The sequence below is a fragment of the Rhipicephalus sanguineus genome, chromosome 1, assembly GCF_013339695.2.
Source record: "Rhipicephalus sanguineus isolate Rsan-2018 chromosome 1, BIME_Rsan_1.4, whole genome shotgun sequence".
Classification (NCBI taxonomy): Eukaryota; Metazoa; Arthropoda; class Arachnida; order Ixodida; family Ixodidae; genus Rhipicephalus; species Rhipicephalus sanguineus.
In genome coordinates this window covers 177139222-177283400 of record NC_051176.1, presented here as the reverse complement: position 1 = coordinate 177283400, position 144179 = coordinate 177139222, and the positions used below count along the sequence as shown (strand labels likewise).

Sequence of the window (144179 nt, the reverse complement as noted above, 5' to 3'; positions counted from 1 at the left end):
ACTGACGATGAAGCGACGAAATGTGCCCGGTGGGCTGATATCTCCACCTGCCCTAAAAACATGTCTGTCCCTCGCTGTGTGTGCGTGTGTCTCACTCGCCACCGCGCCAAGAAGACAGTAATTTATGAGCGCATTTGGGCAACAGCTATTTACTGAAGCGGAGCCTTCGAGAGCGCATGGCACTAATCCGGCCGTAAGTATTGCGTTTGCCCGGAGACGGCGTGCGTCGCGTGACAGCACGGTTGATAGATGATGATGATCGTCATCATCAACAACGACAACAACAATAGTACTGTTACTTTTCTACGAAGGTACTCGCAAATCCATTCCATTTTTCGCATTTACAGTACAACTCGTTGTTTTCGTGCGACGTTCTCATGCAGCGCTGAATCGAGATGCATTTCGCTGAGTGCGCGTCTATCAAGAAAAAGCTGAGCTGTAGTTCCACTCATTCGGCCTCGTAGTGATCGGGCCGGCTTCAAAGTGGCGTGTGCTCAGAGCGAACCTCGGCCCTCTTTCGCTGTGCGAGAGCGTGCCTGCAGCCCCGCATTCTTCCATCTTCTGCTGACTCGAAGCTCCACAGTGTCGATCTCGGGTTTCCTCGTGCGCATGCGAGGAGGATTCTGCGGGGTTGGAAGTGGAGGGAGGTGAGGGGGGGGGGGGGAGGGTGAAGCACGCAGGAACTCCGATCTGCGACATCGGGCCTGGTGGGCACGAGCCTCGGCGGCGCACCCCGGACGTGCGGCTTCGTCCCAGCCCCCTTCAAGATCCCCCTGTCCCATCACAAGCGCTGGACTTCAGCGCGGGCCCGTCCTCCGACGGGCTGCGCAGCGGATGATATCACGCCTGCAGGCAGCTCTATAGCGAAGACTAACACGATTGTTATCAGAGTGTGGCGAAATAAACGCGAAGACGCAAACGCATAATGGCAAAGGAAACAGTGAACTAGAATGATATGCGAAAGAAATGCAAGCAAATCGAGACGCGCGCAGAAGCCCAACCAAATGCCCCACGGGCATTGCAGAGGGTTTCAGGATGGTGGAGAGAAGGCTGAGCAATGCGACATGGTCTGCCTGACCGGTATAGTGAGTACTAACTTTAGTTAGTGTAGGTAACCCGCATATATGACTTATCTCTTTTTTTGTTCTTGCGCGTTTGTGTGTGTGTGTGTGCTATTGCGCGTGCTGCGTGACCTTGGAAAGTTTTCTTTTCTTTATTTCCTTGTTTTTTTTTTATTTTTCGTGCTACTGGTGTCTATAGTTTTACTTGAAATCTGCCAGATCTTCCGTAGCCATAGTCATGCCTCTCGACCATGCAGTTCATCGAAGTGCAAAACTCTGCATGGAAGTTAGCCATAGAGGTACATAATCACGTTGTTTACAACGAGCATATCAGGATGTAACTTATGCACGCACAAATCAGCTTTCCGAATCGCCCATATGCGCATTTTCCTCACGGAGAGCGTTTGTAATGAATGTGAATGAAAGCCTTTTTGTTTGTTTGTTTGCTTACTTGTTTGTTTGTTTCATAAATGATAGTTACTGCGATAGTTCAAGCAGAATTTTAACCTGACTTGTCTTGAGGTCATGTTGGCGGTACGGATAAGGTTTGTGGCCATCGAAACCGTTTGTTTGCACTCCGTGTTTGCACAAGCTCTTCACTTCGATGCATAATTGTATGCAGGACATTGGCGAAGCCAGGTGTGGGATCAAACCCTTCCCCCTTCCCAAAGTTTTCAATTTTATGTGTATATACACGCACACATACAAACGCACGCACGAACATGCATAAAGGGTAGTTGAACCCCCCCTCTGAAAGAAACTTCTGGCTACGCCGCTGATGCAAGGATCTTTCAAAGACAAGGAGTTTGCATAAATATAGAGCGGGGGCGTTTAAACTTGAGTGGCGCTTAAACACTGCCTCATTAAGACAACCGGCAGAGCAAAACTATTTATGTTCGTGGTTTTATCCCTAGTTAGGTCTACAGTATGTAGTGATTTCGCCGCCTCTCTCTCTCACAATGGCGCTAAATCGGGCTAGTTGGTTGCTCATGGTCGTAAAATAACAGCGCAAAAGACGACGGACGAACACACAGAGACAAACGAGCGGTGCCTTCCAACTGGTTTATTTATGCGGAAACAGAAGTATATAGCACTCACATATCACAAGAAACACAACATTACATCATGCGCAGAAACTCCTTTTGTTTATGAAGAAGAGCTATGAAAGGAGTGCTGAGGCACACATCACCAAGCTTATCAATCAGGTCAGCTTCTATGATCTCACGCGTGATCTGCTCCCAGTTTTTAGCGACGACACTCGACTTGGCAAACAACGGAACGCACCCGCAGCGAGAACAGTGATGAGCTAGATCGCCTTGCTTATACTTTTCTACATTGTACTTGTGTTCAGATAATCTAGAATTTAGGCACCTGCCCGTCTGGCCAATGTACAATTTTCCGCACGATAACGGTACACGGTATACGACGTTCACTGTGCACTGGACAAACTTAATCTTGTGCTTAATAGTGCATGCTGCAACTTTTCTGCGGTTCGGGTCAGTGATCCTGCAAATCTGAGACAACTTATCAGGTGCAGAAAATGCAACACGAACATTAGCTCGCTGAGCTATTTTTTTTTTTCAGATTGTGGGAAAGAGTATGCAAATATGGCACAACGGCGGTTTTTTGCTTTTGTGCAGCCAACCTGCAAGTTGATTGCTCATACGTGTGCTCCTCTGAGCAAACCCTCAAGTATTGAGGTTAACAAAAAATATCACATCACAGTTTCGCCGCAAGGGCGAAGCAATGAATGCGATAGCAAGAAACTAATGCTATACGAAGTGAGGCTCGCCAATGGATACTCTCGGTTTGAACAGCGCTCCTGTTGCAAAGGCGGCCGAAGCAGCGAAGGAAACTAGCGTGCTTCAAGTGTCGAGCTGTGACACCTGATAGTTCGCGCTCATCTTCTGTTTGTTCGTTTAGCGCCGTCGCTTGAGCTCGAGTGACTTTCGTACGCTCCGTAACACGAGCGCGGACATCACGGTGAAAACTTGAAACATCCCTCTTGTCCTCACCATGAGAAAACCGCGCGAGCAGACAGCGGAAGGCCAAGGTTCTCCCTGCGCAAATATAAGAAGCGAGCGAGCTCGCCGACGACTTTTAAATGCGCCCGTCGCGCTCCTAGCGCCATCTCGTTGGTAATGAAGAAACGCTTATAGGCGCCGGCCATCTCTGAGTCCGTCCAGCGGTAAAGGGTGTGTATATAACGCTCGCCGTTAGCTACGTGGGGGACCTGCGTTCCGTGGCGTAGTGGTTAGCGCCACTCGCTGCGGAGCACGAGGTCCCTGGTTCGATTCCGCGCTTCGAAAGCATTCTTCTGAATTATTTTTCTTTGGGGCTTATATATATATATATATATATATATATATATATATATATATATATATATACATACTTATACATATACGGTGCATGACGGCGACGGCAAGATCCAGCCGAGACTGTGACTGTCCATATAATTGTTATCGCAATAAAACTTGGGAAACCCTGCGTCTGTTAAACGAAGAGCTTGTCTGTTAAGGCTCTCGGTCATGGCATGAGAACATGATTTCTTAAGCGCATTAGTGAAACATATTTCCCAAGTTTTTGTTAACCTCAATACTTGAGGGTTTGCTCAGAGGAGCACACGTATGAGCAATCAACTTGCAGGTTGGCTGCACAAAAGCAAAAAAAACCGCCGATAGCTTAGCTATGCTTCGCTTGACGAGTTTTGAATGCGCGGAGTCATACTGAAGCAAAGGTTTGTTTGCACGCGGTTCATAAATCCAACAAGTGTGCTCGTCACTAAATGTTAGTTTAAGGTGTAGAAATCTGATATGTTGTCTGTTACTGTTTCATGCGTGATTATCAATGGATGCAGAACTTCCTGGAAGACTGTCAATACATCTGCTACGTCGGCTTTCCGCGAAGTACTGAGGTCAAATAACACCAAGTAATCGTCTACAAATCTGAAAACATTGAATACGTTAGTGCTCTTTACGCGCATAGAAATTCATTTGTCCAGTGAAGCTAAAACTATATCGCTATAAGTATAGGTGCAAGGCAGGAACCAATGCACACTCCTTGCTTCTGAATATAAAGGCAGTCCTCCCAACTTACGTAAGTCGCGTGCAGGTAAAAAGCGAGTAACTCTAAAAAATTGCTAACAGATAGCCCAGTGGTGTTCTGAAAATTAACGGCACCAACCTTGTCAATGCTATCTTCAACACATTTCAAAATTAGATCTTGTGGCAAGGAATAGTACAAATCTTTCACGTCTACCGAAATAGCAGTGAACATGGTTTTATCGTGTCTGCTAAGGCACTCAACAACCGCTTCTGAATTTCTAATCAAGAAGGGATCTTCAGGCACAAGGCATTTCAGCTTATCCTGTAAAAACCGAGCGATATGTTCTTGCCAAGTTTGCTTCTCCGAAACAATGGCCCTTAAGGGGCAGTCAGATTTGTGCGTCTTCACACTGAAAAACATCTGTAAATGGCCTAATTTACTACCCTCAACTGACTTTGCTAGTTTCTCAAGTGAAAAAGCAAAGCTTTTTTGCTGCAAGTTTTAACTTCGCAAGCGACATGTCGTTCTGAGCGAGAAAGAGGTTTGAAATGGCAGTAGCTGCCTTAGATTTGAAAGTGGCAATTGACAAAACTGAAAACCCACCCTCCTTGTCAGCAGGCAGCACACACAAGGATTGTTCCTTTGTCCAGTGTACAGTGAACGTCGTATACCGTGTAACGTTATCGTGCGGAAAATTGTACATTGGCCAGACGGGCAGGTGCCTAAATTCTAGATTATCTGAACACAAGTACAATGTAGAAAAATATAAGCAAGACGATCTAGCTCATCACTGTTCTCGCTGCGGGTGCGTTCCGTTGTTTGTCAAGTCGAGTGTCGTCGCTAAAAACTGGGAACAGACTACGCGTGAGATCATAGAAGCTGACCTGATTGATAAGCTTGGTGATCAGTGCGCCAGTACTCCTTCCATAGCTCTTCTTCATAAAGAAAAGCAGTTTCTGCGCATGATGTAATGTCCTGTTTCTTGTGATATGTGAGTGCTATATATTTCTGTTTCCGCATAAATAAACCAGTTGGAAGTCAGCGCTCGTTTGTCTCTGTGTGTTCGTCCGTCGTCTTTTGCGCTGTTATTTTACGATCGCAAATATAGGGCACAAAAAATCTGTTATCCTCTGCTGCCAACTATGACTCTGTGACTGCGGCACATAAATTCGAAAACAGATGAGCATCAGCAAGGCAAAGCGATATCACAATTTCATAAACTGCATCTAATAAAACGGCGGCCAAAGCTGTTGCATTATGTATCCCTGTGGAATGTACCGCTAATTTCTGAGTGGGACTGGCGAAACCCACGTAAAACATTTGCAATGTTTTACGTGGGTTGAATGGTTTGTCGCGGTGGTTCTTCGCGAATGGTTCGTCGCAGTGGTTGTATGGTTCGGCTGCTGACCCGAAATAGTCCGGTTCCATCTCGACTGCGGCGATCTGGCCCTGAGTTTTGTTGTGATTACCGAGAAAGAAGAGGTGGATATTGCGATTTTCTTGCGTGCAGCCAGAACGAGGACTATGAGAGACGCCGTAGTGGAGGACTCCGAATAATTTTGATCACCTGGGCTTGTCTAACGTGCACTGACATCGCACAGTACATACGGGCCTTCATTTCGCCGCCATCGAAATTCGACCGCCGCGGCCGAGATGGAAACCGTCTCTTTAGCCACTGCGGTGCTTCTTCCTGCAGACAGGCGAAAGAGTCTGTCTGCGCCTGTTTATATTTCAAGAAAGCTACAGGTAAGCACCACACACCGCAGGCAAAAAATAAGCGGTCTACTTGCGTATTTCAGACAACATGTTGTCGGCATGCATGCCGTTTTTCCTGACCAGATTCTGCTTCGACGCGCCTTGATTTGAATTTTGTCGCTTGCTTGTCACGGGAAGTTCCGGTATGACGTTACAAAGTGGCCGTGTTTCCTGCGCGCCAGATGCGGTCAATTTCGATATCGCCATTAAAATTAGATGGTGAATATCTGAAATTACGTGAAACGTTTGTGATTTCTAAAAAATGGGTATGTCACAAATTGTCACGCACAACTTTCCCATGTAAACGGCTGCCCTCAAGTCAATAATTAAACAGGTGATTAACGAGATTTTGTTAATTAGTATCTTCAATGTCACTTTACCTGAGGCAGAGTATTTCCGCCTCGACGTATATAGAGTTTATGTGCGAAAACGACTGGAGCCTGACTTCCATAGGATTAGAGCATCTGTTGTGTCTTAAAAAAAAAAAAAAAAAATCATCCTGTATGTGGACAATCAGTGTCGGGCATAGGAGTGCTATTTTCATCATGAAAGGAAATGTGGGAACTTTCGCAATCGGGCCTTATTACTTTCCAGAACTTAGGATTAGTTTTAAGGAGTGATGGTAAGTCTTTAACAAAAATATTTTTTTTTGGCACAAGGCTTTTTAAGTGGGCTAGTCGGTTCATAAACATTATGAACAGCGCTGTGTCCGGTGTGTTCAGTGCACCGTTTTTTTTTTTTTTTTTTTTTTGCTGTTCTGCCATAATTTTCTTTGGCAGCAGCGATTTCGCCACAGTACGTCTTCAGAAATTCCTCATACCTATATCCCAAGAAGACGGCGAAGGAGTACTCTTCGCTGTCTGAAAAACCAATTTTTTTTTATTCTGAGTAGGCGTAAAATCTTATTAAAACCACGAATAAGTTTTATCTTGAGTTATAGCTACCGAAGGGTCCGTCACTCCGTGCAGAGTGTCTGCAAAGGCGCTCGGAGCAGATGCAGAAGCAGACGCCTTCACTTCATCCAGCAACAGCACCTTTGCGCTCAAGCGCTGTATTTCGTTTTCACTGGATTTCAGCTAAACCGACATGCTGCAATATAACACGAAAAGTATTTAGTACTGGGGCCCCCAAGCCACTGGGCTCCAAAGCTGTTGCGTTGCTTTCTATTCTGTTCGCGTTTGCGGTGTTTGCGTTCTGTTCGCCAGTCGGTGTATACCAAGAATGCAAGAGCTTGGGGCACCTACGATTTGGGGGCCCCAGTACTAAAGCTCTCTATTCACTAGGTTTGCTCGTATCACTAGATTCACTAGATTCACTAGCTTGGCCCACAGTACCTGCCAGGCAACGGATGAAAGATGACGCTTGCTTGCTTCGACGACGATATCACTGGCTTTCGGGGAACGCATGAATTCGGTACAACTGTTCAGCGTTTCACATATGCAAAGAGACTATGGTATAGGGTGTATATCTCAATGAAAACGATATGCCAACTCTTTATTGACACCGAGTATGCTTTAGTGTGCATATGCGCACACGTGCGCGTGTTTGATGATTTATCCAGAGCAATCGCACGAATTGCTGAATGCATTGTTTATTTTTTCTTTGTTCAGTGAACTCACGCTCATGCTCATCAAACAAACAAACTGCATTGTTGCTTATGTGTGTTCATTTAATTCATTTTAGCATCCTTACACATTCTACATCCTATATATACTCGTAGCCTGAGGAAGTTGAGCCTTATATAAGGCCGCAGTTTCCAACATTTTTCAACAATGCCTCTTATCGAGTCATTAATTCATGTACGATAACATCTATCGAAATCTAGTCGTTTTAACAGCGGAGTTGCTCTAGGGCTGGACCTGTCGACAGATAAGTGTTCGCGTCGCGTATGTCACGCTATATATACGGCTCCCAGATACAACTGTGGTAGATGGCGTAACTGCATGCCTCGGTCGCGGACGAAGCGGTGTATAGCCGCACAGTGAAACGGGGAAGAGCCGCTCGAGCGTGAATAGGTGCGGGTGTGGCAGGGCTGCCACACGTCCTTCCCCGTGCATCTCTTACTCTACAAATAACGTAATCACAGACACCCACACGAAGTCGCAAAAAATCGCAGAAAATCACAAGGAAAACAGGGGACAACCGCACCTCCGCTGTTTCTGCAGATTTCACACTGGGTGAAACTGGGGTATTTTTTTTTTTTAAATCTCGTCAAACGGAGAAATCGCGACTGCTGTCCATATAGCAGCGTATATATGCACTGCTTTTAACGTAACGAACAAAGAAGTTGTGGGCACTTGTAAAGGCAATGCCGGTCGTACACTGTGATTCTTCGCACGCTCTCTGAAACGGTTAATAAACTAAAAAGAAAAAGGTATAGTTTGGTTATGCCGCACACAACTGTGCAAAGTATAGGTAAGTGCCACAGTGGTGACACTTTTCTCGGTGTAGTTTGAATCCGAAGGCCAATGAATTAAAATTCATTTTCGACATTAACTATGCCAAATAACAGCAATAAAAATGAATTTATTTATTTATTTATTTATTTATTTAGCATGATTTCGTTAACTATAGAGTCGGTCCTTTCTAGCGCTGCGGTACTAGCTGTACTATTCGCTAAGCCATCATTGCGGTTTTTCTGTTTACTTTTCTGGCCGGAAGAGGCGATTCTTTAGCGAGCGGATTGGGGTCGATGCCTACATGGCTCCTTTTAAATTAATCCAACAAAGTAGCTGTCTTTGGTGGTTCATGTAAACGGCTAGCGGGACCATGCAACGTCGGGGCAGGTCAACCTGCTCGCTGCAGGCTCTTTGGCGAGCTCTACCTGCTTGGCAATGTACGTAAACTTCCAATGCTCATCAAGGAAGTTAGTGATCATAGCAACATAGTCCTAGTCTCACGTCTGGGCAACTCGCGTTGCGTAAAGATTGTCTTCAAAGGCGACATATTGCCGTCCCACGTGAAGGTCGGACACTTTCGTCACGTGGTCCGTCCATTTACACCACGACCACTCCAGTGCCGTAAATGTCAAAAAATGGGTCATGTGAGCGGAGTTTGCAGGAACGTGGCGATTTGCCCCCGCTGTGCAGAGCCACACAATGCGGAATCCTGCCGAGCAACTGTCCTGAAATGTACCAACTGCCATGGATCACACGAAGCCTCATCAAGGGACTGTCCATTGGTGAAAAAGGAATGGAGCGTCATGAGGCAGATGGTACGGGACGGCTCAACGCACAAAGAGGCCGCTGATGTGGTGAGAAATAGACAACGACGCTCGCGACGGCGACGACCGTCTAAGGCTACTGCGGCGCGATCTGGACGGACAACGCGATCTCCTACTCCGACAGACCGTCAGACTTCTCCGAAGAGACAGCTACCACCACTGCCGCCACCACCACCGCTCACTGCATCACAGTCGGAGAGCCGAAAAGACGCAGAGGCTTTGAAAGCGGCGGCGGATGTCGCGTGGCCCTCACTGCCACCACTGCGCAGTCATAAAGAGCCGATGCAGAATGGCCCGCAATGTACATCATCGTCCACAGATGATTGCCACGACAAAAACCTACAAGTCCTCGCTGTGTTGAGGTCTCTCATGACCACGATGCGCACTCTCCTCAACGGAATGACAACTCCGTCAGCTCAATGTGCTCTGCAAGTTCTGGATTCCTTGGAGCCATTCCTTGCAAGCCTTTTTTAACGCCTACTTCTAGACAACCGCAGAGGAAGCGATGTCAAATATTTCTCGGTTGTGACTGTCTGTGTGTGTGCGGTGAACACTGTGCGCGTATTACTTGTTCCTTCTTTCCTCCTTGCTCTCTCTATTCTTTTTTCTCCCCTTCCCCCTCCCCCGTGTAGGGTAGCAAACCGGGTGCAACCTGGTTAACCTCCCTGCCTTTCCTTCGCTTTTATCTCTCTCTCTCTCTTGGTCGCTTCTTGATACTGCGAGGAGAAAGGAAGCGGACACTGCAGGGCGCGTCGCCATCTCCGAGGATAATCTCGCTCTGGGCCCGCGACGCGACGCGTATATACTGTCTGCCTGACCCGCTAAAATAGGGTTCGTGTAAATGCGGCACGTGCTATCTGCTATGGTTCCAAAGAGTGCGCCTGAAGCTTCGGCTGGCTCGAACCTCACGTGTTGGGTTCACGTCAACGAAACGGCTCTGCGATAAGTGACCGTGCCGCGCGAAATACGGCGTTCCTCGTGAAGCCGCCGAAGTTATGCAGCATTGAAGTTGATCGGAATTTGAAGCGAGGATCACTTGTGAACGCCTATACTACCAATGGTTTCCCCGTGCGGAATAATCAAGACCCCCTTGCCTGCGGCACAAGGTGCTTCGTTCCTCCCTCCCCGCCACTTGCATCAAACCTCTGTGCTCCTGATTACATATATAGTGCACTCAGTTGTACCGCGCTTCCTTTTGTTTTTGTGCACAGAGAAGAAAAACAATAATTTTTTTCCGCCTCAAGTTTTCATTTTCTTCTAGGGCCTCTCAAACGGTTAGTGATAGCGCCAATGACTGTGATGGAAGAAAAAAAAAATCGTAAGCCATTCCGTTCAGTGAAAGCCCATGGATGACCAGCGAAGCTGCGTAGCACACGGCACAGATGTGGCACATAACTTTCATGAAAATGACAGAAAGGCACATAAGGTTAATTGTTAATTAGTTAATTTCATTTATTCGTTCGTTTATTTGTGTACATTTATTTAATGATTTACTTTAAAGTTTCCATTTGTTTGTGTAGGGAACGTATCAACGAGAGCAAGCGCCTGCGCGGACAAGTGAATGTGACTCCAAACGGCGGGTCAGCGCTGTTGAGTAGATACGGACGTGGACCAGGAGCGGATTTATTATGGATTAGTCTAAGATGGGTGCAAGAGGAGCAGGGGCTTGTTTAGTTGACCATTGCGACAGACGCCTCACAGTGCGAAGAAAAGTCTATAGTATTGGTATTTTATCGCCTATACTCTTGATTGGACATTCGCAGTTAGCATCATGAACCACGTTAAATAACCCCTTGGTCGAAATTTCTGGAGCCCTCCACTACCGTGTCCCTCATAATCATATCGTGGTTTTCGGACGTAAAACCCCAACAATTATTATGAGCATCATGATGGATCCGGTCTGACGTATTCCTGGTTGCGTTTCTAGTGGTGATGTGTGCGCTCTATTTGTTGGTTACATTTTATCAACGAATCATTATCTGCTTCAACAGCGATTTTATTAATTACGTGAAGTCGCTATGCATACTTATTTTAATGTGCGCGCAATAAGTATACATTCATGTAGATGTATAGTTATGGGCAGTGATGTGCATATATTTCATGCCGACTGATGTTGTCTGGTAGTGGCTTTGCTGCTTCGCCAAGTTGTATGTCTTTACAGCTTTCTTGCCATGATGGCATTTCGTACTCTCTCTGTGCATGTTGTAAATAAATATTGGCCCTACAAAAACTAAATTCAGCAATACCCACAGCTGTAAGAACAGCCAGCGGAATCTTTACGCTCATTGCTCATGGCAAATAACAGCATTCACCTTTTATGCACATTTCGTTTGCTAGTACCTGCTCACATAAACTCAATTATAATGGTTTGTGGGCCTGTTCATAACGGCTTTTTCGTGCACGAGATGGCTGACAGTCTGGCATATATAAGCAGTCCTCAGTGACTATCGTATCAATACTTGCTGCGTCACCTTGCATAGCTATACTGTCAGATTCAAGAGACGGGCAATTATTCAAGACTTTTTGAACACAACTATGAGCCCATTACTAATTCGAGCCTCCATCCTCACCCCCTCTTCTGTAAGAAATAAAAATCAGAGTACATATGCGATAGCAACAAATTTGAATGATAGACGAAGTAAGGACAGCAGCTAACGCTTTTGGACCCGATCTCGCGTAACCCTATAAAACGCTGGTTTAAGCGAATACGGCCGCTCCAGGGATCGTGCTGTCTGTCGTCCCAACGCGAAGTAAGCGGTGAGAGCACAGCACAGTCTGTTGAGATAGCGCGCGAGCCAGCTCTCGCCACCATGCCCTAATGAACAAAGTTCGCAGTTGGTGCTCGAGCGAAGCAGCGCCCCCCCCATGCTTCTTCGCCCTACGAAAAACGGGCTGGGCGTTTCCTCTCTGCTTGAGGAGATTCGCCCTCTGTGAGATGAAGATGGCCGGCTCGTTTCACTTCTGCTTCAGTCGCGTTCGTCCCCAACGCTCGCAAACTTTTACTAACGTGGGTCTCAAACACGTGGCCCGCGGACCTCTCGCTAGCGGCCAGCTGCCCGTACATGACTGTCTTCGTCCCATCATCTTTTTATTTTCTTAATAAGTATGTTCATGAGCTACACAGGCATGACTGGTCTAAAGTATTTTTTTCGTGAGCCACACCCTGCGGTCCCCATTTAATTGTTGATACATAACCGTGAAACAAAATTCTACATTTCAGAATCGGCGTCCAGATTTTAGTCATTTTAGAGATAGGTATTGATATGTTATTGGAATCATGAAGCTAAATCCCCTTCAGAAATGACGCATATACGAGATATGGGAAAGGTCTTCTTTCAAATGGCAATGTTAGCTGACATTTTGTATAAATTATTCGTCCCCCCTCCCTCTCCCCTCGCCCGGCTCGTACCTTCGTCACTGTCCTGGCTGTTGCGGGAGTAAATTTTTGTGACTGCGGCCTGTTACCTGAGGTGAGTTTGAGACCCCTGGCGTAGAGCATACGATGTGCGGGCGATATGTTATCGATTTGAACTTTATACGGAACATGATGGCGACGGCGAAGACAAAAACCCGCTGAAAGTGTCCATATATAACTGCGATCGCAATAAAAATATTGTGGCGCTATCATATAGCCACAGGATCTCCATGAAGCAACGCACCTCATCTACCGTCTCTACGTGCTGCTCTATGCAGAAAACACGTAAGCAGCACAGAAAGAACGAAGACGTGCAGCTTTCGCACATCCGTAATCAACAAAGTTTTGCGACCTGTGGGGTGTAGCTTGAAACTAAGACTTAATTGTGACGCGTGCACTTGCTCGTAGGAAGGAAGGTTTGGAGTGTGGGGACAGGAAACGATGAAGATTTGAATATTCTTCACTTGAACAACCATAGTTCTTTGATAAACAATACCTAATACTCACATACAGAAGAACCACACTCTTGCTAGACTAACTGCATAGACAACAGTAAGACCAGGATAAATGTGCATCCGAATTTTAATTGTCATCGTAACGGCAACCTAAAAATACTCTCACTTCGAGGCGCCGATCGCCAGCGATCGACCCTCGATCCACGCCAGCTACGCGGTACAATTACACGTGCCTCCGAATGCATATCTGCCGACCCTCCTGAGTTTTACAGAGAAGTTCTATATGACTCGTTGTTGCCATGGAATTTCTTCGTGGCCGCGGACAGACGGTATTGAATAAAAATCAGAGGGTATACTGATGCCAACTGCTATCTGCATGGGAAAGGAGAACAAATACGAAGAAACTCACGGAACCTTTTTACAGATATGACTTGCTGGTCGGATTTCTTTGTCTCCGGAGACAGAAAATCCCAGAAAAAAAAATTAATAAATGAAAATGACTTCCCTAGAAGGCTGCATTTGAATCCGGGCCCCCACGCTCCGAAGGCGAGTGTCTTGACCATGCTGGCAGAAAGGAAAGTATCCCTGAATTATATGAATGCGTTGTACCAGAAGTGCAAAACAAATGTAAAAAGAGAACGCTATACGAAGTCCTCTGCAGGACAAGATGCACAGCCGACATGGAGAACCGTACACATTAGGAACATTGCGGCTTTGCGAAAATTTGATGCCAAACATGCGATTCGGTGCTCGCGCGATCCGCCTTTTAACAAGAAGCTAACGAACGAACACTGCCGATGCGCTCAATGCCGATCCAGGCAATAAACGAGTTCGTATACGATTTTTGAAAATTCTGTGTAACCTCCGTGCCGTGCACGTGCTGCGCAGCTCCGCTGGTCATCCACCTTCGCGGATTGGAATGGCTCCAATTTTCTTCATAAAGTTTACGAATCGGGGATCATTGTATGATTTCGCGAGTGCTGCGTTATAGACCTTATGCAAAATCTGCTGCCATCTAGCGGTCACCGTGCGCATTTCCGCCATGTTGAAGGCTAAGCGCGCTCCGCATGTGCACACGCGGAGCGTACGTAACAACGTGCGGCGGCTAAGAACGAATATGCCGACATATTTTCGTGTGCCGTGTTGCTGAGATTGAGGTAAATGGGATGCTGAAAATAGGTTCGCAGGAAACTAACTTCCACGCTATTAGATTTCCTCGCAGCCGACGAGAAGCGCCAGATCGTTCCTCTGCTCCGGCTACTGCTTACGACTAACGCCGTGTTTACGTTCACCGTTCTTAATAGATGCGTTATGTGACAGCATCGACACTCATAAGAAAACACTATTTCGTACCACGCCGGAACGAGACAGTTTTCGTCGTGTGTTTGCAGGCACAGACAAACCGGCGTCGTGTACGAGCAGTGCTGGGCAGTATCGAAGGTACATGTATCTTAGATACTATCTTAGATACTCTATGGGTATCTTGTATCTGTATCGCGATACTCCTCGAAAGACGAGTATCTGTATCTGTATTTCCGATACATTCGATAATGTATCGTGTATCTTAAGATACAAGATACTTCTATCGCAACACAACCGTGCGAAACAATAATCGCTGGCCAAGCTCCGCTTCTCAAGCTGGTACTGGTGCCACTAAGCCATCTGAATAAGTCTTAGGGCAGTGACGCAATTTTATTTTTCCGCCAGAGTACCCCAGTGAGGGCAGAAGATGAGGAAGACAAGCGCGCGGACGTGTACACCCAGCCCACGTACCTTTTGTTCGCTCGATTTATTTTCTTTTTAGTTGCTCCAGTGCCGCGACACTTGCTCTTAGCCACTGTCCTGCGCCGCGTCTATCGCGCGAATTCTGATGCTGCTGCTACAGTGCCGTTATTGAAGATTCTTTTGCGTCTTGCGTCTTGCTCCGTAACGAAATGTGATGCGTGCAAGAATGGGGTTCCTTTGCGTCGCGTGGATTTTACATATCAGCGATTTAAAGGATCTCGTGGATGTAAGTTTGACTTGCATGCCATGAATTAACTTATATGCAAATAAGAATCTAACAACGTTAGCACCACTGGTACTGATGCTAGATCTAAAAGAGCAAGCGTTTACCTAACAGAAAATATCTTGGCGTACCGTATCTTTCACTTCTTGCTACATTTATTCAAACAATTAATGAAATCATAATTTGATTATTAGCACAAGTGCTTTCTTAGCTGTCATTTTTCATCCCTTACATTACCTAAGTCTCTGCACTGTTTTTCCGGTCTGGTCACTGCAGTATGTCTTTTGTAACGCGCTCCCAAAATAATATCTCTGCTTTATTCTTCTGTCTACTTTATTTCCACTACTGTGTACACATTTACACGTTGCCAAGGCGATTTTGAACACAAATATATAATTATGCGGGCGTACCTTGAGTAAACAGTGCAAAACATTCTGCTTACCGCTTAGGAAAATAGCGAAATTGAGTTTGCGTTATAATAATAGAAATTATTAGGAGCCATCTTAAAGATGTTAGGAAGGGGATTCGAGAAACTGTTTTACTGAAAGCTCTGTTTTGCTCATGAGCGTCCCAACGAGCCGTTTCAGGCAATTTTCCATAGGCACTGAATTTTCTATTGTCTCACCAAGTAAGTTGACAATACTTCATGCTCATAGCTTTTAAGGGCGCCGTCTGTATTGTGTTTCTGTACTCATTCAATGTGAATGTTTGATACACAACCACCTCTCCATTTTACTTATATTTGTTTTCCTGTTTCAGGCTTTCTTATATTTTTCGCATTACTAATCGCCACGTAATGGGAGCTATAAGTGGCAATAGCGCGAATAGCGGCGGTGTCCTGCGACGCTTTATGGAACCATGCAATACGTCTGAGACGTTTCTGTGTTCCACATGTTCTCTCGTTGAAGAATAATTCCAAAAAAGGTTGCACGTTAGTGAGTATATCAACAAAGAATCCTTTACGCCAGCATATAAGTAGAATATGACAATTCATTGCAGTTTTACGTCATCTACGTATACACCAGGGGTCTCAAACGAAGCTTATAGCCAGCGGGCCGCAGTCGCGAATTCTAGTTGCAAGGGCCGGGACAGAGTGAAGGTGGTGGGAGAGAGTTTGAACACAATGACGTTTGAAATGAAGCCTTTCCCATATCTCATATATAGGTCATTTCTGAAGGCGATTTGGAGTCAGGATTCGAGAAACATCGCTAACGATGTACAGAATGACTGATATCTGGACGCGGATTCTGAAATATAGAGTTTTTGTTCCACGGTTATGTTTTAGCACGTGGTGACCACATGTTCCTCACGAGAGAGAGAGAGAGAGAGAGAGAGGAACCTTTATTGAAGCAGGTGATTCCCCTTATCCCCACTGGGCTGGTCGACATCCCTAGTCCGGGACGTCATTAGTCGAAGCCGCCGCCCGAGCCCGCTGGACCAGAGTTCGCTGTTCCTCTAGTCCTGAGCGATTGAGCAGGGTCGCCTCCCAGTCCTGTTTGGTGGGGTTGGGGATTGGGGTTAAGTTTGGGTTGAGTTGGCAGGCCCAGACCATATGGTAAGTGTCGGCCACTGCACCACAGTACTGGCACTGCCCACTTATTTTTGGGTCGTAATGTTTTAGTACCGCTGGACAAAGCAGCGTGTTTGTCTGTAGGCGCCGCAGGACGCGCTCCTCCGTTTTCGAGAGTCCCTTCACGAAAGGAATGCTTGAGACCACTCATGTCTCTGCAGCTCACGAACATCTTATTTAGAAAATAAAAAACAAATGAGACGAAGGCGGTCATGTGTGCGGGCCGGGCCGCTAGCGAAATGGCTCAAACCCATAGTATACACCATGCGTCCCCCCCCCCCCCACACACACAAAAAAAAAACTAAGAATAAAAATGTCGCTACCAGCGTTGTTGCTGCTGTACACCTGTCCGGGTATACGGTATTGTGCAAGCTCTCTTTTACGGACAAGGTAAAAGTCCACACCGGTATTTGCGCCGTCGTAAGAAGGCTTCTTATTAAAGTTATTGTGATTATATGGCAACCTACTAGATGGTCGGCAAGCTGTACAAAGCAAGTATACCGCTGTCAGTGAAGTGTACAAAGAGTTGTCTTGTGAAGAAACTAAAACAAACCCCAATAAGTTATTTTGGAAGGAAAATAATGTACTTTGAGCAAGAAGGGCAAAACTTTTGAGATGCTAACAGACGTTTCATTCGAGTGAAACAAAATAGCTCACAGTTAGGAAATTTTGAAGAAGACAGTTTCGTGCATAGGCACTTGCTGCTACATTATATGGATCTATAATAACAAATTTGAGAATGTATCGAAGTATCTTAAGATACAATTGGCAAGTATCGTATCGGATACAGTTTTTGCGGCAGTATCTTGTATCTGTATCTCCAATACTTCTTTCCTGAGTATCTTGTATCGTATCGCGATACAATTTCAAAGTATCTTTGCCCAGCCCTGTGTACGAGCTTCAAAGCTGCATCGCGCATGCTAGCGCACGCTGTTGACAACGTTACTTTGTTTATTACATTGCGATAACAAATACATGTTAGATAGGTAGCACGTGCACGTCATCGATTCTCAGGGAACGGACCGATTGTGCTGGAGCGTGTTCTTTGTAGTTTGTTTTCGATTGTGGAGTTTTACAAGGTATAGCGTTTGGTGGGATGCTTTGCGCGCGTATTGCTTCACTATACGCGTATTTTTCAAGCATTTCATGTGCTATCACTGCCAAATTCAGATAGGTGGCCCGGATATCCCCCCCCCCTTACTTTTTTAAAAATATTTATACCCAAGAAGATCAAATATCAGGTTCTCTCAAAAGCTGGCCCCCTTCGGAAAAATCCTGTCCCACTCCTCTGTGCTATGAAATGTTGACAAATGCCTCAAGTGTGTGGCACTTTTTGTATGAAACTGCAAAAAATGCTGTTCCGGTAAATGTGTTACACTCGACCATGGGTGCGCTACCACTGGTTACGCGCTGAGGTGGTTTCGCAAGCGTTAGTCGGCTACGCAAAACTGCCTTGCTGCAACGGGTTGAAGCTGAGGCGCTAGTAGGCCCCGAAAGCGGGCATGTGAACGCGACTATTCTTGGCGCATCGTGTTATTTACGAGCATATGCCGGAAGGATATTCAATAAAATACCAGCTAATCGGCACCTACTTCTTGGAGCAACTAAAGCTTTTTATGTTCACTTTTCATGCGCGTGAGATGCGGAATTTTTTTTTTACATTTTAATCGTGCGGTAATTCTATACATAACATACGTCGGTGACTACCGCATCAAAATAGTATTTATGTCCAAAATAAAAGAGGACAACGTTTTACTTAAAATTAGATGCCCAATTCATCAGGTCGACGTAGGCTGTCCCTTGTGAAATACGCTTTGAAATGGGTCAACAGCACTTTCTTACTGTCATCGCTGTGCCTAGCCGCGCGCTAAAACCTACTCCCAACCATCCTACACTACACGCGTGGTATTCAGACAACTAACAACGCTTTATTCGCTACACTGAAAACAAGCACAAAATTTATAACCTCGCGCAAAGCTTCATTCTCATCGACGACAGGCTTACATGCGACTCGGTGACAAACTTGTACCATCTTCTCATTGTAACGTTGTTCTTTACACGTAATAACTGTCAATGTAATAACTAGGAAATGCTGGTAACGTGTGCTCCGATTGCCTACTATCAAAGCAGATGCAAGCAAGAAGTTATAGCAGCAACAGCAATACGATTCGGACACAAGCCTCCAACATGGCGCCGGATCGATAGCTTCGTCAAACCTCCGACAGATGGCAGCAATTTTGCATGAGGTCTATAGGTTTTATGAAAATTGAATTGACAAAACGGCGCAAATTACGAATAGAAAGGGATAACAAATTAATAGTAATTGGTGGGGTTTAATTAACGTCCTAAAACCACGGTTTGACTATGAGAGACGCCGTAGTGGAGGGCTCCGGAAATTTTGACCAGCTGGTGTTCTTTAACGTGCATCTAAACCTAAGCACACGGGCCTCAACCATTTTCGCCTCCATCGAAAATGCGGCCGCCGCGGCCGGGATTCGATCCCGCGACCTGCGGGTCAGCAGTCGAGCGTGGCGGGTAAACGCAACAAATTAAGAAATACACACAAAAAAATTGATGCTATACTGTCTCCACTCTCTTAACGCGTTTATACGAAATGTTTCCGTGAAATCAGCAACAGCCACTTTAGCGAAAAGGTCACTGTAATCTAAAATCTACGTGTTGTTTGCTAGTCAGTAGACGGTAACTTTTCTCGTTCTTCTGGGCTGCGTAATAGTGGGCTAAGGTTAGAAAAGCGGCTACAATTTCTGCAGCCAATACAGGCTTGCGAGCACGGCGCAGCGTCGTAGGTAACATAAAAAAGAGGAGGCCATCTTTTCGAGATGTATACCTACACATTTAATTTTGAAATGACGTAAGTTTGGGCATGTATTCTGTTTCAGCCTTTTAGCGCAGAAAACAACAGAAGGATAGCTGGTTGTTTCTTGCGTATATATATAGTATATTTTCGTCGTATATCACGCTGTCCTCGTGCAGTTTGCTGCGCCAAAGGCGCCGAAATCCATCCACAACCGAGCGCCAGATCGGGCAAGTTTCTCCGCGTAAAAGAGAGAGAGAGAGTGACACACGGTGGGTGCCTGGAGACTCTGGGAATCGAACCCAGCATACCTCCCGCATTTAAACACCTTTCCCACCGCTGCGGTGTGGGCTGCGATGAAGTATTTATAGATGCCATTTAATTCTTTGGCACTTTCTACTCTCGTGGAACACGCATAGCGGGGCAACTGGCCGCTGCAATGAGCTCATGGCGCTGCATAGCCTCTGGTAAGATGTCCAAAGCCTGGAGAATTCCCTTTACCATTCTTCAGTGAGTGGCTGTCGCAACTGTTGCGTTTGCGCGTGCAGATAAAACTTGAAGAGGCGGATGAAAAGGTAAGAAGAGAGAGAGCGAAGTAATCAAGAGCAGTCAACATGGATACGAACACGCGCACCCGTACGCGCGCGCACACACACACACACACACACACACACACACACACATATATATATATATATATATATATAAATATATATATATATATATATATATATATATATATATATATATATATAAATATATATATATATATATATATATATAAATATATATATATATATATATATATATATATATATATATATATATATATATATATATATATATATATATATATATATATATATATATATATATATATATATGCGCGCGCACCCTTCGTTTATCGTCCACGCCTCACTATTTGCGTCGCCAGGATGGTGTCTTCCCTGCAGGAAGCTCGCGAGCGTTTTCTCGCAAGTCGGCACCGTGCCTTGGGGAAAAAAGCAGGGCGGCCTCGGTTCGGCGTCGAGCCCCAGATTCTTTAAGAGGAGGCGACCGTCTGAGTGTTCGGCGCGTCGCAGAAAATATGCTCGCGAGGTCTTCGTGCTGGGCGCAGTCGGCGCTCGCGCTGTTTGTGCCGAGAGGACGAGTTCTTGCCGGCGGCTCCCGGTCCAGGCACAGACAACGCTGTAGGTGCAGGGAGCGTCGTTACCGTCGTTACCCCTGCAGCTCGTGCATGGTATCGGCTATGGCTAGTGCCCGTCGGCGACGCGGGTGACACGGTGCAGTGCGACGAGGCAAGCTCCGCTGGGTGATTCCGCGAGAGATCGAACATGCCTGTCCGGTCGCAATTTTGTTTTGCCTGGGTTTTTTATATGTTATGTGGGCACATTCAAAGTGCACGGAACTGAACATTTTATTTCCAAGAAACGCTCCCAGCGCGCCAAAAAAATATTTGAAGGTGGCGGCGCGGGCTTTCTGTTTTTGCTCACTGCAATGTTTTCGGATTTCACGGCCGAATTTAGCGCGAACTATAAATGATGTGTCGAAATTTTTTTGTTGGTTCTAATACGCATTACTGTGAATTACATCCATGCTTTTTTATGCCGTCCTCAAAAATAAAAAAAAATGTGAAAAAAATGGCAAACCCGGTCCATATCAACAAAGTTTGCTAAGTTTGATGCGCCTTGGCGCCTTTCCTATTTCACACAGAAACTTCAAAACAGTGTCAGGTATTTCAAGGAGCCTTTGCAACATTTATGCGGAAGATCGTTTTCCTTCAGGCAGCGCAAAATAAGAAGAAAATAGTTAAAGAAGCGAGATTTTTCAAAAACGTACATTTTCAAAGAATAAAGAAAAAACTCAGGCCTCAATATTGACGACATTTTTTTGTCGAAGAGCGCTTATGTCAGTGAAAACACCATGTTAATATGTATGTCCTCATTTGCTTTGTTCACGAGATTTAACGGGACAAAATTACCCTTGCTGTGTGTGCTCACTTCAGTGCAGTTGATAGTTGTCATCAGCTTGCATTGCACGTAAATCTAGTTTTAATTATTTTCCTGCAGTAAAACTTTGCTCTGGTGTCTTTTCGTCAAGAAAAATGTATTCTCAAACTTTAATTGTGTCTAGCGTGTGCGGGGGTGGGCTGCTGCCGCTCTCTAAAGGCCTAACGCGTACGCAGTTTGCAGCTTACAACCTCAACTTACCCCGCCACTGTTCGCTAATCAAAAGCATGCGAGACACCACGAACACATGGATTAGGTCACTTTGTCAAAACTCTCCTTGCACACAGAATAAAGCATCTGTATGCAGCGAAGGCCAACTTAATCTGTAACTAAATGCCACAATCAGCAGGCGCGCTGTTATGCAGTTGTTTTCTCACTGCCTGCTTGCTTCCCTTCCATTACGTGCATTGTACGATCTAACCATCTTCCCCATTCAACGCACACTGTGCCTAAACAACATTTGTAAAAAGTTAGCTCAATGATTTCCGAGTCGTTTATTTCACTTTCCGCTATCACCTGTTTTTGGCGTCGCAGACAACGTCTTCCTGTATCATCTCGACCTTACCTCAGCGTTTCAACAGCCAGAAAACGTGCGGTGCGCATGATTAAGCCATGAGTGGCCGAAGCTGCCCAATTTATGATGTTTTGTTGCCACTTTACTAAAGTGCTTTCCCACGTCGAGGACAGAGGAGGTCATTGGTGGCGCCATGCAGACGGACATTACCCTTAGTTTTGACAATGAGTGTGCCTACAAAATAATTATTACAGCCCAAAGCGGTTAGACATCCTTAGTCATAAAATGTTAAACCGTGAGCAGTTCTGGAAAGGCATTCATGACAGCTGCGCAGATGTGAGATAATTTGTGCGGCGCCGTTCAGTATAAACGCTTCGACTTGCTCTAGGTCTAGCTGTTCACTACACGCGATGCGCGCGGCCCATGACTACGTCCGATTGTTCTGTGCCGATTATTTACGCGTTCACAAAAAGAAGATTGCTGAGGAAAACGTTTTCGTTGCGCGAATTTTTTTCTTTGCTCTTTTTGTTGTTGCCTACCTCCAGAAGCTACTGTCATAGGCTGAGGATCTTCGGGACACCTGCGAAGTCTGCTTGCATTGCTTTACGCTCCTCAAGGAAAACTTGTCTACATCCAACCGCGATGAGGTAGACCAGGCATTCCTTCAGGAAGAAGAAGCGATTGATATCTTGAACAGGCGCGCCCATCTTTACTCTGATGATTGTATAGGCGATGGTTGTAGGCTGCAAACTGTTTACACGTTAGCCATTTAGAGGGCGGCAGCAGCCCACTTTTGCACACGCTAGACACAAATAAAATCTGAGAACACATTTTTCTTGACGAAAAGCCACCATAGCAAGGTTTTGCTGCAGCAGAATAATTAAAACGGCGATTTACGCACAATACAAGCTAATAACAACCATCAGTCGCACTGAAGTGAGCACATACAGCAAGGGTCATTTTGGCCAGTTATATCTCGTAAACAAAGCAAATGAGGACATATGATATTAAAACCGTGTGTTCACTGACATAAGCGCTCTTCGATAAAAAATTGTCGTCAAAATTGAGACCGGGGTTTTTTTATTTTATTTTTTGGAAATGTACTTTATTGAAAAACTCGCTCTTTTTCTTTTTTTTGCGCTGCCCGTAGGAAAATTATCTTCCGTATAAATGTTACAAAGGCTCTTTTCTATAGTTGACATTGTTTTCAAGTTTCTGCTTGAAGTAGCAAAGGCGCCAAGGCGAACTTAGGACCCTTTTTTGATTTCGGCCGTGTTTGCGATTTTTTCACATATTCTTCTTTTTGAGGACGGCATAAAAAAGCAAGGATGTAATTCACAGTAATGTGTAATGTGTATTAAAACCAGCAAAAAAAAATTTCGACACATCATTTATAGTTCGCGCTAAATTCGGCTGTGAAATCCGAAAACAGTGAGCAAAAACAGGAAGCCCGCGCCGCCACCTTCAAATATTTTTTTGGCGCGCTGGGAGCGTTTCTTGGAAATAAAATTTTCAGTTCCGTGCACTTTGAATGTGCCCACATAACATATAAAAAACCCAGGCAAAACAAAAATTGCGACCGGACAGGCATGTTCGATCTCTCGTGGAATCACCCCGCTGTGGCTGCGGTGTGAGCGCGTTAGTCAAAAGTTTTCTCTAATCTCTAAAAGGCTATCAGCTGACTAATGTGTTTGACATGTGAACGATGGTAGTTTCCTTGGTGCCGCTTTCATCTCCATTCGGTGTTTCTTTGTTCACGATAGTGTTGTCAACAGTAGGATAGCTATACCGTACGTATACACAAGATTCTAATGCGCACTTTTTTTTTTTTTGCTAAATGTAGCCTTAAACTTAGTGTGCACGCATTACAATCGGGCTCAAACGCGAAATCGGCACCAAGTTATTTCATTTCAATTTTCTCGGCCGTCCAACAGTATTTGGAACAATTCGAGGGTTATTCCCCCTATGGCCTCATATCTTTTAAACATCTCGGAAGTATATCATTCGACGTACCAGAAACGGCACAAAATGTGGCCATCCGCTCGCACTGCCCAGACATGACAAACTCAGCAATACAATTTGTGCGCTACCTTGCAGTTAGCTGAGAGTTGTTTTATCGGCTGCGTTTTTTTTTTTATTTTACAGCGGAACGCTCAAGTTTGCGCAGCGCCGTCCGCCGCCCCAGCGGAGAGAGGGGAAAGCTCCGGTAGCTCGGACGGGTCGCTCTTGCTTGGTTTTCCCATTGCGCGCGCGGAGAACGTGCTCCCCGGGGCTTTTATGTCGCATTTTTCACGCTATGGGTGCCGTTCCTTCGTCGAACTCAAAAGCAGGCATGCAGTCCTGCTGCATTGTGAACTGTCACAAAAGTTTTAAAATGACGAACAGCCGAAAACTGCCCGTCAAGTTCTACCTAAAGTCCCTAGATTTTTCCAGGGAAAAATCTAGGGACTTTAGTTCTACCGTTTCCAATGCGAGGAGCAGAAGCGTCAAGAGTGGATTATGGCAGTTCGCCGCGATGCTTTCACGGTCTTGTCACCTTGAAGCAATTTTTGTCGTACACAGTATTACGAACTATTAACGGGGAGAAACGCGATGATCGTGCTCATTTGAAAAAGAAGTGCGTTTGTGAACCGAAGCTACAACAAATAGACAGCCGCTGTACGTTTCGAGATTGCGCGCTGGCTTTCCGAGTCAACCATTTGTAATGTGACAGCAGCGGAGCATGTGGGCTTATTACACCACAGTTTAAATAACGTACCGTGAGTACTAAGTGTTTAATTCAGCTGGTTGCGGTACATTTCCCGTCGCGGCTCCCTGTAAACAGAATTAAGCTGCATGTTTACACTGAGCGTTTATATTGGCCTTGCATGCGACACGCCGTGATTGCTAAGCAGGCTGAAATGTTGCGCTGCTAAAATCGTGGTCATGGGTTCGATGCACGCATACGGCAGCTGCATTTCGAAGGGAGCGAAATGCAGTAACACCGGCGTACTTAGATTTAAGTGCACGTTAAAGAATCCCAGGTGGCCGAAATTAATCCGAAGTCCCCCACCACGGCGTGCCTCGTAATAATGTTATGCGTTCGGCACGTAATATAAAGCCTTACATGCGCGTGAGCCGCGGGCAATATACAGTTGCCGCTTTGGAAACGAACTGAAAAAAAAAACCAAGGCGGCAATTAAATTTTCGATGGCTTCGCGAATTCAGATGCGCATATCATCGGGCACAAATCTCGGCATAATCATAAACATGTGAGATTCCAGTGGGTATTGTATAGTAATATCAGGGGCGTAGCCAGAAATTTTTTTCGAGGGGGGAGGGGGTCCAACCATACTTTATGTATGTTCGTGCGTGCGTTTGTACGTGTGCGTGTACATATACGCAAGCAAAATTGAAAATTTTCGGGAAGGGTTTGAACCCCCCCCCCCCTTGGCTACGCCCCTGTATAGTATGATGCTGGCCAAGCAAGCTGTCGAAACAACCAAAGCGACATTCGAATAAGCGAACACGGTGCGTGATCAGGCGTCGATATTATTCGAAATGAAACACGCCTCTGCAAGAAACATGCATGGTCGAAGTTGGCATGAAATATTTATTTTTTTGCGCGTATCATTATGCTGTCAAAGGGAGCTCTAAAAAAATCCAAGGTGGCATTAAACTTGCGATCCGACGTTGTTGTCATCCGATGCAAACCTCGGCAAAAGTGAAACTCCCACGAAACTGAACACTGCGCATTGCGAGGCAGCCAGTGACTCAACAGGGCAGATGTAAATTTATGCTCTTCACACTAAACTCATAATAAATTTAAAGCCGCACGACAAACTTGGCATCCAAGCAATCGAAACGTTATCAATAGAAAACGCACGCGAAAGCGTGCTGGATGTTTGCTGATAGCTCCGAGTAGACACGACTGCCACAACGAATGTGCGTTTTACCGGTAACATAATTACAGAATTCGCGCAGTCACCTCCCTATTCATGTCAAAGAAATGTGCCTGTTCAGCATCGCCACGCACGTAGCGCTCGCACAAACAGCATCGTCCTTGACGACCTGCTTGGTCCCGAAAAGGTGGTCGATCAACCGTCCTCCTCTGGTGAGATTCCCACCGTGAAAACGTTTTTTTTTCCATCTCTGGGATCTTTCTAAACCTTCAGAGCAAGCGACACATGAAGCTGCACGTGCACGGCGAGCAGACAACAGCGCGTGCAGGGTGCGTGAACGTACGGAGACAGCGCTGTCAAAAGGCAGGCGCGCGGGAGAGAAGCGACCGGTTTTTGCAGAAAGGCGGCGAAACGCGTGCGACGCAGCGCCCCCTGGCCGAGCTTGGGAGGACTATGCTTTTCGTTATGCCGTTATGCGTTCGCAGAGACTGTCATCATGAATGGCCTCTACCTTTAGCGCTTGCAACGCAATAACTCGGCCGGTGCGCGCTCTGTTCGCCTTTTTCGTCTTCTGCTTCGCTTTCCGAACCCGTGCGCCCGGAGCGCTATCTCCCGCTGCGCCCATTTGTCCGGCGTGGAATGCAATAACTCGGATGGGGAGAGAGAGAGAAAAAAGGAGATAAAGGGAGTGCGAGAAACAAAAAGATAGGAAACAGAGAGAGGGAAATAGAGGAAAAGAAAGAGAATAAAGATAGAAACAGACAAAAAGAGAGATAACAGGGAGCCCACACAGGGAGAATGAAAGTGAGAAAGAGAAAGAAAGAAATAGAGAGAGGTAAAGAGGAAGCGAGAAATAGAGTGAGAGGGAGAAAGAAAGGGAAGAGAGTGAAAAAAAAAAGATAGAGCGAGAAAGAGAATGAAATAGACAGAGAGACAGAACAAAAGAACTGGAAAGAAACAGACAATAAAGAGATGAAAAAAAAAAAAACAGAGGAGAAACAAAGATAAAAATAAAGAGAAACAAAGATGGCCGTCCAGCTCCGCTGTTCCTTCAGGCTTGGCACCACTAGAGCTGCCTTTGTTTTTTTTCTCGCGAATTTTCATTAGTTTGCAGGACATGCAGAATGGAGCTGTCGGCGTTTCTCGAGCCAAGACGTGAGTATTAACGATTATCTTGTTGCGTAATCCAGAAATGACTAACCAAGAGCAGTAGAGCGCCTTCATAAACTATCTATAATGACTAGAAAGTTGCACTATAGAAACAAAATCAGCGATGTTATTTCGAAAACAGCACTTCGATGAAAGGATCTTCTTTAGCATGAGTGTTATTAAAAAAAAGAAAAAAAAAGGCGGAGATACTCACAAAACTCACGAAGTTTCGCATTTTGTGGTCTGTTTATTACGGCCGTGAAGATAAAGTACAGTATTCTAATGGAAAAGTTAATAACCACTTTTTGTGCCTGTGATTTGTTCTCGTACTTGGAAAAATAATAGCTTGTATTTCTGCCGCTACATCTGTAGCAAACATTGCCTCGTAGTATCGGAGCTATACCCACATTTTTTTTCGTTTGTACCCCTCTGGTACAAGCGACACCACGTGATTAGCGCAGAAAGCCCCCCCCCCCCCCCATCTCTCGTGCACATGCATATGATTGCCGTCCTTCGCGGCAAATCTATTGCGTCTCTTGTGACGCAACCAACTCCAGTGTAAACACAATTCTTGCGAAGCTTAGAAAGTGTAGGAATTGCATGCACGAGAACACAACGCGTAATTTTGGACATACCATATCAATTTTAACAAGTCCAAAGGTCCATTTCTTGATTAACGTTGTCCCGGTTCTATTTCATCCCGTCGATGCTTCACTCTCTTCGTTCGGCGCTTACCCTCTTTCTTCAAATATGTTTAGGGTGTTTTCAGATATGGGTTGGCCTTGGTTGCCGATGCTCGTGAATGGTGCTCTTTTCTTTCTTTGGACCCCCTGCAACAATGCCTTCGGGCGAAGTAGGTATCACTCGTAAATAAATAAATAAATAAATAAATAAATAAAATAAATAAATAAATAAACTAAGGCACCTTCGCACTAGTGGTGCCAAGCCTGAAGGAAGTGCGGAGCTTGGCGGCCTTCTCTGTTTCTCTTTATTTTTCTCTCTTCTCTGTTTTTTCTGTCTTTTTTGTCTCTGTTTATTTCTATTTTTTATTTCTCTCTCTATTTCATCGTTCTTGCTCTTTCTATATTTCTTTCCCTTCTCTCTATTTCTTTTCTTCTCTTTCTGCCTTCCTTTATCTCTATTTCTCTCGCATTCTTTCTCTACTATGCTTTCACTCTCTCCCCTCCACCTCACTCTCACTTCCCTTGCCCACTGCTATAATATACTATACAAGGCTATGCCATGCTGTGCTAACGTGCATGAATAGTCGACTGGTTACGTCGCTCGCCTTCGGATCGTAGATACGCGGGTTCGAATCCCGCCTCGCCAAGGATTTTTTTTTCGCCAAGAATTTATCTGTTTCTCTTTCTCTCTCTCTCTCTTTCTTTCTTTCTTTCTTTCTTTCTTTCTTTCTATCTCTCTCTCTCTCTCTCAGTACTTGTTCTCTCGCTCATCAAAGTTTCAAAGTTATTGCATCCCGCGCAGGCCAAATCGGCGCACGTGTTCTGGGGGCGAAGCAGGGGATGAAGAAGAGAACGAAGAGAGCGCGTGAGCCGGTTCATGATGATGATCATTTCTGTTTCACGGACCAATGCTCGGCTTAAACAGCTCAGCAGTTAAAACTCACAGGGTCCCTTATGCTGTACATATACATTCGCCGTGACGACTCGAAGGCGAAAGCCATCCGGTGTGACTGCTTTATCATAATCATCATCATCGGAGCCTGAAAGGCCACGTGAGTAGCTGCAGACTTTGTTGATGCTGTGCATCATGGATTCATGGCTGTGCATGGGGGACGGAAAGCTAAGGAAATCAGCATTGATCAAGTTCACATGGGTTGCTTGTGTCACCGCGAAAAGGGGGACCGTGACGGCAACTCGAGCCTCGCCCCTCCTCCAAGACCCCCCCCAACCCGACTAATTCATCGCTGCCCTTTGCCGAATTTAATATCTTCTGCTTGATAATCGCCGCGCTGAGGTCCGATTCCGGAATCAGACGTCAGCATTGCAGCAAATCAGGGGCGTAGCCAGAAATTTTTTTCGGGGGGGGGGGGGGGGGGGAGGGGGTTCAACCATACTTTATGTATGTTCGTGCGTGCGTTTGTATGTGTGCGTGTCTATATACGCAAGCAAAACTAAAAAATTTCGGGGGGGGGGGGTTGAACCCCCCCAACCCCCCCCCCTTGTCTACGCCCCGGCAGCAAATGAACAACAAAGGAAGCAAGGAAATTTTAAGTGAATTATCATAATATTCCGAGCCTTTTATATTGCGTCAAAACGTGTGTACCCATAGAAATCTGGTAATCTCCACAGGTAAGTCAGAAGTCTTACGTTGCTCTACCAAAAACGATCCATGTTGAAATTCGCGGTCGCACGAATTGCCGGACTCGCTTTAGACTCGCTGCGCCATTGGCGCCATCGCTTGAGCACTTTGTGAACTGGTATGCGCACGCCTGCCTCGCAAGCGTGCCTACAAGTGCGACGCAAATCGTACAACTCAACATAACTCAACGAAAGCGCTCACTTGCGCAGGGAAGAAAGTTGTATTCTTAGTTCTCGCGTATTTATTTTTATTTCTTCGAATTGTGTCGTCTGTCGCACGCTGGATAAATGTAACGTAATCGCGCGATTTTTGAAAATATTACGTATAATGTCCCGAAAGCCCATAGTATTTTATGTTAATTTTATATAATTGGCTCCGGATGAATTTTCATCTCTTAGGGTTCTTTAACGTGCACGGAACGCATGTACGTGCTTCAAATTTGCACGCCTATGACAAAAAGGACCGACGATTTTTAAAAAAAGGTGGCTAATCGCAACTAAGTGAAACCAACGACATATGGCTTGCCGTCATGCCGTCATCTAGCGCTCATTAAAGTATTCTTTTATACTCCTTTTAATTAGTTAATTGACTACATAAATTATGTATTTTTTTTACATATTGACTATAAGACAAAGAGCGTTACGTTACGTTGTAAAGGGCATTCCAATAAACGACCTGTCCAATATTTTGTGGCAACGTACACACTACGTGTCGAGTTTTTCCGGCGTTTAAAGAAAGCCCGCGAAATATGAAATAAAGCCACGTGAACGCGCTCATGCGCTACCGCAGTGTAGTGTTATCAACCGTGCTTCGAGCAAGAGAGTCGAAAGAGCGAAAGATCCATAATTCTGAATTGTCTGTCAAATTCAGTAATCATGCTTTGCAGTTCGTCCCCTGAGTTACTCTGCAGGACACTGTCGTCGGCGAAGCGTAGCTTACTAATGTATTCTTTCATATTCCCCGACTGTTGCCAATCCAGGACCCTGAAAACCTCGTCGTGATTAGCTTTGGAGAGATCGTATCGCCCTGCCTGATACCCTTTTTTTGTCGTGATTTTGCTCCTTCCTTTACGGAGGACAATCGTGGCTGTGGATTCCACAATATCTGCATGACTGCTGAAGTTCAGACTGAATCAAATGATACCACCCCCAGACGCATGGCCCCACCAAGCGTCTAAATAAACCCTCGCCGACATGCTGGCCATGTAAGTACGTCGACGTCGAACACAAGACGTGGGATGCCATTCTTCCGTACGTGACCTCCGCATACAGCACGACCGTACAAGAAACGATGCAGATTACGCCGTATACAAGTTCGTCTACGGAAGGAACTTGGCAACGACGCTATGTTGTCAAACTTCACTGACGAAGAAAATCTCGACGTTGCTACCAACGTTATTAGATCAATGCAGCGTGCCGAAGAAGCTCGACAGCGCGCCCGCCTGCGTATCAAGAACCAGGGTCGACAGCCGTCACTATAATCTTCGACAACGCAGCGTAGAATACCAACCCGGAGACCTTGTGTGCGTCTGGACACCGATACGCCGACGTGGACCTAGCGAAAAACTTCGACGTTACTTCGGGCCCTACAATGTATACTCCGACGTCTTGGCACGCTGGACTACGAGGTTGTCCCGGACGGCATTACGAACTCTCAGCGGCGCCGCACACGGTCGTCCATGGACTACTTGTTCTTTTTTTGTGTAGGCATATTTTTTTCCCTTCCATGTTCTGTTACGAGCACCGGGGCGATGCTTTTTCAGAAGGGGACCATGCCACGCGCACTTCTTTTTACATTTTCATGTAACTGGTCCGGTCGCAAACTGCGCCCGAGTGTCTGGGAACCTTCCAGATTATTTTAGAATCTTCGGATAAGACTGTGCGCCGCACGTGAACAATACAGTTTATTCTGGAACCAACTCGGGCACCAGCGATAATGCTGGAAAGTTCGATAAGACATGTCTAAAAGCCCACGCATTTCACAGATGAGCCGATTACTCGACGGCCGATGCTCTGTTCGCCGCTATCAGTGTGTATCGCTTGAACTTTTCATTTCGCCCGAATAAAGAGTTTCGTCTTAAACAAGCCGACTGCTGCCTTCTTCAACGTCACGACCACATGACTATACACATGCAAAATTAAAAAAAATTCGGGGGAGGGGGCTCCCCCTCCCCCTAGTTACACCCCTGTTGTTTAGTGAGATGTCTGCTTCCTCTCTACTTCTTGCATTATCGTTGTGGTTGTCCCTGCTATACAGATCTCTGTGGAACACCTCGGCTACTTTAGAAAAACTATCCATATTGACATTGTCTTCCTTGTCTCTTAGTGCATACATCTGCTTTTTCGTTTTTCTCCTTTTTTTTTCTTTTTGCCTGAGCCCAGTTTTCTATTCCCCACTCTTAGGCTTGCTCCGTTCTTTAGAGCATGTTCAATTCTCTCCATATTATACATCAGGGGCGTAGCCGGGGGGGGGGGGGGGGGGGTTGGGGGGGGTTCAACCCCTCCCCCCCCGAAATTTTTCAATTTTGCTTGCGTATATATACACGCACACATACAAACGCACGCACGAACATACATAAAGTATGGTTGAACCCCCCACCCCCCCACCCCCGAAAAAAATGTCTGGTACGCCCCTGTTATACATTCTTATAATCTTATGTCGCCTACATTATGTTGATTACCTTTAAAAGCTCTGTCAGTTCGCTTCTTTGTGTCGTGCTAGAGGCTTTACTGCTTTGGCGTTTCTTAATTCGGTCTTTCGTCTCCTGGGAGAGCTTGCCAGTGTTCTGTCTGACGACCGTACCTCCAACTGCTATTACGTACAGTCACTAATTACAAAGCTATTAAAATTTTGCAAAATAATAAACGTACGTACCATCATCACACAAAACCCTGACAATGAATGATAAGAAGTTTGGTAAGCAAGGGAACATAATTTCGTCCCGAATCTCCTATAGTTTTAATAATCTGAGACAGTCGTCGCAGAAGTGAATGGAATGACACTCTCGCCACTCATACGAAGAGATGATAGTTGCTCTCAGTGCGCTGTTATCGAGGAAGCGGCCAAGCATTTCTCACACCGAACGCACGTTTCCTGCAGCCGGTGTGCGGTGGAGGTATGGGCGGTTCGCATTGTGGTGCGAATACTCCCGCGCCATTCTTGGCAGGGTGGGGGAATATCGCGAGTGTGGGAAGCGCGCGTCGACTCACGCAAACACGTATATATACGTACGTTCAGACGGCCTGAGTGAACGTTCCCATGAATGGCGCGTACTCACAAGCAAAACTCGAGGCAGGGCTGAGAAGCTCCCTTTCCCGACGGAACGGTACACCTGATCGGCACCGGATCAACTTCACTTTTCCCAGGCCCTACAAAAACATGTAAGCGGCGCTTGGGCCTCTGTACTGCACGCAGCCATTCGTGAAAGAATTTCGCGGTTTCTGCTAATGGCGTACCGATCATCAGTCCGCGACAAACACCAGTTATACCGTTATTTAGGTGCAATTACATTTTTATTTATTCAAAATGCCTTACAGGCCCATTTAAGGGCATTGAGTAAGGGGGGCATCAGTATATACATTGCAATAAAAATACAGACATCATTGCATGCCATTTTCTTTTTCTGTATTTCCAGTATGACTTGCTTGCACTGCCATTCATGTAAATTATAGTCTCCCCATCAAGCTGCTTAGATTAGCTTTTATGCGGTGCGCCTTCCTTTGCAATGGAGGAGAAAATCAAGTTGATTTATTTCGACTTATCCTAGATATGTAAAAGTGGTTCCACAATCAGTAACACGAATCGCATGTTAAGCTACCTGTGGCGAAATTTGAGCGAATCCTCACTATTACGAAAGAAGTTGGAAAATGCTTCTGCCATTTTTCGGAACCCTAACAATGCTACTCTGGGTGATTTTTCTTGAATTGGTAATACATACATACTTGCTTCCTTCTTTCCAACTACAATCGTACGTCAAGCTGAGCCATCACGAAAAGTAACTTGTGCCTACCACTATTATATGCGCAGAAAGGCATTTCGCTTATGCCTTTATAAAGTGTTTCATCGCCATGCACTTCGCAGTAACCTCATCCTAACGTCTACTTATTAGGCATGTCGAGTTGATCACCATCATAAAGTACGGAGCATCTTTTTTTTTTTTTTGTCGCACAACAGGCTTGTATATTGGTTTATTCCACATAAAAGCAAGGACTGGAACATACCTTCCAGCTGACATCGTATGAATAGAAGACCGAGCATTTTCCCGCCAAACGTTTCCTTTTATAGAATTGTGACACTACGACGTGAGTGCATGTTTTGTTCTCAGCACTCGAGAAAAATAAATTTTAAAGGGCCCCTATCAACTCTGAAAGTACAAAGAACGACCGCATTGTTCTCTCCTTGCGTTTCCCATCTTTCCGGACAATTCGTGACGCCAGCAGTATCTTCACGTGACGTCATGAGGAAATAAGCTCTGGATTGGTTCATATACGAGGGATATCAGAATTGTGAATTGTCTCCTATCGTGCTTTGCCAAGCAGTCGCACGCCTGTTCTGCCTTGTCTCGCAAGGCTATATCGTGTGCGATCAAGTGATTTCACTTCGTTCTGTGTGTTTTCGACTGCGCAAGCGGAGACAACAGCGTGTAGCCTAAAAGCGCGAAATGCTGAAGGCCCAACGCTTAGTGCTGACATATATGTCCAACAGGGGCGTAGCCAGGGGGGGGGGGGGGGGGGCTTATGGGGCTTCAGCCCCCCCCCCCCCCCCCCCCGAAATTTTTCGTGCTCTCATACGCCACCGACCAGGGGCATCATCCGGGGGGTGGGATTCATTGGGCTTCAGCCTTATTATTATTTATTTAATTATTTATCTTTTTCAGACCCTCAAAATGTTAGCAAAGGCAAGTTTGATATCGGGCTCTAGACAGACGACTCAAAAGTGGATGATCAGACAAAACATCAACTGCTAACTTCTTGAATTCCTCCGCCAGGCTACAAGTTTATGTCTATGAACGATTTGAAGCAGAAACGAAGGTTTCAGGTGGCTTGGCTGGACAGGTACCGATGGCTTAGCTACTCAGCGCTTCAAGAGGGTGCGTTTTGCCGAGTGTGTGTCCTTTTTAGCAGAAGTGAGGTTGGCAAGGGCCAACATGCGCGCACTGGGGCCCTTGTATCCAAGCAATTTCAAAAGTGGAAGCACGCCCTCGAAGTCTTCGGTGCACATGAAGCCACTAAATATCACACTGACGCCCAGCTGGTAGCCGATAATTTTCTTCAAACCTTCTCAGGATGTGTGTCCAGTGTTGTTGATCAACTGGAAGATGGCAGGCAAATTCAAATAAGAGAGAACCGAAGGAAGTTACAGCCAATTGTTGAGACAGTTCTCCTTTGCGGGCGGCAACATGACAGTGGTCCCATGAATTCCCTCCTCTACAAATGCAGGCAACTTCAGAGCGCTGCTTCGCATGCGAGCGGATTGTGGCGACACAGATGTAAAAAAAGCGTTTGGAAAGTTGCGCAAATAATGCCTCGTATTTAAGCCCAGATGTAAAAAACCAGATTATAGAAATCTCTGCTGCAATCATCAAGGAAAGCCTAGTCGCAAAAGTAAACGCTGCAGGCTGCTTCTCCGTACTTGCTGATGAAACGACGAATATTGCTGGTATCGAGCAGCTTACTGTTTGTGCAAGGTACCTTAATAACGATGCGAACGAAATCGAAGAAGTGTTCTTGGGCTTTGTGCCAATTCACGACCAAAGTGACCGCAAGCCCTCACCGACACCATCATAAGGCTCCTTACAGACATTAAAATTAACATAAAGCATCTCCGTGATCAAGGCTACGATGGTGCAAGCTCGATGGTCTGCAAAACGAATGGTGTTCAAGCTGCTGTTCGGGAGAAATATCCAGCCGCACTCTACACTCACTGCGCCAGTCACCCCCTTAATCTAGTTCTGTGTGCAGCATGCTCCATCACAGACATCTGAAACGTCGCCTTTAGAGTCCCAAAACATGTTTTGGGACTCTAAAGGCGACGTTAGTCTTTTTCCGTAAATCTTCTAGCACTGAATGTGGAGATCACCAGCCGTAAAGCCGGTGTCCGGAAGCAAAACCTTGGGAACAATGCATTCGAAAGCGCGGAAGAATATTTTCGCAGAACCCTGTTCATTCCGTTCATGGACCACGTACTAGCCCAGTTAAACCAACGGTTCGAGAAGCACAAGGCCCCTAAAGGACTTTTCAGTAATTGTACCATCCGCAGTACCACCAATGCAAGATGATCGGGAGAAAGGAGCAGAAAATCTGACCGTTTTTGCGCATGACGTCGAAACGAGGGCTGCTTTGGAAGAACTGCGACTATGGTGGACAAAGTGGGCGAACAAAGCAGCAAACCAGCGCCCCAATACAGGAACCGATGCCCTCTCTCACTGTGACAGCAGGTCCTATCCGAATGTGTACAAGCTACTCCAGATTCTAGTCACCCTTCCAGTGACCACTGCCAGCGCAGAGAGAACGTTTTCAAGCATGAGGTTACTTAAGAACTACTTACGCTCCGAGATGTCTGAGGAACGTATGGTTGACCTGGCACTTCTGTACGCCCACAGAAACGTCGACATAGCGTGTCGGAAGTCATTGACCGCTTCGCTAAGCTTCCTCGCCGGGTCAATTTTGTCCTTTGATAGCGAGCAGGACAAAAATCAGCGCAAACGAAAGGAAAAGACACTGCTGTTCCAGAGTTCGGGTCAATGTCACCACCTTTTAAAGCAGTGAGGATTTTGTACCTTTTAGCAGTTAACACCGTGACCTAATATAAGCATATACGAATACGGGCATCAGGTGGACATTAACAGCCAATCGACAGCTTCACCTTGTTCACTGAGAGGTCGGCATACGCGGCGTTACCAAACAAATTCAGCTATTGGGAAGCCGTAATAGCGGTATTGTTTGTTACTTTCATTTGTCGTTTTTGTTCTTCATTGCTTTTTGAACTAGAAGCGACAACTCTCCTTTTATATTGAGTGCACAATAGTGGTTCGCACTTTTTTAAAAGAGTTTTGGAATAGTTTGTCAACATGTACTTTTGGGCTAGTTGGTTCATAATCGCAGTAGAACAGCGCCGGCGAAAACAACAGACCAGACGAGGAGAAGGACACGTAACACAAGCGCCTTGTGTTACGTATCCTTCTCCTTGTCTGGTCTGTTGTTTTCGCCGGTGCTGTTCTACTGCGATTGGAATAGTTTCGTTATTTCTGCGTTCTTCCTTTATAGTTCTGTCCACATGGTGCGTCCCAGACAGCAGCTTGGCCCAAGGACATATCAGTTTCTGTGATTGTGAAGCATGTTCTTTTGCCTTATTTTGGGCATTATGTATAGTGATCATTGCTTAGTTCCGTATAGTGATTGCATATTTAAATGTACATTTGTGATGTTTTGTGTAAGCATACTGCGCACTGTTTCCGGTGACATGTTTTGCCCGTATTCGAGGTGTACTTTCCCATTCTTGTTTTTTCCCTGGCCGCACTTGTGCAAAAAGATGAGCATTTTGCGTAAACAATCTGCATTAAAATATTTGACCTCGTCATGGCCATTTTGTGGACTTCACTTTTCTTGTTATCAGGCGCTTCTTCGGTTGAAAACTGATGCAGTTCCAAAGTTTACGTGATATTTGCCGTACCTCTTACACACACAAAAAAAAAAAGAAATTGAAAGAATTGAAGACAATTATTCCTGGAAAGATTCTGCGGGCATGCCAACATAATAATCTTATGAAAAAACTCATTTCTTACTCGTTCTTGACAGTGCACAGCATTCAAAAAGTGATTTGCAGCATCCAATACAAATTGTCACTGGTAATACATGTTATTCATATACTTAGTCGTTCGAAAATTCAAGGAGGAGGTCGTGCTGCAACGTCAGCCCCCCCCCCCCCCCCCCCCCCCCCTAACAAAATTCCTGGCTACGCCACTGATGTTCAAGTGTTTTATGAAGAAATAAGTGGCGAGGACGAGATAGCGCCTGTAGGAACGGTTGTGAAGGCGAGGAAGAAACTACTCTCGTCTTTCAACTTGAGTTATAGAATTCTATTCATGTACAATTCTACTTATATACAACAGCGGGAGGGAACATTGTTGTGATCAAGATTTGTAAGTTTTTCGATGGAGGCGAAATGCTCGAGGCCCGTGTACTTAATTTAGGTGCACGTTAAGGAACACAAGATGGTCAAGACTTTCGGAGCCCTACACTACGGCGTCCCTCATAATCATATCGTGGTTTTGGGACATAATACCCCAACCATTAAAATTTGTAAGTTTCTGCAAGGTTAATTCCAGCATTATACCATATATGCCTAAAACAAAGTGGGTCCGGCGGGGGTTGGTGGGGGGAGTGCTCCCCGGGTCCCCCGTAAGTGACGCCTCTATATGCGCGGGCGCGCACACAAACTATATACATATCACGGGGTGACGCCACGTGCTGCGTCGCAGCGCTCCATAGCCTGCTAACATTACACATTAGCCACACTAGCGCTTAGGAATCACAACGGGAAAGAGCGGTAGTATTTCATCTCGCGCGCTGACGTAACTTCCTTTCCCCTTGCCATCCCTCCCGAGTACCTGCCTGCGTAGCTTCCAGCGCGCTCGTCGGCAGAAGAGAGAACGCGCTCAAAGCGTGCTGCAAATCCCTGTAACTCGGCTCGTTCTTGACGGATTCAAATTTGCGGCGATCGATTCGTGAGGCAATAAACTCAGATACTGAGGTCATTCGATGATTACTTGGAAAAGTGGTTCAGGACCACTTGAATACTGCACAGACTGCATACATGGCGGCCTCGCGTGTTACAGGTAAGAGCAGAGATAAGCGACAGATTTTAGAACGGAAGCTCTACTAGGTTGTCTCCCAAGGTCATTTATGTTTGGGCTATTTGCCTGGTGTGCGACCGATGGCGGCGCTGCGAACGGCGCCTGTATGACGTAAGAGCGGGGATTCGCGCGCTTTCGTCTGCTACGTAGGCCCAGCGCCGTGTTGAAACCACCGTTGTGGTAAATCTCAACAAAAAAAGCAGTTCAATAGATTATCTTGCGTATGGTGGCTACTGACGCTGTTAGAACAACCGTGGGACTGCTTTTAACGTTCATTTAGAACTACAGCTCTTTGTTTCTTAGAACTGCGGCCGCGTGTCTCCGCGGCGAGTGCTGCGCAATGGTGAAGTACTGCTTTGTGCCTCAGTGTACTTCGTCCGCTCGTGAAAAAGGCGTTAGCTTTCATAACTACCCCGAGGACCCGAAGCTGAAGGAGTGGATCGTCAAGCTCAGAATGGGAATGCGCCCCACGCATTCATCGACCGTGTGCACCAAGCACTTCGCGGACAGTGACTTCTGCTACCCACCGTACGCGCCACTCTTAGGTAAGCTTGTGACCGTGTTTAAGCGCCTCGCCAATACTTAAGCCGTTTATTGCACGCAGGCTATAAGCATAGGCGACTTACACCAGGTGCGGTGCCGTCCCACAACCTGCCTCGAAGGCCTCTAGACAAGGAGCCGACGACGCGGCCTCTGAATCGCCTCGCAAAGCGCGCCTCGTGAGCTCAACTGAGCTGCGCAGGATATTTTTGGATGGTGTACATACGTATTTTACTTATGAAGGCAAGCACGCGCCTAGCGGACTGCTTATCATAAAGTCATAAGCGAAACCTGTTGCCGCTGTTTAGTGCACATTCTCTAAAAGTTTTCACCTGAGGCCAGCAGTGCAGGCACTTCTTTAAAAGCGGAGCTCTTTAACAGGGGCGTAGCCAGAAATTTTTTTCAAGGGGGGGGGGGGGGGTTTCACCATACTATATGTATGTTCGTGCGTGCGTTTGTATGTGTTGTATGTATATACGCAAGCAAAACTGAATAATTTCGGGGTGGGGGGGGGGGGGGGTTTGAAACCCCCCCCCCAACCACCCCCGGCTACGCCCCTCAATACATTGACTGAGAAGAAAAAAAAAAGTTGGCTTTCACCTTCGAGCCGTCTTAGGCGAGTGCATAAGGAACCCCGTGAGTCCTTTTGTCACAACTGTGAATCCCACTGAACAGATTAACCACTTTGTATAATAAGGAAACTATTTAGTTTCCATCATCGACACAAAGACAGTCACACGAAAATTCTCGCTTTATACCCCCCACTTCCAACTTTTTAAAACATGATGTCTGCCATGAACAGATGGTCCTCATTCACTTTCAGCAACATTTCCCTTCACATGGTAAAAAAAGGAGAAACAAGAAGATGGACGGGAGAAAAAGAAAATATAGACACTCATTACTGTGTGCTGAGGAATCTGTGGTGTAGATTTATTGTGGACATCTATGTACAAGAAAAATGTTCTGCCAAGTGTTGCTGCCTACAGGGACTCTTCGGGAGTTTCTTCATTGCTTGTCTGCTTGGCGGCACCTAGGAAAGAAGACCACAGTCCTGTTGATTCAATATGCACAACTAGGAAATAAGAGTGGGACTGATAAGTGACAGGCGCACTTTATAATACAGTGCTAATGGAGTGAAACGTGTGAAGTTAGGGTTGAGTAATGCATGTTGTTTGGCTTCCAGGGCTTCCAGAGTCTTCAGTTCGTGTAAACTAAGTGCAATATTGACCCGTAAACTTACACCAGAGCCATCAACCCCTTCACTGGCCAGTTTCGTCACAACATAACATGGTCATCTCAAAGAATTGCGCATATTAGTTGCTATACTTAATACCACGCTTGATTTGAGCAACTCTAGTGAATGGTTCAAATTTTATTACAGTTGGCCTTTAGCTGTTTCATTCAATATTTTTAAGCAAGAATACTATGCCTGCACAAATATAACTTATTTTAGGCAGTATTTAGCAAGTTTACAGAATCAGGTCATGTTTAAATTAGTTGTTCAAATTTTTGGCCTGCAAGGCAGTGGTGGGCTGACACCGATCCATTCTGTATGAGGCTCAGCTTCGTAGAAAAAACTCAAGGAAGGGAGGAAGAAAAGGAGAGGAGAAAGGCTGCGGACCATGTAGAGAGCATCAAGTAGAAAGGAACTGAAACATCAAAGTGGCTCAAAGAGGGACCTAGTACCATACGGTGCCACACTGGGACACAGTTTTGAAATGATGCCTTTCCCAATGCTATTGCTTCTCATGCTTATCACAGTGCTATCTGTCTGGTTGCTTTCTTGGGTACTGATGGTTTGAGCGTGCTCCCCCGGCATTTTTAATGTGATCAGTCAGCCATAAACAATGAATGATAACAGAGGCATAAAATCTAGCAGAAAACATCGCTACATTATTGCTGCCTTGATGCTGCTGAAGTGCATAGTGTATCCCAATATGGCAGAGTATATCATTCCATAAATGAGACTGGGGATGCACCATGGATGGGAGCTATATAGTCACACTGACCGTGCTCTCAACAAATGTACAGACACAGTAGCTGCACATAACTTCAGCTAATTTTCTCATGGATTTCATAGCTCTGAATTAATTATGCAGGGGCTGTAGATTTACGTTTTGTGGAGCAGCCAATGCTGCATTGTAATATAATCTACTCAACATAGCCTACCAAGCCCATATTTTGTTGTGCATGAATTCAATTACAGCAAGTGGCAAACTATGTAGGGTAGACTATTATCAACAATCCTTTTATTCCAAAAATGTTTGACTGCTTTATTATGATTGTGGAGAAAAAAAGAAAAAGGCTCTGCCTCTAATATTGTAGCTCTATTTTTGCAAGATTATTATTTGGCACTATTTGTGCGCAGCCTTCATGAACTACAGTCGAACCCGTTCATAACGAACTCGAAAGTGCCGCGAAAACTGGTCGTTATATCAGTAGTTTGTTGTAAATGGACTCGCCCTCAAAAACATGCATTTGCGACCAAGCCGCTTTTTTTTTTTCTCATTTTTATTGAAAAGCGCTAACAACTCCTCCGGTGAGAAGTTAGGCCTTTTCGCGTTGTGAAGCGAGGCCCGCTGCGTGCACGAGTGAATTAAACCGCCTTTGCAGTGAACCGACACCGTTTCACTGAACCGCCGTACGATGGCTAGTTGCGTGCATCGCGTCGCCGACTCGGCACACGCCATCACTGTCGGGCCGTTTGCATTCGTACGCGCATCTGTGCGCTCTTTGTGCCCGCTTCACTTCGGACCGTGCACGGATGCGGCGAGCGGCCTGTTCGTTCAACGTGGCGAAGACAAGCATTTTGCAAGCAACGCGCACTCTACGTCTCCGCGATGCTCTGACGGCCCTGCACGACAGGCGCGGCGCGCTTGGGTTGCCGCCTAATAAAACACGCTGTATACGCTCGCTGTAAGCGCATCAACGTTTCTTGGTGCCTGTGTCACTCAACACCAGCGAACACGAAGCGACGCGCACTTTATCTCGCACGGCGCGTCGCGCGCTTGTACTGCTTGTACCGCCGTCACCCCGAACAGTTTACGCCGCACGTGCAGCCGAGCCGATAGCTGCAGATGACTGTGATAAGGTTGTCGGCGATAAATCATAATGGCACAGTCATCACCGGCCGCCACATCGCCTTCGCTCTCTTCTGATGCTTATCCGTGAAGGAATCGCCGCAATCGCGCCGAAGTCGTAATCATTGATCGGCCGGTCTCTGCCGTTACCGAAAAGATGAAAGACATATTGCGGCATATTGTGACGTCGAAGCAGTGTACATTTAAGCGCCGAAAAGTTATCGCTGCCATCGCTTATTACATTTTATGGCTTCTTGCGTTCCAAGGCATAGGTTCATCGTAGGCGGTCGTAGCTGCAGAGAACGGCGCCAGGAAATGTTGCCGTGCGAAAGCTGACTGCAAGGCTTCATGCTGCCTACTATTTCTTTCTTTCTTTATTTCTTTTTTTTTATTCCCCACTGTCATTCTGCCACTAAAGAAACGACTGGAAAGTGAGCGACCTCGCTCGTAGCGTCCGAAAGCAGCGCGTGTGGTGCTCGCCGATCTCGGATATCTTCGTCACGAGTAAACTGGACCGGGGCACGCGCGAGCGCGCGCCTCTCATGCTTTAGATGGCTTGCTTTAACTTTTTTTTCGCTTTGGATATGCCATATTTTTATAGCGACCGTGTATGAAGTGTTCGTTGTAAAAGTAGGAGGCTTTGAAAAATGTTCGCTATATGTTCGCACACTGGAATAACTTTGTCTTCATTAATAGAATCTCTGCATTTGTCACCACCAACATTTTAATCAGCCCCTTCAGAGAAGGCAACAAGGGCATCACAAGGAGTCGCTTATGATAGATGCTGTGAACAAGTAGTAATGTTAGCCCTACTGCAAGGTTCCACTGATTCTGTAGTGCTCCCTTTCTCCTACTTAGAGCTCACTTGCATAGTGAAATCTTCTTGATAGAAACACTACTACAATTTTGAAATCCCGTAAGTTGGATGAACTTTCTTTCAACTGCCCGACATATTGATTTTGTTACCCACACGACAATACCCACACGACATGTATTTTTAAGTTTTTAAACTTTTCCTGTTCTGTACGCAGATAAGGTAGATGGTATTTTTTATTAAGTTCAGTTTAAATGAAACTCACAAAAAATAAAGATCAGTTGTGTTTTAACCAAGTTTGTCAACACTGTGCCAAAGGGTGGCCAGGAAAAATTGGCACCACCATTCCAAGTCCACTCTACTGTGGTTTCAGATACCCTCAAGTACTACATAGAGTGCAGTATTTGCCTTACTTGACGGAGCTGGTTGACTAGGAGGGTTTGCAGTGCGTGTGTGCAAGACAACCTGCGGTCCCCCTCCGTAGCTGCCCTGCAGGAACTGCCACATGGCCTCCGAAAGGGAGCCATAGTCACTCCCTGTAGATGTACACAAAGGAGGGTTAAAATGAAGCTGTCTAACAGCACTTCATAAATGGACGAGGTTTTGGTCATGCAGGCATTGCAGAGGAGACTGGTTATGAACAAGCAACGAGAAAAAATGCAATGTGCAGCAGGTTAAAAAAGTACACACAAAAAAGTGTAGCTGCTAATTCAATGTTCACTAGTTACTACTCATGAAAAATATAAGCTTAAAGCAAATGAAAAAACAATGAACAATCAAGTAATCAGAAGGAAATATATTTTCTGTAATGTTAGCTAATAATTGACCAAAAGCACAGTTATTGTTTATTGAAACAATGCCAGCAGGAAGATGGTGTTATTCTTGTAATGTGAGAGGAAGAGAAGACATTAAAAGGGTTTTTGTGTTACAAAATAGTTCCTATCTCGGGATGATGGTCAATGAGATTTAAAACTTCTATGGGATAAGGAAAAAAATAATTTCACAGTACAAAATGATGATATAGTGACTTCATGATGGAAATGCTAGAACACTTTGCATGGCACTTACACTTGCAGTTCCATTGTGTATGGAATGGTACGAATATGAGTTATTCTGAAGTATTTAAGAGATGTAATTATACTGTTATAAGATGAATCCCAGCCTGCCACTGCATATTCTAGTTTTCAAAGGATTATTGTTTGATAACTTTAGGGCAGTCATAGTGGAAGAAAAATTCCTGCACCAGTAACCTAATGGCTTGTAACTAATAATCAGAATGAGTATTCCAAGTAAGATTACTATGCAAAAATATTTCAAAGCATTTCACTACAAAGAAAGCACACTAAACATCTTACCAGGTCGCAAACTCTGCTGGAGGGAGTTTGAACCCCTGGGAGCAGCACAGATGCACCAGTTGTCTATGGGACCAGGAGCCTCTGCAAAAACAGTGTCCACCTTTCATTTGGAGTTGCTGAGCTTGCATTGTATTTAGAGAGGACATCCCTTACATTCCAATATTATAGTACAGTTAAAACTCTAACAAAACTCGATTTTACGAAGTTCCCAATCTAACGAAGAAATTCCAATTCCCCACCAAATACCCTTAGGGCTCAGTGTTATCATCGACCCGAATTAACAAACTAGCTTGGCTACCAAACCCAATTTAACTAAGTTTTTCCAGAAACAACCTAGTAAAAAAGCAGTAATTTCCTTCCAATCTTGCAGAGATGGGTTTTCTTTGAGCATGCGCTCTAGTGATATCGCATTAAAACGTCTAGGCACCCTACTCCCAGCTCTAGCGTTAGTTTGACGAGGCTGCACACAGTGCCCATGCATGGAGTAATGGAGTTGGCAGTCGGTAACGCTCCTATGTACTGGATGGTGCTGCTATGGGCGGCAGTGGTTGGTTTAGTGATTTGATGACACTAATCGTCTCCTTGCAATTTTCTACCTCGGCCTGCTCACACAATCACTTCATTCATTCTCCGCGACCACGCATATTGTTCGCCTGCCATTGTTTCACGTAACGTTCTTTCTGGCTTGCACTGCCCGGACATGGCGCCCCCTACATCCGGGCGACATGGAAGGTTCCATGTCAGCGCTGCCCTCGCGGACCTTTGACATGCGCAACAGTAGATTGGTGGCAAGAACATTGGCCTGGTAACTTTTAGTTGTCACTATGTTACAACTTTAGATTTCGAAAAGCCGAAAAATTCCTTTCTCAATTTTACGAACTTCCCGATTCAACTAAATAATTCGAACATTCTCATCACTTCGTTAGATCAAATTTGAACTGTAGTTGAAAAAAAAAAATCATTTGAAGTCTAGGATAAAGGAGCTAAAAACCTGTACCTTAACATACAGGTAACTTTTACTGTAAGCACAATAGGTCTTAAAAAGGATATAAGTGAATGTAGGCTATGACTTTCTTGCCTAAGACACTTTTCAGACTGCTCAGCATACTCCCCTGCATCACATCATTAAATTGTATTAAAGGTGGATATAGCAAAAAAGCATTAAAGTGCTAATTAGTGCTTTAATTAGTACTTCACCAACTTGGGTTTGCATGCAAGCTCCGACATACAGACCCAAGTTGCAGAGTGCTGTCAATGCACCTTAGCAGAAGATTCAGATGGCTTGCAGTCAGGGGCAATGGCTAGTCAATTTATTCAGATGGTCTAACCTCTTGAACAGCCAATTTCTGAAGCAGTATCTAGAAACACATTTCCTCCAAGGCCCTGCAATAAGTCACTGGTGCTCATAAAATAAATAGCATACCTAGCATGCACATTTGATAACTGAGATATAAAGCCTTGCAAGAAAAATAAGCAATACATGTAGCGTTACAGGGTGTCAGCTTGCGAATCTTTCTTAATAAAATTTTCTTGAATGCACCTCATAAGAACAGAGTTTGTGGGAGTAAAGGGCTGTTTCTGCAATGCCTTTTCTGCCTTTCCCACCTTGTTGCACTTAATATACAGCAACACCTATGCAGTTCTGTCCATAATTATATTAGAACCTAATACTGCTGGCATGGCCCTCCACAACAAGCCTATGGTACCTGCACAATCTTAAAGGGACCCTGAAACGCTTTTTTGAAGTTTCGTCAACGTTTAGGCTAGAGCATCATCAAATCATTCGCACCACAAATTAAGCGACGTACCGTGTACCAAGGCCACTACGGACAATTATATCTATACCCTCCTTCTCACCACTGCCTTGCCCCCTCAACTCATGAGACACGCTAGCGACTGCAGCGCTCTCATGAGCGCACTCGATAGTTTGAGCTTCGCCCAGTCATGGCCTCCGATATTGCGCGCAGACAGGTTGCGTGCAATGTCGGAGGCCCAGTGTGCCCGGCAGCACGCCGTCTGGCAACAGAGCTAAAGCTCGCGGAGTGGTTGATATCTGCTCCGACAGGTGCCACCACACTACCAGGCGATCTTATTTTATTCTCCTGTACGGTGACAACCTCCAAAAGCATGCGGACAAACAAAAAGGACTCGAGAACGATCACTGATAAGCATAAACTCGGGCAATTTGGTTGTGTCTTCAGGGGTGAAGTTACAGCCGCAGACACGTGGATCGTGGTGTTGAAGGGATAGCGAGAGCGCGACGCTCCTTGCAGCAACGAGCTGAAGGGATTCTGCTTGCCAGATGCCTCACAAACATTACACGATGCCGCAGCTTTTCAAGTCGCCAATTGCTAGATATGTGGTACACAACATGGCTAGGGCAATTCATTGTGTCCAAGAAAAGAAACCTTGAGATAAACACTCGAGAGAGCACGTTGTAACAAAGGCAGACGACGCTCGCTGTGCACAGGAGGTTGTGACGTGGACTGAGCATATCCAATCAGATCGGTCATTGGGTGCTACGTCTATTGAAACAATCCTACGTGTAAAAGGTGCGAGAAGTTGAAAACTTGTTCGGCTGAGCTGCCGCGATCTGTAGCGACTCACATGTTTGCAATAAATTACACAGTTGACGCAGAGAGCTTTAATCGGTCTTAAAGGGGTACTGACACAAATATTTTGGCCTCGCGTTTTTTTGCTGCAATGTGTTGCTGGGGGCCTGTTAGTCATAACACGGCACATCGTTTGCTGCAGCGCGCGACAAATAATTAATTACAGGCTCCTCATTACCGACCAGTGTCAGTTTCGGTTTCAAAAACGACAAGCCTCCGGGTGCAACTATCACCACCTAGCGGCTGCAGCGCTCGATCACGTCAGCACACAGAAGTGCGACGCACTTCCGCGCTGTTCGCGTCGTCTCCTCGCATTCGCACGCTTGCCGCACGTGCTACGCGATGTCGTCGCCTTCATCGTCCTCGTTATCGTCGTCCTCCTTATCGTCGTCTGTTGGCGACGATTTCCTTGAGACACCAACAGCGCTGCGGCGAGCGCGTCAAAACAGAAATGGCGGCTACGACGTCATCATAACTTGTTGCACCGGCTACAACGGTTACGTAAGGGAAGTAGGGGGGTCACCTCGGGTCACCTCCGAGGGTGTCAATGCAATAGGTGCGGCTTATAATGCTGGATCGCGCATGCGAACTTCAAAATTCATATAAAATACCTTCCAAGCTTTATTCGCTGTCGATATTTTGCAGATGGTACACGCACGTACACGGAAATCGATCCAGCAGGCTATCTCGGCCGTGAAATTTTGTGTCAGTACCCCTTTAAAATGATTCTTAGGACTTGCTTTACTGGCTTAATGTGTTTATACAAAATCGTCAAAACCGTATCAAGGTCCCTTTAAGGCCAAACATAACCTCTGTGGTATGTATATACCTCCCCTAACAGATGGCTTGGGCTTGAATTATGCTTAGAAGAAGAAATAAACATGAAAAAACGAATCAATGAGACTTATAACAACATATAATAAGAAAGTTTCCAGACAGTAAATAGTTTAAGGATTTTGTCATCAATAAACTTGTTTTCCGAGTATGAGCACATGCAAAATCACTCGCAATGCATGTGCCAATTGGGGAAAACTGACAGTGAAGTGCTTTGGATGATGTGGGCAGGGAGGGGGGGAGGAGATTTGCCTACACCCTACCCTTTTACGTCACCAGAGATATACGTCGCCAGGAGAGCTCAGCCCTCCTGCTCTCCAACCTTAAGCTTCCATTATCCTTGAGTGGGACATGTATGGGACAGACCCAATAGACCTTATGCAAAATCTGCTGCCATCTAGCAGCCGCCGTGCACATTTCCGCCATGTTGAAGACTAAAGCACGCTCCGCATGTGCACGCACGGAGCGTCCGTTTCGGCGTGTGGCGGCTCATAGGAACGGCAATGCCGATATATTTGCGTGCACCGTGTTGCTCAGATTGAGGAAATTGGGGTGCTAGACAAAGGTTCTAACCTTCATGTTTATTGATTTCCTCGCAGCTGACGAAAAGTGGCAGATCGTTCCCCTGCTCCGGCTACTGCTTACGACTAACGCCGTGTTTACGTTCGCCGTTCTTAATAGATGCAATATGTGACAGCATTGGCACTCATCAGAGAATACACTCTTTCGTGTCATGCATGGAACCAGACAGTTTTCGCGTCGTGTGCTTGCAGGCACAGACAAACTGCGGCTTCGTGTACGAGCTTCAAAGCTGCATCACTGCTGCATGCCTGCGCTGCTGTTAACACCATTACATTGTTTATTACATTGCGATAACAATTACACGTTAGGAAGGTAGGGCGAGCATGTCATCAATTCTCAGCGAACGGACCGATTGTGCTGGAGCGTGTTGTTTGTAGTTTGTTTTCGATTGTGGAAATTAAAAAGGTAGCGTTTGGTGGGATGTGTTGCGTGCGTATTGTTTCACTGTGGGTATTTTTCAAGCATTTCATGTGCTATCACTGCCAAATTCAAAGGGCGGCCCGGATGGCCTGACTGCCCTCCCTTACTTTATTTTTTTTTTAAATTTACACCCAAAGAAGAGTACATATCAGGCTCTCCCAGAAGCTGATCCACCTTCGGAAAAATCCTGTATCCACCCCTGTGTGCTATGAAATGTTAACATGGGTGGTACTTTTCGTATGGAACAGAAAAAAAAAGTGCTGTTCCAGGAAATGTGTTACACTTGACCGTGGGTGCGCTACCGTTGGTTACACGCTGAGGTGGTTTCGCTAGCGTTCAGTCGGCGATGCAAGACTGCCTTGTGGAAACGGGTTGAAATTGTAAGGCGCCAGTAGGCCCCGAAAGCGACGATGTGAATGGCAATATTCTCGGCCTGTCGTTTTATTTATGAGCACATGTCAGAAGGATGTTCAATAAAATACCAGCTAACCGGTACCCACATCTTGGAGCAACTAAAACTTTTACTTTTCATGTTCACTTTTCACGTGCATGAGAAGTGGAAATTTTTTTGCATTTTATTCGTGCGTATGTCGGTGGCTACAGCAGATAAAATATTTTTTGCTTCAAAAATAAAGAAAGAGGACAACATTTTATTTCACATTAAATGCACAATACAGCTGATCGACGTAGGCTGTCCCTTATGAAATACGCTTTGAAATTAGTCAACAGCATTTTCTTACGGTCATCGCTGTGCCTTGCCGTGTCGCGCGCTAAAGCCTCCTCCCAACCATCATACACTACACGTATGATATTCAGATAGCTAACAACACTTCATTTGCTACACTGAAAGCAGACAAAATATATAACCTAGCACTAAGCTTCATCCTCAACGACGACAGGCTTACATGTGACTCGACAACAAACTTGTACCGTCTTCTCATTGTGAGGCAGTTCTTTACACGTAATAATTGTCAACGTAATAGCTAGGAAATGCCAGTAGCGTGTACAGGCTCTTACACGCTCGTTTGACATTTTTTTATGCCCTGATTGCCCACTATCAAAGCAGGTACTGTCGGCCGCAAAAGTTTGCGGGATCTGCAGCGCGTGGCGGAGCGACGGAAAACAGCATTGCTGCGTCACCTACCGTGATGCGGCGGGTGTTGAGGCTATCGGCCGCAGCTTCCGCGATTAGATCTGGCAACGGCACGTTGTCTAAATGCGCCGTCGCTAATCGCCGAGGCCGATAGCCTCAACACCCGCCGCATCACGGTAGGTGACGCAGCAATGCAGTTTTCCGTCGCTCGGCCACGCCCTGCACATCCCGCAAACTTTTGCGGCCGACAGTACAAGCAAGAAGTTATAGCAGCGACAGCAATAAGATTCGGACACAAGCCTCCAACATGGCGCCGAATCGGTAGCTTCGTCAAACCTCCAATAGATGGCAGCAATTTCGCATAAGGTCTATATCCATGCCAATCCACACAGTAACACCATGTGTTGCCTCCTTACCTAGACGCCTGTCATGTGTCAGTGGTGAATGCAAGTCTATTCTTTATGTTTACTGATTCTACAATCCTTAAGATCACTTTCCTAGAAGCACTTATTTTTTTTGCTCCTGAATCATTGTACCACTTCTCCTTCAATATCATCCAAATCACACTCAGTAGTAAGATAGTGTTTTTTTCTTTTCTAATGAACTGCTGTCTTAACCTTATGTTTTATTTCCTTGCTGTTTCCAGGCATATCACACTGCTAATAAGTGGTCCACAATATGTGATCTCGTGCGCTGCAGGGAAGCCAACAAAACTTGCACTTCTGCAATTGCTTCGAGACCCTCCCACATGAAGAACACTTCCAGAGCTGCTGCTGATAATGGCACAGCAATGTGGAAGCCAAACTGGCAGTCAGCACAATGAGGAAAAACTGGCCAGACGGTAACCACATTAGCGTGAGGTGGAGAAACAACAACTGCAGAATGCATAAGCTACCACTTGTAGACCAGAATGACAGACATTTAACACCAGTGCTCACCTGTATCCTTGCGTCGCACAAAGGCTTCCCACTGCTTAAACCAGGCCATGCTAACTGCATAGACCACACCAGGGCTGTCCTGGTTTTGCTGAAATTCTCGGTTCAGCTGGAATACAAAGACACATAAAGTTAGCAACGTTAGATGAACATAACAATGACTAACATAGCTTCAAAAGCCAGCCATAATGGAAGAAAAATATGCTAAAAAAACCGGATGGTAATGAACAGAAACATAGCACAGCACAATGTTTGTCTCCTCTTCTCATTGTCTTGTTTTCAGTGCTATTTCCTTCAAGTTTATTAATGTACAGCCCAACTTATTATATTACTGCAGCATCAATTTTCTAGTCAGACTCACTCCAGAAATATATTTTGTACTTAGAGCTCACTTGGACTCAGACTCACCAAAATTTTCCTCAACCAGACTCACACAAATTTCTCTTAACCGGGCTCACTTGGACTCAAACTCACCAGAATATTACTCAGGCAGACTCACTCAGGCTCAGAGTCATGGCTCGATCTGAGTCTAAGTGAGTTGACTCATGAGTGCGTCAGCGTAAATTAGCCATAGCAATCATGGCGTAAATGCTCTTTAACGCCAATAGCTCACATAATCAGTGCTCTACGATAAGACTCTTGATCTTGTATACCTTCAGATACGAGTTATCATTAGTTGCAATCCAGCAAAGACATTTTTGTTGAAAGACACGACTTGCATGAGATATTTTTATCAAGAACTTCCTGTGAAAGAGATTGCGGGGGTGGTCAAGGCATGGCACCCCCATTCCCTCTGTAACTCACAGCGCTAATCTATAAATACTGATGTGGAGTACGAATGCTAGTGTGTTGAAAGATATGTCAGTAGACGTGGGTACAGACGTGAGCCAACATAAGGCTGATAATAATGCTGAAGATGAGTAGATAGAACCATAGGTCGGCGAAAGTTGTGGAGCTCACTCGGACTCACTCAAGAAATACCTCTATTTTGCGCTTAGGACTAACTCAGATTCAGACTCACAAAAATTTTCCCCAACCGGACTCACTTGAACTCAAGACTCGCAAATTTTTCCCAACTGGACTCCCTTGGACTCAAGCTCACCAAAATACAGTAAAGGCTCGTTAATTCGAACTCGGTTAATTCTATCTGACGCCGTGGTCCCGGCACAGCCCTGTGTATTTCTATGGGAGAAAACTCCCCATAATTCGAACGCGCCGGTATCCACAACGGTTAATTCAAACTGGGAGCCCCTGGTTTTCATTGCTCCACGCAGAAGTCGGCCGATCACAAGGTGTTGAAAAACCAAACAAAACCAAATTTATTGGAGATGGAAAACAACGAAAAAGCGGCATTTTCCAGCCGATTAGAATTCGGACGCTGCACTAGCTTTTGGGCAAGCTTCAAACGATGCACATGGAGTCGCGACAGAAGAAACGAAAGCAAATGCAAATGACTGATTACTTTTAATTTTGATTGCATTAACTCTGCCATGTAAATAAACGAGTTTTGGAGCATACACTAGTGACATATATTTCGACCACAAGGCTCACTGTTCACATGAATGCGTGTCGGTGCTTGTTTTTCGCGTATCACTGACTGATCAATTAATTTTGTTGGCTGTTAAGAGCTCCATGCACTTAACTTACAAAATCACCTGCCACAAACGTCCAATATCACCTAATTCGCGATAACGAGTCCAGAGGTGGCTTCTTCGGGTTCTGGCTACGCAATATGTGGCGCGATGTCAGTTCATTCTAGCGCCCACCCGATAATTAGAACTCCGCTTAATTCGAACAAATTTATAGTTCCCTTCGAGTTCGCATTAACGAGCTTTTACTGTATTACTCCCCCGGACTCACTCAAACTCACACAGCTCAATATGAGTTTGAGTGAGTCGACTCATGAGCGAGTTTGCTGACCTATGGTGTGTCTAACACCATCACAGTTTCACTGCAAGGGCAAAGCAATGAATGCGATAGCAACAAATTGTAATGTTATATGAAGTAAGGCTAGCAGCTAAGTCTTTTGGATCCGATCTCGCGTTACTCTACAAAACGGTGGGGTAAGAGAATACGGCTGCTCCAGGGAGAGAAGTGGTCTTTGTGCAGTCTTTTCACGTAGAGAGTACAGTGCGTAGAAGGGTATACGAGCCATTTGCTGATGCCTGCCAAAATAGCTCGCGGCAGTGATGTTATCAGATGTTATTGATTTGGATTTTAGATGGAACATGATGACAAGAACCCGTCGAAAGTGTCCATATAATTGCTACTGCAATAAAACAATGCCTATCAGTAGTCAAGGCTCCTGTGAATAAATGAGCCAAATATCATAGCACTGCATCAGGGTGTCTACCGAGTTGACATTTCTAAATTCCCTGAGTTTTCCAGGTTTTCCCTGAGTGCTTTTGCTAAAATTCCCTGAGTGAAACAACTTTGTTTTATGTACGATGAGTAGACACCACGTCGCTCGATGATACCACTCTCTAGCAAGCACGTTAAAAAATAAAGATGACTTAGTCCCATTTGAACAGTACAGAGAACAGTTAAAGCTCAATATAGCGAAGTTGGTAAAAGTGGCAATTTACTTCGTTACATAGAAACATTGTTAAACTGAAATTCGAACTTTCACGCAAAGCATAGTTACCGAAGGATTAATTTGAAACTGAAAATGCCACAGAATGCTCGACTAATACGGCTACATGAAAATTTTTTTTGCGTGAAAAAAATCACTTTCGTGGAGCCTGAGGTGCAGCAATCATAATTAGATGCTTTGCCAGAGTGTCACGTGTAGAGACGAAACAAATGCAGGTTTAACACACAGTGGAATTGCGCTTATTCTGCTGCTGCAGCTTGTTGTCAAATCCTCGCGCGTTGCCAGGAGCAGTGCGACGCCTTTGCTGTCACGTTGACCAGCCGAACCATTTGTTCTCCACGAATGCGCAACATCGAAAACCATCGCACGTTAGGAAAAAAGAGACAGTTTCAACACGAGAGCGAAATAACGAATCGGATAGCAACAAGTAGGAGTTTTATACAAGTTTAAGCTAGCAGCTCACTCCTTTAGGAAATGCAGCCACTGCAGTAACAGAAGTGACCCATCTATGGTTCAGGGGCGGATCCAGGTGTCTACTCTGGAAGGTGAGGGGGGGGGGGGGTCCATCATCGGATTGTGCAGGGGATCGCTGCTACCACCCCCCTCCCTCTGGATGCGCCACTGTTATGGCTTTAATGGAAGTTTTGCAATTAGAGCACAACACCTACAAAGGTATGAGCCGTCTGCTGATCCTCTCTAAAGATATCGCGGCACACGTGACCACACCCGCTGGTACAAAACACGCACTTCCTGTTGGACTCACGCAGCACCCCTCCCCTCCTCCACCCCAACCCTCCGGCTCCTATCTCCATGTGCCCATAGCACGAAGAAGACGGTCGGCTCATTTCATCTATGCCTAAGCCCCTTTTGTCGGCAGCGCTCGCGCACTTTAACCCACACATAGAGTATATATACGACGCGCGGGGTGATTTACTAATCGCGATTTGGACTTGATAAGGAAGATCATGGCGAAGACAAAAAATTCGCCTGGAGTGTATATAATTGCTAGCGCAAAAAAAAGAGGCAAAATAGCTGCGGGCTAAGATCGCATGAAAGCACGGCAACAGCCTGAATTACGGCACATCCGATTATGGTGGCCAGGTTTCTGTATTGCGACATCGCGCGCCGAATCGAGCAAGACGAATCGACCCGTGCTGGTGTCGCGAATTTCGGTCGCCGCTATGCCTTGGCTCTGAAAAGTTTTGTATTTCGGCTTTGTAGCAAAACATCCACATAAGCAGTGGCGTGGCTGATAATTGCGACCTGCAGCTCCAAAAAATATTGGTCGACTGCCTAAAACTTGTTTCAGCAGTGCCCTCACCGGGGAAAAAAACTTTCACTTGCTGGAAATGGGCCTGTTAGTTACGCTCGCTCTCGCCTGGAAATTTATTTTATTCATCAAAGGGTCCTAAATAGCACATTTGAAGCTTGGGATTAGAGCGAGTGAGCTCTCCGATAATCGCCAACAAGCGTCGTCGTCTTTTATCTCGGCGATCGGGAGGGCTTGCAAGATACTAGCCTTGTCGACGACATCAGCTTCCTGAACGATTGCGATCGCTTGTGAGATAACTCAAGCTCGTTACATCTACTCTACTGCTACCGTTTCTTCAACTAATCATGCATGTTACTTGGCACGCGGCGATAACGAAAACACCATATCAAGTGCTAACGCACAGTACGCGTGACAAAGAATACAGAACTACACCGCGTAGTCACAGAACACCCTGAAAACATTGCGCAATACGATGTGCCGTGGTTCATGGTACCCGCATGCCACGCATCAGCAGGATTCTCTCCTACTCCACCACTCCGAAGGCGAGGAGAGCAACAAGGTTCGTCCGTTCTCCACAGCCGCCGTTCGATTTGAAAAATGCGTTCACAAAACCTCAAGCCAGCTTTACCGCGACTTTCGTTCCCGTTCAATAAAGTTACTGTGGATTTTCCCTGATGGGAACACAATTTCCCTGAGCTTTCCCTGAGTATTTCTAGACCTATCCGAAATCTCTGAGAATTCCCGGTTTTCCCGGTCGGTAGACACCCTGTGCATGCAGCAGGGAACCTACAATTTCGCTTCAAAGACAGCTGAAAATTGTTCTCTATCCTGTTGACAAACTGCATATTTGTAGGGACCATCACGGCCAGTGGCTGATTTCATGATCGTGAAAGCATCCCCAGTAATAGTACCTTTATTGTTAGTATTGTGTTCAATGAATAAAAAATCTGGATGTCTCTATCTTCAAAAACACTAAAAAGTATCTAATCTTTGAGTACTACCAGTCTCGATTGACAGTTGTCTGCTTAGTGTTTTGTTTTCTCCTATATTCACGAGGCTGCTCTGGGTGTACTATACCCATGCTATTTAAAACACTGCGTTTCTGGGTCGGTCACTTTTCTCACATTGAGCCCGCTACGACAGTGCTTACTGATGCACATCCTCATTTCCAAAGCCAATGGTAAGTTTGCGAGTGCACGCTCGCTCTCTACTAGATGCCCCCCGAGCTAGATGCCTTGGCAGACATCACTTGGTGTTTGCTCAATTGAAACCGCTTCCAAGTGCGCTATCTGAATGAGGCTATTATCCATTGGGTCAAGCTAACGAGAGATAGAGCTGATGCGCACCAGCTTCTCACAGAGTTCAGACAGATTTTAGCATGGCAGTTGATCTTGTGCAGTGTAGGTACTGTGGCCACCATGGGGTACCATCACGTGCCGGCGCTGGGCGAGGATGTGGCATTGAAAACTATTTGTTATTTACGGGGATAAAGTGATAAAATTTGGCACACAGATGTGATTTGTTATGTAAATATCATCACTGGAATCGGTTTTGAGCTATCTGTTGTTGTTTTCGAATTATAACACTTAACAGACTCTCATTGTCATCCCAGAACTAATTAATGAATTGGACAAAAGTTCGTCAAGAATTCCGCATAAGGATATTCAGAAGGGACACTTCTGTGCTGTAAAGCTATTGGTTTATTTTTTAATATTCAAATAAGCACGCAGAAAAATTTTGAAATGTCCTGTTCATTTGTCTTCCTAACAACTTTTACAGAAAGGCAATTATAAAAATCTGTATGATGTACGGACAAGTATGGACAACCTATGGCACTCACCAATGTTTCAGGGTCTAAGAGCAAAAAATGTAATGCTTATAAGTTTATTTGTTGTGAAATGGCACATGAATGACTGACATCAACTTTACAAAAATGAAAGTTGAGAAAACAGAGCTCAAAGCTTAGAAAACTGAACTCAGAAGGGAGTTGGTTTTATTTATCATTGGAGAAATGCAGCATTGTGGCTATCTTTGAGTTCAAATGTCTCCTCGTTACAATGATGCCAAGGTGGCGGCACTGTGCCAAGGAAAATCTGCGAGATTTGCATTTTCTGAAGCCCAATTTTCTGAGTTTTTGATGACAACACATTAGTAAAGTGATTCTTTCTCAACTTCTACAGCTTATTTTGTTCTAATATTTCACCATGACGTAAAAGATGGTCTGAGGATTGAAAAAAAAAAAAAAAAAGAAGAAGAAAAACTGAACACTTTGACCAAATTTACCATTCCCATTGCCGCATTCTCCCTAAAATGCGCAAAGCTGTGACACATGCTGATGTAGCTTGTTTCCCCCCTGTCATGCTTCCGTGTAGCTTCTCGTGCCCTCGTCAGGACGAAAGAAGAGAGAAAGTGCTCTGAGCCTGCTCAGAGCGCTTTCCCCGCGACTCTGCTTAAATGTGAAATCCCCGCGACTCTGCTTACACGTGACAGATTCGAAAAACGTTTGCTACAAGCGATTCATGAGTCAACAGACTTCGACAGTAAGGTCATTCGATAATAACCTGGAAAGGTGTTGCAGGGCCCCTTTAAGCAAGCCTTTTTTGTGGCACACTATTGCATTCGCACACCACTTCCTTGCTGCACAGTCTTCTGTGCATAGCCTGCTCCATTTTTCCTCCAAGAAAGCAGCACAGGCATGGACTCAGATGCCATGGACTCATACAATCTGCACATTGGCTCCTCTGGTTGACTAATGGGCCCTATTGCATTTTTTGGACTGCAAGTTGGTTTTGGGCTGGATTATAGAGCCAGAAAGAATGTACAAGCATCCCATCAATGTACTTGAGAGTTGAAGGACTGCAAATTCTTAATGTGATGCAATCATGCATGCCATGTGTCTTTGCTTATGTGTATAGATAGCAGTTTCTAGACAAAAATAATGTTGGAAGTTAGCATACTGTTTCAACTACAATTAAACCTCAATGTAACGAAGTCGGTAAAATGAGCAATTTACTGCGTTATATAAAAAAATTCATTAAATTGAAATTCAATCTTTTATGCAATGCACAGTTGCCGAAGGATTCATTTTTACAAGGAAAATGCTGCAAGAATTTTCGAATAATATGGCAATGCAAAAAAAAAAGAAAAAAAGAAGAAAATAAAGAAGAACTCATTTCAATGATGTAAGAAAATAATTTTGTTGAACCTGAGATACGGCAACGATTTTATGCGGCACTGACGAAAATACTCTTCATAGCACCCCATGCCACGCGACTCACAGTTTTACCGCAAGGGCGAAGCAGTGCTTGCAACAGCAGCAAACTGGAATGTTATACAAAGGAAGGCTGGAACTCCTTTAGCATCCAATCTGGCCTAACTCAACAAAACACTGGTGTAATAAAACCAGGCTGCTGCAACGGGCAAAGTGACCTTCATGCTCTCTATGGCTTCAACGCAAGCTTAGCAATGACAACGCAACACGTACAAATGCATGAGCCACCTGTGGACCCTATCAAGGTATGGAATGTGCGACCGCTTGCGATCGTGCTCGGCCGGTCAAAATACACAGTTCCTGCCGAAGCCACGCCACTCCCCAGTACCCCTGCATGCGCCTTTCGTGCGATGCAGACTGCTGGCATGTTTCCTTCCCGCTTGAGCTGCGACTGTCGGCCGTCCTCGCACGGTTTCACTTGACAATGAGTCACTGCCTCTCTGTTTACAGTGGCCATGTTCATTTTTGTAACATCGTGCACCAAATTAAAAGTGAAAGACTCGTTACGGCGCCAAGAATTTCAGTCACCACAATGCACCGGTTCAACAAAATTATTCCAAGTCCGTTTTGTCACATAACTTTATAGAGCTGATAGTGGTGCGAAACTCATTTGTGGTAAATGCCCCTGTAGCTTAAGTTCTGACTGCTTTTACTGACAATGTATCCAGTTCCTCACAAGGCCAGAATAACTTCTTTTGAGTTCTGCGGGAATGAGCTCTGCTGTATCACCAAATAAACAGCAATGCCTTTTTTTCTCACTGATCAAGATCGCTCATAAGATAGCAGCTTTGTTGGAGACGTCCATTTCTTGAATGATTGCGACTGCTTCTTACATTTGCCGCTACCACATCTACAGCTGCCCATGCTTGTAATACCCGTGTCACACGGACACTAAAAAAGTCTTAAGCAAGAAGACTTTTTCCGAAAATGAGTTCCAAGCGCTGTCACACGACAGAGAGCGATCTCCTTTTCAGAAGCGGTCTTTTCTGGAAACGGCGTTCGACAAACTCTTTCACGGCGGTAAAGGAGTAGCCTCGAAACCAGTGGGCGCCAGCATTTATAAAGTGGTGAAAAAAAACCGACAACTCTTTATTACGATGTCACTTGGGCTCACCATAACAATAAATTTCATTAGTCCTAAGCAGTGTAAAAAACCATTTAAACTTTATTTTTTGTGTACTCTCGTAAACAGGGCGAACGGGTTGGGGTTATGGCCGCCCCCACAGACGCGAGCATGGACGCGAGTAAGCGCGGAAAGGCGAACGCCGGTGTGCAATCAGCCCGTCGCCGCGTCTGCTTCGTTTTCCAGAGAGAGATGGTACGCCACAAGGCTTGCCATTGTCACTTTTTCCTCCGTACGGTCATCCATGGTGAGGCAGACAAGAGCGCTAACAAGGAAAACAGACGCTCACTGTTGCCAGAATAATATATAAAGGTCGCCAGTTGTGCAAACGCTTCTTAAGATACTACTGTGTGAACCTTTTTTTTTTTCAACTGGAGTTGTTAAATTTATGTCAACAAATGTGCCATACAATAAATTTGGACATCTTCTGTCGAGATACATAATTTTCTTTTCGCTGGTTCTGTTCTGAAAGCGAGTGCCACTCTTTCGGTAGCGCATTCGGAAGGACCCTCTAAAAAGAGATCGTCGGTGCCGTGTGACTGCGAGGGAACGCCTCTTCATAAAAAAGTCTTTCAACATAGTAAAAGACCGCTTACGTAAAAGACTTTTTGCGCGCCCGTGTGACACGGGTATAACTTGACACACGAAGGTAACACACCAAATTGAATGTTGATTCATGGCACCTGTGGCACAGAATACGACTATGCCTGACTACGCTACATCAGAACGGCTGAATACTGTGTGATACTATGGGCCAGGGGTGCAATCTTGTACATGCTCTGTGATAGAACAATCTATCACGCTGCATGGGATTGGCTGAGGCTCGGGTGACGGTCAGCCATGAGGACAGCAACCAGAAATGGCAGTGCTGTCAATAATTTTGCCATCTGCTAGGTAAAGAACGGGCAAAGAACAGACAGAGACACTGCTTCGTCCGATAGAACGGATATAGAAAGGTCTCTGGACGACTTGGATCGAATCAAAATGTAAGCAGTCGGGCCGGAGAAGCCATTAGCCCGCTTTGTGTCTCGCTTAAAGGGACACTAAAGAGCAAAACGATTTTTCTCGCATTAGTAAAGTAGTCTTCCACGATACCAAAAACACCACGCTTGCTGCGAGAAGACGCTTAATAAGCGAGAAAATGTGCAAAAAGAAAATACAGGTGGCGACGCCACCTTGGAATTCCCGCACCATTTGCCGTGACGTCACATATTTTTGACGGCGCCTGCTTGGGCCTATGTAGTTCCTAATCGATTAAATCGAAGTATATATTGTCCTCTGAGGGGGCCAGAGACTTGACATAACGAGTTTGCGGAAATTTTGTCGAGCCAGTGGCGCCAAAATATGTTAAATGCTCTTTGAAATATTTTACGTCATGAATTACAAAAGTTTGGCGCGAAATTTAAAAATGAAACTTTGAACTTGGTTTTCTCCTCTAATAATAAACCTATGGTGGTGAAATAAACAACACAAGAGTTCTCCGAGCACACTTTATCAATCTAAACCAATTCATTGTTTCTCTTTAGTGTCCCTTTAATCCAATCCCGCGCCGACAGTTTGCGAAAATGGCAACCAGTCGAAAGTCTCGTGAAATTGCGACACCACCCAGTACCCAATCAAGACATTAACACAAATTGTTAAAGTCACTGCACTTTTCAATTTCAAGCTCTGAAAAACAATTCCCCCAAATACTGATATTCAATTATAATAATTCTATATTCCTTCATGTGTTGAATACATTTCTGAATAACCTCAGCAGACGATCAAAACGTGGCACATTCTTCTGGGACGTTTGCCCTTCGCCTATAGGCTGTTTGCTCCCTCTCAATCTCTTGTGACGTTCCGTTCCGTTCTATCACAGAAAGCATACAACATTGTGTCCCAGGATTCCCGCATGCCACATATTGGGCGTATGCTCTCCCTCTCTGCCCCTACAAAGGCAAGCAGAGCATTGAGATGAGCCATTTCCATGCTGCTGCTGCTAGAAAACAGGCTGCTCCGCTTTGGTGGCTGCTCTCCAATGCGTGGCATGCGATTTAAAAAACGCACTCACAAAAAGCATGTGCAAGTCAACCATATGACTGCTGGCACCACTGCAAGCTTAAATTTGTTGCCTTATATTAATCTGCGGTTGCAGTGAAACTTCGTTATATGCGGATAAACACGCGTTACATTGAGACAAAAATATACAGTGTTCCATGGAAATGAGCTTCTAAAAACTGAAATACATTGTTATATTAAGAATTTCTTTATTGTGGTTTAGCCATATTTCTTTTTCCTACATACCAGCTACTATTATCCTGCCTAAAATGATGAATCAATAAGGTTAAGTATGTGCACGGTTCCAAACTTTACAAGATGTTAAGCACTCTGTCTCTGTCTTCCACTGCCCACAAACTTTTTTTTTATCTACTGCACTCACATATACTAGCACAGAGCTTTAGAAATCAGAGCGCTTGAAACAGTGACATCCCTTTTTCCAACAGACTTGACAACTAGTTTTAGGTGTTAACTTATATTTACCCATGCAGAACAAGTTACAACACATTCAAACACTAATATTCAAGTACAAGTACTATTATTGGATCTGCTTGTAAGAGAAATTAGCGGCTCAGAAAATGAAAAACGCTCTTTCCCTGCAAGAGCCCTGCTTACTGTGATGAAGGTATCCAGCTCAGCTTTACGCCTCCTCTCTAAAGCTTCCTGCTCACTAGCACAGGTGGGACATGTGTAGAGATGGGTGCAGGCAGGCCCTCCTCCAAATCTGCATTAATGCAAAGAAAGAAATAGCAAAAATCATCCCTGTGTTGCTGTGCAATGATAAAATTGCCAGCATCTATACGAGGTATCTCCTAATCTGTGAAGTACATTATGATTAATGAAGGTGCCACGACATGCATGACAGATTAAGAGTTTGGCAAGACATAAGTCAGGTCGTGGAATGCAGTTGGCAAAGATGATCAAGCCACAATTTTTTTTTACCAATTTGAGTTAAAGAACACAATTATCCTCATTATCGCAGAAAACATGCTTCTATCTCCAAGAACCAAACACACAGGTAAATCCAATGCATGCCCGATTTTCAGAGCAGAAAAAGAGAAAAATACTATGTTGTAACCTTGTCCCACTTTTCTAGTCATAAAAGGGGAACCTCCTGTGATTTTTGCACATACCCTTCAACTTGTGCAAGCGTAATGTGTTTCAGCATGAGAATCACAGCTGCTGGCCTTGGTCAGGTGTTTATCATGCTGGCCTGCACGTTATTGGACTGGTAGCACCTTTCAGTGCAGGCACGGAAAATTGTAATAAGACAGCATTCTTAGCCTAAGACGTGCAAAAATAACGAGGAAGTCATGATTGCCACCCTGGCCTTCAGTCCCCAGCTGCTGTGAAACACCTGGCCGTGTGCCATGTGGGATATTGCATTGCACACGTTTATGACCATGACAACACTGATTTCAGAAGCTGCAGTCGAAGTGAAAGGTAAGGCACAAAAGTACCAAGGGAAGAAGTAGAAGTAATACTTCCTCTTGGCAGATTAACATACTACAGCTTTTGTCCTCATTTGTTCCTGCGTGTAACGCTTTTGCATTCAGTATTACTTTCGCGACAAACACTGACCAGCTTTCCCAGCTGGCCATTCTGCTTTAAAAATTAAGTAACAATAGATGTAATACAGAAACAAAAAAATGAAAGTGTAACTCAAAAGATCAGATACAACTGGATGAACTCTCACAGCAGACAAGTTAGAAGAAAGCAACTGATATTCAAGAAAGATCAAGGAAACAGTAAGAAATGGGGGCAGCATAAAATCAAGGAGACGAAAACTTGCCATGGGAAAAAGCAAGACGTTTGCACTGAAAAATAAGCATCGCAATATTACAAGAAATTTCGATGACATAGCAAAGGCAGCAGAGAAATTCAATAGTATTCAGCTGTGCTGCACAGTATCTAGAGCAGCCGCTCGATTTTTTTTTTTAAATGGAAGTAGCAACAAACAAGACAAAACAATATTTTTTTAAAGCTTTGTATGAGATAAGTGTTGATGGCTGACAATTAAAAATCGAATGCTTTAAAACGTATGCACATGCAATGAGGTCGCATACAAGGGGTTAATAACCTGATTGGTTGCATATTACTAATTTTTCGGTTGTCACAGTGATGGTGTAGTTGCATACTTGGTGGGGCGGTACGCGACATGCAGTCACCTTAATTTATCGGTCTAACATTTGTATGAGGCACATCTGCAGCCTGCAACAAATGAATTATTGTGGATTCGGCACCGCGTATTACAAGTATTCAATGCTCAACTGTACTGCCTTCTCTCTGCTTGTACCTTTGTGGATCCTGCAGCCTATTTCCTGTGTACATCCTGCCGAGGCACCGTACAATGTTCAAGAAGAAGTGCAGAGAAAATTGCTGCCAAGCAAGCTCACTGCCTTTAATTTGCCTCTCATTGAGCACCGGATACGTGTTGCTCATGGAAAAGTACTAATTTGCTCTAGAAAAGTGCTCGCTAACATTTTCTCCCTTGCTACCACCCTGCCATGAAGAGATCTTGATTATTTGGTTCAGCTGATTGTGACAGCGTGCTTCTCACTGTATGGAAAGCAGTAATATCAACCATTTGGGTTGAGCCATTCTTGTTCACAACAATTTATTGTGCAACAGCAGTGCTGATGACGTTTCGTAGTAGCACACACTGCTGTAGCACTCGCCTTTGATTTTTCCATGGGTAAGGGAAATGAGTCGATCAGCTATTCTACGAAGGGTGTGTGAGATCAGTGAAGTTCAAGGGTTTTTTTTTTTTTTTTTGTGAGGGTTAAATGCATAAAACACATGAAACACATGCCAGAATGAAGTTTAATCATTGCTTTGTACCCTGTAGCTGCGCAGCCAGACTGAGAAAGGGAGTATCTTCAGTGTTCTTTTGACTTTCTGGTTAATCTCAAAGCTAAATGATATCACTGCCATATCTGGCCACCCAATACAAGACTAGATGCTGTTGCATGCATTCATTTCAACCACAATTTGGTCTTTTTAAATCTTCCCACACTAGTGCTGCCACTTTTTTTTTTTACTATGATCCATCACTGAAACATTCTTACAATCCAATATTCTATTTGCACAAGCTATTTAAGAAATCAACAGGAGATTTGTAGCCACTTACGAGTCATGTAGATATTCCCAGACAGACTGGGATAGCTGGACGCAGAGCTCTTCTGCAATATGTGCCTTGGCCGGCTGCACACCTGCAAAGCAAAAATGTAAGAATATCTGTGAAATCGTTCTTCAGGGCAGTTTGAGCCTCAATTGTGTGCCCTTAGGGAAGAACACAGATTCAAGAAGACAATGACTGCAAAAAGTTTGTAAAAAAGAAAATGTTGTGACACAGCCGCAACCAATTGTGAGCTTCATCGAGCTTACTGGCTCTGTAGTATGTTGTCGATTTGAAGTCACTTAGGTGACAATCAACAGAAATACCGTAGAACCTCCTTAATTTATACTTCACACAATTGGAAAACATGTCCAAATCAATCATATGTTGAATTATCAAGGGCGTTAAAAAACAGTAAACAAATGCTTGCTACATAAACATACTTGTATTAACAGAATGAATCCACAAATATTGTTATTTTGCATAAAAGCAGGGTGCAAGTTGCAATTCTCATGGTGTCGTAACATTCTTTACAATGCGGCAGCAAGAGAAGACAAGTGTCTTTATCCGAGATGAGCCATTCATGAGCTGTACTTTCTTGTAGCACTCGACACGCTAGGAGAATTCCCTTAATTAACCAGAGTGTGGCCAAACATATCAGAATTAACGAGAGTTTGATCACATAATGCGTAAGCTTGCCGAATAACATCATTGATTAAATCAGGTTCAAATTAACGAGGCTCAACTGTAACCCATTTTGCACCAAATTTACTTTGAACAATTCATGCTTAGCTAAAAAAATAGTACAAGCAGTTCAAGAAAGCTAAAACATGCAAGCATTGAAATATAACTACTAAATGTCTTAGAATGATAAAACATGCATGCCAAAAAGGATACGATCCCCCCTTGACCGAAGTCATGAGGGCGAAAGGGAAAAGGATAACAAGGGACCTCAGATAGCAAGGTAGAGGGGGCAAAAAGCAAAAAGAATAGGAATAAGATGAAGGAGAAGAAGAAAAGAAGCCCCACCTGCATCCTAAAGTGTAGCAGAAAAGTGATCAAGGAATTGAAGTGATGGTATGTGAAACATGCAAAGGTCCTCAAGTGAACATAGCGTCGAAGGTTAGTTACAGAATGAAAGCATATTGACTAGGTAAGAAATTTTGGATGTAGGAAGCTAACAAACAAGACAGAGCAGGTCTTACTTTGGTCTAAGAAGGTTCTAATTGGTTACTTCAGCTTTTTAATTTCTAAATAAGGTCATCATAAGCCTGCAAAAGTATTAAAAAAACAATTAATCTTTCCTTTAATAATAATTTTGATAACCCTGAAGTGGGACAGTGATTATTTTGCGACTTTAAAAAATATCCATACACAAGCGTTACACGATTCTGAGAGAAATTTGGTTTAATAATCAAGTTGTACAAACAAAAGTAAAAAGTAATAAACATTGTTATACAGACGAAGCTTAAGGTACAAACCGATGGCTTCTGCAAAATAAAAAAAGAGAAAGAAAACAAGGTCAAGGATTCAATTTTATATAGGCAGGTTGGACTGGTAGCTCACCTCCATGCATACACAGGAAATCCCCATTGTCAATAGGGCCAGGCTCCGCAAATGTGTTGAACCGGTTTACCCACTGCTTAGATACGTAGAAGCTCAGAAGGCCAGGCTGAAACACACACAGAACAATCTAGTTAACAGACCTATTAGGTGACTTGGCAAGAAATTGCCACATATGACAAACAAATGGATGACAGAGCAATCGATTGCCTTTTGATGCTCTGTGCATCACAATGACATCCTGTACTGTCAGCTTGGAAAAACACCCCTCAGTGGCATTAAACAAACTTAGCTGATTGATAGAAAAATGAATAAAATATTTAGAGGTGTTAGAACAACCTTTTTTAAAGCAAATTCAGAGAACACGAGCCTTTTCTGATTATACCGCACCTGCATGTAATTATAGAAGTATGTCCTACATACTTCTATAATTACATGCGATTGTGAAAACCATCTTACTTGTCCCAAAATTTTTTAGTGCTTAAATAAGATGAAAATCAACTTGTACTTGAATAACCACTTCAATGCCAACTGCTCTGCCCCTTCTGTACACTACAAGAACTAAATTGTGTAAGAATTTGACAGTCACCGTAACACCACAACAAAGCTCTTTTTATCAAATTCAGGGTTTTCAGTGCTGCATGAGGAATAACATTCAGGGATGTGTAAGGAAGTACAGTAAACCAGTGTTAACTTGAAATCTCATATCTTGAAGTATTAGTTAAATTCAAAATTTTTTCCTGGCTCAATATCTACTTGATGTGTTTTTCACCCCTTACATCGGAAAACTTTGTGCCATACTCCAACTATCTGAAAACCGATTTTCCTCGTCCCAGTTTTTTTATGGCACAACGGAAAGCTTCCCCTGGCAAGTCGTTAAGCCTGCAGCGGTTGATTCTAAAAGCGTGTGGATATTTTGTAAGCACAATTTTTCTATCTGAGAAGTGACTAAAGAAGTTACAGTCCCTCCTCCAGCATTGTCGTGAAGTGATAGTGACGCCGATAACCCTCCTTCGCAAACTGTTCATTGTGCTCAATGTTCTCTTTACAGGAGCGAGTGCAGCTGTGGTTAACTGCCTTCTTATGACATTTTCAATAATTTTCGAATATAAAAAGCAGGCAGAATAAGTTTTCCGAACACTCATTGTCATGCAAAGTCTCTAGCGCCTCGCGAGCCAGGCGCTCCTTGCACTTCAACTCATTGGCAGGTGTCACTAGACCCTCAGCTAACAATTTTCATGCTGCTGCTCATGAGCATTGGATCATACGTCAAGAGCAGGCGGCGCCACTGTTCTGCTCACTACAAATGAAGGTGTATCTGCGCATTTTAAGTTAGAAAAGAGTATAACAAAAAACATGTGTACTGCATTTCAACACTAATATAGAGACCATTAACTGCCTATGCCAGTAAAAAGTCACGTGATCGGACTCTTCTGCATCTTCGCTTTTTTGCGGCGTGGGGCGTCAAAAGTCATTTTTCGCAACTTTAGCAAAGAAATAAAAATATGAATCCGCGTCTAATGAGAAAACAGGGCTTGTTTTAGCCAATACAATGGACAATCTTTCCATTAGTGGCATTATCTCAATTCATGCTCTGAACGGTTTTCTGTCCCTAAGCTCGAGTGCGATGACCCAGGGATGAGTCACGGCCCAAAGACTTCCATTCATAGTTTGCAGGAGCTATGTCTCAAAAGAAGTGAAAACAGGATTCCGACAACAACAACTTCAGATTAATGACGTTGATAAAGCTGGCCATGGGCCTTGTGGTTGTGCTTGGTTGAGCAATCTTTCGCAAACATTACTCCAGGAGAAAAGTATCTCTGTACTTTGAGCTGCGCTGAATAGGGTCATGTTCAACAGTTCACACTTTTGACAAACTTTACAAAGCATTTCAAATTATCCAGGCCTCTTATCTGTACTTTTGTCCGGCCGTGCATGTGCTGCCTATGCAATGAGGAACACTGCTTGCACTTGCTTTTCACCTAATGTCACAGAATGAGGCTAAGATGGATAGTGAGGTGCTGAGCTGGCTAGCCTAGCCAGGCAGACTGTAGAGTTCCTGCTTGCTCTTATACCCTTCAGTCTATCATCGCTACTGCGTGATTACTGAGTTGGTTTCACTTGCAGAAGCACAGTGATAAGCTGTTATCGCAACGTTTGCAAGCGAGCAATTTTAACGTTTTATGAATGCAGAGACTTGAACTCTCCTCCTTGTCCAAAGACAATAGCCCATAATGCTGCCAGACAGACATGCTGCCATGAAATGTAGTGATACTGGTCTTAGCGGCATTAAATATCACTGAACAGTGGAAATCATGTTGGCTGTACCGCATCAAAGCTCAGAGTTCAAGTGAGATTGTGGATTGATAAGCCCTCTCACTTCATGCTTGCGTTACATTGAGGTGTAAACAGCACGTCACTCGTGGGCATCTGCTATCATGACCGTTGTGTTCTTCTGCAGCTTATGCACAGCCAATGAGCTAAGTTTGTGATTTCGCTTATCCTGAAACTCCACTTATCTAAAAATTTTTTCCAGGTTTTGGAACTGTTGAGTTCATGGAGTTTTACTGCATTGTGCAGAGTGGGAAGTGCATATCATGCAAAAAGCAAGGTGTGCAGCTTATTGAAACTAAGTTTTATGACAATCTTTTAACACTGAAAGCTGATAAACAGCTTTCCACTCGCAAAAATTAACAACACAGAACCAGGACAAGTACTAACGTGAACTCATGCCAGCCACACAAGTACATAAGCTGGCAAAGCAAGGCCGAGCTGTCAGGTTTCCATGCTGCTCCGAGCAGAAAACAAGGTAGTAATAGTCGAAAGAATAGTAATAATAATATCCAGGGTTTTAAGCGCCAGAACCACAATATTGTCACGCTGCATGAGTTCGCTGGAGCCAAGAAGAAGAGGAAGGAGTAGGGCGCACGAGGAGCGAGCCGTTGTGGGGCTGACCGTCCTGTCTCTTGCGCTGCACCAAACATCTCTCATTACTCTCAGCCTGTAAATAAATCCATACCATCGTTACAGTTTTGGTGGACGTGCGGGGTACGTAACACTGGACGACCGAGCTTGCATTCGTATTCTTGCATTCGTATTCTTGCAGCCGTAATGACCAGCGAGCTAACCGGCTGGTGGGGTCGCGTAGTCCAACCAACCAGCAAAGTGAATGGTGGTCGGTGACTATCCTGAAGGGACGGCCGTAAAGGTATGGTCGAAACTTCTGAATGGCGAACACTACCGCGAGGCATTCCATTTCGGTGACGGTATAGTTCCGTTCTGCCTTTGTGAGTGTACGGCTTGCATAGGCGATGACTTGTTGGCGTCCGCTATGTATCTGTACAAGTACCGCTCCAATGCCCACACCACTAGCATCGGTGTGAAGCTCAGTTGGTGCCTCAGGATCAAAATGGCGTAAAATTGGAGCAGAGGTAAGTAAAAACTTTAGCTCACTGAACGCAGACTGGCACTCAGCAGTCCATGCGAAGGGTGTGTCCTTGTGAAGCAGAGACGTGAGTGGATGAGCTAGACGTGCAAAGTCCTTGATGAAACGTCGGAAATACGAGCACAGCCCAAGGAAGCTGCGGAGGTCTTTCACTGTCTTCGGTTGCTCGAAGTCTCGGACGGCGGCAAGCTTCTGAGGGTCGGGACGGATACCTTCCTTGTCGACAAGAAAACCAAGGACAAGCGTTTCACGCTCACCAAAGTGACACTTTTTCGAGTTAAGGATCAGTCCCGCACGGCGGATGCAGTCGAGAATAACTTCAAGCCGTTGGTTGTGCTCGTAGAATGTCTTGCCGTAAATGACCACGTCGTCAAGGTAGCACATGCATATTTCCCATCGGAGGCCGCGAAGGATCGTGTCCATGAATCGCTCGAAGGTTGCCGGAGCATTACACAAGCCAAAGGGCATTACATTAAACTCAAAGAGCCCATCCGGCGTAATGAAAGCGGTCTTCTCTTTGTCTTGTGGGTTCATAGGTATTTGCCAGTAGCCTGAGCGCAAGTCGACAGATGAAAAGTATGAAGCGGAATGTAGGCAGTCTATGGCATCGTCTATTCGTGGGAGCGGATAGACATCCTTTTTCGTTACTGCGTTTAGGCGTCTATAGTCGACGCAGAATCGCCACGAATCATCCTTTTTCTTGACCAGTATAACGGGAGCTGCCCAAGGACTACAGGACTCTTGGATGACACCTTTCTGTAGCATCTCCTTAACTTGGTCATCGATCACCTTCCTCTCGGTGGGAGAGACGCGGTACGGCTTCTGTCGAATGGGGCCTGCGGCCCCAGTATTGATGCAGTGGTGCACGCGGGACTGCGGTGGTGAAGGCAGACGCTCAGGTTGTGCAAAGTCAAAGACTGAGGCATAGCGCACAAGAAGCTCGTGGAGCGTGCGTTGGTCGGACGAGGGGAGCGACTTGTTGATCATGCCGTTGAACTTTGACGAGTGGTCAGAGAGTGGGGAAGTTTTAGTTTGGTCGGTAGTGACAGCAACTGCACGAATGCCCACAGCGGTATCTTCTTCAAAGTACGCTAACTTCAAACCAGCAGGTAAAATAACGGACTCGGAGGACACGTTCACCGTCCACACGTGAGTAGAACCGCCTACGAGTTGGACAAGTGAGCGAGGGACTATAAGGCTTTTCTTTAGCGTGTTAGAGTAGTCCGGCTCAATCAGTCCACAGGACAAACCTTCACGCGGGCGAGATGAAGTAACTGGAACAAACTTTGCTGTTCGCGCAGGCAAAAGCACATCACTGGACACGGAAAATACCTCAACTCGATCAGATGGCATTTCGTCACAATATGCTTATGAGGCATGCTGTAGTGGAGGGCTTCAGAAATTTCGACCATCTGGTGTTCTTTAAAGAGCACTGACATCACACAGTATAGGGGCCTCAAGCATTTCACCTCCATTGAAATGCCGCAGCTGGGATTGAACCTGCAACCTTTGGGTCAGCACCCAAGCACCGTAACCACTGTACCACCGTGGCGGACAGTAGTATAAAGAAGTACTACTTACTTCATTGCGGCTACGTTCCATGAGCTCGTATGTTCGAGTTCGCCGATTTAGCATCTCCTCTGAAGATTTCCTGCAAATGAAAAGTTCGGAGGTGGGGAGAAGAGAGTGGAAAAGACCCATCACAAATTTGTCTCTTTTAACTGTGACACAAGGCCTAGAAGAAGTAATGATAGATTTATGAGGTTTAATGACTCAAAGCGACAAATTTCGAATATTCGCGCACCCCTAATTAACAGTTATCGGCAATGAAATGTGGCTTCCATACCTTTCCAGTAATCCTTTTTGCAGTTTGTACTGTGCCAGCAGCTAGGCTGATAGTATCAAGCAAGGCCCGCAATGTTCCGAATTTTACAAGTTATCCCCTGTGAAACTAGTGCACATGCGCGTGCAGTGGAGAATTTTTTTGTGCTACCAGATGGCACAACTATTCATCAGTAACTGCATTTCTGTTGTCTCGTCAGGCCTAACTGCAGTTATTTTGTGTATTTTAGCTGGCGATGACCACACAATCACTGTTGGTAAACAAAGCAGTAGAAGCACAAAATTCCGAATGTTCATCAGTGTTTCACACAAATGTGAGTTCATTAAAACAGTGAAATTAAGAGTGCCCAAAACTTGCCCTCAAGGAAATGGCAATGCCCCAAAATATCGACATAAGGTGTTCAACTTGTGTTTACAGTCAAGAGGTGTTCAACTTACGTGCAAGAGTCAACAGCTTACGTGCAAGATAATGAAAGTTATAAAAGAAACAACATTTATGCTAGGACAAAAGAAGGAAGGTTACAAACCTGTAAAAGAGGACGTAGGCTTCACAATTCTGCACGACCTGGGGCTCAACTGAGGTTACATATTGGTCATCAAACTCGTACCATTGATCATTGAGGTGGTTCAATGCATATGTTGTATAGTGACCAACTGGAAGAGTGTTTTTCAAGAAAAGTCTGAGACCTATGAAAAACTCCACACGACAAAAAAAGCAAAGGCCCACACACAGCTGGATCACATATAGAGTACACTTCTGTTATTTTATACTGGTTATTTCAATCCCAACCGACAGTTCTGGCCAGTGCACAACATACCCATGGGCTCAAAAAATTTGATTATGTATTTTGATTCCGATTAATCTAATAATTTTTTTTTTAATATCTGGGGTTTAACGTCCCAAAACCACAATATGATTATGAGGGACGCCGTAGCAGAGGGCTCTGAAAATTTAGACCACCTGGGGTTCTTTAACGTGCACCTAAATCTAAGTACACGGGCCTCAAACAGTTTCACCTCCATCGAAAATGCAGCCGCCGCGGCCGGGATTCAATCCCGTGACCTTCTCGTCAGCAGTCGAGCGCCATAACCACTAGACCACCGTGGCGGGGCTCTATTTTGATTCTGAAATTGGTCCTTGCAGGATTCAGTTGAATGCAAAAAAAAAAAGAAAGAAAAAAAAAGAAAAAAAACAACGAATACAAAAAAGTAAATGCAATTCCTCTTGAAATCCTCATATGTTACATATATTTAAAACATTTTAGCAAAGCAAGATTGTCTTACCGAAGGATATAATGAACTAGATTTGTCTCTGAAAAATAAAAGCCCAAAGATCCAACCCAATGTTGGAATCTAAATTAAGCAAAGTTTTTTCATTGAATTAGTGAGGTAGTAGCAATGTAATGATTGCAGCATCATCACTTGTTGATGCTAGCTTTGAGGACAAAAGTGATAATGCTTGTTGCGGTATGTTAAATAGTGTATGCATAGCGAAGTATGACATATCTAAATACATTTCAAGCTTCATGCTTTGTGTAATAGTGGCACAGTCATACTAAGGGATAGGCTGAAAATGGGCATGACTTGTGTTCACTGCAGCAACCTTTGCCAACATTGATGAATCATTACATTCATATACATATTAAACTGTGGCTACAAAGGGGACATGAAGACCGACACTAAGGAAAAGTGGCATTATAATGTTAAACAGTGTCTTTATAGTGGACACTCGACAAGTACCATATTTATTTATATAATGATCGTGCATTTTTCTTAAAGCCAATATAGACTTCAGGGTGCAATCATTATGTGGGGTAAAATTTTTAAGAGAACTTGGAGAACTGAGAATTAAAAGAATCAAGTTAAAGAAACATATCTATGCAATGAAAATGCACACGTTCACTTTGCATTGAATGAACTGCTACAAGGAAAGCCCAGTGTGTAAGCGGGAGGTAGCAAAAAAAATACGCGAAAGAATCAGACGAGCCAATGCTCAGACCTCGCCCGACCTAAAAAGTTGAACGTGTCGTGTAAACCCATACTGTGTCAGCAATTTAAGCAAAGCCTTCTGTCGCCGATTTGCGCACAGAACGTGATGATGCAGACATTGCGTGGAAGCATCTATGGTCTCCTTTATAGACGATGTGCTGGCGTTCCTTCCCATGCCTACCATTGAGTTTTTGCCATCAATGCCCTGTTTCAAGATATGTTGCATATACAGTGAAACCTCGGTGATACGATCACGGCTCATATGAATTTCGGGGTGATACGAATTTTTCGTTGGTCCCGGCCAAGGCCTATTGGCCTGCAATGTAATGGAGTGCGGTTGTTGCGAACCGATTTTCACCCAGCGACGTTTGATACGAACGTACGCTACCGTCCAGGTATGAAAAAGTGCTGTCTGCGCTGTCGCGGAAGACGCGCCAAGCACGTGCGAGCGCGGGAACGCAAGCGTGTGTATGCGCGCCGCACCGCCAAATCGTCAGAACACCGTTTAAGAAAAACACTTCTCTTACGGTCAGAATAAACCTTCAGAGACTCGTCACGAACTCCGAGATTGTGTGCGCGAATCTTTGAGGCTCTTATGTGCCTCCATGCGCCTTCACGTTTAGATTACAGAGGACATTAGCGCCATGCTTTTTTTTTTTTCTAACGCATCGATGCGGGCTGCTCTAGTTGTACTGTGTTTACACGTGCCTTCCTCGTGCATGAGACATCCTATGAAAGGTGGACGAGGACTGAAAGAAGGCGAGGACGGTCTTGGTGAAGGAGTCAGGCCTCACAACGTCAACATGCGGGCCGTTGAGGTCGCACTTCTGCGGGCACAGCCGTAAATCTCCCAAAAAACATCCCCAAAACCTCCGCGATAACAAAATCATAACACAGGACCGTGGTTCTGTAATTTTGTGGCCTTGATCCATCGTGTCAAAGCGCTTCTTTTGTTACTTTCGCTGCAGTACTCCGGTGTCATGCAAAAAAGCATACTAAAATTTTGAAGGGGTTATTGCTGTCGTGGGTGACAACACAGCTGGTTAATTAAATACGCGCGTACGGGCCGTATCTTTACGAGTGCTGGTATGATTGCCGACATCTAAAAACTTAGCTGACAATCATTCAGGGTTCTTCCTGACGTTGCTGCGGCCCTGAAAAACAATAAATGAAAATGTACGCCAGCTTTCCTTTGTCGCATGCTAATTTTTCATGCTTTCTGGTGATACGAATTTCGGATGGTACGAATATTTTTGTTGGTCCCGTGAGATTCGTATCACCAAGGTTTCACTGTAATGCTGCGGGACACAGCGGTCACCTCGCAAAATGGTCAACATGTGGCGCTGTCACTGTGGTCACACCATCTTTGGCCTGGAGTCAAATGACACCAGCCCGTTGCAAAGGGTATGGCCACAGCAGCATCATCATCATCAGTGGTAAGTTCAGGGTGCAGTCACTGCGCAGGAAGAACTTCCAAGGTGTGATCATTATGCCATAGTGATCGTTATGCAAGCAAATATGGTACAATATGCCATAAAAAGGAACTCGTGCAGTTGTAAAATTTTTAGAAATCGGCTTCTGTGAAGCTGCCCACACTAAGCATTCTGAGAAAATAATGTGACAGCATTTTTCTAAGATGGGAGCCAAAGTATGATGCTCACAGCCTGCTGTTCCATGATGGCAGATGACAGCCATAAGGTCATATGTTGTGGCAGATCGTGGACACTCTGAAATGCAACATAGGCATACAGGTTACACGAAACACAAGCAAACATGGGCTCTACTATTGTGTGCTACATGAATTTGCAAGGAAAGTTATGAAACCAGCAAGAGCACAAAATAAAATTTACTTGCAATTTTCAACAGAAATGCATTTACACTACGAATTTTGACAACGAAGCTAACACACCCATGCTGCATTATTCTCTAACGAGTATGTTCCTTGATACAGTGGGTAGGAAACATTGGGCTGCACTTTATTGCGTGTGACGTGCTAGAGATTATATTTGCGTATTATCAATCCTTATAAAAATGAACGCTGGCAGACCAAAATCGCCTTGTAAAATTGTTATAAAGAACTTGCAGAACAAAATCGCCCCAGCATATTTCTGCTGCTACAAAGATGTCTACATCTGCGATTGCATGCTGACTCACTCAACAGAGGCAAACAACCACTGCAGATTGGATAAAACAGAGCAAGAGTACTTGAAGCCAGCATTTTTAAGTATGCAGAACCAAAAAAAAAATGGTCATCTTGTAATTACCTTCTCATTGTAAACCTACTTTGTTCATTGTCTTCCAGTAACAGATATTTGGGTGCACACAGCATTTTGTCACTTCTTTACTGGGGGGACTTCTGATAAGACAAGTTTTCATGGCCCCTTCAAGTTCACCTTATACGGAGTCTACTGAATTTGAGGGCAGCATCACTACATCATCCCGAGGGGCAAGGTCTACTGTTTGCCTACAGTGACAATGCTCGTTTACTCTGTTGCAGCTATTTGCAACCTTTGTATGAAAAATAACCTGAGCAGTTAATAAGATTAACCAGCTAGTACTTGCCTGCTGGTGGCAAATTTGGTAAGCACAAGTCCCAGAAGAAAAGAAAGAGTAAGGAATAACCACACAAACATAGATGACACAGAAATAGCGTAAAAAAAAAAGCAATAATATTAGTACTCGATGCACCAAGCTCTTACTAACCAGAATGCAAGAATGGCGCCATGTCGAGACCCTCTAGTGGAAAGGAGACATAACTGCTGATCTTGCTCGAGAACATCACCTCGTGCCGAAACCGCTTCAGATGAATACACAGCACCTGCACAAACCATGAAAGTCTCGATCAGCACAGATTATTCAGTATCCCAGCACTACTCGGGCAATATACTTGCCAAAAGAATGAGGAAGCAGATTGCAAACTCAATTGTCTCCAGAAATAATTACATAGACCATTCCCTCCCTCAAGTATTTGCAAGTTCCTCCATAATAACCCATACTACACCATTGCTACATGCTATCAACATAAAAACAAAAACAGGTTAGGCAAAACCATTGAATGCACAATATCTATTCCTTTTAAATGCAGAAAATAGGGTAATGAAAGTGTGCACTCACCTCTGGCAGCTGAAGCACCCTTGAATACTTTATGCCATTTCGAAGCTTGCAGCACTTGTCGCAGCTGTACATGTTGTCACCCTTCAGCTCATCCGCAGAAAAGAAGGCGGCTAAGCAATCTTGTAGGGCAACGCCAGGGCCCCATAACCACCTAGGCATAATAAAAAAGCTAGATCTTAAGGAATGCAACAGAAACATGATATGCATTCAGCAAATGTACTTAGAGGCAGCTACATGTGCCAGCAATGCCGATTACTTAAAACATAGATATGTATCAAGGTCACGCGAGTGTGCCACAATAGCCCAAGTTGTTGTTTTTCCCTGTAGTAGACACTATTCATTAGAAAAAGTGGGTGGGCAAGCTGATACAGTAGAACCCCGCTGATATATTTTTGAAGGGACCATATGATGTAAACATAAGAGCCGGGAAACGCACGAGCCGAGAAACAGGAAAAATGAAAAAAATATTTAGTGGTACAGAATTTCATTTGAATGCTTACACTTGAAAAAACCGTTCAACGTAGCCTCGTGTCCGAGCAGCACAAAAAGTTTTTTTGAGCACCTGCAGTGCCATATCCTTTTAATAAATCTAGTGTCCGCATGGCCGACACCTGGCAAGCGATCATTTTTGGCGATACCTTCGCGAGATTGTCACCAGATGCGTCGGCGTCTCCGAGCAATAATGTAGCACTGTTGGCGTAGTGTCGGACCACCATGGCTAGTCATAGATGGTCGAATGTCTCACGAAAGTGAAAGTACCCCCAAAAACTATTGTCAAAGAAAATGACCCCAGCTCCACCAACTGCTAAACTGTCACTGGTGCACACATGGTGCACTCAGCCACGATCTAGCCGACGGGTAGAACCACGAAGCTGAGAATGGTGTTATCCATAGAAATGTAATCAACGTATATGATTCTTTGGCACCAACAGTTGTAGGCACACGCACACGCAACATGACCAGTACGACAAGTTCGACCCCGAACCGCGCAAACTCCTTCGACGATGGAAACACATGCCAATCTCTAAGGCCTTACTTTCGCGAGTACTAGAAACAAGTTTAAAACCAATAATGCCATCGACGCGATCCTTGCAACACGAATATCGAAGGTTATGCTTTTGTTTGCGGTAACCGAAACTACGTTACGTGTGTCGCTTGTGCCACTCATACAGCTAACAAGCCAGGCCAAGCTGCGTGAAAAGTCAACATGGCTCTCTTACGTGGTCACTTAGCCAGCTTGAAAAGCACTTCTCGACATACCACAAGGGAACGGTCCCACAGTTGCGATGTAACAGCGTGGTTCCTAATACATTGGATCCCATGGGAACTATGCCGGGACTACGGTGTAAGATATATACTGTTTAGGTGGGGACACTTCTTGGCTTGCATGCAAAGCACGTTTGACCAGATAAAGTAACAACGGCGTGCGTTTGTTGGTCCGGTGATGGCAGTGGGTATCTATCGGCGGGAAGACGCAACTTGAAGAGAAAAAATGCTTTGTGCACCGTTGCTATCGCAACCGACGTGGTCAGCGGCAACGCTGGTGTCCGCCGCATATCGCATTTTTCGCTTGCGAAAAACGCGGCATGCGTTTTAACTAGAGCATATCACAGCTGCGTTCGCTGATTAGGAAATTCAGATTTCCCATGAAGTGCCAGTTGTTACGGGAACGCGTTTTTGTGCTGAAGTTGCGTCATCGCGCCGATAGGTATCCACTGCCGTCAGCCGACCGGGAGGCGCTCAGCGTTGTTACTTTAGCTGGTCGATTGCGTCTCGCGAGTGTCCTCACCTAAAGAGTATATATCTTACACCGTCGATGGAAAACGACATAACAGCCAGGAAAACGCAGCAGTGAGGAACGTAACAGCAGGGTTTTACTACCTATAACACACTTCACGAGCATATGCCAGCAGTGTGTGCCAACCACATACTGCTCATAAATGTTTGCTACAGCCACTGCATGCCAATGGTAATGCGCATGAGAAGGCTAGGTAGTCTGCGGTGCTTTCATGGGCGCTAGCAATATCTCGGTGAGTATTACACGATACTTTACAGAAAATCTGAGGCCAGGTTGGATGATTTCTCAGGTACGGGTAGTCACTTTGGATACTGCAGAAGTTTCACGACACAACTGCGGTGTACCACTATCAAGAGAAAGGCACAAAATAAAGAAGCTAAATGATTAGCAGCATAACAACTGAATGTTATTTTCCCTAGGCCTCACAGCATACTACAGAAAAGAATGAAAAAGTGGTGTAACGATCCTAAACCATAGAAATTGCTTAACTTAAAGGGGTCCTGCAACACTCTTCAACGCCACACTTTTTACTCGTGGGTTGCGTAGACTGAAGTACAGACAGGTTAGTGCAGCAAGAACGGCAGTGATAGCGGCATGCAGTCTGAAGTTATTCGATCTAGAGAATTTAAAATACAAGAAAAAAATGCCTACCCCCAACTCGCAGGGTCACGTGACCACATTTCACTCGCCCTGTGACGTTTCAGAGAGCTCCAATAAAATGAGCTGAAAGCTCCTGTGTAGGGGAAGCTTGCACACCATTGTTGCTTGTCCTTTCTAACGTATTGTTGACATTGTTGCCATAATAACAAATGTGGTGCCTGAAGCCTGACTTGTCAGAACTTGAGCAGGCGCTACTGCTTCGAACTGAGGCTGGCGAGGCTTTGTCTGCTGTTCCTTACAACGACATTCCATGTCAATCCCTCCTCTCATTCGAGGAAATTTGTGGAGCGGCAAGGGCGATGAAACACGGTCGCCCCTAAGTGGGTTGTTCGGTGAGCTGCCCAACGAACTACAAGGTCATTCAACGAAGAGGATTACCTGCATCCCTTCAACAACAATCAAGAGCCTACCGCACATGTGGAAAGAGGCAGCTCACAAATGTACAGAAGCAAAAAGAGGGAAGAGAGAAGCGTTTCGTATGGACATCCGACCCACACAGGCAAAAAAAAAAAAAAAAAAAAAACAGACGAAATGGCAGCCACAGCCTCTGTCGTCCTTTGTAAGTGTAGTGATATTTTTTGTTGCACCGGCATCTATTTGGAGTTCATTGAAAAAGTACAGAAAAGAAAAACGAAACCCAATGTAATCTGAACTTTGATGCCACACCACAATCGCTTTTAACGTTACATTTATCCAATCATAGGCTGGCGCTCTGCGTCGTCATTTCCACCTGCAACAGTCCTGGCGAGTGCCACTACATGCTGATGTGGTCGACAGCGATGTAGTGATTTTATTGCGTGATTAAAATACTAAATCATTTGATATCGGTGCTTAGATCTATGCTAAAATTATCCCCAGCCATCAGTCTACGTAAAACACAAATAAGACATAGGTGCTTCAAAAGTGTCGGAGGGCCCATTCAATGTACCAAACTGCGCAGTTGGTTTATGGGTTGCAGTGTAGTAGTGGGCTCCAGATTAATTTTGCCTGCCTGAAAAAGCATGATATGCATGTTTGTTCATTCGGCTCTCACTGGAACAGAGCTGTCACAGCAAGTCCGGTCCCTGCCGGTGGCAAGTTATCTTTTCGTCCACTTTACTTTCTTCACATTTATATTCTAATTACTACAAATAACACCCCCTATACTTTCCTTGGCATTATTGTCTGTTAGTTCTAATTAATACTGAAGTATTGAGTGTCATTTATCTTCATTTTTCATTTCTTAAAAGTGTTGTTAAAGGAGTGCTGACACAAATTTTGTGAGCCTCTGTTTTTTGCTCTTAATCAGTGGCGACTGACTCGTTAATCGCGGCAAAGACTCATTTGGCCCAGTGCAAGCTGAATGTTTGATTTACGCACATACGTTATGACCGGTGGCAGTTTCGATTTCAAAGGGTATCATAATTCATATAGCGTAGCGCACCACAACAGGGGCAGAGTGCACCACGACAGGGCGTGGTGCACTACGCCATATGAATTACGATTCCCAACCAACTAGCCTGGCAATGCGCCTTAGCAAATTTCATTTCACAGGGTACTTAGTGGCCTGTGACACACTCTGCCTGCTTGCGGACAAATATTATCAAGTGACCACGAATACCAGTGACGTCACTGGCCACCTTCTGGCATGTGGTCAGCGTTGCTGTTTTGTCTGCTATCTTGAGCGCTCGCTGCAAGTGCTTAATTGTTCCTTCGATTGTTAAGCCACGGCACTTATCTAGTGCAGCGATTGGCAAGGGAGCCAGGAAGAATATAAATATCGGTTAGAAAGGTTTGGTTCACTGCGCGAATCTTGTCAGGAGTTGCAATTTTGTTCCTGTCGTTGTCGTCATCCAACAGACAGTGACGATTTCCGTGAGCCTTGGAGCAGCCGCAGTATTATATGCACTGAATCTTTTTCGCTTCGATAATTTGTAAAGCAGATTGTCGAGAACTGACAACGGAAGCAGTGACATCACAACATTGTTGCATCCTTTGAATTGGACACACTGGCTGGCTGCTCAAGCTGCAGTTCACAGCAGTTTGCTGCTAGTGTAAGTTTGCCTGTTTTTGTGCACTCCATAAAAGTGCGTATGTCTAACATGTAAGTGGTTGATGCAACGTTTTACTGACTCATACTTAGATCAAGCAACGCTGAGTCCTAAAGGAATACAAATCTAAAGTATGTACGGCGCACACGTCTAAATTCATTCAGCAGGACATGGAACTGTGCTAATCACACATGTCAATGCAGACGAGGCCGCGTGATCCATGGGAGAGTGCCTGAGCAGTTATCCGTCCACTACGGAGTACAATCCCGGCAGTAGAGAACTTTAGTTTGTCTGAAGGCTTCCCAATGTTTGCGGAAACTGGTTACCGAAGCCACTGACGGCAGCAGCAGAGCTGGTAGCGACATCTTGTGGCGATTTATCTAACTGCAATATATTAAAACTTTTTTTTTTCGGTCGCATCGGTGTTCTTGAAAGGAAATAAAGAAAATACTGTGAGTTGATTATTACCTCACTGTCAATGCTTTACACAGAGTTGGCAAGCAGGTAAGTTGCTGAAATGTTAGATTTGTCGGTCTCTGGTTAGGCTCTGCATATTCAGGTGTCGCTACCAGCATTGTCCATCACACACACATCTCCTGTAACCTGGCCAAAACTTGTGACGTATATTGTTTACAAAACAGAGCCCCATGATGACTACATTGCCAGGTGCTTCACTTTCTGACTTGGTGTTTGGACAAACTTCAGAACTCAATTAAAATGCGTTTTAGGCTGAATTTGTGGCTGATATTGTACAGATGACGCCTATGTGCTCCCAGTAGTGCTATGTAGCAGTCAAATTGTGTTCAAATTTTTGTGTCAGGACTCCTGTAAAGGGACTCACAGTTGAAATTGTAAGGGAGACACCTTATGAGTTAAATATAACTGGTGGAATTTCACGCCTGCAAATATGACAATGCATAGTGCTTTAAAAGGAACGCAAAGCATAATCAATACATTATGTAAACTAGAAAAAAGAAAAGCAACAAGACTTGCCCAAAAACCCAAGAAAACATGCGCCCCAGGATCCAGGAGAGCCAACCCTGTTGGGGTTCGAGTGCGCCACGTAAGTGGGCCCCTGGAACTACCGCGGTACCACTGCCCTGAGCTGCATGCAGCACAGCCAGGTGGTCCCTGCTTGGGATGGGTAGTGACAGGTCCTGGAATGTCTCCCGTGTTGTTGACACCTGCAGATGGTGTGGTAAGCAACACCTTCCTCATAACTGGCAACACCATTTCCTCCACACTTTTTTACTCTCACAAGTTTTGTCTCAATGCCCGATTCACTGGCTTCCTCTTCCATTACTACATTTTTAGATGAGCTGCGTGCTCTTGCCTATTCGGGTCATGCGGCATTCCCGATCACTAATTCTTAAAACCACGCCATGGGCGTGACGATTGAATTTGTGCCTTTTAAATGCGAATGCATTTCTTAGTCGGGGCATGTCAGGCGTCTGTTGATGTCCGCACGCCGGCAGGTGTTATCTCTCCACTCTCACTCCCTCTCCCATAGCAACAGCTGCGGGCGCGCGCGCTTATCCTCGCCCCTAGCAACCGGAGCAGGTGGTGCGGGCGGAGTAGCGGAGAGTGAGTGGAGAGGAGGAGCGCGCTCTGGCGTGTGAGGGCGCTCGCATCGCGGGAGCTAGGCGGAGCTCCCGCGTGTGTTGAGAGAGTGTAGGAGAGGGTAGGTGCAGTGCTTCGCCGCTCCTTCTCTCGCCGTTCGCTCTCTCTCTTCCCTGCGCCCCACTCTCCCGTCCGCTCGCTCGCACGTATATATAAATGGAGTGAAGCGCGCGCCTCACTCTTGACCGTTCGCTGGATGGGCGCCTCTCAAGGCAATTACTACGCTGTGTACTCTCGGCGCAAGAAATGCATACGCATTTCCTCACGATTCTCTTCGGGGAGGTGGGGGCATTTTTTTTCGTTTTCCTTTTATTCCACTCTGAATATGTATAATGCAAGCAGTGCCTTAACAATTACTATCCTTGTATTTATGCTGAGCGGGTGTTTCTTGATTGAATTGTATCTATGACTGCATTTCCATTCCTGTAATTACCCTTCGAGGGTTAACCAGTATCAATAAATAAATAAAATAAATTCCAGAATATTTGGATCCCCAGCTTGCAGCAAGTGACCAGGCATAGACAGGGTTTTAATACGTAATTGTACAATTTGCACACATTAGTCTTTAGTAACCTTTCCTTACACAGACTATAGGCCAATAGGATGCATCATATGGATATACTTGGCCTTTCTAGGGGCATCAATCTATAAAAAAAAAACGAGATGTGCCTCCATTTTGGTCATATAAATGTGCCAAGAAAGCTTATGCTTTTTATTTTAATAAGTAAATGATATTGACACATCCACCCATTTTTTATGAGGGTTTTATTATCTTACCGTGCCGATAGTAAACAGGCAAGTGAGACAATAAGTGAATGAGTTAATAAATAATAGTTTAATATCCCACACCAACACAGGGACAAAGCACACAGGGGCAGGCCTTGTCACGACATCAAAGCTTGGCATTTTATCACGTTATGCACTTGTTATTGTAGCATCTCAACAAAAACAGATGAAGTAGGACACAAACAAAATATCTAGAGCAGCTAGCTCGCGTTTACTGAAGTTTCATTCCAGGCTCACGCTCAGCAATTGAATGATCAAATTATTTAGCACCTGTGCTATGTGACGATGTTGGATCAGGGATTATTACCCCAAAAAAAGGATGCCAGCTGTTAATAGTGAGCACTGCCTTTGAGACTGGGTGGCTTTATTTCACCACATTGCATGAGAGAGGGACCAGCTGCTGGTCTCTAGTTTTTTTTTTCCCACGTAATATTAACCCTTTGAGGTTGTCAAAGACGTACATGTATGTCATCCGCAACAGCCACAGGATGGTAAAAGACATACATGTACGTCATTGTATGTACGTTTAAAAAGCATGCCTTTTTCGATCATTTCTCTTGCTTGGCATGTGCTGCCACACTGCGGGAATACGGGGAATTTTTCCTTGCACCGATCACTTTCAGTTTTTTTTTATGCTTTACTACAGCGGTGCGCCGGCTAGTTTTGGTTTCATTCTTTGGCCAGTTCCCACTTGTTGTGCCCGCAAAAGTGATGGCTTTCCGGTTTAAAATCTTTCAAAAGTTGACCAATTTGTTAATCTCTCGTTTATTGCTCCCTGGTACGCGATTATGCCTGTTTCCGTGCAGGTGCTGACTGCCACAAACGATGCCGCTGTGGCTGCGTTTCCTGTTTCGGGGACTCCCAAAAACTACTTCAGTCTCGTTGGTGATAAGATGAAGGATTATTATTATAGGTTTCGGACTTGTTTTTGCTTTCTGGACGCGCTCACAACTACAGTTTTCTTAGAATAACAGAGAGCTGAGCTAGTTGGTAAGTATTCATTCTAAAAAGACCGGGCGTGCAAACACGGACACAAGAAAGAAGTCAGGACACCACAAACGCCGACTAACAAATGAAGAGACGCACAACGGCTGAAAAGAAAGAAGGCACGAAAACTTATCTGCGCATGCCCATGCAACAGGCGAACCTATCAATCCGGCACGCGTGACGGTCTACGTGGAAGATAACTGTTAAAGGGGTCATGAAGCACCCCTTGGTCTTGTTGAAAAAACACATCCTGTGGAAAGCTGACACGGCTATGAACTGCTCTGCAAAATATTACAGTCGTGCGCGCCGCATAAAGGCCACAAGCGGAGCGCGAAGTTGCCGTTTCCTCAGGCGCCCTCTTTTCAAACAGAGGCCGGTTCTCACTCTCGTCGGTGGGCGGGTCTGCATGTTGACGTCGCGGATCTGCCAGTTTACGTCGCAAGAGATATAGCATGCTTATTGGCCGATAGCCGGATGAGATGAGCTTCTTGCCACGGGGTGCCGCCACTTGCCCGCGCCGCCCTCCTCAGTCTGCTAAATTTACACGGTAGCCGCACTCGCGCATGCGAATCACAGCGGGAGAGCAATTGCGTTTCATGATGCGCGCTGACGTAACTTCTTTCCCCCGTGCCATCCCTCCCTGTCTAGCTTCCAGTGCGCTCGTCGGCACGAGAAAAGAGAGAAAGCGCTGAGAGCGTGCGCCAAACCCCCGTAACTCCGCTCATTCTTGACGGATTCGAAAAATTTTTGTGGCAATCGATTCGGGAGGCAGTAAACTCAGATACTGAGGTCATTAGATCATTACTTGGAAAAGTGGTTCATGACCCCTTTACGGCATTTGATTTCATCTTTATGCAAGTTAATCGATGGTTGGCTCACGCATGCGCTACCACTATTCTCGATATGGCATGCTTCCATCATCAGGCGCGTTTCTTCATTTCTATGACGGTACAACACTGCGCATTCATCGAATTTTGGCGCGCACTTACAATCTCGACAATGTAAAGATAGATTAGAAGGTGAGCCTCCTGTTAGCGATCTCTTATGTTCCAACAATCTCTGGTTAATGCATCGGCCCGTTTGTCCTACGTAGAAGCGGCCGCAGCTGTAAGGGACCTTATACACCACACTCGTACAGCAATCAGTGAATTTGTTGGTGTGTTTTACGAAACAAATATCGGTCCGCTTCTTGTCTTTTACTCGCTCATCCTTCCTCTGCACAGCGGAACAAATCTTACCTAGCTTATTGGCTACTGTGAAAACAACATTAACGCCAACATTATGCCGGACAGTTTGTTCTCAGAAAAAGCATTAACAGCCATAGAAAAGAATTTTAGGACGGTAAAACTTAAGCCATTGGTAGTTAGGCAACGTGCTGTCGACCTTTTGTTAAGACATAATCTTGAGAGAATAGCTTGTAATGTCAAGAAGGCTAAATCACTTACTTTAGAATTGTTTTTTTCAGCCAAAACACATAAGAACGAGATCCCATTTCGAGCAATCGTTTCAGAGCAAGGCACCTGGCAAGTTGCTGTATCTAGTTATTTGCAGAACTGTTTAACCTCTTTGAGTTTTTCAGACCCTTTTCGTATGCGTAATTCTCAGGCACTAGTTCAGTTCCTCTCAGAGGAGAACCCCGGCTGTTGTAAAGCTTTTAGTATGGATATTGAAGACCTGTATTATTCTTTGCCGCATGAGGACTTGTTAAATTGTGTTAATGAATGTATTAACGAACAAGCGCACCAGACGGTTTTCACCGATAAATGTGGTGTTTCTACCGGGGCATTTCTAGAAATCCTTCCCATGTATTTAAAGTCGACGCTTGTAGGTTGGAAGGAAGGCGTTTATGTGCAGAAATCAGGGATATGTATTGGTTCTAAGGTTGCTCCGGTTCTTAGTGATTTATACCTTAGCAAGATTGACAATCTTTTGGAAGGCACCTTAGGTAATTCGGTTATTAAGGTTTTTCGTTATGTGGACGATTATTTGATCTTTTGTAGTGGTGAGGACTTTGAAAAGGTGGTAACTTCTGTGAGCGAAAAATTTGAATTAAATGGAGGTGGGCTGAGCTTTACTAAAGAGGTGCCTCAGAATAATGGAATACAATTTCCAGACATTTCCTTAGCGTTCCAGAAGAACCACGTGTGCTGGCAGTACTCTCCTAGATCTTCGAAACCGCTGTTAAATTTTTCGTCGAAGCACTCGAAGGTTGTACAAAACAGCATCGCCATGTCTTGCCTTAAATCAGCCCTCACCAAGTCGTGTGAGCACAAAATAAGTGATAGCTTTAACGCACAGGTTACGCGTCTTTTAGATGTAGGGTTTCCTCGTGATGCAGTGGCCACGGTCGCTGAACGTTTGAAGAAGTCTATTGTGTTAAGTCCGAGCATGGTAGCAGAAAGTGATAGGGAGAAACGTGTCGTAGGTATACCGTACATTCATTGCGTATCTCACAGGCTAAAGAAAGTAGGAAGTAGATACGGCGTTAATGTTGTTTTCACGGCAGCCAATAAGCTAGGTAAGATTTGTGCCGCTGTGCAGAGGAAGAATGAGCGAGTAAAAGACAAGAAGCGGACCAATATTTGTTTCGTAAAACACACCAACAAGTTCACTGATTGCCGTACGAGTGTGGTGTATAAGGTCCCTTTCAGCTGCGGCCGCTTCTACGTAGGACAAACGGGCCGATGCATTAACCAGAGATTGTTGGAACATAAGAGATCGCTAACAGGAGGCTCACCTTCTAATCTATCTTTACATTGTCGAGATTGTAAGTGCACGCCAAAATTCGATGAATGCGCAGTGTTGTACCATCATAGAAATGAAGAAACGCGCCTGATGATTGAAGCGTGGCATATCGAGAATAGTGGTAGCGCATGCATGAGCCAACCGTCGATGAACTTGCATAAAGATGAAATCAAATGCCTTAACAGTTATCTTCCACGTAGACCGCCATGCGTGCCGGATTGATAGGTTCGCCTGTTGCATGGGCATGCGCAGATAAGTTTTCGTGCCTTCTTTCTTTTCAGCCGTTGTTCGTCTCTTCAGTTGTTAGTCGGCGTTTGTGGTGTCCTGACTTCTTTCTTGTGTCCGTGTTTGCACGCCCTGTCTTTTTAGAATGAATACAGTTTTCTGCAGTGCACTCACCCGTGCAGTTTGCTTTTGCAATGAGAGTGAGCTCCGGTTTCTCTGCCGCAAGTGAGTCTAGTGGGGATTCCTCAGAATCACCGCTCGACTGTCGAATCAGAATCTGATTCAGTAAATGTCAGCCCGTCATAAGAGGAGTTCCTTACAAGATAAGACTCGGATGTTGATGAGTGAGCGACATTTCAAAAGCGTGCGCGGCGAGACAATGCTGACTGGATCAAAAGTCGCTTTTCTCCCCCGTGTTTCCACTTGATGCTACTTCGTGCAGTTGTTCTAGTACGTCTGTGAACTACACAGACGTTTATTTTAACGCATAATTTTAAACAGTCATACACTTTTTTTTTAGAATTTATCCTGCTGTTACTCACTAATAAACCATGCGTATGTAACAACACAAATTAACTTTTGCTACTTTACGGTCACCCAGAAAATTTTTTGACAATTTTTTTCTTTAATAGATTCGACTGAAGAATTTAATTCAGCAATAAAAAAAAAAACACGTATTTTTGGGACGCATTTCGCGGAAAAAATTGACCCTCAAAGGTTTAATTTATGGAGTTTTACAAGCCAAAACCACCATATCATTATGAGGCACGCTGTAGTGGCAGACTCCGAATCAATTTTGACCACCTGGGGTTCTTTAACGTGCACTTAAATCTAAGTGCACAGGTGCTCATGCATTTTGACTTCATTAAAACGCAGCTGCCATAGCTGGGAATCGAACTTGTGTTCTTGAGCTTGGTCTTTTTTTTTTTGTATCTGAACAATGGCAGTGTACAGAACATTTATTTTTTTCAGAGACTATTCTTGTTTTTTTTATATTTGTCAAATGTATATACTGAATTTATTTTATTGTTTATTTTCCTGCACACCACATCTTTTTTAACTGTTCTATTTTTTTTTCAACTAGCTACAAAAACGGTGCTTTTATGACTTTCACATGTTACATATTAGGCTTCTTGCTTTGCAGCTTACATTTTTGGAAACATTTCATTGTCTACAAAGTGCTGGATTGCATTGTGTACTAGGCTATTATTTATACTGGCAAAAATGTTTAGAGACCTATAGCAACAACGATATTCTCATGGTAACGAAATAGTTAAATTTATAATTTAATTGGCTGAGCACAGCGCATCAGCAGAAGCAAATGCTCCTCTTTATTTTCTTGACTTACTGTAAAGCTCTGTATGTATTAAGCATGAAATGCTTTTAGCTATCACTGACGGCGACTTTTGAGCGATCTTGAGCGAAAAGCTAGCACCGTTATCCGGACACTCAATTGAGAACAAAACGAGACATTCGGGCAATTGGTGATAAGTTTCGCAGCGCATTTTGCCTCCACTTCATGAGATGGCATCATGCAGCATGCAGTGCTAGAGTTGTTGTATGTGGCTCCTTTATGCTGCGCACTGCTAGATAGACAAAGCCCAATGTTTATCCCATGCAGTGACAGGAAACAATGGCGTCCATATGGACCAGTGCACAGTGTGGTGAGGTGTGCCCTTATGAACATGCACTATAGCCATTAAGATTGTGGCTAGCATCATCTCCAACCAATATGCTTTGCCGGTAGCCATTTCATGCTTACAACTACTCTTGATTACGGGAGAATCAGGCATTTTTATGCGACGGAAAATGGCAACAAACTATATAACCTAATAAAGCAAGTAGGCATACAAAGGGCAGAACAACATGAATTGGCAAAAGCTAGTAAAAGGTGTAGACATAAAACGTTGAAGATAACATGGAGAACATTATCAGTGATACCGACTCCTGGCAAGCATATTTCTTTAGCAATTTTATAAGAAAGTTTGTTACAAAATGTTCAAAGTTCATCATCTTGGTAAGCACATAGGTTAATGACTTGCCTTTTGTAACACCAACTGAAGGCATTAAAAATTACTCTATCAGTGCCTCGAATAGTTTTAGGTTTTGCTGAAGTAAAGAGTGCAGATTATATAGTCTGTGAGGATGGGCTGACAAATAATGAAGCTACGCATCTTAAAAAATTAGTTTCTTGTATGAACGAAAAAAGGGGATTTTTTTCGAACAGGCCCGCTTACATGTTGGACACAACCAAATGAATTGAGTTAGGCCAGTGAAAGCATAGAGGACGTTAACTGTTGTCTTTGACTAGTGATCTCACTGACAGAAAGTCCTCTATGCTTTCACTGGCCTTGTTTTTTGTACTGTAACGCAAATTAAAGTTATGTTGTACTATAATACAAATTAAAGTAATAAATTAACACACAAAAAAATTATGAGGGTTGGCTGAAAGGTAATGCACAATTGCCAGTAAATTGCGAATGAAAACGGATATTCATACGAAAAAAAAAAAATGATAGGCATAAATGTACACATCAAGTGGACAACAAGAGGGTATATTTATTTTTCATCATAGTCACCATTTCTCGCAAGATATTTCTCCCAATGGTTGAACAGGTTGTCTTATTCCATCAATGAAGAATGCTGATACGCTTTCTTGATCCACAGTCTCACTGTATACTTCACTTTATCATCCATTGAGAGGTGAATGCCCTTAGGTGCCTCTATAGATTTGGGAAGAGGAAGATTTTGAGGCACCAGGCCTGATAAGTACGGAGGGTGTGGAACGAGTTGAAATGTCAATTTTTCAGGAGCCACAGTTCAAGCAGCTAGTAGTGTGTGATGTATAAGGCCAAGCATAATGGATACTATATGGCTGGAAGATTATTGGCACAACAGCTTCTCAAGCTTAGCCCATGTTACTTCAGGCATTTTAATGTCTCCATGTACTGTACGATGTCCACTGTTATGAACAGCTGCCAAGTATTTTGTCATACATTTCACATCCCTGAACATTGTAAATACAATTTTTTTAAGAGGCCTGTGGCCAAATTTATTACATTAGGGCAAGGCAAAAAACTTTATATCGTATCAATTTAAAATACTCTATAGTTTTATCAATTCCTTGAGGATGACATGAATGTCATCACAATTCGCGACGCTTGTGCTGCTAAAAACTTCGTCATGGTGCACCGACAGGGTAGACAGGCTGTAGTACATTGCAAAAGCTACTGACCAAGGAAACAAACAATAGCTTTAAACCAATTTCGCAGTGCTTGCAAAGGGGAAATTCAAGTTCGAAAGCTGAGCATGGACAACTCTTAAAGCTGCTTTGTTATATGTTTCACATGAATGCACTTTACTTTTTACTGGCTCTCCAGTAACATGGAACATTGTTTCTTTGTGCAAATGCACCTGACCCAAAAGAGTTTTCAAAGGGTTCATCTGGGAGAAACTACCATAAAAACATCATGCAGACACTTGCGTAAGAACTGCCATTAAAGCAAATCATGAATCTAGAAGCTACACAAGCACACTGGAAACCTTGAAGCATTTTACCCGTACTACTTGCAGTGATGCCTCTATCTTACAAACGTCGGGTTTCCTCCAAGAATTTGTGGCTGGAGGTATTTCAACTTCTTAATTCTTCCACCCAGCCAGACAGACTTCTGTCGAAATGTTTACATTAAAATTTTTAAAACGCACATTTTACTGTAAAAGATCATCAATTTGAACCTTGCGAATTTGGAAAACTACAAAGTTTGGACCTACTGTTTAACTCATGCAGCCATAGGCTGAATTTTATGGCTTAGTACACTTAACCCAGACAAACGACAAAGCATGGTGGGGATTGGGCATTGCAATAAAGTGGGAGGTAAAAGTAGAGATTATTCAACTGAAATTCATTAACATAATGTGTTTCACTCTAAGCATCCCTCTGAGAAGAACTATGGAAAGATGAGAAGAGCTTGCTGTTCTGGAGTTAATATTTCATAAAACATGGTACTGTGCATTTCTCTTCAGCCAACCCACACAAAATAATCGTTTGTTATTCAAGCATCAGAGAAGTATAGTGGCATGGGTATGGCAACTTAAGAAAATAACCTTAAATGCACTATCATCCAACTGCTGTTCGGAAGAAACGTTCATCCAGAACTGACACTGTACACATACACCTCTGTAGAGACCGGGAGAGCCAGTAAAGTTGCCTGTGTGCGCCCTTTTTGCACTTGTTAAAACGATGCAAATAAACAAAACTATAAAAATGAAAGTTGAGGCAGTGGAAGAGGCAGCAGTAACCACCTCCTGAGAAATTCAACGAGTAAACTTCCACTGCAAAAGTGATTGCCACCCTTTTTCTTGGACGAAAAAAAAAAAAAAAAAAAGAAACACTTTGTTAGTGCTCCTCACAAAGGTAGCACTAGTACAGGGGGTGTAACACAAATATGGTGAAGTTATAGCTTTCCTAAAGTCTGACGAAGCGCTTGCATGGGGCTTACTTTCTGCCCCATGATGCAGTCATCGATGCAGGTCAGAATATCACAGCTATTGCAGCAGTGAGAAGTCTGTTCCACGGAAGGGCGACTATTTCGATAAAATCTTTGGAGGCTCTGTGTCACGTACACTTAGGAGACTGCCTTATGTCAGCATGCTCTCACATGCTATCAAAAATGGTTAGTTCCGAGATCTTTCCATCGCGTTCTTAATGAAATGCTAAAGTTACGTTTCTGTTTCATACAAATTTTACTGCAATATTATGAAACCTCGATGAAGGGTCATTAAGAACGTGCATATTTAAATTTAGACCTTCTAGCAAAGTAAAAGGTGAGATACCCAACAGTTTTATTAAATAAAACTTGGCATGAAAACAATATTTTTAGTCGTAGTTAATAAATGCTCAGATACTGACATGAATGTACGATACCAGATGGTCATTAAACATACAGTTAAAACTCGATCTAACGAAGTGATGAGGATGCTTGTATTATTTCGTTAAATCGGGAAGTTTGTACAATTGAGAAAGGAATTTTTCGGCCCTTCAAAATCTAAAATTGTAACGTAGCGACAACCAAAAAAGCTACCAGGCCATTGTAATAAGAACTTGAAATAAAAAATGACTGATTGATTGACTGATTGTTCTTGCCACCAATCATCTCTAGCGCATGTGAGAAGTCCGTGAGGGCGGCCTTGACATGGAACCTCCCATGTCACCCGGATATAAGGAGTACTATGTGAGGGCAATGCAGGCCAGAAAGAGGGTTATGTGAAGCAATGAACGCCGGGTTGATGATAACATTGAGCCCTACAGGTATTTGCTGGGGGGGGGGGAATCGAAACTTCTTCGTTAGATCAGGAACTTGTAAAATCAGGTTTCGTTAGATTGAGTTTTAACTGTAGTAGTATCGACATATTCACTTCATCATGCCGACAAGAAAACTTGTAGAAAGCAAGCACTGGACTTACAGTGTCACACGTGAGGCACTGTACTGAGCTCAGGATTCGGCCGTCAAAGACGTCAGACACAATGCTGCAGAGACGCTGAGCAGCCGCCATCTTGCGTGCCCGGTGTCCTTTACTTCCTCCAGAGGAACCTGAATCCAGAGGCGGCCAGTCCCCAGCAGCCTTATCCTCTGCTGTGGCCATCAATCGAATACCTTCCTGCTGTAAACAGCAAATCATATTGCCAAAGAATGGTGTGATCACTCGGCTCTGGAGAATTCAGTATGGTTCGCAAAAATGCAACTGCATGTGAAGCAGTCATCTTATGCCAGATGCAGGCACTGGTCATAATCATGATTAAAGTAATATGTGAAGCTTGCTGCTTCCATTCTCCATTCAGTGTATATCACATTCACATTTTTTTTATACTTGTGCATGAAGAAACCATTACGTGAAGAGCTGATCGTGCTTTGAAACTTCAATCCATTTTTTTTTTTCAAGCAATAAAGTTAAAGATGGTCAAAAAGCCTGCACAAAGTGCTAAAGTGACAATAGTGAAACTAGTGTGCTGAGACTTTATCAAAAGTTATAGCCCACCAGTCAGCTGAAATTAAAGAACCTCGTAGTCCAGCACTACTACTTAAATGTCACCTTGTCAGGCTCGTGGAGTGCATATAGATGAGCTGTGCACATAGATTACACATAGGATATTGTGCCTACAAGACTAAGAATGCAAATGCGAAACCACAACACGAAAATGCTTAGCAGCTACAGATATTACCTACTTCAGCATCATGCCACAGCTAACTACTGCACAGAGAGTAGTTAATTTGAATTTAAAAAAAAATGCCCTGCTGAGGCATTTATAATGTGAAAGGAACTAGTCATAATAAACAAAGAACCAAGATCACTTACCAAGCCAAAGGAAGACAATTTTTGGAACAGTAGTGTTCAAATTAAGAAACTTTGGACACAGGGCTGTCATCGACTTATATGAAAAAGGACCAATTCAAGAATAAATGAGCATGACATTTGGTGCCACCCATCTATTTTCCAGGTAAAATTAAGTGCCACTCATATTCTGAAGGGTTCAAGCAACATTGCATTGTGACATTCTCTTGCTACACAGCTACCTCTGTTACCCCTGTAGTTACTGTGCCTGCATTTCAGTCAAGCCTTATTAAGTTTGTGATTGCACTCATTTTACTGCACGCCACTTTAACTGTCAAACTCCTGATGTCTGACTCTGAACAATGATGTGCCAAATAACCGCAGCCTTGACTACAGCGATAAAGAAAAAGCATGAGAGCATTCCAGTGCATGTGAATATAGGATCTATGATGTTTAGCTATGAAGAGTTGCTTGCTAAGAAGAAAATACCAGGGTATGACAGACGACTTGAAGATATTTCTGAAGACCACATCCAAGCTTAACGCAGACCTTCAATGCCAATCGGAACAGTAGTACATCAGCAGCAAGTACTTTAATGCCAATGACAACAGCAAGTACACTACCTGCCCACCATGGGTACGTAGCAGGAGATCCTGATCATCGCCACAGGAGCTTTTCTCACTGCTCAGGCCCGAGTCGCATGTCTCAAAGTCCTCCTCATCCTCCGAGAGGCTTGATTCCGAAGATTCTGCCGTTGGTGACCGTGGCCGCCCAAGAGGCAGCCGTGCAAATGCCCCTACAGGTGCCTTCAACTCCTCATGAAGTTGGTCCAAGAAGCACCGCAGGAATTCTTGTGCATCCTATAAAAGCAAAATATTGCTAGAAATGACTGAAAACAACAATCGGTGAACATCTAGCAAATCTCATACTTCGCAGTTGCTACTATTCCCAGGAGAATGACAGTTGTGGAATGCAATTTTACTCGGACATAAAATGGACCCCAGAAAATAAGGAGTATATTAACAATTGCTTTATTAATAATGCCTTTTAGCTTTGTAACCATGCGCCTGAGTGATGTTTCATGAAAATTTTCATTCAAGGAGAGAGAAAATGAATAAGCCATTTTGCTTTTAATAATTTAAAAAAATGGCTTGTTACCCGTTCTCTTGGAAAGTAAAGAAAAAAAAAATGCAGGCAGTAGGTGTCAAACGTGCCAACTATTTTTAAATGGAAGTCATCAAAATATCTCCAATCGCTTATGATTGATTCAATTTGAATAGCTTTTGTAATATCAGTAGCTTGTTATTTTTTGCTGTAAATCACTGTCATAAAAAAAAATGTTTTTTACCTGCAGACGTACAAGATTACAGAAAGATGTCGCCAAGGGCTACAAAGTTTCAAACGCCTTGGCGGAATATCACTAACTAAGTGGACACAGCACTACCTTGGATTCGGCAGCCATCATCGCAACTGAAAAACAGTTATCTGCTCGTTTGGTTTTAGAATAATACTACATTTAATCAACTGACCCTAGATGAACAGGACGAGGGGTGATCTTCTCAAGATATACACCTACAAACTGTGCCACCTCACCCATAAAAACGGTTGCGTGCCCTTGCTAACATGTTTATTGCGATCAAGGGACCCGTGCACGGCCTGAAATGTCATGCTAGTATTTTTCTTTTACCCTTGGCAAGTGTACATTTCATGCACCAAAATAGCTAGTGCAGTGGAATAAGTACTATCCACTTAAAGCATATGTGGCAATGAACAATATTGCTGACTGACTGATTTCATTGGAGGCACTAAATTGTTTGGACATAATTTATGGCAGAGCCACGTGCTCCACGAAGCTGATGTATGATAGTGGCTGAAACTATGTTGCACATACCGGGTGTTTCTACGAAGATTAAGAAATATTTAAATAAGGATGTATTGATGTAAAAAGGTGCTTCCTTTGAAGGCATAGTACCGACAGTGGTGACCATAAACATGTGGTTATGGGTGTTATGTGGTAATTATAAATACAAAAATAAGAACTTCTTGTAATTTCAGTGCGCTCATCATCATTGGCCAATTGAAGCGAGCTCTCCTTAGAATTCATAACTTTTGGATAACAAAAAAAAAAGTATCTGGAAAAACCATGGCACAATGAACTGTGGTTCGCAAAGCCCAAAACCAAAACTAGGAAGATGAAGTGCACATGTAGCTGGCAGCCCTTGAGGCTATGTTACAACTATGTGTGAGTGGCGGGTAACCAGGCCATGAAAACTCCATCAGCGTGGCGGGCCTTTAGTGTCAGAGGCTGGGTCCGAGCTAGTTGGTACATTGACATTATGAAACCGTTAAGAGCACGAAGACGGGAACAAGACGACACACAGAGCACTCAGTGTGTCGTCTTCTTGTTCCAGTCTTCGTGCGCTTAACGGTTTCATAAGGCCTGTAGTCATTAGTAGGGGTGTGTGGATATTAAAAATGTTGAATATGAATGAATATTTTGCTTATTCGAAGCCGACTAGATTTGAAAAATGTATATTCGGATTTTCCCGAATATTTGCCCATGGCTGAATATGCAGTTAAGGCAGTGAATATTTGGACAAATTTCAATATTCAAACAAGTAACGGCTTCGAAATGCTGCACATTCTTAATTTTAAAGTAAAACATTGCTAATACACACATGCTTTCAGTCTAAAGCGTTATCTGCAACAAATCACCAACCCAGACTCCATAGAGCCTAATGTATATAGTGGCTCACCCTATATCCCTTTCGGCTGGCACACACTGCAATCACGATTTGTCACATGAAGGTTAGCTGTGCCCCTGAACTTGCAGTATGGCTGATGCCCCGATGTCCCGCAAAAGGACTTTCAATTTTCCGAAAGTCCTTAAAATTATTCCCACATCGTCACCAGTGCCTCGGACGATGTTGTTATAAACGCCACAAAGCACAAAAAGCATGGTGATGGCCACCTATGAACGTGCCAGTACGGCTAAGTCATATCACGATAAGAAACCTAAGCTCTCTGCTTAGCAGCGTGTGTGGTGCAGCGCTGTTCTATAGCTTACTGCACGCTTTTAATAAGCGATGATCCAAGCACACCACGCTGTCATTTGCTGTTGTCTCCTTCCTTGTGCCGTCGAGGTGCGGAGTGCGCGTCGGTTGCAGAAATGAAAGCAGCTTGCCCTCGCCGTGTTGACCCAACAAGATGCTCGCTGCACCTGTGGCACCTGTGCACGGATAGTAGAGGAGCGGGTACGAAGAGCATTCCCAAGGCAAGTGTGCGAGCATGGTATAGCTAGAGCCCCGGCAGTGACGGCATGAGCAGGCAACATGCTGCATGCAACTAGAAGATCTGCTCCGTGCAACAGCAGGTTCTGCATTTAAAACGCGCCAGTTATCGCTCATAGAAGATCGCTGTAGAGATGCATGGAATATATGCATTGGGGTTAGCCAACGAGTCATCCGTCTGCTCTGCTGCCATTTTAGTGCTGTGCGCTCCCTGTTATAGCTTCGAAATGTTCTTTGGCACTGCCACCGTGCGCTACTGCATGATCATGTGAGAGAGCAGGAATTTATTTCTCGCTTTAGTAAAACGAAAGTAGAGGCCTTGTAGTGGGCACTTTCAGCACCACATTGGTGTGGTGGCACCGCATTTATTTCTTGAGCAGGAGTGCACTTCGCGAAGTGCACATTCGTACTTTGCGGTTACTGCATACTACTGTTCGGTGCATAGTTATGCTGCATTCCCGGCAATTGGCGATGTTTTACTGTGAACACTGAGAAATGCCTATGATGCATGCGATTACTTTGTGCTAGAGCTGTGCGAATAGCAAAATTTTGGGTGCGAAGCGAATTCGAATATTGAAGTGTGAGTGCGAATATTTCTAGAATATTTTTCGAATATTTCGAAGCGAAATTGCAGAAAAAGAAGTTAGAGAGGATTCATATTCTTATGAGATAGCAACATGAAAGTGTTTTCTTTTCGCTAGGTTGATGAAGCACTGGCGGGGTGGTGTTTCATAGTTGTCTTATCAAGAATGAGGCAATGTAGAGGCCGAAGTCTATTTATGTACATGATTTGGTGCAACCAAAGTGTTGCTGACAACACTTTACATGTGATAGGCAAAGATGCCATTTCCTCAGCCTATCCTCCTCTCTCAACTTCTGTAGAAGCCCAACTGATGTGGCAGACAAGGGTGTGCTCCCTTCAAGTCCGGAGTTCCAAATCTGCCTCGTAGACGTCGATATATAAGAACATCTGAAATTTTGGATGCTAAAAGCTTCGGCTTCCATTTTTTCAGACTTCTTGCCCAAATTTCACGCCCAAAACAGCATTAATTGAGCCCCCACCTCTGCCGCATCTTTCATCTCCATGTTGGAACCGTAACGGAGCTTGAAAGGCAGCTTTGCCGCAATACCTGGGTGTGATGAGGTGAAGCATATTGAAAATCCAGGGACTACTTCCAATCTGACGTTGACTGTGTCTTGGCAAAGTTCGACCGTAACGGAGCTTGAAAGGCAGCTTTGCCGCAATAACGGGGTGTGATGAGGTGAAGCATACTGAAAATCTTGGGACCACTTCCAATCGGACGTAGTCTTTTGCCGAAGTTTGACCGTAACGGAGCTTGAAAGACAGCTTTGCCGCAATACGAGAGTAATGTGGTGAAGCATATTGAAAATCTGAAGGGGTAACTTTCAATCGGGCGTTGGCTGTATTTGTTTTTGGGAAGTTCGAATAGTTTGAATAGTAAAATTCCAGTGCGAATCGAATTGAATAGCAAACACTATTAGAAAAATATTCGAAATTTCGAATATTCGCACACCCCTACTTTGTGCTCTATTACTGCCTTATCTCCCACACACCTATGCGACGGGAGCGATATCCTCTTCACCAAGCTTTATGCTGCGGCTATCTTATACGACGTACGTTGTACTTTTGCATTCTATAAACAGATATAAAAAATAGCCATAAAGAATGTTAAGACCTAAATAATATTTAAACGCCTGCAAAAAGAGTAGGCTATGTGGGAGTTTTTGCTCAACGCCATCCTTCACCTGAATTCCAAGAGACAGGGTATTTTTAACTTTGAGATGTGTTGTTACAGCGCTTACAGGCTGGGTGCTTCTTGTGAACATGTCAAGGAGTTAATTTTCCCACCTAATAATACATAATGAGTGCATTACTAAAAGCATCTTTAATGTGCTGCAGCCTAATTAATGACATGCAGTTTCATTAATTTACCTTAAAAGAGTAATGAAACCCATTGTTACTTCTTGTTTTGCAACTTTTTAACGATGCACACGTTCGATATTTTGAAGAAAGTTTCTTGCCTTATTCGTATTCGATTCGTATTCAAAAATTTCAATATTCACATAACCCTAGTGATTAGTTACCTATATAGAAAGTGTACAATTGCATATGGCTGCTCGCTGATGTGAGCAGTACCGTGGCCTAAAGGGGTGCCGGTTACACATGTGCTTCAGTCTCCCTCTTTTGCTTTAGCATTGGGGCCACAGTTCAGCGGATAATTGCATTTTTCCAGAGCTAAGGTTTGGTACAGTTCATATGGAGAGATTGCTCAAATTTCTTAATTCCTTCTACATACAAGTTGGATAGCTTATTAATATTTCAAAATCATTGGCCAACCTGACTGACCACATATTATCCACCATATCATGGCTGACACCGTTGACACATATCTCTGAAAGAAATGCCCTTCATTTCAAAACAGCTAACTTTAGGTATTACTTCTCTGCATAGAAACACTTAATATAGCTCATACCACAGTCAGCCAGCAAATTTTATGAAGGTGAGCACCATCAGCCACTGCCACTACACCATAACATTCACTGTTATAAAATAAAGGGACGTTATATGCGTGTGCTCAACTTATCAAAAAATTGTAGTGGCTTAGCTCGGCTATGCCACGATATACGTAGCGTGAGCTAAGGTTCAGCTGATTATTCTTAGGTCTCCTGGTTGTCTAGGATTAGCTTGATTATCATGCTTACTGCTGCTTCAATGACACACACATGGTGTACGCATTATGTGTCACATGTATATTTCTTTTTTGCTCAACGCCATTTCTCTATTGCCACAAAGATGGCTCGGTGGACAGTGTAGTAACACGCTGCCGTCTCTATGGCCCCAACGCCGGCGCTGCGCCGGGCGTTGGGGCCATAGAGACGGCAGCGTCTCGTGCCCGGTCCCAACACAATGGCACAGCACCGGCGTTGGGACTGGGCAATGCCCGGCCCAACGCCGCCTCCAGTATGTCTGCCACGGCTATGACGTCACTCCTCTGGAATGCGCAGATCGGCGAGGCATACATGGCAGCGGCGGCTCCGGTGTGCCAGCTGTGCGCCGTGTGACGTCACTTCTCCTCGCGCATGCACAGCACGGCTCTCGGACTGCCATGCTAAACTGCTCAAGCTCGGCCAGAGTAGCTAATGCTACAAAACAACATGTTGGTTCACAGCTAGTGGAAGGTGGCAGGAAGTACATCTGTGAGCACAGAGTAGACCAGAAAAAGCTCACACATTCCCACAAGTAACAAACAAAGTCTTCCTCTGAATAGCTGTTGGCAATGCAATTTCTAGACAATGCCATATCACTGTGAGTTGTATTTAACTAAAGCCCACAATTAGCAAAACATTTACATTACAAATACTGCAGCCCTTGAATGCAAGAATGAGGGAAACGTGCACAATAGGTTTCGGTCTACTGACTTCATAATTTCACATTAATTTAATTTTCCCACTTTTTTACTTATTGTACTGTTTCATCTAAAAAAACAGCAGTTCTATTAACTATCCTCCAGTGAAACAGAGTTATATATAAAGGGCAATTTACCTGTTGGCTGTAGCCACGAAACACAGGGTAGACCATCTTTATTCCATACGCAATCCCAGACGGAACCACGTAGCTAGGCCTAGGTAAGGCAAAGAAAACAGTATCGAGATGCCTCCTTTGCACATGATAACTTCAAGATAGAAAAAAAAATCAACTGTCTCATGGAACCAAGGCTTAATCACAAAGTGAAGTGACAGTAAACATTCTACATGATGTCTGGGCTGAACCAAATAAAGGCAAGCACACTAGAGCAATTAAAATCTTACTTCATATAGTCATAAAGAATAAGCATGAGTCATGTATTACAAGTCAAACTGATAAACACATAGCTTAAAGTTAAATTTGGCCCTTGTATGACTTATTTGGAAAGCGAAAGGAAGATGGTAAAGGAGTCCTTACCTACGCTTGTGCCACATTTCTCTTACAAGGCGCATGTAGCTTTTTGAAAGGCCTGGTTTCTTGTCACATTGCACTAGTGAGCCACAGTCCAAGAAAAAGTTGGTCAGCTGCGGGCTATTGCAAAGAGAGAGAGAGAGAAAAAAAAAAGAAGAAAAACTTATTTCAAGATGGCCACAGGTACTGTGCAGGCAAGGCGCATTAACCCTTGGACACGCTATGTACACAATTGTGTACAACACTTGTTTTTGCTATTTGTATCAACTAGGGGCTAAGAAAGAGCGAGATATATCGAGCTTTGGATGAATTGAACCTCCTGCATAATAAATTTGTCTTCATTGAACTTTTTGTTGCAGTGCAATGTTGCATATGATCACTTTGCTGAAGACACCACCACGTTCGACGAGTCGTTCGACGTGCCACTTCCTGCGAGCCATGTGAAAAATTTAATTTTTCTTTGCTCAAAATGGACATAACCAAAAATGAACTTGCACTATATTTCTAGCCTGAGATTTCATTCTATTTATGCCAAAACAGAGCATCAATGACTACAGGATAAAGAGATATTTAACTACAATTTAATTGCGATTAGTTACTATAACACACATAACACACATAAATTAACATATTATGACATTATTTTTGTTGCAATAGACTATTGAGTGCCTTGAACTAACGTATCAATTTGACATATTTACAGGAATAGACTATTGAGTGCCTTGAACTAACGTATCAATTTGACATATCTACAGGCAGTTCTTCATAGGTGGCGTCTGAAAGGGTTAAGACATTTTCTAAAAGGTACAGAATATGCGGGGTATATTATACAGTTGAACCTTGGTATAACAAATTTGGTAAAATGGTAATTCACTTGATTATACCGAAACTCTGTTAAATTGAAATTTGACCATTTACACAAACAATAGTTGCAGAAGGATTGTTTTTCACATGTAATGTGCCGCAAAAATGTTCAAATAATAGGGCAGTAAAAAAAAAAAGAAAAAAAAAGAAGCAATAATGCTTTGGCAACCCTGACTTGATGCCATACCGTCGAAGTCCTACTCCCAGTGGCCGTACATCACATGTAAAGCCAGAAGAAACACAGGTACAACACACTGCGGTAATAAGTGCTAAGCAAAGCTACTGCACACATTCTGCCACTGCGGCTTGGCGTCAAAGGTGTTGTCCAAATCGAGGGGTGTGATGCCAGTGTCATCACGTTCACTGAACTGATCCACTTACTCTTCTATCAGTCTAATGAATCTGCAACACTAAAAACGGTCACATGCCCCAAAAAGATGGTTGATCCCTCAGTCATAGCACAGTCCAATACTTTTTCTGGTCACAAAGCTTCGCCGTCACGCTATGGGGGAGCTTGATATGGCGCCGAAAACTGCTGCGCCGTGGCGCCACCGTCGCTAAGAGGCCACCTTCTTCCAGGTTGATCCCGCAGAGACCGCAGATGCGGCCGGCGTGAGCTGAAAGCTTGTTTGCACTTGCACTCTGTATCTGTGATCGCTTTTTGGATAAGAGCCAAGTTCAGGTATTGCACAGTTGAAGCGGAACGTTTGCATGACGATGCCATTTAGGTGCTGTTTACCGAGGTGCCGTTTAGGCTACGAGGGCACTACTAAAAAGGTATCGCTATTTTGCATGCCAAGTGTCCATGGGCAGTTCGAGAATTGGAAGTGAGCCATAACGCAGCAAGAAATGGACTTCAGCATCAATTCGAAGTATGTGCGGGTGTGTGTGAGGCACTTTGATTCATCAGAAGATAAACGGCGACGCCATGCTGTTGCCGAGAGACAAGCGCGTCAGGCCTAACACCATTTCTTGTGTGTTCCACGGCCTGCCAACATGCTTTACGAATCGGAAGTCGCGACTATGGACAGTTTGAACGCCAATGAAACCACTGAAACGAGCTCGAGAGCCATCGTGTGCAAGGGGGGTTTCCAGCCGTGATAAACGGGCCATAAACTACTTATTGTAACAACAACAACAGGAAAAAGCAATATGCAAGATTTCTGTGTCAATACTTCTTTAAGGTGTCTTCTGCGCTCTACACTACCCCAGTGCTGAGTGAAGGCGGAAATTATCTGTTATTTCTCATAAGCATTTGCATGGCTTCATTTCCTTCAAAGAAAGATCGCGATTACAATTCTATTAAGCATCCTGGTTTGCCAAGGAAGTACAGCACTGAATGCAAATGTGCGTCGATCCTCGTAACCCTGCTCGCAAGAGGTAGAGATTAAGAAGCGCAATGCGAAGTCAGGGGCACATATTAATCTATGCAGTTTTCATTGGAAATATTAACAACAAAAAATCACGTTAAAAAACTGTAGCACAAAACTGTGCAGTAGGAAATTCGGGAAATAACGGTGCACGGCCTTGGGCTTAGGCTGTCATGCATTTAAACGCCGCTGTCTCATTCTCAGTACAGCACATCACAGTATCATCAAATTTTTTTATTTGAGGCCTGTTGGGCCAACTAAAGAGAAATTTCGTAGTAACAAAAGGTCTATAGGGGAGACCCACGCCGTGGGAGGCTCTGCGGTGCCGGGCGCTGTCAGTCAATGTGGGGAGAAAACTCGTTACTCGACTGCTGACCCCTCCGCTGTCCCCTTCAAGTTGCCTTGAAAACGCGTTGCTTTGCTCGCATGCTGCACGCGTTCTGCACATGTTTCTGAGGATTTTGCGTTGCGCGTGGTTAGGATGTACGCGCTTCTGTCCACGTGGCAGCGATTTGGTGAAAGGTCAGCATCTGCTCAGCCATGTAGCAGATGCGGAGCAAGTGATAGCAGATGATGCCGTCCTCGTCAGAGTGAAGTGCATTTCGCAAGTGAAGGACAATGCTGTTTACGACATGGAGTTAGCACAATGTTCTGTACATTCATAATTATATACCTGTTTTATTTGGTTTGCTGTGTGTACTATGCACTCTCTCTCTTTGTTACTAGATGTATGGGTAAGGCCGCTTCTCGTGCTTTAAGTTAAGCGGCCCTGGCGCTGTGACTGCTATTAGTTGGGATACCTTAATTTACTAGCAACCATTCGAGTTATCGTGCGGTATGCAACACTCCACAAATAAATGGTCTATATTGGGCTTCCTTCTGCCCCGCAACAAAAATTGGCATCTTGGCATCTATCTAGCGTGTCCTTCCTTGCATTATCGCCGTTCTCATAGCCGATACTCTGAGTTCATGAACAGCGTGCGTACTATCAACGTGACATAGCAGTATTAATAGGAAAACGACGAGCGCCCAGCTTTCAGAAAAACTTTTTTTGTGTGCAATCTGCGGGGGGGGGGGGGCAATTGCTGTCAAGGCATTTTATCTTGGTCAATATCGAAAGTGCACCGTGTGGTACGGGCTGTAGCTGCACAACCACAACCAGTAACAACTAGTTCACTGTATCTGCCAAAAAAACCACTGGACGTGCAACAATGGCTAATGCATTTTTTTTTTTTTTTTCGTAGTTGTCGTGGTCGTGCCCACTCAAGCGGGAGTTCGCCTCCAATGCTGTCGTCTGCTTTTTTTTGCACCATCTGTTTGGGAATCAGTAGAATTTCACTGGTGGAGTTGACCCCTTCATGTTTGCATGGCCATTGTAACAGTTGACGACGCAGCAGTAGTTCCCCCCTTTCTGTCGGGGTGACATCGTGGAACGTGGGGCGTTTCACGTGCAGCGCGCGCTTCGCAAATGCGTGGGAGCCAAAGGGAGCGGAGGGGTCGTAACAGGCTACTATTGTACGGTTTTTCCGGCAGGGAATGGCAAGTGCTGGCGTCGGCGGGCGAACTTGAGCAAGTCTCCCCTATGCACATCAAATGCTGGCACACTGAGCCGCCAACTGAATTTGAGACTGTTTACTTTTTGTATGTGCCTTGTCTTCAGTAAGAAAACATTCTCAGAAGTTCCAAGTTTAGTTCTTATAATTGCTACGACAAAATAGAATGTAAATATTGTCTAAAGAAAGCGGGGCTTTCAGCCGCGACGTACCAGAGAAAAAAAAATACAAGCATCGCCTACGGCAGCCGCTCCGCTGGGTGGCCTTTCTTTTACTGCGCCGCTAGCTCTATATTAAACTGAGGCGGCAGTTTCGTGCCAGAAAAGCTATTGAGGGACTATGGTGATAGGAACTGATATAACACGAAAGTGAACCGTGTCTTTACAGGAGTACAGCAGATTGTGTATTGTACAGTGAAGTATGAGAGCCTGTACAATGTCTACTGGTGTTTGGCAGCTATAGCACCATTTGACGTGGATGCACCCATGTTGGCGCCTAGTGGCCCCTCTTCATCCTGACTAACGCCACTGAAGTACTAGTTAACCTACACCTGGACACAGTGTATGCTGAATCCAGTGCAAAGATGGCATCAGCAAGCACATAACACTGGTACTCGATATGCACTCATTCAAAGCGTTGTCATTTGAGGAGAGAAACGCCAAGGTGTGAGCTCCCCAATAATAGCATAACCTACGCCTGTGCTCATGCATATACCACACAGCACTTCAGGAACGCGAGACGCAGAGCTCGTCGCCTGAACCGTGAATGCGGGAAGGCATTCCGCTTCCCGCTGCAATGAAAGCTGAAGCTACTGAAGTGCTTACTTTTGGCGCTTGTTAGTGTCATGATGAGGCTTCCGAGATTAGCTCCGGCAACACACCTTCGCTGCGCACTGCAGGAGCTAATCTCGGAGGCCACAGTCATGATGCAGTACTTCACTTCACCGATCCCAGACGCCGACACCACACCCACCCTGTGAGAATCGAAATGAACACTAGCATGAAGCATGGAGGAAGTCCCTGCGAACTGCAGCATGAAGCTCGAAGGAACAGAAGTAGATACACAGGATGCTGCGGCATGACAAACTTGCTTTGAAATCCAGCTTGTGCTAGCCTGAATTCTACATTCATTTCCCATATCAACCGTCTCTTCATATTTTCCTGCTCCCAAATGGGGAACCATTCCTTAAAAAAAAAAAAAAAGATAGGAGAAGCGTGATGGCCACATTTGTATACATTTGTGAGCCCCATCAACCCCTACAATACGATCTATAGCGTAATAGTGCGGAAACACAACAAAGGACAAGAGTGGTCACCGAGAAGCGGTTGTCGGTGTCCCCTCTTGACCTTTGTTGTGTTTCTGCGCTATTACGTTGTAGATCATGCAGTCCCAACTAGCCCGATCCGCTACCCCACAATACATGTGAGCACTGAGCCCTCATTCCATATTTGGTTCTGAAAAGGCAAATTATTAATGCCAATTTCACCTACAGCTGTGCTACTGGCTTTGAGGTCTTCCCATGTACTGCAAAAGTAGGAACAGCTGTGTGAGTTGGTGATGTGACTGTTGCCTAGAGCAATGACAGTTGCAAGGTTGGTGCCTGTGTTCTTCAGGCATTTGCTTCCTTTACAAGATTAATTAAAGTGTATTGAATAATGTTTCATTGGTTTATATGTGAAAGTGTACCATAGTTAATCCTCAATATACAGAGGGTCCCAAATAGCACGCAGCACCAGTTGAAAAAAAGAGGACCGTCGTTACGCGAAGCACACCTAGTGCATATTGTTCCCAGTATACTGTAGTAGCCACTAGTAATTATTTCATTAATGAGGTTTAGTTAATTAGTCCTACTTATGTTTCTAACTCTACAAAAACCACACACACGCACACACACACACACACACACACACACACACACACACACACACACACACACACACACACACACACACACATACTAGTGCATTGTATTTTGTACTCTACACAGCATACTTCTATACTCTGCGTACGTGTTGTGTTAGTGCCTGATATGGGTCTTTGTAGTTGCTGTGTGGTAAGTGACAAGCACTAGTCACCATAGAGGCCTGTTGCATGGAAATGCATGGTAACAAAGCACAAGTCAAGCACAGCATGCCTTGTGCTTTGTCCAACATTTCTTCTCACATGGCCAAGAAGAAGGTCGACAGGCCCTTCTTAACTGTTTGTCAAATTAGTTCGGGACAGTTCCTACACTAAGCTCCAGCTTCAGTTCAGTTCCAAGATGGTTGAAAAATTAACTGTTCCATTCAGTTCCAGTTCAGCTGAAGATGATGATTCAGCTCCGTTTTTTGGTTGAGTTCCACTTTAGTTTGACAGTATACTAATAACATCACCTTTAGCATACTTGCATCATGGCAACCTTGCTTATGAAAAGGGCCAGTTACGTACATGCCAGTTAGCTGGATGCAGTACAAGCCCCTACAGGTTCTACTTAAAACTGCAGATGAAGGCCTCCTTAAAACTCACCAGTTGGAAAGAGCTTGCAACGCTGCATTCATATAACAGGTATTACCCAGGTTCTGTAGTCCAGTAAGTCCTACAGGATAGAATACTGTTTAGTGTGTTAATACGTACGAGGACACACAAAGCACATCAACTTCACCCTGAAGAAAAGAATGTAAATTATTAGAAAAAATACTACTTCAATGAACCAACGTACGGAAAAATGGAAACATGCATGCTTGATGTATAGTTGAACCCCTTCATAAGAGACATAGAAGTAACAAACAATCAGGTATAATAGACACCATTCACATACATGGTTGGCCGCCTTGTCTTTCCCACTAATTGAGCCTTTATCATAAGAGACACTGCATTTAGAAGACAATCAGATCCAAATGACAAGCAAGTGGTGAATTATGATCCACAATCTCACTTGCAGCAGACGCTTTAACATTAAAGCAAGTGCCATTAAAACTGTATTATACGAGAAAGCAGGCATAGTAGCAATAACAAGGCATAATTGTTATCATTCGTGCTTACTTATGCTTGCACTGAAGCTTGGTTGCAGTATAAGACAAATATTAAAGCGCTGCCAGTGCACTTTGAGATGACCTACCAGTGGAATACACTTAAGAATGCGACTCAAGGTCACTAAAGCTGACCTCTTGGTTTGAGGCTGTTCTCCCTGTCTGCTTCATCATCAGAGTCGGCAGTCGCACAGGCAGTCGCAGGGGCTGCTCGGCGTGTGTGGCCGGCTGGTTGATTGCTAATGCGAGGTGATGCTCCCAGCAGTGGAGGTCGGTTGTTCTCCAAGAAGACCTCACTTTCACAGAGATAGCACCAAACCCGCAAGGTACTCAAGTTCAGGGTCACTGAGTGCTCACAGCAGCCCTGTTGAAGTCAAAGGTGAAGACCTTTACTTTCTAACATACTTCAACTAGTCGTGCAAAAGCAGTTTTTCTTTTTTGGAGACAAAAGCAACAATAAGCTTGCAGATATATGTGCAACGAATTTACTGTCGTCAGCCCTACAGCTACTGCTAGCAGCAGATGTGCAGCTTACATACTGCAGAGGCTTTGACATGTGTGTACTCAAGATTTCATTGTTAACAAATGGTCAGAATTCATCCACATGTTTTAGCTTCATTGATGGTAGAACATGGGCCATTAAGGAAAGTGGTCAGAAAAATCAGGAAAATATGCAGAATACCACTTTTTCTTGCAGTAAAATATGGTGTAGGGGAGTGCAAATGAGACCACAATTTGCCTAAATTACATTTTAGCACGTGCAAGCAGTGAGTGGAGTGGAAAAAAAAAAACAAGAAACAAACAAGAAGGTCACAGTTTTGCCATAAGGGTGAAGCAACATTATGAAGTAAAGCTAGTGGCTCACTCCTTCAGGAAACACAGCCACTGCAGCGAGCGAAGTGACCTCCATGCTGTCTATGGCTTCAATGCAAGCTTTGCGATGAGAGCACAACACGTACAGAGGTATGAGCCGTCTGTCAATCCCCTCTAAAGGTATGGTGCATGAGACAGTAGGCGATCACACTTGGTAAGTCAAAGTAAGCATTTCCCGGTGCCGCCACGCAGCCCCCCTTCCGGCTCCTATTTTTATGCACCTTTCGTGTGACAAAAGATGGCCAGTGCGTTTCCTCTCTGCTTGAGCAGCTATTGTCGGCAGCCCTCGCATGCTTTCACTTGCACATACAATATTGCACATACAATATGTATGTTGTATTCCAAGGAATACAACATACATGTAGCATGATCCCTGGCGGCAGAAGCACTGTCTCAGCGCATCTATATGTTGACATCACTGGGAGAGTGATCTGGCTTCGAGTGTGTGATGTGCGTGATATCGATGGCCTGTGGGACAGATGAAGCAGACAAGGCGATAGGGGCAATTTCATATGTTACAGGAGTCGCGGCCCGAAGCGCTCAATGTGGGCCTGTGTATCAAGACAGCATTTTTTCTGACAGGACAACATGATAGGTCAGGAACCACAGGAGAACCACAGAACCAGGCGAAAAATGCAGAGTGAGAAATAACCACCAGTAACTGTGCTTGTAGCCTCAGGATGAGAGTGAATAAAATTTATTTTGTAGACCAAGTTACGCGATAGCGTTAATGATCTCTTACGCAGAAATTCCGGTGTCAGTGTCGTTGGTTGTAGTCTGAAATGTCGGCGTCATTGGGAAGCCTTCCATCGAAGCATAAAGGAAATGCCCTGCCCGTCTTGAACGAGCATGAAAAGATGTGAGAGAGGGGCAGGGGGGGGGTGCTGTTGCTTGAGCAGCAACTTTGAATTTTGATTCTAAGGGTGTGGTCGCTGCAATCGCTGGCGCAGGTGCTATCTCAGCAGCCATCAGCGGGCGGCTCGTATATCCTGCTACGTGCTGCGTTCTCAATGCAAAGACACTGTGCAGAAAGAGCATCTTTCCCTGGAGCGGCCGTATTCTCTTACACCAACGTTTTGTAGAGTATCGCGAGATCGGATATAAAAGAGTTTGCTGACAGCCTCACTTCGTATGACATTACAATTTGTTGCTATCGCATTCATTGCTTCGTCCTTGCGGTGAAACTGACTTTTTTTCTTTTTTTTCGCGGGGTGGGGGTTAGGGTCGGCGCGTCTTTATTCGATGACGATGCCCACACTGCAGATGACCAACGCGGCCTCCGTTTCTCGCTCAAATTTGCGCAACAGAAAATTTTAAGGGGAGACACTGGTCTCGAAACGAAAAGTTTATTATTGGAGATATTGTAATGAAATTGGGTGTGTATATGTATTTCTTCCTCCTGTTTTCAAAAATATAATTAGTTTTCATGTACTTCAATTAGTTATCAAATTGTGAGAGCATAAGTGAAATCTAATTAGGTAATTTCTTACGGGTCATTAAGACACTTTCCCTCAGTATTTTTAGGTTCTGTTTAAGATGCAGCTGTAGCCAAAGACCTGCCATGTGGAGCTATGCTATTTATATTGTCACTGAGATATATCATCATATAAGAACTTTCAATTGTATTGACATTGTGTAATCTTGAAATGCAATTAGCTCACATTATTGTTCACAAAATTTCATATGTTCATCTTAGCCACAAAAAAATAGCATAGCTCCACAGTCCTATTTCTTACGAATTCAACGGTATAAAATTTATCAAAATTACCTTACAAAAACATAATGAAAAGATCCGTAAGGCTGGTCAAGTTGGCAAAAAATGTGAAGCTGAGAAAATCGCGTTTGAAGATTGACACGCACTGTATAAATTTCTAAAAGGAACCTTTAACCATAAATTTTATTCACATGTTCCCCATCTGTTTCCCTTCAAACAAAACAGAAAGTGTCTTGTTCCACCCAAGGAATCATATCTAAAAAAATTTTCCAATGTGCAAAGCATGATCAAAACCCCACCATGACAAGCGGCTGGGGGGTTCTGGAAAAGCCATGGGGTATGAGGCTCAAGCGACTGGCTGCTCATGTCTTTTCAGTCTTTAGGAAGAACCTTCTAGATGTTAGGCAGCATGTTACCCTGGGTAATAGGTTGCTATGCTTGAGAGAATACCTTCAAAGTAGTCCAGGACTGTAATCTTCAGTTGCACCCGTTTTGTGTCTCCTTGCAAGAGTCTTTTTTGTGTTGGTGCTCTTCAGATGAGTTGCATTTGCCTTGCGTAAACGCAGAGAGTCTTTTTCTAGGCTGTGGTCCCAGGGCACAGCCGAGACAAAAGTTTGAGTAAACAACATGGTCAATTACAAGGCCAGTGTAGAGCTCAATGATGCAGCCCACACCTATGTGTGAGCTCCGACCTCGCGTCATCCATGAGCCGTCGAACACAACATCGATGTTCCCTATGGGGTTCAGGAAGTCTGTATACAGCTCTTTTATTACTGCCACACTAGCAGCTTCACTTTCAGTCGCTGTGTTTTCGCAGGCTTTCACTAAACTTTTTAGGTGTCCCTGAAACGTCTTGTGGTGCAAGCCTCGGTGCGAAAGGTTCATACACGCACAAAAGTCCGAAAGGGCAGTAACACCTTTGCCTATCATCTGTATCCCCTTCATGGCCCTCATGTTGACTTCGAAGGGAGTGATGGTGGCAGTTCCGCTCACTCTCGGAGAAGAAAATTGCTTCTTCTCGAAATCACAACTGCTGCAAGAAAAAATAAGCTTTACCGCAAGGCCGTACTCCTTGTCCGTTGCCTTCCTCACGCTGAGACTTTTTGCGTCGCATTTGTCGCACTTCGCTTGTGCAAAAAGTTATTCAAAACTTTCATATCGACGAGCAAAAAATCGGTCCCGGCGTCACCGGTCTGGCACTCCGCGCTTACTCCAAGAAGGTCGAACTTGCGCTGGGTAGCCGACTTTCCAGACAGAACGGTCTTCGTTTGCGCCGATCTCTCAACTCGCTGCGCCTGCTCCGCCGTCGAGTAGTACGCGGCATCAACCCGAAGTGTTTCGCTAGTCGAACTTGGTCCCACGGTGTCGTCAGTTGAAGTTCCCGGCAGGTCCAAAGGGTCCGGCCGCGACTCCAACTCCGCTGCCGACGGTGCACTTGTAGCCGGCGCCTTCTTGTTCCAAGCCCGTTTTTTTACGGCTTCCAAAAGCTCGTTGCGTCGATGGTTTCAGACGAGAGTCTCCAGGCATCTCGATCGCGTGGAAAAAACTACCGGCACAAAGTAGAGACACGGTCCGTCGAGAACACGCACGATCGCAAAAGCAGGCGCACACAAACGGACAGCCACGGCGGAGAACCAAACACAAAGAAAAAAAAAATGGACGTGTCGGTCGCGCCAGCCAATGGGAGACTCGGAAAGGCGCGCTTGAAAAGCGCGCCGCGTGAGAGCCAATCAGTGGCCTGGAAACGACCTTCAGAAAACCCGCGACGGCGGCCGTTCTGCTTGAGCGACGCCATTTTGAGATGGCGCAAAATGTGCACAAAGAAAACAGCTTCAAATCTAGCCCAAGGTGGCGGCGCTCGGCCCGCTGCAACGCTCATGGCGCGCGCGGGAAGTTCGAACAAATTTCGTCCTTTTGGGGACATTTTAGTGCTGCCGGGGTGCTTTGAAAGCCGATTTTATCGCGTTTCCCGACCGAATTTAGCGTTAGCAATTTGAGAGTAGGTGCTCAGAAGTACAAACGCCTCGAAAATAAGCTTTGCGAAAAATCGATTTTTTGACCATTTTTGACCGTTCCAAGACCCGCGTCTCCCCTTAAGCTGGTCGGGCATTTTGGCGCAGCGTGGCGCAAGTTTAACAATTTCACGGTTTTGGCTAAGCTTGGTGCAAAAATAAGGAATTGTATCAAATTGGCGCAAAAGGCGCAGCTGTTGCATCCCTGCCTATATGAATGCCATGTAGCGGTAGGAGTATCTTTAACGAATGTATTATTGCGGGGTAGAAGCGTAGAATCACGCCAGGCGTAAAAACATGTGAATTGCACGAGTAGGTGTTTAAACCCTTTGAGGGTTTTCGCCGTACATGTACGACATGCCTGTATGTTTAAAATGCGCACCTTTTTCGATCGTTTCTCTTGCTTGCCATGTGCTGCCACACTTCGGAAATGCGTGGAATTTTTTTCATGCGCCGATCTCTCTCCGTTGTTTTTTTTAAATTTCCAAAGCGGCGCGCCGGCTTTCGCTTGCTCATCCGAGTATGCACACGTGGTTCGGCTGGTTTTGCGTGCCTTTTTCGATCATTTCTCTTGCTTAGCATGTGCTGCCATACTTCGGGAATACGTGGAATCTTTTTCATGCGCCGATGTCTCTCAGTTTTTTTTCCTTTAGAAAGCAGCGCACCGACTTTCCCTTGCACATCCGAGTGCACACGGTGCGGCTGGTTTCGGTTTCGTCCTTTGGTGGTTATCGCTTCTCGTGCCCACAAAGCTGTCTGGTTTGTAATCTCTCAAAGGGTGACCGCTTGTTACTCTCTTGTTTACTGCTCCCCAGAGCGCGATTACATCTGTTTCCATGCGGTGCTAAATTACACAAATGATGCTGGCATGGTTGTGTTTCCTGTGTTGGGGACTCGGAGAAACTACCTCCATCTCGTTGGCGATAAGACGAAGGATTATTATAGCTTTCACTAGTTTTGCTTTCCGGACGGGTGCACAACCATACAGTTTTTTTCCGTGCGCTCACTCACGCAGTTTGCTTACACTATGGAAGAGCGTGCCGGTTGCCCTGCTGCTAGCGAGCTGAGTGGCGATTGTTCTGATGTGGACTATTCCCCAAGTGTATTTTGTATGTCTGTGAGCTATGTTTAATACAACGCATAATTTTTATTTATAAAAAATCGTGTTTTTTTTTAGGATTTTGCTTCATGTTACTCATGAATAAACAATGTGTATGTAACAACAAAAAAGATTTTTTTGTCACTTTACTGTCACGCAAAAAATTTTTAGACAATTTTTTTCTGAAATAGAATCGCCTGAAGAATTTAATTCAGCAATAAAAAAACACACATTTTTGGAGTGCATTTTGCGAAAAAATTCGACCCTCAGGGTCCACCTATCGCAAAGTGCTGAGACATATTTAATCATCATCAGCTGCAAAAGCATCAACGAAGTGAGCAGCTGCATAGGTTCACGTGCTGCCTTACAGACGCGCAGTGGGCCTTTCGCTGATTCGCAAAAGGAAGAATTATGGCGTAGTGGGTGTTTAACAACTGTACTTGCAGTAGGCATTCTAGGATAGTTTGAAACGGCCAATTTTGCGTGCACAGTCGTTAGTTTCCTGACGGCACAGTTGAGGCATGCACAGAGAACCGAAGCCGGGCTAGCACTTGAGAAGGCAATGTGCACGGGGCCCAATTACGCTATCTCGCTCTACTCTTGAAGGTGAAACTCAAGTGTCCTCCAACTTTTTCATGCCCAAATGTGGGTGGCCAGGTCATTCCAGGTAGCTGCGAGCTTGTCCGGATAGCCTAGCCCTGTTCACCAACTGTAGCTTTGAGAAATGCTTTCAGCAGGACATTCGTGAGATAATACAGCCGGATAGTGAGGTCATTCTATTATTTGGAAAGATGTTTCAAGGCCTCTTTAAAGGAGTACTGACACGGATTTTAAAAATTTTCGGATTGTTGCTCTAAATAAAAATACTGGTGTCGAGAAACCTAAAACGAGTATTGCAGTGCCTGGGAATGCATCGTATATATTTTAATTACCACTACCTTAAAAATACACTTTCGGTTTCGATATCGAGGGAGCGGCTTCTCAGTGACATTTCATATCAGTATGACGTCACGGGGATGCACAAACTTGCGACGTACTGGCGGCAAATCCGTTATCTGCTCGTGGTGCACATAAACAACGATGAGTGAACTGTCGTCCAGTGACCCTGACAGTGATTTCTGCGATTTAGGCTGCATGCAGGAAGCAGAACTCGCAAACTCGAGGGAACTGTCTAGACTCTTCGGGATAATGTCCATTGCAGTGGGGCTGGCTTGCAGATGCTCAGCGACGAAAAGTTCAAAGTCAAATTAAAATATTTTATACGTGTTCTCAGACACTGGTGAGCGGACAGCGTTGACACTGCATAACAAGGAAACGAAAAATGTCCCTTTTGCGATGTCTCAAAATCGTGTCAGTACTCCTTTAAGGTGGTGCCCAAAAAGCATGCTTGGTCAACATGGAGATGTGTAGACTACAACAAACATCCTAATTAGTGTTAAGAATGAACGAACGAAGAGGAATCTAAGGGTCTTTTTTTCTTTGTTAGACACAAAAGTAATGAGAACCAACAGACAGACAGGCCAAAGAAAGTATAGGGGACGCTATTTGTAGTAATTATGATATAAATGTGAAGAAATTAAAGTGGACAAAAAGACAACTTGCCACTGGCAGGGACTGAGCCTGCAACCTTCGAATTCGAAGTTTGCAGGCGGCATGTTTTATACTTTCCCTGGCTTGACTGTTTGTTGGTTCACACTAAATAGTGGTACATATTCAATAGCCTACCTGAAAATGTTGTGTGCTGTGGTCTTTAAATGCCTCACCACAACCCACATATAAGCAGTCACGGTAGAGGCAGGCCCACAGACTGGGCCCACTGGCTCCACATGATTCACAGCGCCATTGCTGCACACAAAAAAGAAAACGATGTCAGTCATACACTTCTAGAGTAATACTTTTATTTCTGCACATTGACAGGCAAATGCTGGGGAGCTATTCTTAATGTATCCATTTGGTGGACATGTCCACTTCGGCAGAGCGCATTCAGTTACTCGAAAAAGCGGCGAGCCGTGACGTCATGGCGTTCTTGACCACGTCGACGCACCATAGGTCAGCAAAAAATGTGGTGCTCACTCAGACTCGCTCATGGAATACCTTAGGGCTCACTCGGACTCAGACTCAACAAAAGTTTCCTCAGCCGGACTCACTCGGACTCAGACTCGCTGAAATTTTTATCAACCGGACTCACTCGGACTCAAACTCACCTAAATATCACTCACTAGGACTCACTCAGACTCACGACTCGATCTGAGTGTGAGTGAGTCTGAGTGGGCTGACTCACGAGTCCGTTAGCGTACAATTAGAATTTTTTATCGGGATGTCAACATATTTAAACACGAATATCTCGCATAACTGGCACTCTACGATACTCATTGTGATCTCATACCTTCACATATGAGTTATCAATAATTGCAAGCTAGTAAGGCCATTTTTATTGAAAGATGTGCCTCACACGAGATATTTTTATTAAGAACTTCCTTTGAAAAATTTTGCGGGGGGGGGGATCAATAAATATTGAGCTGGCGTATGAACGCTAATGTATTGAAGTATCTGTGAGTAGAAGTGAGTATCAATGTGAGCCATCATAAGGCTGATAGTAATGCTGAAGTCGAGTAGCTATCACCATAGGTTGGCAAAAAATGTGGAGCTCACTCAGACTCACTCATGGAATATATTTTGCCCTTAGGGCTCACTCGGACTCAGACTCACCAAGATTTTTCTCAACCGGACTCACTCGAACTCGACTCACTAAAATTTGTCTCAACCGAACTCACTCGGACTCAAACTCACCCAAATATTACTCACCCGGACTCACTCAGACTCATGACTCGAACTGAGTCTGAGTGAGTCTGAGTCGACTCATGAGTGAGTTTGCCGACCTATGCGACGCACTGAATCCGCCAGCACATTCCCAGTGTAAAGAGAAAGTGGACTAAATGTGCAGTAACAGGACACTTAAACAAACTTGATAAGTTTGAACTTGCGTATGAACGTGTTCAGATGTTTGAGAACGATGCAGGGAATGTGTACCGACAGGTGCGTCAGGCGGGCGGCCACATTAAACCTAATTCAAGGGTTAATGTGATTAGAGTTCATGCACGGCCTCTGAGATGTGCGTCCAAAAGCGGATCTCTGGGGGCAGCATTTGTTGAGGTGAAACGCATTCCGTCCCTCTCATTTGTGTTGAGAGTTGTGAAAGCTTTGTGACGTTAAAATGATGTTGCTGAAGAAGGACCAACAACAGGGGGTATGCTGCTCGCCGAGCTCAAGCCAATCAGTGGAGGCTGAAGTGGACAGTCCACAAGGAGGATATATCAAGAATCACGCCTCTGTAATGACGCATTTCAGCTTGCTACTATGGCGACTCAGCAGCTTATTCCAAGAACCGTAACTGGAAGAAGTGATCACTAGCATGCAGCATGCAGACCAATCAGCTGTGACTAGCAAGCATGACTCACCTCCTGCTTACGTGCAATATCTTCCTTGGTAAAGTCCCCAACAGTGGTGACATGTGGACACGCACTGAGCGGGGCTGCCATGATGTCTCTCCAGCAGCCTCACGGTTTGCACTTGTCCAGATGCATAACTGCAACCTAGAAACAGGAAGACTGGATTTTTTAGCCTTTCAAATACCAGCAAGAACTGCAAAAACTGCTGGATATTCTGAATATTACTGTGTATGGTAAACATTTGTGGATGTAATTTTGATCTCACAAAAAAGAATGTGATTGACGAGCATCCCTAGACATTTTTACAAATATGGACTTGTCAGTCATACTGAATGGTAGAGTCCTGTTGAAGAACTCATAACTGGAATATAAATGGGATGTAGCTTCAAAATACTCCATGGTTCAATAACAGAAATTAACCCCGGAAAGTTTCAAATACAATGCAAATAGGGTGTCCCACTAGGCTCGCTTCTCAGCCTTATATTACTCTGCATGTACATTAATAATATCCCTTACTGTGTAACCAGTACTTCATCAATATATGCTGACAATACCACTATTTTTAGTAAGAGTGAATGCATAAATACAGCAATAAACTGATAAATTTTGACCTATGCAACTTATTGTGTGGTGCACAAGTAACAAACTTTGCAAAAACTCTCTGAAAACTCAACTTATTCATTTTTATGCCCATAAACATATAATCTTGCCTGCACCACCTTTAATTTTACAAACAAGTATTCTTACACCTGGGCATGAAGTAGTGTTCCTTTGTGTCAAACCAGACAGCTGCCTTAAGTTCAACTGCATGCTGGCATAGTCTAAAAAATTGCTTTTAGAATAAGACTACTTATTTTAGTGCGTTTGTGCTTCCCATAATACATAAGAGCTTGCTTTCATTATGGATTCATACACTGACGGGGCTGTTGTGCGGTTCAGTGGTTATGGCACTTGGCTGCAGACTCGAAAGACGGATAAATATTGGATACACATAAAGTGAACGAAACTTCGTAAAAGGGTGTTGAAGAAGAAGGGAAATCTGGGCTAGTTGGTTATAGGGTGATTCCACGTAAGATCGAACAATCGATGGCTGGTCGACCTCTTAATTTATTTCAAAATTTTATATATTATTGCCTGATGAGTGGAAAGAAGAGATCCGCAATTTGTTTTGCCGCCAAAAATTTTTTCGAAGCACAGGAAATCAATAATGACGAAGAGGTGGAGTGGAGTGCTCATCCGCTCTGCTGTTTTGGCCAACTTTCGTTATGAATTGCACAAAATATATTAAAGTTAGGTAGCTGACATTTCTTTCACTAAATATATGCATGTTTTTACTTCTGATCAGGTATTTTTAGTTTTATGTGTAGTGTAGATGTTTTTATAAAAAACCTCAAAGTTGGCCCAGGAAACGTTATTTTCTTTACTTTGAAGGTCTTTATCTCCAAAAATTTTTGTAGCAGAGCGACAAAAATTCCGCGTTACGTTCTTCGCGTGCTTATCTATCAAACTGCCGAATCTTATATTTATATAGCTTTTCAGTAAAGAGATATGATCGGGCTAAGTTCAAGAAAACAACGAACAATGAAAACTGACAACAATTAAAAAAAAACTTATTTTTTATATTTCTTAAACTTTCTCCACTTATTCTCCTCCACATTAGCTTTCACAATCATTAAAAACATGTTGCATAATATCGTTGCACTAATAGTTACGGCCCCTCCAATGAGACCCTTCTGCAAGGATTGGTAATTCCGACTTCTTGCCCAGCAAGTGTATAAAATGCAGGCAGGATTTAATTTCTTTTTATTAAAAGTCCAGCAGGTACCGAAAAAGGTGTCGCCGGCACTGAAAACGTTAATTTTGAAACTATTTGGTTACAGCAGCGGCCACGAGCGCGGGGCTACTGAGCAGGCGCGTGCGCACCCGACATGCTCGTTGTAAGAGACGGGGCAGTGAGAGCTCGTTTTCGCGTACTCAGACCAATTGAGTTCGAAACAGCAACACCTCTCGGGTGACTTGTACGCACGTGCACCGGTAGTCGCAGTGATCTGGTTAATGACGTCGATTTCTTTTTCAGGGGGCATAAGAATGTTATCGTTAAACTGTGCGTTCCATGAAGATCTTTCATTGCAGTGGTGGCAAAAGCACGCGTAGCACAAATAGTCCGTATCACTGACAGCCACTGATCTTTCGGCCGTTAAACGTTCATTCAAAGCATTTATGTCTAGGTCGGTAACTCTGCGAAATTTTGGCCTCCTTGCAATTATTAAAGGAGTACTGACACGATTTTGAGACATTGCAAAAGGAATATTTCTTGCTTCGTTGGTATGCAGTGTCAACGCTGTCCACACACTGGAGTCGGAGAACACGTATAGAATATTTTAATTTGACTTTGAAGTTTTCGTCGCTGAGCATGTGCAAGCCATCCCCACTGCAAGGACATTATCCCGACGAGTCAAGACAGTTTCCCCGAGTTTGCGAGTTCTGCGTCCTGCATGCAGCCTAAGTCGTAGAAATCACTGTCGGGGTCACTGGACGACAATTCATTCATCGTTGTTTATGTGCACCACGAGCAGATGACGGATTTGCCGCTAGTACGTCGCGAGTTTCTGTATCTTCGTGACGTCACACTGCTATGAAATGACACTGAGAAGCCACCCCCTCGATATCGAAACCGAAAGTGTCTTTTGAAGGTGGCGCTAATTAAAATATATATGATGCATTTCCAGGCACCACGAAAGTCGTTTTAGGTTTCTCGACACCAGTATTTTTATTTAGAGCAACAATCCGATTTTTTTTTTAAAATTCGTGTCAGTACTCCTTTAAGCTTCTTGTGCTTCGAAAGGTAATTTCCACAATACACTCATTCAGAGCTATACTTTCTCGCTATGAGACGCACAGGAGGAGTACAGTAAGAGCAAAGCACAAAGACTATCAGCGCCGAATGAAGCGTGAACAGCGCACCGAACGCGCGGCCAGTTCAGGATGTCTGCTGCCGACATCTAAGATAGGCAAGCGCATTTGGTTACCGATAGTTTTGCTTTTCTTTCCTTTGAAATTCCATATTTTGCTTTGCCACTGGAGCGCCACTTTCATGCTTTCCACTGATCGCAACTGGCGCAGCACAGTTTCTCTGGCAGCAGCGGGCGTGAAGCGGGTGCTCATAGCTCCCTTATAGAGTTTTAATCTTGCTTCCATCTCCGCCTTGTGATCAGCGCCTAGCTGCGATGCGAACAGAGGGCAGATAGAATAGCGAAGCTCCAGTGCACGTGCGTTCGAGTCACCCAAGAGGTGTTGCTGTTTCGAACTCCATCAGTCTGAGGACGCGAAAACGAGCTCTCACTGCACCGTCTCTTACAACGAGAATCTCGGGTGCGCGCGCGCCTACTCGGTAGCCCCGCGCTCGTGGCCGCTGCAGTGACTAAATAATTTCAAAATTAACTCATTCTGTGCCGGCAACACCTTTTTCGGTAGTGCTGGCCTTTTAGTAAAAGAAATTAAATCCTGCCTGAATTTTATACACTTGCTGGGCAAAAAGTCGGAATTGCCAATCCTTGCAGAAGGCTCTTATTGGAGGGGCCGTAACTATTAGTGCAACGACATTATGCAACATGTTTTTATTGATTGTGAAAGCTGATGTGGAGGAGAATAAGTGGACAAAGTTTAAGAAATATAAATTTTTTTTTTTTTTTAAATTGTCGTCAGAAGTTTCCATTGTTCGGTGTTTTCTTGAACTTAGCCCGATCATATCTCTTTACTGAAAAGCTATATAAATATAAGATTCGGCAGTTTGGTAGATAAGCACGCGAAGAACGTAATGCAGAATTTTTGTCGCTCTGCTACAAGGATTTTTGGAGATAAAGACCTTCAAAGTCAAGAAAATAATGTTTCCCAGGCCAATTTTGAGATTTTTTATAAAAACATCTACACTACACATAAAAACGAAAAGTACCTGATAAGAAGCAAAAACATGCATATATTTAGTTAAAGAAATTTCAGCTACCTAACTTTAATATATTTTGTGCAATTCATAACGAAAGTTGGCCAAAACAGCAGAGTGGATGAGCGCTCCACTCCACCTCTTCGCCATTATTGATTTCCTGTGCTTCGAAAAAATTTTTGGCGGCAAAACAAATTGCGGATCTCTTCTTTCCACTCATCAGGCAATAATATATAAAATTTTGAAATAAATTTAAGAGGTCGACCAGCCATCGATTGTTCGATCTTACGTGGAATCACCCTATAGTTCCTTTTCGATCAGCTTACAGCGCAAAAACGATGAGGACACAGAACAAGAATGTGACGACACGAGCGCTGACTCTCAACCAAGGTTTATTGGAAGGAAGGGCACGAATAAATACATACAGAGGTCAACCGGCTATCAACCGTGCAAGTGTGCGTGTGCATCAGAGTCATCCAATAAACCTTAGTTGAGAGTCAGTGCTCGTGTCGTCGCATTCTTGGTCTGTGTCCTCGTTTTTGCGCTGTAAGCTGATCGAAAATGAAGGGTGTTGAAGGTTATTTTAGATTACTTTATGCTTTGTTTCATCAATTTAAAAAAATGTAATCCAAATTTTGTAATTTATGCGTTAGGTTAAGAGCATTTTTTGCTTAAAAATATGTGTACCGGAAAGAGTCCATTTGTACTTGTGCTCCTGATGTACCAGAACTATAAGGCAACCAAGAGAAAAGCACTTGTAATATTAATTACAGCAGATCTTGTTGAAGGTGCTATCACCCCCTGTAAAGTTGTTTGCACCTTATGGTGCACGCGCACCTCGTGGATTAGCCGCAGTTAGCATTAACCGCCGCTGAGCGAAATGTGGCACTGTACACGTGCAATGCAGACTTAGCGCGGTGGCACTGGCAGCGCCGCATGGGAGGTTAGGCTGGCGTGCAGGAAACAGCAGCGAGTATCTTTGGGGTTTCGTAGCGTGCGTGGATGGACGTCTCCTACAGTGGGTCCGTGGGGGACGATATCGCGGTTCGTTTCCAGCAGACCCCTCGTGGTGAGTCGAATGTTGGCGATGCCACATGCGCACATTTGTATGCGTTATGTTTTCTGTGTATCTTAATGGCATTGTATAAGGTTACTTAGCGTGTTACTAGTTATGTATTAGATTCGGCCGGCAAGCTCGCCTTTGTAAAAGTGTTTAATAAATGTACATGTGTTGTTGCACGACGGCGTGAACTGTTTTCGTGTGTTTCGAGAGCGGCGCTCATCAGACCCCACAATTTTGCTGGAGCTCTGGCATAGGTTTTCTTCATTATGTTGGGGGGCTTAGCTATCATCACCTATAAGAAATGCAGATGAGTGAAGCATGGCTCAGCTCTTTCTAGAGCAATCCCTTCAGGGTCATGATGGTATATGGTGCTTAGTGGAACAAGGGCCAGGTAATGTCTTCAGGGAGCCCAGAGGACACTAGTGTCCGAGATGAAGTATCATTTCTGCATGCCAAACACCCAACGCAAGAATTTAATTTTATTGCGTACATATAAGTTATGCCTGTACAAGTTATACCCCTGCCACACTGGAGGTGTTAATGTCATTTGGTTCGAAGGTCATTCGGCGCAACGAATGTCATTCGATATGAGGTGGTGCTACACAGGAAAAAGTAATGTCATTCGTTCGTGATACCAATGTCGATAATTTAGAAAAAAAAGCCAGAAAAGGTAAATGTAGCGTGGTAGAAAACGTAAGTTATTTATTTTAAAAGACATGTAGGGAGTCGCTTTGCTAAAACAAAAACACATAGAAATTTTGTATTGGAATATTTCTGGCCACTACAAGCCAACACGAGCCTTAGCTTTTAGCCGCAGCTGATAGAATGAACACAAGCAACATGGCGGACATGGCGGTGCCACTGAACAACGACGCTAAGCTGCAGCAACTAAAGCGTTTAGTTGCTGTCAGAGCAAGCGTCTCCGTCTGGGTACAGTGCGCACGCGGAGCTGATGCCATCGCTGCAAGCACACGTGCGCGTCGGTGTGTGTTTGTTTACATTATGGACGACCACGCCGTCGGCTGGAAGCCTGCGAGTGGTCTTTGTACCACTGAGGTTGAGAGTACAAAGTTTTTTGCGACAGCCTTCCACACAACCATAACACAACCGCTCTCGTTAAGATCACAGATGCCTTAAAAAAAACCAAAATTAATAGCGTGTTTGCATTATTTCTTCTCAAATTGAGAATGCTGAGTGCCACATTTCAAGTAGTCTATGGGGTTGAGAGTATACATTCGGTGCTAGTGCGATGGCGAATGTGTTTCTCGAACTCATTCGATCGCCTAAGTGATTCGGTTCTAATGACATTAAATATCGCTGTGTAGCAGCCGCGTAATCTCATTAGGTGCGAATGTCATTCTGTTCGAATGACATTAAAACGTCCAGTGTGGCAGGGGTATTATTGCATACATACCTGTTATGCAGTTTGACATTCATTTCCCACAGATCGATACTTAGCGTATACTTGGAGTCTGCCACTTTGTAACAAGGCGATGTGAAGCATCACCCTTGCTATAAAGAAAAATCTGGACCACCCAATTTCTTTAGCGGCACCACAGATAAATCAGCCTTGTTCACCACCGTCCCTCCAGTCTCATGTTTTTTTCTCCCCTCCTTTATCTCCCCACTGCAGACTTTAAATTGTAGATTTGCTTTCTTTCATTCGGTAGTTTACATTTAAATTTAGCACAAAGATTGCAAGGCAGTTTCACTCAAATTAGACTCAGTAGTGCTGCAAGCACGTTTTACAAGAAGCCAGCCCGTCCCCCGTCAGCCATTGGAAGGCGTAAGCAACTAAAACACTGATATCCTCATTGAGTAAAGGGTAGTGGTGGAAAATGATACCACTGCTTTGAAAGCATATAGCTGCAAAGTACATTTCCTGCATTCTATGTCATTAAACACTGTTTTTGAAGTGTCCAAGTTTACGTGCACAGCCAATAAGCACTGTCCCCATCTCATTACAGTAATGAGGAAGAAACATTAGGAGTTATCGTGGGCCTAGTGTTTGCAACCACGGGAAGGATATTTCCCACGTGGTAATGAATTTAAAGAAGGCATACCTTCGTGTGACTCTGTTCCAGTGTGAACCTGAGATGCCATTAAAGATCCTAGGCTAAGCACAACCTAGGATCATAAAGGTCAACATGTTTGGGACCATAATACCGAAACTTGTTTATTTTTCCTGGTTTTATGAATGAAGAGGATAAATGTTACAGGTACACCTTCTATACGAATGGAGGAAATGTGGCTGCATTGAACATCGGTGTGATCAACAAAACTATGAAAATAAAGTTATGATAAGCATGACAGCACTGTCACATCCTAAAGTAGGAGCCACAAGTTTAGTTGACAAATGCAATAGTGGTGCCAGCTATTGAATACAACAGTAACTGATCAATTTCATCAACGCGGCAGCCACCTTCAGCACAGCAGCTTCTAGCTTGCATTTCTCCCTCATAATTATAAAGAGTAATGAATAACTAAAATGACTGAGTTAATGCCTAATGTACCTTTAGAAACACTAAAATGAATCACTGATAGATGATAGGTGCAAGTGCACCTATCATGTTGCAGGTATGACCAGACTAGCTCAACAAAAGGGGGAATACAGAACTTTTCACATATTGATTCCAAGCGTAACAGCTACAACAGAACTTCAGCCTATGAAGCCCTTCTTAGATCATGGGCAAGAAATCTATCATCACTGCGAAGTTCAACAGGAGACTGCTTTGTTGACAATATACGGAACACACCTGCAACTCTTTGATGGGAAGAGCAGCTTTGACCACTTAAGCACAAATCACGAGGGGCCAACTATCTGGTAAAACACAAAATGGTGGTTACCTACAATAACAGCTAGATCCAGAAGGATTTGTCAGTGATTGTAGGTATTCCCCACATCCTCCTCTTGCCAAGATATCCCATGCTAACACTTCTGGTTTTGGTATACATGCTGTGCAGAAAAATATTATTAGGCCTACAGTGAACTCCTCAGCGCTTTCATTACATTCATTTAATGAGGCCACCCTCTGATGCTACTCTGGACCCTCTGCTGTCTAAATCTTCTTTTCTAAAAAGTTTTGATAACTTCAAGACATACCCCCCACCCCCATAATACCTTCTTCCACCAGATGTTTCAGCAGTGGAGTTCAATGATATAAAATGTACAAGTTACAGCAATGTATCATCACAGTTCACATTGTCCCTGAAAGTGGTGAGCATTGCACAATTTCAAGGACATAGTTCTGTGCCATTCAGTACAATCCTAACATAATAAAACTCTGAAGGTACAACACGCTTATAGAACAACATAAGGTCTACGATTGTTTAAAAAAGTGTTACAGTGTCACCAAATTATACCAAAACCGCTAATCACCTGCTTCATAACAGTTTCTACCTCAAATAAATCGAGCTATACTTCAAAAGAATGCTTGAACCTTCAGCAAGAATAAAACTTATCAGTGCTGAAAAGAAGGCACATCATGCATTTGCAAGTTTTCAGTTCAGAAAGAGCAGACTACTTGAATGTCAAGCTTTACATTTGAATGTCAAACATGTCGAGGAGCCATGTTGTCATTCAACCGGAAATATAAGTATCAAGCATACCATAAGTTACTCATTGAAGAAATTTGCCACAACCAATTCTATATATTCATATGTGAAAATAGACTCTCATCTCTCACGAAAAAAATGCATATTTGATGCACTTGCATGTCCACTTAGCTCTTCACACGTTTTGCACACACAGAAAAAAAAAAAAAAGGTTCCTAAGGTAAGAATATTAGTCTGAAAATTGCTCTACTGGGTACTCCCCTAATCTGTGTGTTTCTAGTTAAAGTTTCGCACAAATGCAACATTCAAGAAAGTGTGCGAGTCGAGAAGAACAGCAGAATTATTGCTACGGCTTTGTAGCAACAATGAATGAATGACACAACAATGCGTCAGTGGCAAGCGCACTTCATTTTCTTTTTTTCTGTAGTGGATCCACGATCGGGAGGCACGAGGGGCCCAATGAAGGTGTCCAGCGTTAGTTCAGTGAAGGCCTCATTTCGTTCGAACACCGTTACACCCAAGGACACGGAGCGCTAATCACCGAGGAAGAACAGGTGAATTTACCAAATTTTGATGCAAATGAAACAGAAAAATGAACGCTAAGCATACCTGTTCTTTTTCCGACGCAGTCTCTGTAGGTTTTATGGAACGATGATCAACCAGGTAGACGCGCTGCAAAACAAGGAAATCCGACTATTGCACGTTATTTCTTTGACGCAGCAAATATTTACAGCGCACGTCCCGACGTGACTACAGCAAATGCTGCAGTTTTTTTTTTTATCTCTCTCTTCAACAATTGATAGGGTCAAGCTAAATTCGAACACCGAGAGGCACACACAAGCTCCTGCATTTTTCGAGAGATCCGCACTTTCGCTTAAAGAAAAAGAAACGCCGGCGCTCATAGAACTACACACGTGCGCTACTGCTCAAATATTTGAACTACGTAGGAATAGCTTCGCACTACTTTTTCAGGAGGAATTCGTGGTGTGGCTACGATATTCCTAGACACTGTTTTTAAGGCCTGAATGGTTGCTGTTCCATTCCAGTCAGCGAAGCAATGGGCGCCGCCGTTGCTTCGCTCGATAATAGCGCTAGGAGACATTAAGTGCTCTTACCTCAGCTCAGATGAAGGTAGTCACGCGATAAAAGCCATTGGCAGTGAACAAAAAGAACATATCACGAAGGAAAACTTTGCCCTCCCAAGGCAGCCCAGTGCTGAGTAGCCCAGTGTATCCTCCTTGTATTTGCCGTCGAAACTAAAAGGCAAAGCCGCACTTCCTGAAGCTATCCGAAGCAAGCCAACCTACGAAGCAAAGCCAATGATGTTTTCAAGCAGGAAAAAAAAAAAAGCAAAATTTCTAAAACATGGCGGCTGTGACGTCAATAATGTTTCTTTTTTTTGTTATTCCGAGGAAGTTCTCGCAAGGTGTGCAATGTGAACGAAGGCGAATAAACACAAATAATTTAGGTGAATAACATGATATGGTTTGATGTTTTTTATTTCTGTTTCCTTGGATGTACGACGCCTGCTGCAGCAACAGATGGCGACAGCTCTTCTGGCTCTTCTTCAATAATGTAATGCACATTTTCGAAGGTCATGCTTTTGCCGTACTGTCGGTCTGGGTAGACACCAACTATGCTGGGGAAATTTTTGATCAAAGGCTCGACGTCATGGTCAAGCTGACACCAAACGGTGTTCGGAAGTGCTTGAATGTGCACGCAATCCTCTGTGTGCGGGGAGTGACACCAACGGTGACAGTATGTAAGCGTTGACAGTATCGCCACACGTCATAAATGTGGCCTTTAAGATCAAAGACAAAATCTGGATGGACGCCGGAATCTCAGAGGCTATGCAAAACTTGACGAGCTCTTGAAACTTCTACGTTTCAATGCTACGAAGTTGGACAGCGCTCAACAGAAATATGATTGAATATGAAGTCACAACTTGTTTTACTACTGCAAACAAAACATGGCAACAATGCAAAGCCATTTCTAAATCCCTCGTTTCCCCGAACTTGCACAAAACGAAACTCCAACGGAACGCAAGCAGAACGTGTGGATTTTGGTGTGCAAAGATGTTAGCGAGCACTATTTCCAAAACCCCTGCGCGGAACAATCGGTGTTTTAGTGCCCAGAAAGACATGAGTGATTCTGAAGTAACAAGCGTTCGTACCAGGCCAATGACTCGATCGAGTACCCAAGTCCCAACCGGACGCGCCGCACCTCGTTCTAGTGTATTAGAACACGGGGTGTTACCAGAACCATGTCCAAAAATCTTCATAAATGAGAGAAATGCGATATTTGCTCGCTGCCTTCATAATTACACTTTCTGTGGCGGCAGACATCTGAAGATTACGGAATTAAGTTAACTTTTTCATCAGTGGTGATAGGGGGTCGGATCAAATAAGAGAATTGAAACTTTCCTGCCCTTCCTGCGAAGAGCCCGTTCCTGCTTTGAGATTTCCAAAGAGCGGCCGCTGATAATTTTAACAGAGTGAGGAAATCGAAACCGAAACGTAAAAGAGCGCAACTACCGTATCTTTTTGAGACGTAGCGCGAGCGTAGTTATATGAGCCATCTATCGGCTTCACTTCATGGGTGTGCGGCCTGCGCCTGCGATTATAACACGGCACACACATTAAAGAATGCAGAACTAACACCACGGTAATCGTTGTCGTGAACAATGACGCAATTGTGGTCGCCTGCTAGTTGCGCTCATGGGCTCTTCAGTTTCGGTTTCGCCAGTGAATATGAACGAATTTCGTTGCTCCGCAATAATTGCCAGAAGCCACTTTTTCGAATTCTCAAATCGGCAATGGGCACTTCGGAGGAAGGAGTTCATTTCTCCCATTTTACCCGACCGCCTGTCTTCACTAATTAAAAAGTTAATTTCATTTCTTTCATTATTGCCGCATTATTGATTTTTTTGTAATGCCGTGATGGCTGACGCTACAGATAAAATAAGGCAGCGAGTAAATATTCTATTTCCCTTATTTTTGAGGATTTTCGAACACATTTTTTGAAACATCCGATACATAATTGTACACTTTCACCTCGTCGAGTGCACGTTATTGATCTGGGTTTCCTGTCCTCTCTTTAGAGCTGGGCTCTCAAACAAGCGGCTCGCGGCTTCCCAAGGAATAAAGTTGTGCGACTTTGACCATTATTTTCTCGCCTATTTCGATTAAGAACGCTTCGTTCAGGTCAGCTACAGAGACGGGACTGGTATCGAGCATTTTTTCGTGAGGCACCCCATGCGGTAACTACGAGTTGAAACATCAGCGTGGAACAAAAACTCCATATTTCAGAACCGCCGGCCTGACGTTAGTCATTGTGGAGATCAGTATCGATATGTTTTTCGAGACCTGACTCGTCGCATCCCCTTCAGAATTGACCCATATATGGCGCATAGGGTAAAGGCGCGTTCTTTCATATGGCAACGTTAGGCGAGATTTGGTTCAACCCCCCCCCCCCCCACCCCGCTCCAACCTTCTTCACTGTCCCGGCCCTTGTGGGACTCCCTTTCGTGACTGCGGCATCGAGTTTGAGACCCCTGCTTTAGAGTATCCCACTACCCACGTTTGGGTAAAGTTTAGTAAATAACAAAAAATTAGTTAACATTGCCTTGCTTTCCGCCTCTCTTTTCCGCATGTCTTCCATATTCACTGATCCCACCCCCTGTCCCCTATGCTGCGTCTTTCGTAACAATATGATCAGAGCTAACAATATGATCAGAATGAAAAAAACTGTCAAGGGGTAGCTAACCGACAAAGGTTTATCCTACCTTGCGATGACGGTGTATGCGCGCGCACAGTTTTCCGTCTAGGGCCTCGCAAGATGACCGCCGGCCTGTTCCGCTGGTTTCACTCGCTCCCATAGCCTTGTATAGGGACCCGTCACTCCAGAAGTTTTATAGTAACCTTCTTGGGTGCTACAAATATTTACGTTCACTGTCAAGTTTCTTTTAGTTTCCTTGACATTTCGCGTTACTTTTTGTGACAGTGCGTACCGACTGAAGAGTGTTTCAAGAAACGAAAAAAAGAAAACCAATACAACCGCAACCACTGAAAAAACGCCATCTGCAAGCGGGCGTTCTACCTCTTCACCACTTCGGCAGACTACTGGTTGCAGCGCCACTGCCGGCTTGACCCTGTTTTAGCTTCCCTTTTCGAAGCTCGTTCCGAGCTCTCCCCCTGATTCTAGCGCACTCTAACGCAACTCTGCTCTGCAGGAAACAGGGACAACAGGGACACTAGTTTTCGTGACTGGCATTGAGGAATTACTTGTATAAATTCTCGTTTAGTGAGGAAAACAATGCTAGTTTCAGTCGATACCAGACATGATCTTTCCGTCGACGGGCTATCTCCATTAATATTATGAACGGTTTTGTCTGTCCCACTTAACCGCGTCAAAGAGGACGTTATATTACAGATTGTATTCATACGTATTATGCGACTATATTAACATCAATAGTTAGCCTTTTGCACGAAACCAGGTTGGGGACAAATAAAGAGGCTGTGCCAAAAGAAGAAAAAGAAGTGCGAGGTTGGGGTTGACAGAGCGTACAGACGTTAGTGAAGAAGAAGGGAACGACTAAGTGTAGCGACGCGCGGTCAGTCGTTATTGGGCCACGTGGGGCGCTAGTTGGTCCTATGAGCGGTGGCCTCGTGGTGTTCTGAAAGTGTGGTGCGCTGCGATTGGACCACGTGTACGGAGCGCATGACCAAAACCACTGGGTTTAGGAGCCTGGCTGATCAGCAGAGAGGCGGCTGCTATGCCCAAGCCAACACCACAAGACTCTCCGGGTGGTCCCCGACGGCGGCGGCGGCAGGAGCGAGGACGGAGGCTGCCTGGTATTCCAGGAGGAATGGGAACCAGCGGTCGAGATCGAGGGCGGCTTCAGGCGACAGCGGAGGCGAGGCCCCGGCATGATGGGTCCCTGGGACAACAGCCAGGCAAATCCGACAGGCGACCGTGCACGAGTCATCGCTACCCATGCCACCCTCATCGTCACCTGCCACCGTTGCCGCTTCACGCCCTCGCTAGTGTCCACTGGCCAGCACATCAACACCACCTCTTCCTGGCCGTGGCCACGTCAGCTAAGGGTGAGCGCCGCGGCGTTGTGACCTTCTCCCCCTCGAATCGGTTACGCAAATCATATAGCCTTTTATCGGATATAGACGGTACACTTGCGTTGTTGTACTTTGTTCAAGTTATGCTTTTTTTTTGCTTCTTACCGTAAATTGCACCCCGAAAACCCTGTCTGTGGCCCCGTGACAATTATGCGACGCACCGCTCGATGGCGAACGAGGCGAAATGTCCATGCACTAAACAATCGCAGCACATAGGCATGCGCAGGGTTTCCCTTCAGGGGGGAGGGGGGCGAAGGTCCATCGCAGCGTCCCCTCTCACTATTATGTCAGTGTATGGGGCAGACTTTGCCCCCCCCCCCCCCCGCTCTTAGGTGAGTAGGGGGGGGCTGCCCCCTACCCCCACCCCCTTCGCACGCACATGGCTGTACGCTAGTCTACGTCAGTACTGAGCTTCGTTTACACCTTTGAGGCTTAGTTTGTCGATGTGTCATGAAGGAGCAATGGATCAGGATAACTTCCATTTCTTGTATTGCGTGAACGCGCCGGGCTAAGGGAAGGTAAACGCCGCGATAATGCCGGCTCAGAACGAACGATTGGCCATGAAGCTGATGGTAGAACATAGAAAAAGTGGCTGCGGCTAAGAATTTAATCCCGTTAAAAAGAAAAAAAAAAGGCTCCGAACCGTATTTACCAGTGTTGCGGAATGGGCGCCTCCATTCCAATTCCATTCCAAGGAATTAGAACTTGCCGCAATTCCATTCCTTTCAATTCCTCGGAATGAGAAAACTTAGCCCATTCCCACTCCGGGAATGACCGGGCAGTTCAATTCCATTCATGTAATTCCTAAACGTAGGAAAGGCATCTTGATACTTTTATCGAGTTAAGAATGAACGCCCCATAAAGCCGATGTCATCACATGCATTAAGAACTGCAAAAGTACGCAAAACACGTTACCAATGTCGAGGGATAGTAGGTTGGTGACATATCTCGTGCAGTATACAACCACCCTACTAATTCCCATAGGGGCAGTTCTCCCGCTACCTACGGTATTTGCATGGTCATTATATATGTTTTAACGAGTGGTGATGTTTTAATATTGCTTAAGCTTAAATGTGTTAATGCTAAAATGACGACATAGCGTATTTTTGTGCTGGCAAAAGTAGTATTCAAGAAGACTAAGCAGTTTTGCCACGCGTCTGGAGCAGTCGTGAATATGGAGAAAACTAAAATTTGGTTAATGGGGAACAAAACCGTCTAGATCTCCTGGTATTAGTTGGAACAGGGCACCGCTCGCGCACCTTGTGCTTTTGCATCTTGTGCTTTCGCAACTTAGAGAAGCGCTTTTTCGAATATGCGTCCGAGTCGCCGACGGTGACAGAAGTAAAAACAAAGAATTGAAGGGTGGGGAGACAGCAGGCGGCTGGGGCGCCGGCGAGGGGAAAAAAATCACAAGGCGTAAGGGGGGGAAGGGGAGTATGCCGCTGCTGTAGTTCCGCACGACGTATACCAACGGCATAGAACCTTGGTTACGCGAAGAATAGAGGCAAACTTCGGAGCAACACAGTCTATATAAGGACAGAATTGTCATAGGCGCGTTGCTTATAAATGGACCGTGCTTGTAATCAGCCAAGCCATCTTAAAAATACTGCTTTATTGTTAAGGTCGAGGCTCTGACTTATTGTTTGAAGTTTAAAAACAGCACGTAGACGAGAACGTGCTCTATTTTCGGAAAAAGACATAATTCCATTCCCATTCCATTCCGTGCAAAAGGCGCTTAATTCCATTCCCATTCCATTCCGTGGTGGGGAAAATGTGGAATGATTCCGGGGTCATTCCAATTCCAGAGTGGCAACTCCGCAACACTGGTATTTACTCGCATGTTACCAACACTTTGTTAACAGCACTTTGCTGAGACATTCCAGGTTACTTCACCAAAAAGCTCTTGATTTCAGCAGTGGAGCTGTTGAAGCTTGAGTTGGGCCGTAACCGGCGACTGCAGAAAACTGCCCAGCTGTACAAAGCGAAGTGGAAGCATAGCATAGCCATGTGTAGTACAGTATAGCAAGCGGTAAGAAAGGAAAGTGAGGTTGAGGAGTGATCTGAGGGTGAGGAGGATGGAAAGGAGGAGGGAGAGAGGGTAAAGCATAGCATATCCATGTATAGTATAGCAAGGGGGTGGGGAGGAGTGAAGAGGAGGGGGAGGGTAAATCATAGCATAGCCTTGTATAGTACAGTATAGCAAGAGTGGGCGTAGGAAGTGATGGTGAGAAGGAGGGAAAGGAGGAGGGGAGAGGGCGAAGCGTAGCATGACCATATATAGTATAGCAAAGGGGCGGGAAAGAGAACTAAGGGTGAGGAGGAGTGGTGTGAGGGTGAGGAGGGCAAAGAGGAGAGGGAAAGGACGAGCGTAGCCATGCATAGTATAGTGTAGCAAGGAGTAGGAAAGGATAGTGAGGGTGAAGAGGAATGATGTGAGGATGAGGAAGAGGGAAAGGAGGAGGGAACATAGAGCACAGTTAAGCGGAGGCGAGTTGGAGGTTGTAGACATGGTAAGGAAGGCCACCCAATTTTTTTTACTTTGCAGATGACATAATGGGGAAACTTGCTGTTTTAGGCGTTGTGCATGTAAACTTGTGCATGTAGAGGTTTCGGCGAAGAAAACGCTATATCTGACCAGTCGTACACAAAATTGAGGATACCGCGCCATGTTGGTCTAGTGGTTATGGCGCTCGACTGCTGACCCGAAGGTCGCGGGATCGAGTCCCTGCCGCGGCGACCGTATTATAGATGGAGGCGAAAATGCTTGAGGCCCGTGCATTTAGATTTAGGTTAAAGAACCCCAGGCGCTCGAAATTTCCGGAGCTGTCTACTTCGGCGTCGCTCATAATCATATCGTGCTTTCAGGGGTTAAACCCCAGCAATTATTATTATGTATAATGCAAAAAATAAGGATATGGTATGCTTGAAACAGCGCATATCTTTTCTTTATCTAGTCAGAATGTTATTCTGCAGGGCAATAGAGACATCTTGCAGACGTCGTCGAAGTTGTGGTCATCTGAAGCCTTTTTTTTTTCACGGAATTAAATTCTTAGCAGCAACCACGTTTTCTATTTTCTACCATTAGCTTCCTGGTCAATCCTTCGTTCTGGATATGTGCCATGTCTGGCGTTTCAGATTCGACGACACTGGCAAGTCGTTTGTTTCTCGGTGTTTCTTGCAGCTCTTCTAAAACCAGTATCTCGTTAACCGCTAAATATCGATACATCTCTTGTCGTCACAGGTTTCGAGAAGTTGGCTCCACCATGCCGCCTCGAAATTGTGGGCCTGATCGACACGCATCGCCACTGCGTCTCCACCAAGACCGGCCACACAAAGTCTTTCACGCACTTCCGTCTCGCTCACCGCGGCAACCGTCACGAGCCTGCATGCAACGGTCGCGTAGTGACACACGTGAAAGGCTGTGCTCTCGACGCAAGTGCGTGGGGCCGCTTTGGGTGCAACTGTCGCAGGGCACGCGATCGACGAGGTTAGAGTCCGTCTAGTACACTCTAACGAGGTGGTGCAGCATCTCGTCGTGCCCTCGACCGCTGCAGCGCCGCAAGCCTGGACGAGATCGAGCTCGACATCACGAGCCCGAAGCTGAAGCTGCCACAGACGACGTTTCGCAGGCAGTTCGCAGTGGCCACACGTTGCAGGCGTGACCGCTGGTTGAGACCGCGCGAGGATCCCGTCAGATTGGCTTCTGCTGGAGACGGACGCTCCCTTCTTCCTCTTCCAAGAAAGAGTCGAAGAGGCTTGCATGCCCTCACCCGAACACGCTTATATTCGACGCGGCTCGGCTGTCGATGTGATTGCGCAGCGTAGATACAGCCAGAACACAGATAATTGATTGCGACTAAATTCGTTATTGTTTTGATTTCTATAATTTATATATTCACTGCTTCAACGAGCCTTAGTATCGTCTAATTTTTGCGGATGCTTAGTTGAACGTATAATTTTCAACGAGCCTTAGCATTGTCTTAATTATCGCGTTGCTTAGTTGTAACTTACCATTTGCTTTACGTTTCGATTCGTATAGTCAATATATTCGCGTAGTCAAAGAGCCTTAGTATTGCCACGCGCGCTTGTTTCTTTATTATATTTTCATGTGGCCGGGCTTCACTCACAAAAACTGTTACCGGTGTTACCACAGCTCGGCGCAGGCCGTGCCGGAATGTTTGGGAGAGAGAGAATAAACTTTTATTATTATTGAATTTACGGAAAACCATCGTTGGGTGGGCCCTCAGTCCAGGGCTCCATTGCCTTGCGCGACCATGCGAGCCCGCTGGACCAGCTGCTGCTGTTCCTGCCGGCGTAAGCTGAGCAGTGCAGACTCCCAAGAGGAAGGGGTGGGATTGGGATGGGAGGAACGCCCCGTGGGCAAGGGCATACCCACGTGTAGTGGTACTGTTGGTACGGACCCACATGAGGGGCAGTAGGAGGGGTATAGAGTTGGATGAAAAAGATGGAGCATGTATAGAGGCTGCGTCGTCCTCAATTTAAGTTGAACCCTCTTTGTAAGTCTCCAGGTTTCTGCTCCGTAGGTAAGTACCGGTAAGATGCAGCTGTTATATACCTTCCTCTTGAGAGATAGTGGTAGACTACCATTCATGATTTGATAATGCTTGCCGAATGAGCCCCATCCCATCCTTATTCTTCTAGTTATTTCACTCTCATGGTTCGGCTCCGCGGTTACTACCTGTCCTAAGTAGACGTACTCCTTTACAACTTCCAGCGTCTCGCCACCTATCGCGAAGCGCTGTTCTCTGCCAAGATTGTTCCACATTACTTTAGTTTTATGCATATTAATTTTCAGACCTACTCTTCTACTTTCCGTATCCAGTTCAGTAATCATGAGCTGTAATTCGTCTCCCGCGTTACTCATCAATGCAATGTCATCAGCGAAGCGCAGGTCACTGAGATACTCTCCATTAACTCTTATCCCTAATTCTTCCCAATCTAGGGCCCTGAAAACCTCCTGTAAACACGCGGTGAATAGCATTGGAGAGATCGTGTCTCCCTGTCGTACGCCCTTCTTTATTGGGATTCTGTCGCTTTCTTTATGAAGGACTATAGTGGCTGTGGATGCGCTGTAGATTTCTTCCATTATGTTTATATAGGCTTCGTCGATGCCCTGATTCCGCAGTGCTTGCATGACTGCTGATGTCTCCACCGAATCAAATGCCTTCTCGTAATCTATGAAGGCTATGTATAGGGGTTGGTTGTATTCCGCGCGTTTCCCTATCACCTGATTGATAGTATGAATATGGTCTATTGTTGAGAAGCCTGTACGAAATCCTGCCTGGTCCCTTGGTTGATTAAACTCTAATGTCGTATTAATTCTGTTAGCAATTACTTTTGTGAATAGCTTGTAGACAACGGACAGTAAGCTGATGGGCCTGTAATTTTTCAGGTCCTTGACGTCCCCTTTCTTATGGATCAAGATGATGTTGGCATTCTTCCAAGATTCTGGTATCCTCCCTGTCGAGAGACACTTCGTATACAGGGTGGCCAGTTTCTCTAACATAATCTCTCCACCGTCTTTCAACAGGTCTGATGTTACCTGATCCTCACCAGCGGCTTTGCCTCTTTGCATTCCCTTTAGGGCTTTCTTTACTTCTCCTGTTAATACTGGTGGGATGTCAGATTCCTCTGGGATATTACTGCTTCTTCTTATGGAAAGGAAAATGATAGGTGTAACCTTAAGAGACAGGAAGAGAGCAGGGTGGGTCAGGGAACAAACGGGGGTTAAGGATATCATAGTTGAAATTAAGAAGAAGAAATGGATATGGGCCGGCCACGTAGCACGTCGGCAGGATAACCGGTGGTCATTAAGGGTAACTGACTGGATTCCAAGAGAGGGCAAACGCGTGAGGGGAAGACAGAAAATTAGGTGGGTAGATGAGATTAAGAAGTTTGTAGGTATAACGTGGCAACAGAAAGCACAGGACCGGGTTGATTGGCGGAACATGGGAGAGGCCTTTGCCCTGCAGTGGGCGTAGACAGGCTGATGATGATGATGATGATGATGTATAGAGGCAAGGAAATGAGTTAGTCTGCAGTTGCCGCCAAGCGACAGCATCTGCTCTGTTAATGTTTGGGAACTTTCACGATTGTTTCAGACTGTTCTCAGAAGATTGCGAGCACGACGCAAGTAGTACAGTTTATTCTGGAGCTAGCGCGAGCACCGGCGATAACATTAAAATGTACGACCACGCATGTATAAAACACGTGTTTCGCCGACGATCAATTATCGACGATCGCTGAGCGTGCTCGCTGCTGTCACTTCTGCGAGTGTTACTTGCTTTTACTGCGAGTGTTCCCTTTCCTGAGCACCCCAATAAATATCTCGATCCTAACATATTTGACTGCTTGTTTCTACCCCGTCCCCACCATAGCATCATGAAAACTTTAATCGTGGAGCTTTGGGTAATTCCGGCGTGGGACGCAAAAACTCGGGCGGGTATGCGCCACTGAAAGCAGGTATGTGCCAAGCGGCTCCTAGCATAGCATAGCCATGCATGCAAGTGAATGTGAAGACGAGGAGGAAGGAAAGGAGGAGGGTAGAGGGTAAAGCACGGCATAGCCTTGTATAGCTTAGCAAGGGGATGGGTGAGGAGGACTGATGCGAGGGTTAGGAGGGAGAGCATGAGAGAGGGCAATATAGAGAGAGAGATAAGGAAAGGGGAACGAAAGAAGAAGATGTAGAAAGAATAAAGAAAGAAGCATGAAAGAAAGAAAATGAAAAAGAACTCAATCTGCGCACGCCAGGTGGCGGCGCTTGCATGCCAGACCTTTAGGTAAAGGTCTCTCCAGCTTCGCTGTTTACTCAGATTTCACACGCGTGGAACTGGCTTTAATATTAAATGCGAAGCATTTCTTAGCGAACCTCTGGCACTTTGGCCGTTTCTATCTACGTATCTATCCATCTATCTAGCCGCCTACGTCTGGGCGCTCTCCTGGTCGTCTCCATAACTTGTAATATACCAAAATTGGCACAGGAGGGGATCAGTGTATGACGAACACGATTCACTGGTCATGACCTGAATCACGTCAAAATACCTGTCGCCATAGGCGTGCGCACAGGGGGGCAAGGGGGGCGGCGGCCCCCCCTAATCACCTAAGACGGAGGGGGGGGGCGCAAAATGTGCCCCGTACATTGACCGTTCTAGTCACCTATGAGGGGGGGGGGGCGCAAAATCTGCCCCATACATTGACTTAGTAGGGTGGGGGACGCTGGGATGAACCTATGCCCCCCCTTAGGGCTCGTTCACACAGCCGTCAAACGCTCCGTCACGTCACCGTCACGGCACCGATTTCCGTAAGGGGAGAGGATTTCCGAGACGTTTTCTCCGGAAAAACCGGTTGACGGCGACGTAGAGCAGTGCTCTACGTTTCCGTCGCCGGCACGGGGACGGAGCCCCGCCCCTAGAAAACGGACCGATCAGAAGTTTACGTTTGGAGTTCCGAGTTCTGAGAAGAGCCACGCGTCTAGCATACGGCCCCCAGGTCCGTGGCCTTGCAACACTGAACGCGCGCCTGACTGAATGGGCCATAAAACGGGGGGGACAAGTGGTTGTTTTTTTGTGTGTGTGTTTGTGGTGCGAGGAGGAGAGCCCAGCGGAGTCGGGAGAGCGCCAGCGAACCGTTTGAGCTGCGTGGACAATTCCTATTTTGGTGCATCAGTCGGTCAACACTGCACAAAAACGTGCTGCTGTCGACGCTGCAACCGCCGTCGTCTGTTCGTACACTACTACGTCGCGTCTGCTGTACGTTTTTTTGACGTGACGGTGACGCGACGGGTGGTTTGACGGCTGTGTGAACGAGCACTTATGGGGAACCCTGCGCACGCCTATGCCTGTCGCGTACGTCATAAAACTCTTTCTCCCAGTCATGTGTGGCACATATCCGCATACCAGAGTTCATGTCATGCGGGTATGTGCCACAGGTGATACAGAGTCTCAACTAACACAGTAACCCCGAAGACACACACATTGACACGCAAGGCAAGTGATAATAACAATAATAATTGTTGGGGTTTTATGTCCCTAAACCACGATATGATTATGAGAGACGCCGTAGCGAAGGGCTCCGGAAATTTTGACCACCTGCTATTCTTTAACGTGCACCGAGATCGGACGGTACACGGGCATCTAGCATTTTGCCTCCATCGAAATTCGACCGGCCACAGCCGGGATCGAACCCGCGACCTTCGTGTCAGCAGCCACGCACCGCAACCGCGACACCACCGCAGCGGACAGAAGGAAAGCGAGGAAGCTGAAGACAGAACACCCCTGGAAGACGCTCAACTAGCATCCACTCGTCCACGTGGTCCGCAACGTGGACCACGTGGATTACGAAAAAAACCGGGGATCAATGCTTCCTACAATAAATCTGCCGAGAAAAACCAGGCCTCTCATCATTACCTGTGACTTCAACATTGATTTATCAAGACCCAACAACGCCTGGTCCTTATACTGCGTGAAAGACGGCCTAGATGTGGACAGGGCATCAAAAGACCTCGCTGCCACATCCAGGACAGGAGGCATCATAGATCATTTCATCGTAAGAGGCATCCAGGATTTCCACCAGCTGTACTATACCTCGCACTTCACTGCACTCAGACCCCTCGTAGCCGCGATCATGAACGGATCCGATTAACAAGTCCGGTCCAGCTGCTGGTGCTCACTGATCATGGTGATGATGATCTCGTTCAAGAACTGTCAAGTGTAGCGACAGAGAAGAGGCCGACACCCGTGTTGCCTTGGTTGAACACTTCTTCTTTTCCCTTTTTATTGCGTGCTCTCGAGCAGCCCCGCCTTACGCCCGCTTCTTTGCGCGTCTTGTGCGCGGCATGGCGTTTCCCGCCATCGTTTTGCCGCGGCAGATTCAACATCCTCCCGGGGCCGCGGCGTGGTCGCTTGCTTCCAATAGATACAGCCGATGAGCCGTGCGCCGGACTTGATGGCCGTTTGGGTAGGCGAGTTCGAAATCTCTCTAGATGCCGTTTCTGCCTGGATACGCCTTAACCACTCTGCTGAGTTTTACTGCAGTACCGGCACACTGTCATTCTGGAGATTCAACGTCGCCAACGTGCAGTCGGAACAAAGATGGATGGCACTGATGAGCGGAGCGCAGGCGAAGGAAATATTCTTTCTTCCTGCTTTTCCACAACCGTTTCAGAAGCTCGTGGTCACACTTCACAAGCCTTCGAAGGTCATGAGCGGTGGAACTATGCCGCAAGAAGTGCTTGCCGGTTAGGAGGTACCAGGGTGTCCGCGCCCGTGCATACTTGGTGTCCTCGCAGAGTTGCGTTAGAGGGCGGTCATGTACTGTCACGCCTCTAGGGCCTTCATATGTCAATGACGGGTAACGTGAAAAGTGATGGTCAGAAAGAACAGGAAGTTCCGATGCCCACTTCCACAAGTCCTCGACGTCAGGTGGAAGAGGCTCGTCCCAGTAGATGACCTGCCTCAATTGCCGTCTGCGCTTTTCCTCCTCTGGCATGCTGCAGAGAGGACATACGGTCTGTCTAGGCCTTGAAGTAGCTCCTGGCGATGATGACTGCGCTGTCACTGTTATTGTGGACGGTAGATGAGGCGATGTTGAGGTGTCCGTTGCCTTGCGGTTTGCTGACGCTTTCCCTGAAGTAGTTTCCTCACCTGACATTCGTCTCTACCGTTGACTTTCCGCTTTAATGAACTTTAGGATTGCCTTTACTTGCTCTTTGTTTGATTGCCCCGCAGAGTCTGCGACGTCTGTGTCGGTGTTCGTGCGCTTACGGTACAAGATTGCCTGGTCCTCTGGCAATGAGCGCATCGGCAGTCAATGCGAAACAACCGCGTACTCTGCACACGGCATGCAAAGGCTGTCCAAACAGCAATTCCTGAACTGTGTTTTATCGTAGAGGTTGCGCAGCTTAGATACTTGTGACGGTGACTGGACCGATTCAATGGCAAGCAAGCTGTCTGTGTTGTCCTGGTTGAGGAGGCCTTTTCGGCCATATCGTTCGATGAGCACCTTGACGGCGATATTGTTGTTGGCTTCATTCAGCTGTATACCTTCGATGGCTCGCTTCGCAGTGTCGGCCAAGTAAGTCTTCAAGTACTCGAACTTCTCGATGCCGGTGAGATCGGGGTGCGTATTAATGGTCGCCTCGTAGTGCTCCCGGAACCCCGGCCACTCACTGCTCTCGCCGCTGAAGACGGGTACTTGAAGGTTCGGCAGGGCGTCTTGTAGGCCTGGTGCTGGCGGCCTACGCTGATCGTTGAGGTTTTGACTGGTCACGTCCGAGTGGGCTGCTCCCATGGAATTGCTGGATCCATCTCTTGTCCACGCATGCCTCGACTGGTTGGCTTCGATGACGGTAGGACCAACCGATGCACGCGCGCCAAGCGCGGACCGAAGCCTGCTGACGGCTTTCACGATCTTCTCGTGGTACTCAATCGCGCCCGTGATTTCCTCGTCAAACTCCTCACCGTCAAGGGCGTAGGCGATCTGTCTGTCCAGTTCAGCGAGAGCGGAGTCCTTGTCGCGAAGCTCGTTGATGAGTTCCTGCAAGTCGGCGGAAGACGGTAGTGTGCCTTGCAGGAGGATCTCGCTGGCATCGGACAGGAGTCGGGTAGTGGCACCGCGAAGGACGCCTCGATATCTGCGTAACTTGTTCATCCTCGGTACGGCATCGGTGCAGGGGATGTCGGCCTTCTCCCGGGTTTCGGCACCAATAATGCAGCGACAGAGAAGAGGCCGACACCCGTGTTGCCCTGGTTGAACACTTCTTCTTTTCCCTTTTTATTGCGTGCTCTCGAGCAGCCCCGCCTTACGCCCGCTTCTTCGCGCGTCTTGTGCGCGGCATGGCGTTTCCCGCCATCGTTTTGCCGCGGCAGATTCAACATCAAGAACCCCTTTCACACATGCACACGGGTTCGTGAAACGTGGGTGCGTTCTCTGTCATAACGGACGGGTATAAGCATAACAAAACAACTGCAACTGTGACTGTAACGTACGTGCAGTGCGCCTGCGCGCGCCACTCGGCTGTGTATATGTCTAGGGAAACCTTCCTTTATGATGCTTAGTTGCGAGTAACGCCTGTCATGTGTATCTGTGTTCCTTCTTTGTCTTGTTCGGATTTGCGCTATCCAGTATTGAAAAAAATAAGCACTACATATCAGCTCACCGCGTCTGGTATTGGTAACCCCATTCTGCATTTGGCATCGTTACGAAACTGCATGTAAACAACTGGTTATAAGTACATATGCGACTCTTCAACACATGAGTGTGCGTATGCCACTTCCAAATTTCTCTAGCGTCATTCCGTAACGTTTCGCTCAATGTGAAAAATTACGCCACAGTCGCCACCCCGTGCATGCTTCGCATAACATCGATTCCCACGGTACGTGGGATCTGCCGATTTTTTTTTTTTGTCGTATCGGCATTCTATTTACACTGCAACGATGGTCTGCCGACTTATGTCGAAGACTCCGATGGGGTCTTGTCGCGCTGTAGGCCTTGCGTCGGCCGATTTTCTAGTCACAAGGAGGCGCGCGCGGCCACACCGACCACGTTTTTCTGCTTTTTAGAGCGATGTATATCTACTACTCCAGGTATAAATCCAGAGTACGCCTGGTTACGTAAATCTGACCTTCAAGCTCAGCCAAGGTCATCCTCTGAGCTGCTTCAGCGCCGCAGAAAATTGTTTACCCATAGCACGTGCGCGAGATGGCGCAAGGTTCTCGCCGATGATAGGCCGATGAGTTCGCCCCACTGGCGTAGCCGGGGGAGGGGGTCAAAACCCCCAAGAAATTTTTCCGTTTTACATGTGTCTGTATATACGCACACATACAAACGCATGCACGAACACACATAAAGGGTGGTAGGACTTCCATAAAGGGTTGTAGCGCCTTAGCGAATCGATTCTCTGAGCGTAGAGACTGAATGCGACCATCGAAGGTGCGGCGGTCACATGCGTATTTGTATGAGCCGTTTCCCAATAACTCATGCTCTCTCGATAGCGCGCTTGTCGGGGATCAGTCGTTTCAGATATCGCAATATGATCTTTCATCGAGGCCGACTGTCATTTCATGTTGCCACATTTCATTGTTGCCTCGTTATGAACGCAGAACATTTGGCCCGATTCCGGCTGTGTAGGCGCAGTTGGCATTTTTAAATTAGATTAATATAGAACACTGAAATTAATATAGAACAAATAGGATATACACGAACCATAGGATATATTGCTACAATAAAGCCAATTGATTATGCGTCGTCTGAGCTCGCATGTTCCCCATCACACTGCAGCTCAGTGTCCCAGATCGTCTGCTTAATAGACAGTTTTAGTTTAGCGCGCGCAATGGCCTTGCGCACACAACACGCAAGAGGGAGCAAGACTGCGCATGCACTGAACCTATGTGAGGTGCATGCGTTTGCGTATGCAGGGGATGCGCACTCTACCTCTCGGCACTTACGTTGCGCCCGTTACAGCCGTTTCGTACCTTACCGGCGGCTCTCTCACGAGATCTGGACCTTCTGAGTGCAAAACAGGCAAGATGGCGGCGACAGACAGGCTGCAGCAGCACTACGGTCCCTAGCAGCACGGTGGTCGTGGCAGCGAACGCAGTCCCTGTGAATTTCTGCGTTGCCCTTGATTTGGAGCTTATGATTTGGAACCGAATCGGTGAACAGTTGCAGTGGATTGTGATCGCTGCTAAGCCGGAGCACAACGCACAACCACCGGGCACCGTCAGTTCCTTCAGCGTGCCGGCAATTTTGTCAGGGAAGCATTCCTACGAAGAAACAAGAACCCGATCGTGACGTGAAGCACCGGGTCGGATTTGTGGATTGTGCGCGGGGCATCGTGTATAGCGCGCGCAATGGCCTTGCGCACACAACACGCAAGAGGGAGCAAGACTGCGCATGCACTGAACCTATGTGAGGCAGTTTGTCGTCAATGTATTACAATCTGACCTTAACGCTACATCTAACTGGTGTGACAATTGGCTAATGGACCTAAATATTAAAAAATGCAAAATTATGCGTGTGTCCAGAACTTCCACAACCCCGCCCCCTTGCTATCTCAATAACATTCCTCTCGATTCTGTTAACTCTTACAAATATCTTGGTGTTCACATCACCTCTAATCTAAACTGGTCACCACATATTGAATACATTATTAACAATGCTAACCGCATGCTTGGTTATTTACGACGTAACTTTTCTAATGCTCCCTGTGGCCTAAAATTGCAGCTTTATAAAACACTAATACGGTCCAAACTAGAATATGCAACAGCCGTGTGGGACCCCAGCTACGACAATTTAATAACTTCCCTTGAACTAGTACAGAATAATTCCATTCGTTTTATATTGTCTAACTACAACAGAACTGCGAGCATAACAACTATGAAAACTTCCCTTGAGCTCCCTTCTCTAACATCTCGTAGAAAAGTTTCTCGTTTAACCCTATTTCACAAGATATATCACCATTCATTCCTGCACGACCAGCTACTTCTTCGCCCACAGCACATATCTCGCCGCATTGATCACCATCACAAAGTAGGCATCCCTTCATGTAACACGAAAACTTTCTTCACTTCATTCTTGCCACGTACATCAAAGGAGTGGAACAGACTCCCCGGTGACATTGTTTCCATAAATGATAATCACTTGTTCCGTACTGCATTAGCCAACATTGTGTGATTAGGCTTTTATTTTGTTGTTGTTGTATTAGCTAACAATGTATAATTATATTCTGTGATGTATTAGTATTGTATATATTAGCTAACACTGTATTATACCAGTTTCAGTTGTATGATCCTACTGTATTCACTGCTTTTTGTTTTTGTTTTTTGTTTTTTTTTGTTCTTGTTCAATGAATTTTCTGTACCCACACTCCTCTGTAATGCCACTTGGCCCTGAGGGTAAAATAAATAAATAAATAAATAAATAAATAAATAAATAAATAAATAAATAAATAAATATAATCCCTTTGAACTATAGTAGCACGCAACGTTGCCACAACGTTGAAGCAACTTTTTCAATGTTGCGGCAACGTTGTGTCAACATTTGGTGCTACTAGGATTGGTGGTTACTACGTGCGTCAAACCGGCAGATGCCTGAATGATCGCCTGCAAAAGCGTGCCAAATGTTAGAAATGAAAGGTATTGTTCTAGCCATTCACTGTAGCGCATGTGGATGCATCTCCGTGTTTCACCAAGCTTAGGTGATTTTCTCGCACACGGACAACCCTTATCACTGTGGGAGCTGCTTGCATGGCTCGTGAAGAATACCCATGCATACGTGAGAGAGCTCGCATTCCTGGAAGACGCCGGCGCCAACAGTGGAGGTCGTTTTGTATTTAGCCTTTAGCAATCTTTGTTCTTCGTTTTTTTCTTCTTCTCTTCCTATGAA

The 144179-nt window shown here is 44.9% G+C and overlaps 1 protein-coding gene across 2 annotated transcripts; it reads right to left on the bottom strand.

Annotated features, from left to right (window-relative positions):
• Nucleotides 1-39521: 39521 nt before the first annotated feature.
• On the bottom strand, nt 39522-125991 carry LOC119402910 (ubiquitin carboxyl-terminal hydrolase 20). Of its 2 annotated transcripts, none has more exons than XM_037669952.2 (23): nt 125760-125991; nt 125254-125316; nt 116096-116230; nt 114363-114482; nt 107075-107303; nt 106437-106506; nt 100151-100264; nt 99752-99830; nt 93520-93756; nt 92030-92227; nt 81197-81387; nt 75716-75866; nt 75305-75419; nt 74263-74328; nt 71140-71266; nt 70352-70421; nt 65329-65434; nt 63775-63856; nt 61260-61368; nt 50348-50453; nt 43869-43949; nt 42927-43049; nt 39522-39649 (listed from the first exon to the last, which is right to left on the bottom strand). In XM_037669952.2, the coding sequence occupies exons 3-23, from the start codon at nt 116174-116176 to the stop codon at nt 39600-39602; spliced, it is 2505 nt and encodes an 834-aa protein (XP_037525880.1). In that variant the 5' UTR covers nt 116177-116230; nt 125254-125316; nt 125760-125991; the 3' UTR covers nt 39522-39599. The 2 variants fall into 2 exon arrangements, with proteins under 2 accessions (XP_037525880.1, XP_037525882.1); XM_037669954.2 differs by having other exon boundaries at nt 92030-92224.
• Nucleotides 125992-144179: the final 18188 nt, after the last annotated feature.

Excerpts from the sequence above, each read along its gene's own strand:
- LOC119402910 (XM_037669952.2), bottom strand. The coding sequence starts at position 116,176 with ATGGCAGCCCCGCTCAGTGCGTGTCCACATGTCACCACTGTTGGGGAC. Across the intron at positions 100,265-106,436 it reads TTGCAAGCTCTTTCCAACTG|CCCGCAGCTGACCAACTTTT; the intron begins GTGAGTTTTAAG and ends TCTTTGCAATAG. Across the intron at positions 63,857-65,328 it reads TTTCCTGTGTATGCATGGAG|GTGTGCAGCCGGCCAAGGCA; the intron begins GTGAGCTACCAG and ends TTTGCTTTGCAG.